The following is a 110,907-nucleotide window of genomic DNA, read 5'->3' as shown; positions in this document are numbered from 1 at the left end:
TAAGTCTATGCAGGACTGAGACCAGGCTGATCATGGTTTCTGAGTCACAAAGGAAAACACTCATCCCTTATTTACTCCATTTTGGAGACAAAGGAAAGAAAATAAATGGTTTAAGGCCATCCGAACCTTTGCAAACTCCCCATTCAAATTAAAGGGGTCCTGTGGAAGGCAAGTACTATTATAATTATAGACTAGGAAAGAGCAAGATCAGCAGCTGCTGCTTCTGCTTGTGTTTGTTCCCTGCCGTAACTGACAGCAGGGAGGACTTGGCAAAAACAGGCTTCCAGAAGTGGAAAGACATTTAACCCCTGTGCTTGTCAGTCCACTTCTTGAGGGGCTCAGTAGAAGCAATTCCCTGACAGGCTGTACACCTAAGGTGAAGAAGAGAGAAAAGCAGTCATTTCAGACCTGAAGGATACTTCACTGGGGACACTTGAAAAAGAGAAAGGGTCCAGGATTTTCCTTGGATTTTGAGCAACCAAGGCAGAAGAGCAGGTTAGTGTATACAGAATGTGCTTAATGCATTTTTATATTGGACTTGATTTGAACCTCTGTCTACCTCTCTAATGTACCAGGCAGAAGTAAATAAAACGGTACAAATGTAGTGGTTAATTCTGCACATCAGCATTATTTATATAGACTGTAATGTATATGGAACAGTGAATTAGGAAACTGCTTGCCATGATTTTCTGCAGTTGTTTCTCTCTTAACTCTAATGCACCCAGCCTTGCCCAGACAAAATTCCCATTTACTACTGCGTTCAATATTAATATAAAAACAATAACCTGTGCTTTTAAGTACTTGTGCCAAAGGGCTTCTGGTTACATTAGAAGAGTAAAATAATACCTAGTACACTGTAGTAGGTCATGGAGTCTAACTAAAGTCTGAGGGCAAACATACTGAAGGGAAGGATACTCGGGCACTCTAGATATTAACTAAATTCTATATTGATGTAAACTAGGACAAGTGGTGTAGTGTCAATGAAGTGGAGCTCAGTTACACTAGCAGAAAATTCAGCCTTATACCTGCTAATGAAATTAATAATAATACAAAACTTAGTAAGACATTTTGTAACACTAATCACTCTAGTCTCCTTATGCCTAGTTTCTACAAAGCATGCCGCAAACCATGAAATATGCATTTTATACTATACTTTCCCACTGCTCTATGTTGTATTTTATATAAAAAGCTATAACTGGAGACTGTAAGTATGTCTGCAGAGCTAAACACAAGAGTAATGCTAAATCTGTGCTCACTGTGTTGTGAAACATAATCACATATTGTGGGACCATTAGATCAGCTAGTCTGACCTTCTGTAAAGCGCAGGGCATTGACTCTCATCCAAAAACCCCTTTTAGGAGCCTAACAATATTAAAAAGACTGAAGCAATTCAATCCTTAGGAAACTAAATTGGTTTGAGCCACAAGAAAAAACAGGATCAACTAAAGTATAAAAGCCCAAGGCCCCGGCAACAGCAAGGAACTGATTAAGCGAGTTGTGCCCAGATGGTCCCAGCCCAAGAATGACACCTAATGCCATGTTGGAAAGCAAAAGAACCCAAGGTCACTGACAGTCTAAACAAAAGAAACATTTCCTTCCTACTCCTGTATCAGTACAATGCTGAGAATGTGGGCAGCGCACACCACAAAGTATTTAGAACGAGGATTCCCCTGTATCCTGCAAAATACCAGTTGTCCTCATCCAGGGCCCTACCTCCAACAGTGGTCAGTTTCTGAATCAAGCAGACTTCAAAGGAAAATAGGGAAAAAAAGGCATCTGCTTAATAGTCCACTGGCGTACCAATCTTTCCTGATTCCTTCAGGCCTCTTGAAGCATGCTATTTGATTATAGTTATAATTTTACTACAGAGCTGTAAATGTTGTAAGCATTAGGGCTGTGCAAGCCTTTGGACCCGGAGAAGCTTTGGACAATTCGGCATCTGAAGCAGCATGTCCGGATCAAAGTGCTGGCTTTGTTAGGCTTTCTGAAGTGGTTTGGAGCTTCGGAAAAGCTTTGGAGCCACATCAGACTGCCAGACCAAACAGCACCCACAAGCTAAGGAGGATAGTTGGAGAAGCGCTGAGGTCCCAGAGGGGAGGGGAGCCAGGTGTCCAAGGAGAGTGGTTGCTCCTTAAGGAGACAATCCTCCAAGCCCAAAGGAAGGTAATCCCAACGAGGATCAAAGGGAGCCTCCATGGCTCACCAAAAGCATCCGGGAATGTCTCATTGCTAAAAAGGAGGTTTACACCCAGTGGAAAGAAGGGTCATCACCAGGGAGGACTATTCTGTAGTTGCTCGGGGATGTAGGGAGGAAGTTAGGAAGGCCAAGGCAGAGATGGAACTGGGAGTAGCTTCCCAGATTAAGGACAATAAGAAGTCCTTTTTTAAATACATAGTGGGTAAAAAGAAGGTCCCAGGTAATGCAGGGCCCTTGCAGGACACGGTGGGAAATTTGGTCATCACACCAGATGGCAAGGCTAACATGTTTAACGATTTCTTTGCCTCCATCTTCCTAAGAAGGGACCAGAACAGCCACCTCCCTGCTGGGCCCCCCTCGGGCCCCGGGGGAGGCACACCTGGGCCACGGGTTAGCAAGGATTTAGTTAGGGAGCTTCTGGAGGGGTTGGATGTATTCAAGTCAGCCGGTCCGGATGATCTCCACCCTAGAGTTCTAAAGGAACTGGCCAAGGTCATTGCAAGTCCCCTGGCATGGCTTTACAAGCACTCGTGGTGCTCTGGTGAAGTACCGGAGGACTGGAAGAGGGCCAACGTGGTCCCCATCTTCAAAAAAGGCAGGAAGGAGGACCCGGGAAACTATAGGCCGGTTAGTCTTACCTTGATCCTAGGTAAGCTGTTTGAGAAAATTATGCTGGCACACATCCAGGAGGGGCCAGCAGGGGACTGCATGCTTAGGGGTAACCAACACGGACGGGTTCATCAGTGGCAGGTCCTGTCAGACCAACCTGGTGGCCTTTTACGATCAGATCACCAGATCATTAGATGCAGGGGTAGCAGTGGACATAGTCTTCCTGGACTTCCGGAAGGCTTTTGACACTGTCTCTCACCCTGTTCTCATTAAGACACCGGGGGGCTGTGGTGTAGACACCCACACAGTCAAATGGGTCACCAACTGGCTGGAGGGCCGCACCCAGAGGGTGGTAGTGGATGGGTCCTTCTCAACCTGGAAGGACATGGGTGTAGGGGAGTGACTCTTTAGCCACAGTATGTACCGCCTCCCCATCTCAGGACCACCCACTGGAGGCGGAAGGAGCGACTCACCACTGGGCGGGTGTTCGTACGCGCCTGTCTTTCCTGCCACGACTTTGACTCCAATAGGTTCAGTTGGTCCAGCGTGTACAGTCCAGAAATGAGACTCCTTCACTCCAGGGTCCCAGGTTGATGAGGGATCCTCCACCCCTACACCCTCGCCCGATCCACCGGGGGCGACCGTCCAACTGGATCGGTCATTCGTTTGTGATGTTCCAAAAAGGAAAACAAGGTGCAGCCAATGAAAAAAACCATGGCCAAGGGCACGTGGGATGTGCCGCCTGCTTCGATTCTCAACAGCCGACCCCGGTGCTCCCCCGTCTGCCGAAGGGTGGGGAAGTCCCCCTTTTACTCCAGGACGGGCTGCTCCGCCCGTATCACCTGAAGGGAAAAGAAGAAAAACAAACAAACGCGTATACCGGCGACTCCTGCGTCCCGGCATCTACTCCGTTGCTGTCCCTTACGTCTCCGGCCTGTACAGGGTCCTGGCCGTTCCCCGCGGCCTTTAGCCTTCTTTGTCCTTGTTGGGCCTGATGCCCTGGGTCTCGAGCCCCGCTGGGGTGCTCCTCTTACCCCAAAAGGTCCGGCCGCACCTCCAAGCGGCTCGGATCTGCCGGAGAGCGCTCCCGCCAGCGTCAACTCCTCCGCCTGCTCCTTCCAGATCCGCCACCTCCTGGGCCAGTTCCGGTGCCCCTTTTATCCTGCTCCGGGCCTCTCCAACGCTCCCTCCTGCTGTGTCCCTGCAAAGGGTAAGTTCCCACCGCGCTCTTTGAGCCCGGGCGCGTGGGGGATTCTCGGGGGCGTCTAGGTGGGGTTGCTCGGAGCCCGCCACCTTCTCTTCTCCCTTACAGTGGGCAGTGGGGTTCTGTAGGGCTTGGTCCTTGGGCCTGCACTGTTCAACATCTTCATCAGTGATTTGGATGAGGGGGTAAAAAGCACCCTCTTCAAATTTGCTGATGACACTAAGATGTGGGGAGACGTGGGCACTGGAAGGATGCAAGAGGCTACAATCAGACCTAGACAGGTTACAAGGGTGGGCGAACGAGAATAGGATGGGTTTCAACACAGACAAGTGCAAGGTGATGCACCTCGGGAGGAACAACCGGCACCATACCTACAGGTTGGGGAACTCCCCTCTTGTCAGCACGGAAGCGGAAAAGGATCTGGGGGTCATCATTGTCTCCAAGATGAACATGGGCCGGCAGTGTGGGGAGGCAGTTAGGAAGGCCAACCGTACCTTGTCAGGCATCCACAGATGCATCTCGAGCAGGTCCAAAGAGGTGATCCTCTCCCTCTATGCGGCACTGGTCAGGCCGCAGCTGGAGTATTGCGTCCAGTTCTGGGCGCCGCACTTCAAGAGGGATGTCGACAGCATGGAGAGGGTCCAGAGGAGGGCCACTCGCATGATCAGGGGGCAGCAGAGCAGGCCCTATGAGGAGAGGCTACGAGACTTAAAGCTGTTCAGCCTCCAAAAGAGAAGGCTGAGGGGGGATCTTGTGGCCTGTTATAAACTAGTCAGGGGGGATCAGCAGGCACTGGGGAAGTCTCTGTTCCCCCAAGCACTGCCAGGAGTGACCAGGAATAATGGTCACAAGCTGGCAGAGGGTAGGTTTAGGCTAGATATCAAGAGGTGCTACTTCACGGTCAGGGCAGCTAGGGTCTGGAACCAGCTTCCAAGAGAAGTGGTGCAGGCTCCTACCCTGGGGGTTTTTAGAGGTTAGATGAACATCTTGCTGGGGTCGTTTGACCCCAGTACTCTTTCCTGCCATGGCAGGGGGTGGGACTAGATAATCTGCTCAAGGTCCCTTCCGACCCTAGAAACTATGAAACCTTGGAGATCTGGCCATAGGGTATAATGGGGAATCAATTAAATAGCTATAACTTTGTTGTTTTTGTCTACTTGGGATGAAACTGGCAGGGGTGGTAGCCTCTGGTGAGGCCACAAAGCCTGCCAAGTTTCAAGAATATCAGTGCAGGGGTTTGGGGGGAACTGCACCTCATGCTGCTGACAGGCAAAACTCATGACATGAGTGACACTGTGTGTGACAGTGCAGCGGGCTGAAAACTGCAGGGGTGGTGGCCCCTGATGAGGCCACAAAGCCTGCCAGCTGTCAATGAGATAGGTGCAGGAGGAGTCTGGCTTCTAGGGCCATGCACTTCTGGCTGCTGACAGGCAAAAACTCGTGACATATGTGTCACTATGTGTTAAGATGCTGTAGGATTAAAGCTGTAGGGATGGTAGCCTCTGCTGTGGCCACAAAGCCTGCCAGCTGTGGAGGAGGTAGGTGCAGGGGTATAAGTTCTGTGGCCCTGCACATCTAGCTGCTGACAGGTAAAACTCATGACATATGTGCTTGTGCTACTGTCTGTCTTGGGGCAGTTGATTGTCTGTATTGATTATTTCCTCTCCTTAGTCTGTGGTTTTATAGGTGTTAATCATTGCTAACTAACTGGCTACATTAGCTAGCTTTTGCGTATTGAGCTGGTCCCTGAGTGAATCATGATTGATTGGTAACTGGTAACACAGTAGCTTAGCAGCCAAGCCTGCAGCAGTGTCTCTCCGCCCCCACCCACCTCTGCCCGCCCCAAGACAGACAGTTGCACAAGCACTCACTGTCACAAGTTTTGCCTATCAGCAGCTAGAGGTACAGGGCCCCAGAACTCAGAAGCCCTGCACCTATCTTCTCAACAGCTGGCAGGCTTTGTGGCCGCAGCAGGAGTACCATCCCTGCAGCTTTCACCCTGCGGCACCTTAACACATACAGTGACACACATCATGAGTTTTGCTTATCTACAGCTTGAGGTGCAGTTCCTCCAAACCCCTGCACTTGTCTCCTTGAAACTTGGCAGGCTTCATGGCCTGAGCAGGGGCCACCACACCTGCCGTTTTCAGCCCACTGCGCCTTAACACACACAGGGTCATCTATGTCACAAGTTTTGCCTGTCATCAGCTTGAGGTACAGCTTCCCCCAAACCCCTGCACCCATCTTCTTGAAACCTGGCAGGCCTTGTGGCCTCACCAAGGGCTACCACCCCTGCCAGGTTCATCCAAATCAGACAAAAAACAACAAAGTTATAGATATTCAATTGATTCCCCATTATACTCTATGGCCGGATCTCTGAGGCAGCTCTGAAGCTTTGGAGCTGCTTCGGCCAGATCAAAGTGGGTACCCAGTCCGGAGCTCTGGAGCGGATCACTGGTATCCAAAGCAGATGGATTCGAAACTGGTTCGAATAGCTGCCTACCCGCACAGGCCTAGTAAGCATGCAAGGCAAGGCAAACAAACCCAAGACCCATGAAGAAAAAGATGAACAAAAGGATTTTTAGGACATAGAATCCCCAAATAGTAGGGTTGGAAGGGTTGTCAGTAGGTAATCTATTCCAATTCTCTGCTGAATGCAGAATCATCCCTGGCTAAACCAATCCCTATCAAGTGTCTATCTAACACGCTTTTAGAAATGTCCAAGGATAGAGACTCCACAGCCTTTCTGGGTAGACTGTTCCAATGTTTAACCAATATTGGATGCAATGTAACAGGATGCATCCAACATAATAGGATGCAGTTCAACAAAGATAAATGTAAGGTACTTCACCTAGGAAGGAGAAATCCCCAGCATACCTACAGGTTGGGGGATGTCCTCCTCAGCAGCTCAGAGGCTGAGAGATATCTTGGAGTCATAGTTGACACCAAGATGAACTTGAGCCAGCCAGCCACATGATTAGTGGTCTCTGTGAAAGATCCTGCCAGGAGAGGTTGAGAGAGCTGGATCTCTTCAGCCTCTACAAAAGATGGTTGAGGGGTGACCATGTGGACGCCTATAAATTTATCAGGGGAGGACAGCAGGGAATTGGGGATGCGTTTACCAGAGTGCCTCAGGGAGTAACTAGGAATAATGGGTGCAACCGAGTGGAGAGTAGATTTAGGTTAGACATTAGGAAGAGTTGAGTTTTTTTTACAATAAGGGTGGCCAGAGTCTGGAATGGGCTTCCAAGAGAGGTGGTGTTGTCACCCAACTTGGAGGTGTTCAAGAGGAGGCTTGACAGTCATCTGACCTTGGTCCTCTTTCCTGCCGGGGCAGGGGGTTGGACACGATGATCCATTGGGTCCCTTCCGACTCTATAAGCTATGAATCAACTTCCTAGTAAGAAAGTTCTTCCTAATCTCCAACCTAAATTTCCTTTGCTGCAATTTAAGACCGTTGCTTCTATCTTGAGCTTATCCTGACATGTCTATCCCGAACTGGGGGTGGTTGTGGCAATACAAGGTAGAGTCACCCACCCAGTCCTGCTCTGTGTATGCCAATTCAGAAATGAGGCAGTGAAATATACTGAAGGTGTCTCTTTCTGCCATATCCAGAACACGGAAAACAGAGAGCTCAAGAGCAGTAGCAGGAGTGTTTTTAGAGCAGTTTGACTCATTTCTGGGATGATGGAGCTGGTGGGTGGGACACGCTTCTCATAAGCAATCCCAGGAGTGCTTCAGAAGTAGCACTGACATGCCCACAGATTCACAGATACTATACTAGAAGAAAATGCTACATTCATCCAGCCCACATACAAGCTGAAGAATTTCTCCCCCAAAATAGGTTACAGCACACATTTTAGGAAGATGTCTTACTGCGCTGACTGTGAATTCACCCTGTCCCAGTACAGAATTCACTGTAGCTGTTCTGATATTTAATTAGCCTCCTACCAAGGAAATGGTATCTTTCCTCAAGACTGAAACTGTCTAATTTCTAGTTCAACCATTGTATCTGTTATGCTTCTGTTAGCATGGTTGAAAAACCTCCATCTACCAGGTCTTTTTCTATATATAGCTACCTATAGATAGGATGTTTCTTTGAGGCTCTCATAAGAAAGATGTGTTGCCCCATTCATACCCTGTGTTCTGCCCTAGAGTTTCTCTCTCTGCAGCCAGCTTCTGAAGCCCCATTTCTGCAGGCTTGACTGTTATCCAGAACTGGAGCTAACAGTTTCCATTTTGATTTCTATTGTAATCCTGGGCTCTCTTGGCATGCAGATCTTGTCCCAGATCAGCCACAATTTAGCTCTCTAGCTGCACTTCAGAGTTCCTTGGAAATGAGGATGTGTAAAATAGGAGAGCTCTGATTTAGAAGCCAAGGCGCAAAAATTCTACCTCCCAGGTTTCTTGCAAGCTGCCAGGCCTGAGGCAGAAATTCTCTGCACAACTCAACAAGCTCAGGAGGGACAATCTGTTAGAAATTGAATCCTTCTGGGTGTCCTTTTCCCTGCTGGGTTTTTTTTTTTCCTACGACAAAAAGAAAAAACAGATAATTTTCATGGCTTATTGTTATACTCAGAATTAGAGGCCTAGATAAGGTGTATTCAAGCATTCTTTAATTCTATCTTAGTAATATTTTTCTAAAAGTAAAAAATCAGAAGTGAGAAGAGAAACTGTGGTATGGAGATATTTATACACCTCACACAGTGTGTGTGGATCAACTTAGGACTAATTTGAGTCCCAAATCAGTCTACAAACAGCGTTAATGTACCTTAACACCTGCACGTGTAGACACCGGCCTTTTTTCACTTATTGTGCAGTAACTTATTACACAGTAAATTTAAGCTGTTGTAAATGCATGTGTATACACACCCACAGTGTAGTAGAAATTATTTTCACCAGTCCAATTGTAAGTACATATAGCATGAGCAAGGTTCAGATATGGGGTATTATTAAAGCTGAACTGAAACATTTCAGATTCATCCACAGCTAACTCCCAAGTTTGTCAGATAATTTCTTATCAACAAAGCCATCTCCATTCCTAGTTTCCTAGAAGGCAAAAGTGGTATTTATGCTAAACCAGCACAAGTGTCTCACTCAGTAATCAACTTGAGATTTATTGACATATCCGCTTTCTCTCTAGAATGACAGAGAAATCTGCTTTGTGTCCATATTTGTATTTTCTTATTTCAAAATGCATAAAAGCACATGTATCACTGTGTGAGGTGTGTAAATATCTATACAAGTCATGCAACATCTTGACAAAGCTACAGGAAAACATTCTTACCTCTAAACTCTTCCCACCATCGAATACAGAGCTTTCTACCCAATCTGCTTGGACAAAGAACTGAAAAAAACAAAGAAAACCATAGACCTGGCATTGTGGGTTAACTTGAATACTGCACTGTTGCACTACACTCCAGAGGAAGGAGTGGGAGGCACCAGTAAAGATGTCTTAGCATCTGACATATAAAAAAAAAAAAGGCCTGTTAGAAGAATTTCCTAGCTGATCTCAGCTGTTGCACTGGCTGATAATGGCAAAGACAATCCTGTAATCACATTAGGCATATAGATTAATGTCACTTCTACAGCTGGTCAAAAATATGTGCGCAGGAGCTATTTTGTGACTTTTTTTCCATTTTTGGTGACATTTCTATTGGTATCTTGAATGACACTATGGAACATATTGGACAGTAGGAGAGTCTGTGGAGAACAGGAGTAATATGTTCCCTTCAGCTGGCACTGCCAAGCAGGCAAGCAGCCACATTCTGCACAAGCTGTGGCTTCTGGATGGTCTTCCAGGGTAACCCCACATAGACAGCATTGCACTAATCTAATCTGCAAGTCACAGAAGTAACTGGGACTGTATTTGGGTTAGGAGACACTCTCTATTGATTTCTTGTGTGGTTTTTTTTTTTGTTTGTTTGTTTACATTTCTAGGCACAGCCTGCCAAGGAGATGACAGTCACTTACTCCAGCAGTGTAGCAAATGCCACTTTCTTTGGATTTCACAGATTGCTCCTCAAGTGGAAAGGTAGCATCTACAAACTGCTGTACAGGGAATTTCTTGTCTTTATTACTCTTTATACAGGGATAAGTGTACTATACAGGTACATTTTTTTCCATGCAAAATACGTGTCATCTTAATCGGCTGCTGACTGATTTTATACTAAATACCATGACCTTTTGCTTGGACTTCTTAATGTTCTTTCATTACCACATTTGCTTTATTTATCTCTTATACAATTTTCAGGAATGTTTAATTACTGTCTAACCATCATGTTCAAATGATTCTAATTTCAGCCTCATGCTAGCAGCTGACTATCACATATTTCATGATCCCCAAATAAATGTCTTCATGGACTCCCATGTTACACAGTGTGCCACGCTAACTCTGCTCTGATTAAATGCTTCTTTTTGAATTGTGAATTCTAATTTTCTTGTCATGCTTGGAGAACTATGTCATCACTGGCAAATAGATGGCATTTTCACAAGGAACTCTGAGAGGTAACTGTTTTATACCGTTCTCTCTCAGGCAACTATAAGTCAAGTTGCCCTGAGTAAAGACTGCAATAAAGCCTCTAAGTTTTAAGGGTCCAAGCCTCAGCTCGATGGAAGCCAAAGGCAGCGACTACCTCACAAGAGGCATGCAACAGCAGTCTATGGCAGGATCAGTACTTAGGTCAAAGTGTTATTCACTCCTATGCCAGAGGCCAGCCTAAGATTTGTGTTATACTTTAGTCCCAATGAAATCCCCAACTGTGATGTAGGTGAGGCCTGTGCTAGTCCCCAGAAATAGGGCAAATTTCAACCTCCATGAAAACTAGATTTCTTAATCAAAAACAGACTTTTGTTAGTAAAGTGCACTCCTGCTTCGGCTCTCTAACTGGAACTCAATAGCTTTTCCGGTTTTGTAAATCAAATTCTTCAGACTCCATTTTTTTATAAAAGCAATCGCTAATTTTCCTAGAAAAAATACAGGAATCTGTTACAAGACTGAGTCATTAGCATGTAATGAAACATCTTCCTACATGAACAGCAAATCTTATTTTGTAAGGTAAATAAACATAAACCAAAAACCCAAGTATTTTCTAGGTCTCTCTTTTCTGTGAGATCAAATAACAAGTGTGAGGCATATAGCATAAATAAAAAAATAATTGTCTATATATTAACATTTTGTATTTCATTTCTTTCTGCTTAGGAACTAGCTATTGTACTCTATTTTTTTCCCAACATATAGTTAACAGTGTGCCTTACTGTCTATATACTTTTAAAATGTTTTTTAAACTTATGGCCACGATAAGATACTTTAGCAGTAAATATGAGAAAAAAACCACTGCAGTGGAAAAGCAACCTTTTCAAATGACAGAAAGTTATAGATTAGTGCTCCTTTGTAGTTCCAGCAGATCTGATTAGCTCACTTTATTAAATGGTCTTGTTGACAAATGAGAAAATGATCTTTTTGCTGAAGTATCTCACACCAAGATCATTGATCTGTGTTAGGGGCCACATTCATTCCAAGGTAAATAGCACAAGTGGATAATGACTTCCTTTAGAAATGAGAAGATCCTTGTCTCCAGCTCCCTTTATTACATGATACAAATGTTAACATTTTAAATATTCATAAGCTTAATTTCTTTAAAGATTCACCTGTGTGCATTAGCCAAGGCTGTTCCTCATTGCAGTGATGCGGTGTTTTATTCTTAATTGTATTCACTTTATACCTGAAAGAGTGCAGAAATGTTACCAAGGGTTATACACATTTTATTTTTGCTACAGATTTTTTCTTACAGGAAGGCAAAAACGGTTCTTTGAAAAATTATCAATTTACTGTGACCAATATGCTGAACAAATCCCAGTAACCTTTGTGCTTGGTAAGTATAGGTTACATGTGGAAAGAATGCACAAAGCTGCCTCTCCCAGGGTGACACAAATGGCTGTGCATGGAAGCATTTCAGAGCTGAAATGCATGTGGGAACACAGCGGCTCACAATAAAATCGTAATCACCCATTAATGTCGCCTTACAGTCAAATTGCTGTTGTCAAATGAACACCACAGATACTTGAGTCATGAACTTACTAATGAGAGATTAAAGTATTCATAATTGCACTGTGTTTAAAAAAAAAAAAAAATTAGGCCTGATCCTGCAAAATGCTGAGTTCCCTCAGCCCATGCAGACATAAATGAAACGGATGGGTGCTTAGCATTTTCCATGATCTGCTCAATTTCTAACAAGATTTGGCCCCTTGCACTAATATCTGCTTACTAAAAGGCTTTAACAGTAGCAGGCCGTGTATACTTTACACTACAGTAATGATTCTGGAAATACAGCGACTTCCTGGTGTGGATAACTTCTACAATATAAACAGAAGCTCAACTAAGCATTAGAATAGGTGTAAATTTTACAGGAAGATTATAATTTTTATGACATTGATATGCTTTGACCCACAGGGTTCTACGTTACACTGGTGGTGAACCGCTGGTGGAACCAGTTTGTGAATCTGCCATGGCCAGACAGAATTATGTTCTTGATCTCTAGCAATGTTCAGGGACAGGATGAATATGGGCGCTTACTTCGGAGGACTCTGATGCGCTATGTGAATTTAACTTCCCTGCTCATCTTCCGCTCAGTGAGCACAGCTGTGTACAAAAGATTTCCAACCATGGACCATGTGGTAGAAGCAGGTATTGTCAATTTATTATCCCCAGTAAGTTCTTCCCTTACAGACAGGGATCTAAAGAAATCTGCCTCATTTTTCCTTATTTAACCTCTTGTTCAAGTCATACTAGTCCCTGTCAAATCCACCAACCTCTGGCAAAGACAGGATTAAATGACACATTCTGTAGGAGTTGATTTTTATTGCTACTAAATTCTTCATCCAAGGTCAAGACAAAACAAGGGTGCCCCAAATCCCTCGCTCTACTAGGTGTAAAGCAAACTCTTAACTTGGCTGAGGCCTTCAGGACAGAAAATATTTGACATGTGGAGACCCAAGGGCCAATGGGTGCAAGCCTCCCTCCCCTGATCTGAGGGCACCCCCCCATGCCTTGCAATGCTTGCCCAGCTGGGGTGGGGCGGGGCAAGGGCCGAAGGTGCAGCTTGTCCGGGGGGGGTGCAGCTCCCACTACAGCTCTCCGCTTGTTCGGATGTAGCACAGTGGCTCTGTCCCACAGCCCCTGCTGCCAACCCAGTGCGCAGCACAGTGCAGCCCTAGTCTCGCCCACCATGTGCAGATCTGGGGGCACATGCCCCCCTCATGATCTCCCAGATGAGTGGTGGGAGCAGTGACAGGAGCCGCCAGATGAACAGCTCCCGGACCAGCGGTGTGCAGCAGCAACAGGACCTGCACCCCTCCACCGCGCTCCTGAGATGAGCTGCGCCTTTGTCCCATGCCCCCCACCCTGGCAGGGCGGCAGTTGCCCTAGCCCGTCCCAGGCCCAACCCCAATCCCTCGTTCACTGTGGACATATTGATCTTCCCTTGACACCCCTTTCCTCCCCCACTCCTTCCACTACAACAGAGTACCAGCTGGACACAACTGTATGAAGCATCTAAAGGAACCAATCACCCATTTATAACATTGTTGCTATGGGCAAATTGGTCTCAAATTACGATGTTTCGACTTAAGCCACAGCTTTCAGGAACCAATTGCATGATAACTCTGAGGACTGCCTGTAATAACAAGCTGTTCCCTTACATAATAACTTGTATTAGACTAATGTCTGACAAGGAACACGTGTATTCTTTTGAAAGGAAGCTGGTCACTGGCTAAGCCAAAAAGAATTTCCTCTGCAACTCCTCTGCTGTATAGTTATGTTCAGGGTGAGATGCTCTGCCTTCTTCTGAAGTATCCAGCATCTTTGTCAGAGACAATACCAACCTCAATAGATCATTGATCTATACCAGAAAGAATAGGCTGTTCCTGCTGTGGTATCTTGAATTTTGTTTTATTTTGAGAAGCAGTAGTAAGCTAAGGGGAAACATGTTATACACCCCCCCACCCCCCCGGGGTTTAAAATGGTGAAGGGAAAAAATTCCAGTACAATGCATCTTTCTTACTGAAAGAACCAGATCAGGTTAACGTATACTTTTTTTCCCTGAAAGTATGCTGAATTCTAAAATCTTTTTCCTATCGTTTTTTAACAAGTTGTTTACCGGGACTTGAGAGAGGTCAGCAAATCTTATGTCACTCCCTAGCAATCTGCTTCTAATACACACTGGAAAATTACAGCATTTCCAATCAGCTAATCCACCTCTGCCTCCCCATTGCTAAAGACAATCTGTTCTTAAGGAGACAGTGTGTCTGAGGATTCTTAAGCAATAGTTGTAGACTGGAAAATTATCTAATATTTTTATTATATGGAAAATATTCTACCATTGGATCCTTCAATACAGAATGACAATATCATCATTATTTTAAATCTTAATTCATCCTGTACCAGAAACATTTCAATAATAGTACAAGGACAGGTTCTGTTACTCATGGTGAGTAGTATAGTACTCCGAAATTGGTCCCATTCATCGTTTGCTATGGCATAATATAACAGTCTATGTTAAAGCACAATATTCAATATGGCTAGGAGTGGCAGAAACAGATACTTAAAGAGCATCAGTAATTACTGAAGCTTGTGCCAATTTATCACATCACTGTCAAACTGAAAATTGTCACTGCATAAATACTGCTAAACATTTGCCTTTGCAGCAAATGTAGAGATTTTAAGGCAGGGGCAGGCAATTATTTCAGGTGGAGAGCCACTTACCCGAGTTTTGGCAAGCCATCGAGACCTGCAAGGGTAGCCACGCCCCTTGACAAGTGCCCCGCCCCCTGGTCACAATCTTGGACCAGATGTCCCACCCCCCTAACCCCTGAACTTTGCTGCCAGAAGTTCTGCCCCTTGCTGCCCCTCTCCCCCACTGCAGAATTACTCTTTTCAGCAACTGTTTGCCATCTCAGAACCAGCAAAATACCAAATTACATTCTAAAAATCAAATACGTACTACAACATTCATTAATTTGATTTCAAAAAATATTTTGTCCTAATTTACATGTGTTTATGTAGTGTACACAAAGACTATTGTACAATAGTTTAAAATGAAGTCATACACTTGTATATTATTGGGGGAGGAGTGGGAGGGTATAGGTTTATGCTGCGTGGGTATGTGGGGAGGGTGTAGGTGTGTATGTGGGGGAGCATGGATAGGTGTGGGTGGGGTGTATGTGGGGTGAGGGAGCAGGTGGATGTGTGGAGTGTGGGTGGGTTGGAGCTTTGTGGGAGGCTGTGAATAGGTAGGGGAGGGTGGCTGGGGAGGGTTGTGGCATGTCTGGAGGGGGAGGGTTTGCCCATAGCCTCCTGTGGGCAGGGCCCCCCCCAGCACTCCTCCAAACCCAGGCTCCGCGCTCCTGCCCCTGGGACACCGATGGGGCCCTGTACTGCCCCTTGCCACCACTTGCCCCCCCGTCTGCCACCGCTGCCCTTCTGCCACTTCCCCGTCTCCACCCCCAGCTTGCCACTCCGGCACCATGTCCCAGATGCATGGTGGAGACATCAGGATGCAGCAGGAGCTGGACCAGCTTGGCAGGCACCACATGGAGCCAGCCGAGGCTCTCAGGGGCCAAGCCAGCTCCTGCTGCGTCCTGCAGCTGGGAACTATGTGGGGCCAGAGCAACTGGTAACAAGGTGGAGGGGAGTGGCAGCAATGGTGGATAAAGGATGGTGGCAGGTGGGTGGAGTGGCAGCAAGTGGGCACATGAAGCACAACAACAGCTGGGCAGGAGCACAGGGCCTGCATGGTGCACTGGGGCCAGCATGGCTGTATGCAGCAAGGCAGGCTCCACCAGCAGACAGAGGGGGATCCAGTCCAGCTCCAATTAATTGATTGGACAATAATCAAATCTTTTTGTCCCGATTTACATGCATCTGTTTTGTGTACACAAAGGTGATTATATAATAGCTTAAAATGAAGACTTATGCTTATATTGTGTGGGGAGGGAGACATAGGTATGTGGTTATGTGGGGAGGTGGATAGGTATGGGGGTGTGGGGTGAGGGACCATGTGAATGTGTGGAGTGTGGGTGGGTAGGGGGTTTGTGGGAGGCTGTAAGTGTGTAGGGGAGGGTGGCTTGGGAGGGTTGTGGCATGTCTGGAAGGGGAAGGTTTGCCCACAGCCCCCCATGGCAGGCAAAGTCCCCCCAGTGCTCCTCCAAGCCCAGGCTCCAAGTTCCTACCACAGGCCAGGCCCTGTGCTACCACTTTTTGCCACTTCCCCATGTCTGCCACCACTACCCTTCTACTGCTTCCTCACCCCCACACCCCACCCAGCTTACCATTCTGGCACCACATCCCAGCTGCACGGTGGAGACAGCAGGATGCAGCAGGAGCTGGACTGGCCCAGCAGGCACCACATGGAGCCAGCCAAGAATCTCAGAGCCTAGGTTGGCTTCAGCTGCATCCTGTGGCCTGACATTGCAGCTGGGAACCACATGGTGCCAGAGCAATCGGCAGGGAGGTGGAGGGGAGAGGCGGCAATACCAGGCAAATGGCTGCAGCAAGCAAGGAGGAGTGGCAGTGAGTGCACCGAGCTCAATGACAGCTGGGTGGGAGCATGGGGTTCACACAGTTTGCTGGAGCCAGCACCAGAGGGCCAAGAGCGGGGTGGCAGGAGCACAGGCCAGCTGGGCTCTATGGAGCCAGGCCAGGCTGTACCAGCGGGCAGAGGGGGATCTGGCCTGGCTCTAGAGCCCCTGCTGGCCCAGGCCCCATGCTCCTGGCACCCTGCTCTGGGCCCTGCCAACCCTGGTCCCAGCACACCAGTGTGGGCCCCATGCTCCTGCACGCCTGTCACTGCACTCAGCGCATCTGCTCGCTGCCCCTTTCACAGCTTCCCTGCCTGTGGCTGCTGCCGCTCCTCTTTACCCCACGCTGGCCACTCCAGCACCATGTGGTTCCTGGCTGCAAACTGGGATCACATCAACCGGCTCAGCCCGACCCCGAGTGATGGCACCCTATCCCCCTACTTATCTATATTCCTGCCTGCCTACACTGCAGGGAAACAACCCCAGGGTCCCAGGCCAGAACTCTCTCCTCAGCACTGGGCTTCTGGCTGGGGGTGGGGGAGGTGGGGCTAGCTGGGCCTTGCTTCTGCAGCCTCTTGATCCTTCCAATGGCTTCCCTTGGCCCCGTCTCCTGTCATCTTTTCATCTACCCCTGGCTGCCTGTCATATTAAATTTTCTAAATTTTTTAGGGCCCCATGAGCCAGATAAAATGGCCTGGTGGGCTGGATTCACCCCACAGGCTGTATTTTGCCCACAACTGTTTTAAGGCCAGAGGTAACCATTGTATGATCCTCTAGTCTGACTTCCTATTCAACAGAAGGCAGAGAAATTCACCAAGTAATTTCTATAACAAGCCCTGAGCTTCTGAGTACCTTTTACAAAAATCTCCAGTCTCAAGTCAAAGACTACAAATAATGGAGGTTACATCACATCCCTAGGTAAAATGACACAATAGTTTGGCACCCTCATAGTCAGCCTGAATACGTCTGGCTTCAGCTTCCATCCATTGGATCTCTTCTTACCCTGATGTGCTAAACAGCTGTTTCCACAAGTGTGTACTTGTCAAGTGCAAGTCACCTGTTAACCTTTTGGATAAACTAGCTAACTTGACTTTCTTCAGTCCTTTATCATAAGACATGTTTTCCAACACTCAGGTGACAGTTGCAGATCTTCTGAAAATCCTTTTTAATACTTGGAATTGGAGACAGCAGGGGCTAGATCTAATAGCATAATAATCTAGTAGTGGGCAACAAGGGCACCAGCCCCAGGTACCTGCTCTGTGGCACTGCAAAAATGGCAGCCACCACTGTTCCTTGCCCAACTACCTCTGCTGCTGTCCCAGCTGCTATTGACACCCAGGACATGGACCCTGGCTGCTATGTCTCGGGCTTGCTCCGAGCAGTGCAACACCAGACTTTACAATGCCTAGTCATCCTTGTAAAGATGTATTCCATTTTTTCCAATAGCTCAGTGGTTACAGCACTCATACTGGAAGTAAGAGATCATCATTTAATTCCATCCTGTTCTGCCTTTGGTAATTTTAACTTGTATCGTGCATATCCTGCATAAACACTCTAGCCACCAGGCCACGGGCACTTACATGGAAGAGGTGGTGCACATAGTTCCTCCTGTTAAAATGGTTCCATTTTGCATGTAATGATTAAACACTAAATTAAATTAAATTAGAAGAGGGAGGAGGAGAGTCAGAGTCAGTCTATAACCACTATCAACCAAACATCCGTTCTCATAAAAAATGATGGTAACTTTGTTTGACAAGTCCTATTTCCCATAAGACCATGCTGATTAAACACTAATTATACTACCATCTTTCATTCTTTACTGATTGCATCCATACCAGCCTCTTCATGATTTGGCCAGGGATCAGAATCAGGCCAATTGACCTATTTACCTCTTCGAAATATTGGTACAATATTAGCTTTTTTCTAGCCCCCTAGAACTTCTCCAACATTCCAAATATTGTTAAAATAAATAAATAGGTATTTCTAGTTCAGAGAGCTCTTCAGCCAATTCTTTTAATACTCTTTGATACATATTTTACACATTTTAAAGTGTTTAATGGTAAAAGTTGCTGCTTAACTTTACACTTAGTTATTGATGGAACAAAGTACTTCCCTATTACAGCAATAAAAATAACAGTTGAGTGAGTACTAGTCAATAGGTTCTTTTACCTTATCCTTCATGAATGATTGTAGCAATCTAAGGCAGACAAGGTTCTTTGGGTGAATCTGATATCTTTTATTAGACCAACTAAATAGTTGGAGAACAATATTTAAGCAAGCTTTTGGGTCCAAAAACCCTTCATCAGGCTAAGAAAGGGTCAGCAGTTGATGTGTGCTCCTCCTGGATGGAATGAAAAGTAAAAAAGCCAGAGGCTGGGCTGGTATGCATACCAAAACAGCTACAACCTACACCCCTGTAGCAATCCAAAGCTTCCAGAGATAAGAATAATAGCTCCTAATGTTAATGCCCCTTTGAGAGTCTCAAAGAGAATGTTTAATTGTTCATTAATATAAATATCTTGACTTTTAAAATAATGATGGTTAGAACCTGAATATTACAAAGAACACTTTTTCCTATATGAAAATGGATACAGTGGATGAATACAGACATTCAAAAAGTCCAAGGTGGAAATGCTGTAAGTATACTGCTTTACTCAGAGTGCTCTAGATTAGGTCAGGACTGAACAGAACACATGTGCACTGTTCAGTGTGGGGATCAAAGCCTGCCTGCAATGGCTGAGGCCAGCAGGCTGGCAGCACTCCTGCATGCTTCCCAGGAGGTTGCTGGAGGCTATCAAGTCCGGCTGAGCAGCTGGCCACTGGGCCTCTCTCCCCAGCCCTGCCCTGCCCCCACACCAGAGGCTCCATTCCCCCCAGCCCTGCCCTGCCCCCACACCACAGGCTGGGGGGAATGGAGCCTCTCTGCTGAGTAGGCCTGGATCAGTCCCTGTCAAGACCCATGCCCACAAACTTCTTGGAGATCTGTGCAGTAGAGAATTTTGGTTACCTCCCGCTCCCCCAGCTGCACCGGGAATAGACAGAGCCTTTTCTGTCTCCTCTCTGTGACAGTCTGGGGGTGAGGCTGGTGCTCTCCTGAAGCAGACAACCACTGGCGGAGGCTAGCAAGACACCCAGCAAGGGGCTCCTAGGATGTTGGTAAATGTGCCTTAACTCAGGATGGGGTGTAGTTAGATAAAGCGCTGTAACCTAAAGCACTTTAATCTGATACCACATCCATCCAGGGTTAACTTCAAGTGGGATCCACCATTTTTAAAGCATTTGATGTGCTATGAATATCTGTTTGGTTATGGCTTTAGAGCACTTTCTGCGCACTTAATGAGCAACACGTGTAACTTCTGTACTGGCCCTGTGCGACTACAAAGCATAATTGATTATTGATTGGAGCTCTATTGCTTTTTATAAAAAATTCAAACTGTGCTGTCCTAGATAATGACTTCAGAGAGCCTCTCCTGTGAATTGTATCTGGAACTCACTCCAAAAATAGGTTCTCTTGTATGCTAATGTCTCAAGTCCAACATTATTGAACTTGATGAGTTATAATTAGGATATTAATTGGGTGGGAAGCTGCTCATTTCTTGCCCCAATGCCAGGGGGCACTTTCTGCAGCTCCGTTCCTCCCCTACACTGCAGCCCAAACCTTGCAGATGGCATCCACAGATATTAACCTCACTGGCCACACACTAGGCCTCAGAATCCTCCAATCCAGACCCCTACAAAATCCCTCCACTCAGGCAGTCTACTCTGCCCTCATTCTGGGCTGTCTAGCTCCCTGAACTGTTCCTCCTTTCAGGTGTGGTCCCCTTGGGGCCTTTGGCCACACAGGCCCTGGCCTCACCTCCAAAGCCAGCTGGAAACCCCAGGTCCTCAGCTCTGGGCATCCCTCATGTGGGTCCTTGGCCCTTTTGACCCTTCTGGCCCTGGCCCCAGCATTGATCAGTCAAGGGTTTTCAAGTCAGATCTATGAGTCTCTAGCTTGGGTCCACCTTCTTGGCCCAACTATGTGTTAACCCACCCGCTTGTGGGAGCTGGAGTTAAGGTGTCCCGACCCACCTTTCACCAGGGTGGTAACTGGTCTGGTATTTCCTGGGGTCTCCCACACCACTGAGAGCCCCACCAGGTCACCCACTCCTGACAGGTTGCTGTTTTAGGTCATGCCCAGGACCAGGAGCCTCCAAACCATCTCCTACAGCTCCTGCCCTTACCTCCAGGATGTTGCATACAGGCTTGCAGCCAGGCAATAGTTCTGCCTGGCCTGCCAGCAGTGAACTGCTGTCTTTATATAGGCGGCCAGAAGTCTAAAATGGCCGCTGCAATCAAGCACCTGCTGGCTGCTTGGCTTAGCCCTTAAAATGGCAGGCACCAACAGTGCTCTGCCACACCATCTTACCCACTTACTTTACTTACAAAACCAATTGAATATGTTCTCATATATTTTCTATGTTGTGCTGTTTCATGCATCATTAGCAAAATTAGACTTGGCATCCTGATTGCAGAATCTGTATTACATGGGAGAGATCACAGAGAACACAGCTTGATTTTCAAACACGTAGAACTTAAAGTCTGAAACACAATCTCTTTAATTTCCACTGAGAAGGTTCTCAGGGTTTTCCACATTAAATAAATAAGCTCCATTTTATCAAAGTTATTTTCCCCAAAGCTTCTGTGCTTTAAGATGTGCCATATTGACACTGGGAGGAAAAAACAGAACCAAAAGTATCCACCCTGGAGCAGAGAGAAGAGAATTCACTGAGCAGGGAAGGGGAAAAAAGGCAAGCTCCAGCAGTCCTAAAGCAGGCTACAAGGTTGCAGCTGATGAGGACATCCTCATGAAGGCTGCAATGCAGAAGCCCTGATCCTGAGCTTCGGCAGCTTGGCCAGCAGGGAACAGATCAAAAAACATGGCTGAAGCTCTGATTTAAACAACAATGGTAAACCAAGAATTGCTCTTTAGTTTCTTCCTACTTTTTGTTTTTTGGGGTTTTTCTGACTGAACCCTGGTGAGGGCAACTTGCTGCAGAGAGCAGAACTGTGATAACACTTTGTTGCCTGAGTAGTGGCTATCAGGCCATGTAGCCCAGGGACATTAAGTCAAAGGTCAGAACGGAGTTTTTGTGAAGAGATTAACAAGAATCACGCTTGTTTTGTTTCAAGTAGAAAACGAGTCTATTGGGGTGAAATCCTATGAACAATCAATTATTCATGTTGACTACCCAGTGGAATGGGAGAGGGTATAGGGGAAGGTGGAGCCCTCATTGTACTAAGGTAAATCCTAGGATCATCCTCACAGCAAATCCTCCCTCCTAGACATCCCTTTTCTTATTATCAGGTCATGGTAGGTGAGATTATGGGCGTAAGGTTCCCTGTGAAGGAGGACATCCCAGGGATCTTCAGCTGAATGGCTGCATAATACAGACTACCTTCATACAAAAAACCTATAGAAGACAAATATGGACTATTACAACAGAATTATAATGCTAATTAATTATCAACATATTATGACTGAACTATAACTGCAATTAATAATTGACATGCATTTACAACTGGCTCTTATGTTTGAGAACAAATTACCATCTCCATATAGGGTTTGATTTAATGAGACTTGCTTTAATCCAAATTAATACATGCATATCCCAAAGCTCTCATGTAGCACCCCAAGCAGAAGTCCCAAACAAACAAGCCATACAAAACAAACTAGGAAACTCCATTGCTCCCCAAACACCTTGAAACTGCTCTCACTGATAATCTCATCAGTACCAAATTAGTTCCCATATGGGACTGCCTCCTTGAAATAGTTCGGAAACCTGGAATTAAACTCCTTCTACCTCAGCTCTAGGATGTTCCACCTTTACACAGCAAAACCCATTACAGAAATATATTGGGAAATTAGTAATGTGTTACCTTAAATGATGTCATTATCTTCATGGGTGAATTTAGGATTTTGAAAAGGGGGGGTGCAGACGGTGTAATACATAATCAAATATAACACAATACATTTTTCTCCAGAAACTAAGAAGAAACTAGAGGCTTTGCTAATATGCCAGGGGGCTAGGGCTATATTATTCAGTTTAAGATCAAAGCATTAATTTGTTATATCATGTACTGTGAATAAAAAAAAAAAATACAACAAACTAGGCAAAAATAAGTTAAAGCTGTTGTTTCATTAGTCTTGTAGTCATCAGAATCAAATGTTCATCTCTTTCAGATTCATAAAACAAAACCTTAGCCTTCTTGAGCAGCTTGACAGTGCATCCAGGATTGCACTGAAACCTATTTCTGCACCCAAGTTAATGTTCATGTGAGTTAACATTTCTACATCTGAGTTAATGTTTTTAGCTAGAGTTAAAAGCAGTCTGCAAGGCGGCGAAATAGGAGCTAGATTATCAGGAGCAACTAACAGACAACAGAACTGCAAAAGAAAGGACAGCTTGATTAGAACATCAATACCATTAAAAAGGGGATAGAGGCATTAACACCTGTGTAATGAAGAGTTTAGAAGGAATCAGATAGTTTACAGTCATCCATGAAGTCAACTGATTCTCTCACTGCTGCCTGAATAGAAATGCTGTTGCAGGCCCAGGCAGCTGGTTTTAAACTCTGGGTGAACCAGGAAATAAAAGCTGGGGGGACCAACTACACCACTGTATCCCCCTGGACCCACCCCGACTATCATGTACATAAACAAAATATGGTAACAGATCACTCAAGCCATTCCACATCTCTATTTTCCTTCCCATCCTTTGTTTATCTGTCTGTTGTTTTGGCCCTGATCCTGAAAACAGTTATCCACCTGCTTCCTGACTTGCACGAGGCTGCTTCAGGAGCAAGGTTAAGCAGGTAAATAAGCATAAGATTGCAGCCTATGCACCAACACACCATCTAGCATAATAGGGCCCTGTGACCCATAAGCACTGCTATAAAATACAATAAAACAACAACTAATAGTATGAGATCAACATCAGTTTTTCTAGATAGTCCAAAAGATTATTTTAGTTGCTGTATTTTGCATAGACTGGATGAAAATCAAGGAGCTCACAATTGATGTAAAAATCACGGTTCGTTTCTTTGGAGGCTCATAAACAATGATCCTTTAGGCACACATTGTTGGTAATACAAAAGGTATATATTTGCAAATAGGGTCAGAGAGAGAAGACAAAAGACCACACTCTCTGCCCGCGGGGAACACTTCTCAGCAGGCTTTTATCCCCTCTCTCCTGAGCACGTGTACAGAAGCAGGAACTCTTACAACTCATTTCCGGTTCATACAAACATATATGAAATGACGTCACGTCATACATCGCATGTGCATTATAATTAACTACTTAAGTATGCGGGGCGGATAGGCTTATATGTATTAGCTAATTGCGCTTGCTCAGAAAGTACTTTAGGTTACAAAAAGTTCAAACCCAAGGACAAGATGGCAATTACTCTTATCTAGCCTGAGAAATGTAGGGGGCATGAAAGGAAGTGTGATTTAGTGTAACAAAGAGATAGTAAATTTGCAGAACAAAGAGAGAGTGATACCTTAATACAAAGAGCCCTTAGTAGCTTTTTCTTGAATCTCCCCCCCTCCTTCTCCTACCAGGGAGAGCGAGAGCTGGCAGCTGTGCTGTTCTAACAACACTATTGATAATGCATTTTTAATAATATTTCTAACACAATAACACAGGTTAGAGAGACTCAGGCACAAAGGAAATGGACATAACCAAGGAGCCAATCATTTCCTTCATGTCTAGAGTTTTCTAAGAGACTTTGACTTACAGGCACTCTCTCACTAAGCTCACCTTCTGGCTCAGGCAGCAGAACAATGCAAGGATGCCGAGGTTTCATTGAATGCAATACTAAATACATTTTAAAAACAGTTCTGTTAGCATTAAGCTGTTCAGAAAACAGGACTTTTTTTCCCCCAGACAGAAATTTGGGATTAGATCTCATGTGACAGTGGTACAGTTTATTTCCTACAGAAATCAGAGCCAGGAACTAGGATGATTTTTCCCAGACCATTAACACAGCACAGAGAAGAGGATGGAAGAGACCTGGAGAGGCCACTTTTCCTAATGCAGAGAATGACCTGCAGCCTAGGAGGCCTTGCACAAAGGCCCCTTGGCCTTTGCGCCACCTCTTCAGCCAGCTGCTTCCACTTCAGCTATAAACATAGCAGCATTCCTGCAGAGCTGCTAGAAAAACTCCCCTGGCTCCAACTCCATCTTTCCCAAAATCCTCTTGTAATAGTCAAATGGAAGGTTTCACAGGACACAGGGAAAGCTGTATGAAAGATAATAGCACCCCTGGCTCAGAAGTAGGGCAGGCTGCCATGCAAAGGTTGCCTTCCTTCTGCAAGTCTAGGGAACATGGTGCAGTCTGTTGTCTCTGTAGCTGTGGGATTTCTGAGCATAATTCTTCACCTCTCTCTTAGGGCTCCTTAATAAGTCTGAAGGAAACAAGAAATAACACATTTATTACAGAAGCATTTTAGTTGCAGTAAATGCCTTCCTCACTAAACTTGGCTTACTAATTATACTTTTATCGATTGCTGCCTATTCACTGTATTGAAGCTCTAGTGCAACAGAAAGTCCTGCGTCCCCAGTAACTTTTTAATAAGCTGCAAGTCACCATAAAAAGCCATAATTGTTGAGTAGGGATAATCTTTTGACTGGCAATATTTCAGTCCTCATTGCCTAAAAATAGAGTACTAAATCTGAGAGTGGTCTATGAAACGGTAAGCTTTGTACATCTGCAATACTTCAGAAGCAACAGCAGTGTGTGAGAAAACAAGCTATTTTTAGACTATTATACATTGTATCAGAGAGGTCTATAACAGTCCATATAACCATAAAATTTTATGTACAAAAATTGGAGGATTGTGGGCTTAACTCTGAGACAGTCAGTCAGGTGGGTGAGAAACTGGATGCAGGATGGGACTCAGAGAGTCGTAGTGAACAGATCTGTGTCATCGTGGTGAGAAGAGGGCAGCGGTGTCCCACAGGGTTCAGTGTTTGGTCCAGTAGTTTTCAACATCTTTATTAACTATTTGGATGTGGGGGCGAAGAACTCACTGGCCAAGTTTGCAGACAACACCAAGTTATGGGGAAGCATGGTCATGCTTGAAGATAGGCTACAGATACAGGTGGACCTAGACAGGCAGGGAATTTGGGTGGATCAGAATTTGATGCAGTTCAATGTCGAGAAATGTAAAGTACTCCACTTTGGGATGACCAACCCCTAACACCTATAGGCTTGGAGGCACCAAACTGACTAGTACCACAAATGAAAGAGACCTGGGGGTAATAACAGACCACAGTATGAATATGAGCCAGCAGTGCAATGCTGTAGCCAGTAGGGCAAATAATACTCTGGCATGCATCAATCAATGCATCTCCAGCAAAACCAAGGATGTGATTCTTCTGCTGTACTCAGCACTGGTGAGACAACAGCTGGAGTACTCCATCCAGTTCTGGGCACCACACTTTAACAAGGACGTGGACAAGCTTGAGAGAGTCCAATGAAAAGCCACCCATACGATCAGTCTTACATGGCAAGCCATATGAGGCAAAGCTCAGGGATCTGGGACTATTCAGCCTGACAAAAAGAAGGCCAAGAGGGGGACTTGGTAGCAGCTTCCCACTACACTGGGGGAGTACATCAAGGGCTCGGTGAACAACCGTTGACCAGGGCACCCAAGGGGAAAATTAGGGGTGATGGCCACAGACTCCTGGAAGACCGTTTCAGACTCAACATTAGGAAAAACTTCTTCACAGACAAGGTGTCCACACAGTGGAATAAGCTCCCTCCAGAGGTGGTGCAATCACCTACACTTGAAATCTTCCAGAGGAGACTAGATAGTCACCTTGCTGGGGTCACCTGACCCCCAGTTATCTTTCCTTCTTGGTGCAGGAGGCTGGACCTGATGATCTTCCAAGGTCCCTTCTGGCCTTACAATCTATGAATATGTTGCAAGTCAACTTCTACACTCATTTGTGAGCATATTCTAAACATAAAAGATGTTGTATGAAAGCAGAGAAAAGTGGGTAAAAGAAACTAAGGAGAAATACTATGGGCACGTCTACATGTGTCACTATGGTGATACTGTTACTGCACCATGATTTAGTACACCTTTTGGAAGTAACAGCCCATACTGTAACAGCCCAACCTCAAGAAAGGGAGGAAAGTGAATCCGGCTAACTATAGGCCCATCAGCCTGACTTCTATACCAGGAAAGGTATTAGAAAAGTTTATTAAAGAGGCCATCCTTAAAGGATGCTGGTATCAGCCAGTCCAAAGGGATAGCCAGCAAGGGTTTGTTGCGGGTAGGTCTGGCTTGACCAATCTCATTTCCTTCTACGACCAGGTGACCTATCACCTGGAGAAGGGAGAAGAGATTGATGTCATACATCTTGACTTCAAAAAAGCCTTCGATCTGGTATCCCATGATCACCGCTTGGTGAAACTGGCTAATTGTGGCCTTGGGTCCACCACAATCCGCTGGCTGGGAAATTGGCTCCGTGGTCAGACCTAGAGGGTAGTAATTGATGCAAGTCATTCATCATGGTGTCCTGTGACCAGTGGGGTCCCTCAACGCTCTGTCCTTGGACCCATATTGTTCAACATCTTCATTAATGATGGGGACATTGGAGTCAGAAGTGGACTGGCCACAAAATTAAGTGATTTTCATGAAAAATGTGATTTGCAATGACATGCCACAATATGGCTGCTTGCTGGGGAGTTCCAGATGGCTGCTGCAGGCTGGAAAAAGCATTTCCTAGCCAACAGCAAAAGCCTAGCAGCCTAAGTGGGGTGGGGGAAGGGGTTGCAAAAGGGACAGGTGGAGAAGAGAGCTTGGGGATGGGGAGGGGAAGGGCTGTTTGCTCTTTCAGGTGAGAAAACTGGGGCAGGGGGAAAGAATACATGAGCAGAGGGAGGCAGCCCCCAGGCACCTCCCCCCAGTGCCCCAGTTTTCCCACCCAGAGGAGCAAACTGCCCCTCCCCTACCTGGCACCAGGGCCATCTGCCCTTCCAGTGAGGTGGGAGAAAGTACGTGGGATTTTCAGCAGCAATCAGAGGCCTTGGGAGCAAGGCCTCTATTGCTGCAATTAAATTTGTCTCTAAGCCTGCACCCTCAGCCAATGTGGGGGGGGGGGGAGGGGGGTACTCCATGATCTGGGAGCAAAAATGGTGGCCCCCACCATGATTGGGCCATAATGTTAGCAATCTGGGCCTGCAATTTAAACCAGGTCCTAACTTTAAGTATAGTTCACAATAGTTTTGTACCAAAATTACATCCCAATATGTCCAGAGCTGCATGGGAATTAATGTTCAATAAAAATGTATTTCAGAACAAGAACTTCACCTGTACGTTAATTGCACCCTGTCACACTAAGCAAATCAACTCTTTTCCTTTTGTAAGCAGGTTTCATGACAGCAAATGAAAAAAAATTATTTGACAAGCTGGCGTCTCCCCATCTTAAATACTGGGTTCCATTTGTCTGGTTCGGAAATCTGGCAGTTAAAGCACGAAAAGAGGGTAGAATCAGAGACAGTGTGGACCTCCAGACCCTGATGAATGTGAGTAGAAAAATTATATGCAAAATTATACTTAAATAACTACGTAGCGTCTGTCCAGGTCTATAATTGAATCCCCGCACTATCCCCACCGTGAGCGTCATCAGCCGTGGGACTGGCAGTGGATGGTACACTTCTGCAGCTAGGCATCTCTCAGTTGATGGGACTCCCAGGCACATGGCAGCACTGGGCCTCATGTTCAGTAGTGTGATAAGAAGCAGCAGCAAAATTATTACACATTTTTGTCGAATAACTTCATGACTTATCACTTCTTTTATCATGCCATTATGTGATTGAATTTGTGGCAGGATCACAACTTAAGGTATTATTAACTAGTTAAATCACACCCTAAATGTAATGTGTCGATGTGACCCAAGTATAAAACTAAGCACTGTAAGCCCCACGTATAACTTTCACATAAGTTGATGAGTTCCTGGATTTATTTATAAATAAATTTATATTCCACACACACAACCCAATGTTCTACTTCACAGACTTTCATTTATGTGAAATAAATGTAACAAAAGCATTTTATTAAGTGTCAAAATTATGACTTGTCATGAGTTTTGTTGTGTTTCCTATTTAGGAAATGAATAGATACCGGTCTTGGTGTAGCCTTCTGTTTGGTTATGACTGGGTTGGAATTCCACTGGTCTATACACAGGTACCGAGCTATTACCATTTCCAAGTTTTGCAGCAAGATTTGCAGAAAGGCAAGCTTGAGGTTCCTACATTCATATTAGGTACCCTGACAAAGGGTCCGAGTCTCAGAGATACTGAGCATTCAGTAACTCCCTTCTTGGGCTTGGGCTTTTGAATAATCATACATTTTAGGTGATATTTGACTTAAAGACGCTAAGAAGCTTTTCTGGTATGATAAGGTGGGTTATAAATTAAAATTTTTGAGTTCTTCCTGGACTCAGTCCCTGGCCACCAATAGAACATGCTGCCATTTTGTTGATAATATCTACCTACAGATTTTAGAACAATATTACGTTAGGCACCCAGGTCACTTTAGGGAGTGGTGCCTTGTATATACATATTTTTTGTGCTGTGATTTCAATGGAGATTTTGTTCATTTTAGGTTGTCACTCTTGCTGTCTATACCTTCTTCTTTGCGTGCCTGATAGGGCGTCAGTTTTTGGATCCTGACCAAGGATATAATGGGCATGAGTTAGATCTTTACATTCCAGTCTTTACATTGTTACAGTTCTTCTTCTATGCAGGATGGCTCAAGGTAAACTATATTTGTTAGCTACAATAACAATATTTGTTTTCAGTTGCCTTTCCACATGCATGATCAGAGGGCAGGAGAACAGGCCTTATGATGAGAGGCTGAGAGCCACGGGACTCTTCAGCCTGGAAAAGTGCAGGCTCAGAGGTGACTGAGTGGCACCTGTAAGTATATAAGGTGTGTGTACATCAGGATCTGGGGCAATGCCTGTTCACCAGAGCACCCCATGGGATGACAAGGTCCAACAGTCACAAACTCCTCCAAGACCATTTTAGGCTGGACATAAGGAAAAACTGCTTCACTGTCTGAGCCCTCAAGGCCTGGAATAGATTCCCTCTGGAGGTGGTGCAGGCATCTACTCCGTACTCTTTTAAGAAACATTTGGATGCCTATGTTGCTTGGATCCTTCCGCCTTAACTGACTTCCTGCCCCTGGGGCAGGAGCTGGACTCGATCTTCCAAGATCCCTTCCAGCCCTAACGTCTATGAAATCTATCACATCCATGAAAGATGTAGAAAGCAAAATCTTACCAAATGAGCCAAAGTCAAGGGACAAGATTAATTTTACCTGCTGTGAATTCTTTAAAATGTAATGGAGTTATACCAAGGATTAATTTATTTCAAGGGATCTGAGCTATAGGAAGAGCCAAAAATAATCAATCATTACATTTTAAATCTGCCCAAGACTACATTCTAAGAAAAGGTCATAGAATCATAGAAAAAGTAGGGCTGGAAGAACCACAGGAAGTTATCTAGTCTAACCTTCTGCTCAAAGTCAGGTCAGGAACCTGAAAGATATAAGAAGCAGAGGACTAACAGTTCCCAGTGGAATAGTATTTTTTCAGCATCAGGGCCCTGGATTTGGACTGTAAACTGCCAGAAAAGGATAGAAAATTAGACCATAACTCTCCTCCTTTTCCAGTTTCACTCCCAAATGGGGAGATAGGGTTGCAGAGTCAGAGTGGGTGGAGGGGGTCTAAAACACTTGTCAAAACAAGCCTTTAACATCCACTATCAATTATTAAAATCCAAATAAAATTACTCAGTTTTAAATGCTTATTAAAAAAAGGGACAGCTATTATTGACAACAGTCATGCCACAAATAGCACATTAAAGAGAGAAGAGTGAAAAGGAAATTGAAAGCTTTTCTTATGCCCATTGTTTTTTGTCTTAATTGGTCAGTTAACATATCCTCATTAAGCAATCTCCTCCACATTGATTCTTTCCTCTGTGAATAATATCACACCACATGAATTAAAAAGAAAAAGGACAGTAGTACTATGAACAGAATGATGGAAAACAGGCCAGTTTAAGGCTTACAATAGGCAGGTGGCTACATGTGGAGTTCCTGCTGATGCCTGTAAGAGCCATAGACATGGATAGCTGGCAGGAATCAAGCTTTTTAGTTTTCTTTGACTTTTAGTCATAGAGGTTGGCACTTCCTTGTGTGTAAAGGTCAGAAGGGCTGCAAAAATACAGAAATCCAGCTGTAATCACCATGTTGCACTTGGCTGTAAATTGAATCATTCTATAAATTAGAACAGATTCACTCCAGTTGCTTGTAAGTCCTAGCAAACCACATGCAACTAAGCCAAGCCAGGTACTAGGCTGTTCTATGCATCAGGCTGCAATGTAACAATATTGAATTTAAAGAAAAATATTGAAAATAATATTATGAACCCATTCAATGAAACCCTGAAAAAAAAAAAAACAAAACAAAAAAAAACCAAGAGTTAAGCCTGACACTCCTTCCTCAGGCCTTTGTGAAAAAATGGTCATACAGTAGGAGTAATGTTGTTGTTATCAGTGAATACCACAAGGTTAGTATTATTTTAAACGTAATGCCTGGGGTGGTGTTTAGTCATGCTGTTTGCCCAAAAATAATTTTAAAGCTTTTAAAACCATTGCAGCAAGTGGAGAGATACCATCACACAGCACTGCCACAGCATCTGAACCGGGACCTGCTTCAATCACAAATTTTAGTCCTGTTCGTTGCATAGTCCACAAGACCCTGGATACAGGATTGCAAACAGGGACTAATAGCCCATACATTCCACTTCCTGTACAGTTCAAATGTGCACATGGCTGAAGGGTTTTTGGCTGTTGCTCTGATTTGTCTCGTACTGAATAGAGAACAAGGTTTCCCATAACATGAGACACTGCTAATCCCACTTCTCAATTGTTCTGGATTAATTTATAATCCTTTTAGGTGCAATAGCCAGCAAGTCAAACAGTGCTTTGTTTTCCTGGCATTGCATTTCCTGCATTTGTCTTCAGAAAGTGTAGGCAGGTGTTCCATGACAGTGGGAGGTCAGCTAGTCAAAAGGCCATTGTTGAGGTTTTCCCTGCCGCTGCCCTATGCAGGCCTTCCAGCTTTTGTTAGATATTTCTAGTGCACTCATGTTACTAAGATGTGATCTAGACATGTCTGAAGCAGTGGCTTCACTTGGTAGTGGTAGTTTGTTCTCAGGTTTATTTCTACCCAAGCAGTTACATAATTATACTTGAAATATTAATGCCGTGTACTAGGGAAAGGAATGTCGGAGGCATCTAGCTTTCTCCTTTTCCCTCCTGCTCCCTATCTGGGTTTTTAAGTCTGTTATGGAGTAAGTATATCATCTCCCACTTGCTGATAAAGAGCTAGTGAATGAGATACAACTAGAGTTTTTCTGTGGATATTGAATGGTACAATGTAGGAAAAAAATTTTTAAATGTGACATTACTATTCTTAATTATTCCTATTTTGAGAGCATCTAAAAATTAGAGCCTCACTAGGGCAGGATCTATGCAAACACTTAGGCCGTTTGTAAATGACATTTTAAAGAGGGTTTAAAGCAGGTTAAATGCCTTTTGCACCGCTTTAATGGCATTGCTGCTTGCACGAGTTTGCATATTTGGTGGCATAATGTGCCTTAAATGACTTTGGGATGCTGCAAAGTAAATCGCCTCCAAGTAGTTTTAGTTTTCTACCCTACAGCCACAGAGGGAAGCATTGGGCTCTGTGTGGCTCAGAGTCTGCAGGCAGACGGTGCAAAAAACCCAGGAAGTCAGGCTCCACAGAAGGGTTGGGGGGAAAAATGAGGCAAGCCTGATCTCCCTCTGGAGCCTGCCTGACCTGCCTGGGGGCCTGGCACTTCCTCCTGTGGCTGCGGTGACCCCCGGGACTGCCCAAGCCAGGTGCCTGTGAGTAGGTGCCGTCTGGAGGGGAGGCCACCGCTGCCGTGGAGGGAAGTACCAGGCTGCCCTGTCGTGTCCGTCCCCGCCCCCCCGCAGCTCAGGGACTGCTCTGCTCACCAGACATGGGGTTTAATTTGCCCTAAATTGAAGCAGTGTTTTTACAAAATCACCACTTCAATTTAAGGCAAAGTAAACCCCCATGTCATCTACAAATGGCCTTTCCCAAAGATAGTCTCTGTTTAGCCAAGAATAGTCTCTCTTCCCTGAAAAGCATTAAATCTAAGGTCTCACCTCAGCAATTTCTAATGCCCCTGCAGTCTCCCACAGCCATTCAAGACCCCAGTGGCTTTGTGTGAGCCCAACAATTCATCCACAAGTTGTAAATCTCAGAATTTGGGCCTACATAGACAAAACAAAATATGGGATGCCATGTCTGTGGCAGCGACTGGAAGTGAGTCTAAGTCTCCTACGTTCCAGGCCAGTGCCATAACTATAGGATTTCTCTCCATTGTTACCACATACTGCTGATTTGTAGGGAGACTGAGGCATTTTTCTATTCAACCCAAGTGAACAAGATACAGGAGAGTGATAAAAAACAACTGGAGAGCATCCTACTTCACTTATGACACCTCACCCCCTAAAAGAATGACCCAGTTGCTTTCACATCCCCAGAAGTTCCCCATAGGAAGGAGTTCCCCCTTTTGAAATACCAGAGTCCCCATCTTGGAAAGTGTAGCAGGCCAAACACAATAAATATCCTTCATTTCCTTTCCTGTGAAATTATTTTCAAAGTTTATATAAAAAATTCCCCTGGCAAAGGCAGTTTGGGTTGCTATAATGCCTCCCCAAAAGGGATTGTCTGAATAGGTTTTTCAAGTTAAAAACAGATGTATGAACAGATGCCCCTTTCTTTAAAAGAAAGCCCTGTGGCTCTTTGTTGATCTCTCTTGTTGTGAAGGAAGGGAGCTCTGTACAGAGAGCACTTCTGTAACAGGTCGCCCTCCCCAGCGCCATATTTTGCCTGTTATCTGCAGCCTATAAGGGGCGTCCTTGAAGTCCCCTTAAGGTTTCTCATGTCCCGCTTTCTACTCTCCTGCGGAATCTTGATGGAAATATTATACAGATGTTCTTGTAAGCAGGAGACTGCCTACTGTATTTTGTATGTTGGGGTTCTCTGCCACCAGGGGCCTTAACCCCTGTCTTTCTCTAGCTAGGATTCCCCATCTAAACCCACCAGACAGGCTTTGACTCCAAGGCTCTAGCTTGGTCTTGGGGCTCATGACCCTCCTTTTTGCCCCCAGTCTGGATCTCAGCCTCTCAAACCCAGAGGCCCCGTCCACCAGCCTTGCAGCCAGGGAGCTGCAAGTTCAAAGTCAGGCAGCGGCCCTGAACCTTCACCATCCTAATCCAAAGCATACAGCCGTACCCCAGGTGCACTTTGGCCTTTTATGATTGTGTCCTCTGGTGCTGGGGCCTGTGCACCCCAAATACTGTGCCCTCTCTGGCACCGGGGTTCCCATGCTGTGGTGGGCCCCCTGCAATGAGGCCTCCTCCTTCCCCAATAGCCTCACCCAAACCACAACTTATTGTTTATAATTTTTGATTGATTAACATGTCCAGGAACTATAACTGCCTCCAAAAAATATAATTAAAGAAGGCAGCATGCCAGCTTACATTTTCTCAGGGGTTTGTGCTTCTGTTCCCCACCATCTGCTCCAGTCCTTCTCCTGGGGCTGCAGCCGCTTCTCCAAGAGTCCTCAGTAGTTCCCCTTCTGCAGCAGCTGGGCCACTCACCAAGCCTCTCTGTGGAGCTCTTATACACACTCCTTCCCTTTTAGCTGCTGGCCCCTACTGCCACCCAGCCCAGGGGTTTTATAGTTCTGGCCTGCCCACTTCTGGTCACCTGACTAGCTGGCCAGGCTAAGCTTTTAACCCCCACCTTGCCAGCACTTGGTGCCCAAGAAGTTCTGGTTTTAACGAGTCCAACCTGCTTTCTGGTAACAGGGCTAGGGTTCCCTGTTACAGTCTCCCAGCAAAGCATTTCAGAAACCTGGACCACAGTCCTAGCTGTTTTCTGACTACAAGGGCCTGGCCTAATAAAGAGGGGCTGGCAGGGAGCACTCCCTGCTTTTGTGGCCTACCCTACTTCTGGAATATCAGACCCTCACCAGAGAGAACTGCCTGGCTTCTCCACAAATTTCTCACACACCCTCAGTGAACTCATCCTCTGTCCCTTTTTCAGGAAAAAAAGCTAAACAAAACTAAAAAGGGCTTAGGGGCAGCACAGGAAGGATCCTTCACACGTGTTTGAGGGCCAATGTACCTACCTCATTTCAAAGATACTTCTCCATCCCCCTGCTCCACTTCATGTTCTTCAGTTACCTTTTCCATTGAGAAGATTCAAACTGCTTTGCCTGAAGAGTGTCCACTGGAATTGTAATGATTTCAGATTTAGTGGAAACCCCTGGTATGAGTTAAAAAAATATTGTATTCTGAGTTTTCTTTGCCGTAAGCTAGATACAAGCACAGAATTACATTTCAGTCTTTCAAGTAAACTACTTTTTTATAAATACAGTCAGAAGAGAGAGAAGTACTAAGTGGCATAGTCCATCAGCAGGCTGTGAACTCACCAGTAGTTATGTCCTCACAGGGCTCAGACAAAAGATTAAAAAATGCAGAGGTGCACTGATTCCTTTCCAAAAATTCTAGTTGTGTTGTTCTGAAATGTTAATGTCATGTTTAAAAACAATTGTTGGAGAGGACTAATAATAGCATGCAGAGTCTAACTGCTAGAGCATCAGTTCAGATTAGCCCAAGGCACTAGTAACGAATGGTGTAACAATTCTATACTTGCCTGGTAGCTACTCAGCATGGTTCTTAGTATGTTGGTGTTCATAACTATGATCTACAAAACCAGAAAAGAGATTAAAGGCTGAATGACCAGGGACACTGAACTATACTCTTATCTCTGGATTTGCAAAGTATGATAGTTCATATTGTGATAGAAGGGAGTATTGGAAAGAGATTAAAATGAGATCTTAACAATCAGCCTCTTCCAAGTGAGTTCAGGGAACAGCACTGGGCTTAGCACACAGGCATTTATTTATTCACCATATGATTGTAATTTTAGGTTGCTGAACAACTTATTAATCCATTTGGTGAAGATGACGATGATTTTGAAACTAACTGGTGCATCGATAGAAACCTGCAGGTCCATATTTTTTTTGTCTCCACTTGCATCTCTTCTGCTTAAAATATTGCAACTGTATTTGTTATTTCTCAGATAAGGGTGACTCCAAATAATGGCATAAATGGAGCATCGTATAAAACACTTCACTTGATGGAGAACATATCTTTAGAGCAAAAAGAAAAAACACTCTTCTTGGGCTAACACTCCCCATCTAGTGCAGATCTGGGTGGACAGGACCTGACTCCACCCCTCACTATGTGTTGAGCAGATCAGTTGGGTGAACATCAAAAAGGGAATAATTTGTGCCAGCTGTTGGGCTCTGAGGCACATTGTATGCTATCTGATCAGCTTCTGGGGCAGGGCAACTGCAAGGCACTTACAGCGAAATTGCAACTGAGCCCTTAAAACAGAAACTAATGGAAGGCCCTGGTACAAGGATGCACATATGCTCTGTAGAGAATAGATTTAAATATGCAACCAAGTCCCCCTACATGCGACTCCTACATTGGCAACATGAAAAGCACCATTAGCAGGCCATACACATTTAGTCTGTACACATAACACTTGAGAATAACACAATAATTTAGCTAAATAATCTTGTTAATGAAAGTGTTTACTGGGAAAGTTAATCATGCTGTCATTTGGGACTAAATGGGGGTGCAACAAGAAGGAAGTTGTTTTGCAGCATAGGGGTCTTCCCTCAGTTTAAGGTAATGAGATTTGCTCTATAGTAGGAGCGAGATAACTTATCATATCATAAATATCAATTCCAAAATAATATTTACCAGGTAGCAAGAAAAAGAGTATTTTGTACATAACATCTTATTGAAAACAATTATATATATTAATGATCCCAGGTCTCACTTCTGGCTGTGGATGAAATGCACATGAACTTACCAAAGATGGAAAAAGATATTTACTGGAATAATACATCTGCCCGGCCACCATACACCCTGGCAGCTGCTGATTACTGTATTCCATCTTTCCTTGGATCAACCATTGAAATGGGGTAGGCAATGCCACAAGCTTTTAATGTCATCAAGAAATGTATAATGATACATGAAATTTATATGTCATGTCTAAATGTGACCCCAGAGCTGAGATTTAACACAGAAAAGTAGATAAGATTAAAATATTTATTTTCATTCAAATTGATGTGTACAAATGCAGCACTGAGAAAATGTCAGTGGCCATTAGATAAGTATTGATTGAAGCAATCCTTTCAGGTGAGGGACACAAACATAGTCCTTTGGGGTTTTTTGTGGTATGCTACCTATATAGGACAACATGAAGAGGCCTGATATTTCTTAGTAATTTTTCAAGATACTACATCCTCTGTATACCATTTACTACATCCCATTTATTTGCTTGTTCAATTAATGGATGAAGAAGTTTAATAGTTTCTAGGGTCGGAAGGGACCTGAGTACATCATCTAGTCTGACCCCCTGCCATGGCAGGAAATAATACTGGGGTCAAACAACCCCAGCAAGATGTTCATCCAACCTCCTCTTAAAAACCCCCAGGGTAGGAGCCAGCACCACTTCTCTTGGAAGCTGGTTCCAGACCCTAGCCGCCCTGACTGTGAAGTAGCACCTCCTGATATCTAGCCTAAACCTACCCTCTGCCAGCTTGTGACCGTTATTCCTGGTCACTCCTGGCAGTGCACGGGGGAACAGTGACTCCCCCAATGCCTGCTGGTCCCCCCTGACTAGTTTATAACAGGCAACTAGATCCCCTCTCAGCCTTCTCTTACGGAGACTGAACAGGTTCAGGTCCTGTAACCTCTCCTCATAGGGCCTGCCCTGCTGCCCCCGATCATGCGAGTGGCCCTCCTCTGGACCCTCTCCATGCTGTCCACATCCCTCTTGAAGTGTGGCGCCCAGAACTGGATGCAGTAGTCCAGCTGCGGCCTGACCAGTGTCACATAGAGCAGGAGGATCACCTCTTTGGACCTGCTTGAGATGCATCTGTGGATGCATGACAAGGTGCGGCTGGCCTTCCTAACTGCCTCTCCACACTGCCAGCCCATGTTCATCTTGGAGACAGTGATGACCCCCAGATCCTTTTCCGCCTCCGTGCTGACAAGAGGGGAGTTCCCTAACCTGTAGGTGCGGTGCCGGTTGCTCCTCCCGAGGTGCATCACCTTGCACTTGTCTGTGTTGAAACCCATCCTATTCTCGTCCGCCCACCCTTGTAACCTGTCTAGGTCTGATTGTAGCCTGTTGCATCCTTCCAGTGTGCCCACGTCCCCCCACATCTTAGTGTCATCAGCAAATTTGAAGAGGGTGCTTTTTACCTCCTCATCCAAATCACTGATGAAGATGTTGAACAGCGTGGGCCCGAGGACCGAGCCCTGCGGAACCCCACTGCCCACGTCCTTCCAGGTTGAGAAGGACCCATCCACTACCACCCTCTGGGTACGACACACCAGCCAGTTGGCGACCAATTTGACTGTGTGGGTGTCGACACCACAGTCCCCAGTGACTAATACACTGCATAAGCAGACACTTCCTTCCCTCACAGAGCCCTAATCACTTGGGACTTTGTGCTTGGAGGAAGTGGACTCCTCCTCAAGGTCTCTTTCAGTGCTATCATCCCATGGCACTACCCCCGAGGAGCACGTGATAGCTCCAAAGGAAGAGGAGGAACCATTCTGAAATGCTCTGTTGCCCTTGTGACTCCCTCCTCACCACACTGCCAAGGATTTTCCATGCTTTGCTTTTAGTTGCTTCTGTCCACTGAGTTCATTATGTGGAGGTCCTTCCTAAAGAGCAGCACATCTGTTTTTCAAGTTCTTTGGCTAACAGTCTGTAGCAGAGCTCTGCTTGTATACTGACTGGCAGATAGGAAATGTATTGTTATATAAATCATATTTTTCACATCAGGGTTTACTCAAAACAAAGTCACTAGAATAAAGGAAATGGAGTAAACCTGGCTGTATCACTTTATCCTACAGGCAAGTTGATGCAGAATTCCTTCATGGGGAACAGTGGCCCTGGGAAGAGGAGAAATTTCAAAGACAGCCTTCAGTCCTGAGAAGAGTTAAGAGATTCCTGAGTGTCCATGAAAGCTCTTCCTCCCCAACCAGAAGGAGCTACTCAAGACAGACAAGCGAGGATTCAGTGTTTTTCCCTGCACATGAAACACGCCACATCAGACGTTTGCAAGAAATGCATTCAAGAGGGAGACATTCTGCCTTAAACACAAAGAAACATGAGCTGGCTGACAGGAATACCAGGCTGCATAGCAGCATAGATCTAGAGACAATCAGAGAAACCAGCAAAAATGACATTTTAGAGAGCCATCACCCTAGTGACAGTGACATTGTCTTTAAGACAGTCTATTCACTCCCTGAAATCAAGCTCATTAAAACAGAGAATAAAATACCTGACATATCACACAACCAGAATTTACAGGCAGACATCAAAAGCATGCCAACAGAGAAGGATCCCCAAGAAAACTTGCCTGAGACCCACTGTGATCCTGTGGATCCTCCACTATTTCCTTCAGAAATGGCTTCATTACCTACAAGTTCTGAGAAACTTTCATCCATTTTCATAACAGAGGAACCAAACCCCCTACCAAGTAGGACAGCCCCTGATACCACAGATCACAACAGAAACTCTCAAAGATGGAGTTTCCCAGACTTCCACAGTCAAAGTATATCAAGTACAGACTCTGCACCTCTTTTACTGGATTCTGGATTGCCTTCTGGAAGAAACATCATTAGCAGTGAAAATGCTGTCCCTGTCCCTGCTGCTACAAATGCAGTTGATATGTCCACACTATTGGATGCTAAAGAAACAGCTATTGTAGAATTTACTACTGAGAAAAAATGAAGGAAAATGCTGACAGGGATTCATCTGGGTTCTGAGTGCATTCTGTGTCTTACAGAGGAAAAGACTGGGGGAATGCAGAAATGTGAGGATTCACCAAACACAAATTTCTTTTAGTTTGGGAAATAAGCTGAGTTTTCAGTCTCAGTTAAAAGCTGTTTTTACCTAGGTCTTCTAAAACTACAGAAATATATACAGGAGGCTCAGGCATGACACCATACATCAAAGAGTTGGGCTGTGGGTCAGATACAGTAAGGACTTAGGCACCTTAAAGTTACATCCTGCAGTCTTCAGTGTCTGGCCCGCAGAATGGAATATGCCTCCTGTGGTAGGTACATACGCTTACCTGTACAATGCACAGAGAGAACTAGAAGCCCTAGAACAGGACCCAAAACAACCAGTAGGGGTGTATCTGAAACCCTGCCCCTGTCTGGACCTCAGGGATGGGGCTGGAGGAGGAACCTCCAGCCGTTTGGGATCCACAGCCTTAGGCATATATAACCTCCTTTTAAAGAATAGAGCTGAACTCAAGTCTTTATTTAAAATGTTTCAGTCGTGGGGCTGCCTTCCTACATTTAAAACTGCAGAACTCTGGTGGTTAGAGCACTCATCCAGGAAGCGGGAGGCCCAAAGTCAATTTTGTTCTTTCAAGGGGTTCAAACTGGCATCTCCCACTTTCCACAAGTGTCCTAACCATCAGGCTATGCACTGTTCTGGCAGGTGGGGAGGGAAGAATCTTTATCCCTCCTATTGAAGCTGTACCACTGCACAGCAAAGAATTCAAGATTCACTGAGGACACTGTGATCTAGTGGTTAGGACACTCCTGGGAAGTGCTGGGTCTCTGCTCCTAGGGCTAGTTCTGTATTTTATCCAATGACTATCTAATGTGAAAGGCCTAGGGCAGGGACAAGAACTCAGGACTCCTCCCTTCCCTGGTGTCATGACCTCGGTAGGCACCATGAGTGTCTCTCCGCTCCCTAGGATGCCCCCCACAACTCGTCTGCTGTGACTTGATGGAATTTTAACTGAAAAGGGGGAGTTCAGCGGTGTTCCCCCCGGGCCCGGAGACAGGGGGTACTCACTGCCTTGTCGCAGTTGGTCCTGGGGCTCCGCCTCCCCTACACCCCATCCACTCGCCAACCATCGGAGTTGTTGCACCGCTGTGCCAACCTGTTGTCCCAGCTTCTCTTCTTCAGCTGAGGGAGCCCAACCTCGTCAGCCTCTGTTCACAGTGCAGGCTCATGGTCGCAGCCTACTCTTCACTTTGGGTCCTCAATATTGCTTAACCCCAGTGCAGGGCTTGTATCTGTGGTGCCCTTCTCAGGCTTGGGGTTGAATAAACCCTGCCCATGTGCTGGGGTTGGCAGTTGACCCCAAGCCCACTCTTGTGGAGCCTGGGGTTGATGAGCTTCATCTGGCTCCAAAACGCTGCCCTCACCTATTCTCTGTGGGGCAGAATCATTTGCAATTACTGTTCAGCTGGGTCACACCCTGGCAAGTTCACCTTCTTGCCTCCTGCCTCTCTCCCACTTGCTGGCTTCTGCCAGTGTTTTTAAATCCTCCACGGCGGTGGCTGCAGCTGATGTCATCAGCTGGCCACTGCTGAACTTAATTGATTGCTGCTTGAAAAGCCACTGCAGTGCCAGTTCATGCAATCTGGCCTGCCTCTCAGGTAAGTTTTTGGAGCTGGGTTACCCAGGTCCATCTCCTGGAGCATCAGGATTTGTCCCCGGCACTTCTGGTCCTCAGGAGCGGCTCCCACCACCACACCTGGAGAGTGCCCTAACCACTAGTAACAGTTACACTCTTTTTGCTTTTTTATCTCTCCAAGTCTTCTAATGAATATTTAATTCTTTTCTGCACAGTGGCATGGCTTCAACAGGTGCCTTTCCACATCCAAGTCAGAATAGGTTAAACTAGTCCAGTCAAGTGGGAGGTGAGTTTAAGACCTTCAGGCTGGGAAAGCAAATGAACAGAAGTCTCCCACCAGCTGGGTGAGTGCTCTAATCACTGGGTATTACGCTAAGGCAAGTGGAACCATCACCGCCAACTCCTCCAACTGTGTTTTAGGAGAAAGCTGCCATCACTGCATTTTGTGAGAGCCCAGTCCTGTCAGCATGTTTCTGGCACTCTCAGAGGATGCCTGCCAGACTGAGCCCCTCAGGAACTTAGGCAAAGGCACTCAGAGTTCTTGCATCTGGATTAGACTCTGGAGGAAAATGGGTATTGAGCTGCTCAGACTGAAGCACTTTTGGGCATACACAGAAGCAGACCTCTAGGTGATAGGGAATGTTAAGGTCAGTGCAGGAGGCAACTTGAAAGCTAAGGATCTTTAGGTGTTAAGTAGCATTTGAGTTTTTTTGGGGGGGGTCACAGTCTTAGACTTGGGTGCCTTGGTTCTGCATGAGCCTTGCTTCAGGCACCTAAATGCTGTACTGGATTGAGTCCTCTATTTCTAAAGGGTATTATTTGGATTATGGTGCTAAAGTGTCCCCATCTTAACAAAGACTCTGGCAAGGCACTATTAGACTGACAGTCCCTTCCCATGGTTAGGCTTCACCTAACGATTCCCAGCTCTTGACAACATACTTTAACCTTTCTTTTTCTAGGGTTTCCGAGTCTCACTCAGGAAGGAGAAACTCACTGCATCTCTGGCTATGATGGGAGATGTCATCATGGGGAATGTTTCCCTCTCCCCTGGCAGTAGGAGACCTTTCTCTTGCTTCTCATTCTTGGAATCCAACCTTTTCCAAGGCCAGATATCTTTCAATCACGTTGCTTTTATGACAATAACTCAAGAATTCTTTTCTACCCAAATGCCATTAAGATTAAAAAATAGTCAATACTAAGGGCAGACGTATGATTATCATTCAGCACAATTCATTAACGACGTAGGTCCAAGTCTCTGCCCACCATAGATGTGGATGGCTCCAAAGGCAATAGGACCAGTACAGTTACTCTTTTTAGGTAACAAGCAGAGCACATGGATTGGAAGGTGAAAGTCCTTGAATACCAAAGGCACCTCTCTTTGCAGCCTGAGCTACAATAGCAAAGGAAGGCAAGGCACACCTCAGAGGTTTGGCCATGTCTACTGACCAAACAATCCCCACTCCCATGTTAAAAATGGGTTTTGCAGTTGCTGCAAGGGGGAGTGTAGTAACAGCCATAAGACAGTTTCATCATCCAACACAGTGGGCTATACAACTGTAATGTTTGCTTATGCCATACTGAGCTGACCAGTACTGAAACTTTCTAGGTGTTTCCATTCTAACTTAGAACTCACAGAACTCAGATCACAGAATGCTCATATTCTTTCTCTGTTAAACCTCATTCACAAAAGATAGAAATATGAGTCTGACTAAAATTTCTGTTAGAATAATATGTATGCATGTATGATGGAAACAAGTGAAATTAATCTGTATGAAATGCACATGGAATACTTAGCTAAGGGAAGAAAAATATCCAGACTGCTGCTAAGTGAATGACACAAGGTTTATATGCATGTCTTGGCTTAGGACCAAACAAATAAAGGTTATCTAGACAAAGTTGGCTTAGAATCACTGCATACTTAAATACAAGAAGAAAAAAATTGACATGGAGTAAATCAGGCACATTATCTTAACCTGTCCTGCAAAAATTTCAAGATGGCAACTGGGAGGACATGCTATAGTAGGAGAAATAATTTGCAACAACAAATGCATGAGGTGTAGACTTCTATTCAGAAGCACAGAGCCAAGAACATATACCAAGGAGCATCATAAGATACTTTACATCAGAAATCAAGAGCAATGTTGCAAAGGTGTCTGTGTGTAGACAATTTGGCCTCTATTGTTCCAATGAGTGTGAAAATGGAAGCTTACGTTTAAGAGACCATAAGTCAAACTTTGTCAAGGCCAGCAGTAAGCTTTATATTTGTTCCAAGTCATTCGGTTTACCCTGAAGTATAGGAGCAGCACCCCCATTGACCCACATTTATTCTGAAAGGATTGATTTCCATAAATCAGTTCTGGGCTTCACATACCACAGATCTATATTGTTGCATCAAAAGAAAATCAGCATATTGGAAGTCATACTTGAGAAGAAATGCGGATGAGATAGAAATATTCCCTGAAACCTGGAGATTACTTAAAAGCATATAGTTTTACAAAAACCTTAACCATTTGGATAGGGCCAGTTTTGCAAAGATGCCAAGAACTTCAAACCTTTAAGTGCCAGATGTTCTGTTTCCTGGAAATGAGTATCAAGGCTTGTGCATTGGCTTGCATGATAGATTTGATCTGTAACAATCTTCCAAACATTCACTATAATAATTCAGTTATGAATAGTCTTCCCATAGTTACTCAAGGAACATACTGAACCATGTGCACCCGTCACTGGGGGAATGCATTTTGGGAGAAGGAAGATGCCGTCATTCCTATTGGCCTTTATATTCCCTCAGAATGCAGATGAGGGGCAAAACAGATCTCTTTTGCATTCCCAAGATTAAAGTAGTATCAGAACTACTCTTTTGGGACCTATGCTATCTGTCAGGCATTCCAAACACACACACATTTTTAATTTTCACTGATGGCAAAGCCAAATGAGACTGGGCCCCCATTATGCTAGGCATTATAAAAAACATGGAAGATGAGCCAGTGCCTGTGCCCTGAAGCTCTAATAGCTCAAAACTGATGAGACAGACAAAGGGTAGAAGGAGGAGAACATGAACAATGCATCTATGACAAATGTTAGATTAGTTCAGTGAATTTTGTTCTGATTTGTTTTTTCAGTCTTTCCAGTGGAGTTATCTTAGGACAGAATTAGCCAGATAAAAAGACAAAAGGGGTGGAAATGTGAAAAATGGGGTGGAAAGTGGCATGAAGCAAACAGCTAACCACCACAGGGCAGAGACCACTGAAAGTGAAAGACTGTAGCTAGCAGTCTGATGACCTCATCAAGGCCTGGCAGTCTCTGACAGGACTAAGCTAGGTCCTCCCCAGTTTCATTCATAAAATGTGCCTGACTGGGGGTTGGGGGAAGGAGGAGGCGGGGACACTAGATGGCCCTCCTGTCCCCAGAGGGAAGAGTCCCTCCCACACAGATCTCAGAGCAGGGGGTACTGGGGGAAGCAGGGCTGGCCACAGCTTCCCTGCCAGTACCCTGCCTACTTGCTGACCTCCTACAGAACGTGATACTAGTGAGTGTAGCAATCACCGAGAAATTGCATTGACCAGAGATCAGTGACAGTCCAGGAACAGAGATCAACGAATAAGACTACTGCCTGTCCCTTGAACATTTAGATCCCACCTGAGTCATCCCTTCAAAGATATCAGATCTTCCCAACTAACAGTTACATTCTCTACTGGGTAACTGAAGTCATCAAGTTTTTTCCTGGCCATATCTTGCAATCAGATAAATGTACTGACGGATCTATGTAATCCCTGAAAATTTCCTAGAGGCGGGATTTCTCTCCCCTTTAGTGAGGAATATGTTACATACAACAGCTGTTTCTCTCTCCAACCTTGCCACAGAACCCTCATTGTGTGGAACTGCTATAGATTAAATTCAGGGGCTCCTGGGAGCGAGGAAGGGCACACAAGGGCCCCCCTGGTTTTGCTCTGATTCTTCAGTGTCTTTGAAGTTTTTCCATTCCATTTACCTTTATTTCCTCTCTCCCATACCTTGGAACCAAAGGAAGCTCCTTCATAAATGGTTCCACAATAGCACTCTATCTTGTACCACATCAGCCTTAGCAGAATTGTTTCATCTGTTCACTTCTCAGTGAAAGAAAATCTAAAATTAAATGAAAACAGAAACAACTCAAACCTGCTTGTGCTTGATTGGTTTCATTTATTTGTATATCCATACCTCAGATTAGTTCTAACAAGCAAAACAAATATTCAAATAGGTCTAAATTAGATAAAACCATGATTGCAAAAATCAACAATGCAACTGAGAACAGCTTAGCTATCTCTGACTACTTTTCATTTCTGGCAATGCTGCCATTCCTTATGATGCAACCCTAAGCAAGGGACCTGAGATAGTAGGAAATGTGGTGATGCTTCTGTCATTCCTACTTAACAAGCATTTCACTATAGTTTCGTAGTTGGTAGGGTAGGAAGGGACCTGAGCAGATCATCAAGTCTGACCCCCTGCTATGGCAGGAAAGAGTACTGGGGTCGAACGACCCCAGTAAGGTGATTGTCTAGCCTCGTCTTAAAGATCCCCAGGGTAGGAGCCAGCACCGCTTCACTTGGAAGTTGGTTCCAGATCCTAGCCACCCTGACAGTGAAGTAGCCCCTCCTGATGTCTAATCTGAATTTACCCTCTGCCAGCTTGTGACTGTAATTCCTAGTCACTCCTGGTAGTGCTCAGGGGAACGGGGACTCCCCCAATGCCTGCTGGTGCCCTCTGACTAGTTTGTAATGCTATTATTGCATCATCCCTGTTTCTCTGCCCAAATTCTTGTCATGCAAGCAGATGCCAGTCCCAGATGCTTCAATCAATCAAAGTGTGAAGATGTCAAAGACTAAAGGCAGCATCTTACTAAAGATTTGCCAATTAAAAAACCACAATAACTAAACGGGAAAAGAAGTAGAAAATATGAGAATAGACCTTAGGAAAAGGGTAGGTACAATAGCACGAAATTATGTTTAAGAGACAGGGGCCATGTCTACATGAGACACTACTGCGCATTTATTTAGTAAATGTATAGCATTACTGCACATTTACTTAGTAAATGTATAGCATTGTCCTTTATATAAGTACTGAATAAATGTGCAGTAACCCGAATTACTGTGTAGTAGTACTGGCAAGTGCCTTTTTTGTGATGCTACTGCATAGTGACCTAATACTACTGTGCAGTACCATCGTATCACGGTTTTTGCCACATGACGCTACTATGCAGTCAGTGTCTTGTGTGACGCATCCGAGGGGGGGTGTTGGGCAGGGATTCAGTCTCAGTGTACAAACAATTGATTTAAACTCCTGTCTAAATTAATGGGATTTGGCCCCTAAAGAGATTCTATGAAGCCAAAGGTGGAAAGGGAAGAACAAAATCCCAATAAAGAATATGAAAAATGAGAGTAACAACTGAGTCATAACAAGGACAAATGATATGGTCAAGAAACAGACGGCAGTAGGGGGGAAAAAACAAAGGGAAACTGACAGGAAAGAAAAGAGACACGTGGAAATGATCCAACTAGGATTGGTTTCACACAATTGTAACTGACACACAATAAGCTTTGCATTATTTAGCAACCTTCTCCTAAGTACACTTTCCCTCCCACCCCATTAGAAATACTACAGGCAAGCTGTTGCCATTTTAATCACTAGTGACACAGCCCTTCTTAGGGCTCCCAGTCACTCATTTAATAAATAAATAATTGTCTCTCTCAGTTACAACTCTATAGAGATGGGACCAAGATGAAAAAAAATGGAGCTAGAGTGTACCCTAAATCCCTAGCAAATTTGGGGGCAGGAGGAGAAAGAAGAGGGAGGTTCTATCCTTACAAACACGTTTCATATCCATTGTAATAACATTTTTTCTGTTTATGGCAGAATTGATGCCAGTAAGACCTTAGAAATGCTCCTTTCTATGAACACTTTTTGCAAACCCCACTCTGTCATGTCCACGATCAAAAACACAGTAGTATGCAGACATAAATACATCTCCTAAGATCCAAAGCTGTCCAGAATGAGTGGTGATGTCCAGAGACTGAAAGCCACTGATGCACAAGGATCTTCCATCTATGGACTCCTAGAATGGAAAATGCACTTATATTTAGAGCAATATTTTGTCATCTCAGAGTCAGGTAGGAAAAGTTTGTCAGAATTTATAGACATACCTTTATTATATATTGTTCCGCTGTTAACTTGTATTCTTTGTGTCCAATAGTGAAGCTTATACGTGGCAAGCTTGACAGTCTTCTGCAGTCTACAATGAACTGTAAAACAATAAATTGGTTGACTTGAGGTTCCTATGTTTGGTGTTTTACACTGCTTTTTTTAATTAAAAATGGCTATCCGTCTATCAACTTTCAAACCTACACATCAACCAGAGAACCAAATCTGGGAGTATGTTGCTGAATACAAAATAGCTGTAACATATCAAACATTCAGGGTTATATGATGGCCCTGCATAGGAGTGCAAGTGGTGGAAGCAACCTGGGATATCTCAGTTTCAGGCACTGGTTTAACACCCCAGGCTCCTAACACAAGTAGGAAAATCAAGGCCAGGTACTGATGTCCCTAAACAGCAAGAATGACAAATGTGAAGACAGATGCTAGACTAGTGAGCACAGCCACACTCTTGTGGGTGCTCACTGTCTCTTATAAAGGAAATATTAGTAGGCTGTGCTGTGTGCACTCCTCCTCCTCCCAGTCTGCCTCAGTTCTGGGAGCTGCTTCCAAGGTATAGCCTGTTCTCAAAAACCCCTAAAGAAGCACCTTCCCACCACAACCCATCCCTTTCTATAGATTATCATAGTTTCTGGTGAATAGAGCCCATTTAGAACGTCTGTAGGTCACAGATGCTATAGGCCATAGCAGCCTCAAATCCAAGGGAAGCTTTATAGTCAGCTTTATTGTTTTGACATATTGCTTTACAAGTCTCCTATAAGAAAGTAATGTAGAATTTTGTAAAACTAGTTTATGCCTTTGCTATTTTACACATTGTGTTTTATACAATATTGGGTGCATCTACACATGCACTTTACTGTGGAGCTGACTAATTAGTTCCACTGTAAAACATTACCATTTACACATGCGCCCGTATTAGGGTGCAGTAAATTAATTCTGTGTAGGATGATACTGTCCAGGACAGGTACTATCCTATAGCAGAGTAGTTAAGCACACCAAAATGTATGTGTAGATGGTGACTGGGACTGGTTGCCGGTTATCCCCCAACTGTAGCACCCTTGTGTCCCAGCCAACCCTTCCACAGCACACTGAGCCAGGGCACAACAGTCCCAGGCTGGCAGGCTGACCCTCCAGATCCCTTGCTAGCCCAGGTCTACTCTACCCTGGCTCAACGTGCTGCAGTCCCAGGTGTATGTGTAAATTCTGCACCCGGCAGAAATAAACTCTGGGACAAACTGCACTGGAGTTTATTTCTGCATGCTAATTGTACTTGTAGATGCACTCATTGGCTTGTATGCCCATTGAGTCCATTCTGAGAAACATGACTCAAATAGAGCAGTTAAGTATCCTGTGGTATATACAGCATCAGTGTAACAGCCATGAGGATTCATTGTGGGATATGAGGGTCATAACCAAATGTCATTTATACAAAACTGGCTGGGACAATTTAATTCCTGGTATATGGGAATACAAATCCTGTTGCAGCCACTGGCATTTGCAACCACTTATGCTAAGGTAATCTGCCTCTGTATTTTGATTTGTCTTTAATATCTACAAAAGTTGGATGCAACATTATATGTTCAGGCTACTTTGAAACAGAAATTGAAACTTGACTGAGTAATATCATTTTAACATTGCCTAAAATCATATTCCAAGTAGTGAAAATAAAAAACTGTGTGACTCTGTGGGGAAAAAGTCTCCCTCTCATGCCCTGTTTATTTTTTGCTTGAATATAAATTGAATACATGATTTTAACTATTCCTTTTTGCACGTATGAATGATAAATATCACCTTTATTTATGTGCTCACTTATTATCTTAAACATGCATGTGCATGCACTTTAGACTGGAAACAAAACAGGTTTCTCTTAGAATTAGTAAACTGAAAATCACTGATGTTAACTAGACATAATCAAAACTGGAATAACACAGTTGTGAATCAGGCACAAATAAGCACAAAGGGGGCAGAATTAAAACTGTGCTTTCTACGTTATCTTTGGCATTGACTTATTTTCAAGGTTCACCATGTAGACTTAATGTTGCTTTAGAAAAGGACTTTGCAACAGAATGAGCTGTAATCAAGATTGCTGAAAAGTGAATAGAAAAAAAATGAAAAGTGAAAAGAAACCATATGTGTGTTTGTTGTGTTGTAGGTATTGAAGTTGTGGCAATGCAGTAATTGAATCAGCAAGTCAGCCAAAGGTCAGCAGTAAAGCACTGGCAAAAATAAATGACACTGTCCCTAGAGAGGGATAGAGTTTAGCTGTCTCACTCTTGTTACCTCAGTACTTTAGACGTTGCAGAAGTTAAGTCATGTGAAAATGTTACCCACTATGCACTAGGGAAATGTGAGCCACAGCAAAGAAAGAAGCCCTAGTACTGAAAAGTACTCAAAATCGACGAAGAATGTCTTGCATTCAAAAGCTTGTCTAACTCTGCTATGTAGTTGGTCCAGTAAAATATATCACCCTAAGAAATCCTTGCCTCTTAAAAATGTATAGCACTGCCCTCATGATGTAATACATAAAACACACCTCATGATGGCAGTGTTTTCATACAGAAGGCAGGGTAACGACGCACCTTTATAGATTAACTAAATATCATATATATAAAGCACAAGTTTTTGAACCCAAATTCAGTCTTTTCATATGCCACACCTCATATCACAAGCTCAGCAGTAGGAGTTCATGAAGGGTGGAGACCCAAACTTGAAAAACACTAGTGGAAAAGTTTAACTTATATACGGCAGTCACAGGGGTGTAGGTTGCAGCTGTGTTGGTCTAAGGACATAAGCAGATGAGGTTCTTTGGGTGAATCTGATATCTTTTATTAGACCAACTTAAATAGTTGGAAAACAATTTTTAAGTTTTAACAATTTTAACCCAAAAGCTTGCTTAAAAATTGTTTTCCAACTATTTAAGTTGGTCTAATAAAAGATATCAGATTCACCCAAATAACCTTGTCTGCCATACAGCAGTCAGTGTTCCACAGAAAAGTCTCAAAATTCACATGATCCAACCCAATAAATGCACATAGAAATCAACATGGAGGACAGCCTACAAATGGAAAGCTGTGAAGTAATTAAATAAAGCTGTTTTGACATCAAAGGAAAAGTCCCTGAAGAAGCAAGAGCATCAGAGGATGACACTGGCACTGACCGGGAGGTAGCATAGTGAGGAAGGGAGTGGAAACAATGGAGATCTGAAATTGAGCTGCGTATGGAAAGAAGGAAGTGGCAAGGAAAGTGGAGAGCAAATAGAGCTTTAGAAGGATGAGAGTAAAAGCTGAGGATGGCAACAGAACACAGCACAAAGTCGAGACACAACGCAGGGAAGGAAAAAAAGAAGCAGGTGGGGAGAGAGATATAAGCAGGGAAGAAAAAAAGAATGAAAAAGGTCCCAGGGAGTAAATGTGTGCAGAAGATGGGAAGGATAGAAAAGAGAAGGCCTGGCTCAATCTGATTCTCTGCAGGAGTTCTGATGACGTTAGCATTTAGCCTAATAACTAGAGACCCACAGGTCTGGACGATACCATAGTCCTTCAGTGGTAGAACAAGGGGGTGCAAATAAATTACAGTTTTTAGCTTAATTTCTTGGTTATTACAGGAACTCTTCCTGGACTTGGAAGAGATACCAGTCATGCCCTAAGACCTGGGAAAGGTCATTTTTCCCTTGGTTTACAAAAAGATATTCGATCTGGTATATGATGTCATGATTCTCTGGGCATCCTTAGCAGGAAAAAACCTTAAAGAGCTACTTCCAGTAGTTATATATGTATCATTATTGAGGAGAGGAGATATCTTGGAAAAGGAGGAAGGGAAGGAGGATGAAAAAACAATACAATGCAAATACCTTCCCTCCCCCCACACCGGCTCCCCGATATCTGTATTGCAAAGGTCTTACTTCTTGCCTAATGTCCATCATTTTCTCCCTTTCCCTGCAATGCCATATCCTAAGTTTTGGGACAAAATTACTGCTGCCCTTCCTTTTGAATTGCTTTCTTAGTCTGTGGTTTTTACCTCTCCAGTTTGTGTTGGACTTGCCCCAATGTACTCCTGAAGGCGTCTTATTTGGGAAGAGGGGCCAGTAATAAGAGAAGTTCCTGAATCAACAATGGCTTCACAACCGTGAGCACAAAACACAATCCGTCCCTGGACTTTCACGCTGCATGAGAAAAATAAGAACATATGCAGGCACTTTATTCAGTATAAAGATACAGAGACTGGTGACAGAGTTAGCAGGGACTTTAATCAAGTCCAGCAGGTAAATAATGGAACCAACATAGGTTCATAGCAGGTAGATCCTGCCTGACTAACCTTATTTCTTTATGACCAGGTCACTAAATGCTTAAATGCAGGAGTCAAGGTAGATGTTATCTACTTGGACTTTATGAAGGCCTTTGACAGGGTATCCCATCCTATTCTCATAAACAAACTGAACAGCTGCGCCATAGGTGATTACACAGTCATGTGGGTGGCAAATTGGCTTAAGGGTCATACCCAAAGAGTGGGGGTGGACAGATCGGTATCAACCAGGAAAGATGTGGGCAGTGGGGTCCCCCAAGGCTTGGTCCTTGGGCTGGTGCTGTTCAGTATCTTCCTCAGTGACCTGGATGAGAGCACGGAAAGCACTCTGTCCAAATTCACAGATGACACAAAATTATGGGGTGAAATAAACACACTGATGGAAAGAAACCAAATCCAGGTGGACCTGGACAAGTTAGAGGAGTGGGCAGAGAACAATAGGATGCAGTTCAACAAGGACAAGTACAAAGTGCTGCACCTAGAGAGAGGGAATCACTAGCACACATATAGTCTGGGGAATCACCTTCTCAGCTGCACAGTAGCAGAAAGCGATCTCAGAGTCTTGTCAACTCCAAGATAAATATGAGTCATCAATGTAACAAAGTAATTAGCAGAGCTAACTGCCTTTTGCAATGCAATGTAGGTGCATCAGGCCCTATCCAAATGGTTAAGGTTTTTGTAAAACAATATCCTTTTAAGTAATCTCCATGTTTCAGGAAATATTTCTATCTCATCTGCATTCCTTCTCAAGTATGACTCCCGATATGCTGATTTTCTTTTGATGCAACAATACAGATCTGTGCTATATGAAGCCCACAATTGATTTATGGAAATGAATCCTTTCAAAATAAATGTGGGTGACTGGGTCAATGGAGAGACGTGTTGCTCCTATACTTCAGGGTAAGCTAAATAACTTTGAACAAATATAAGGCCTACCACTGGCCTTGACAATGTCTGATTTATGGTCCAGAGAGGTGATGCTTCCCCTCTATGTGGCATTGGTCAGGCTGCAGCTGAAATACTGTGTCCAATTCTGAGCGCTGAAATTCAAGAGAGATACGGACAACCTTGAGAGGGTCCAGAGGAGGGCTACTCATATGGCTAGAGGCCTGCAGAGAAGGCCCTATGAGGAAAGGCTGAGGGGCCTGGACCTTTTCACCCTCCGCAAGAGAAGGCTGAGGAAGGATCTTGTGGCAGTATACAAATTCACCGGGGGGAGGGGGCAGCAGGGAATAGGAGATGTTCTGTCTGCCAGGGCACCCCTTGGAATAACCAGGAACAATGGCCACAAGCTGATAGAGAGTAGACTTAGGTTGAACATCAGAAAGAACTTCTTCATGGTTTGGGTTGCCAGAATCTGGAATGGACTTCCAAGGTAGGTGGTGCTCTCCCCTACCTTGGAGGTCTTCAAGAAGAGACTGGACAAGCACCTGGCTGGGGTCACACAACCCCAGCACTTTTTCCTGCCACAGGCAGAGGGTTGGACTCAATGATCCATTGAGGTCCCTTCCAACCCTAGTGGAAATTAATGATAATCACTATCATTTTATTACCATCAGTGGACATGCTACAAACTATGGCACAGACAGACTAAACATCTTGAGCAAAGTCACACAGGACCACTGTGGAAACTGAACTCAGTTCTTCAGTGTCTTAGCTACAAGACCTGTATCCTGGGAATAATATTTAGTAACCTGACAGGTGTCATATTAATAAAGGACATTCCTTCAAGTGGCTTTTAGAAACATTACTGTAGCCCAGGAAACGCTAACTCTCTTCAGTGTCCTCCTTGAAGTAGGGCCTTTGCAAAGGAGTACCTACAGGTAGGTTACTGCAGCATAGATTTCCTGGGATTGAATTAACATATATTTTCTTCTCCACACATAGAAGCAGTTTGATGCTATTTATACATGTGCATACTTACTTGTTAACATGAATTTGCCAGTAGCTTTTCTCAGTGACTGGGACCCAATGAATTGAACCTTTGTAGAGGGAATGATCTATTCCCCCTAAGATCAATTCTCCACCATTTTCAATGTCGTCTCCTCTAAACATAAAACAAAACAGATAGATAAATACATAGGCAAATCAAAGTACATGAAATGTAAAGAGGAATCAACTTTCAATTCCAACCCTTTCACATCTTGGGTTTTTTTAAATGGATAAGTTACAGTGAAAGCTTAAGACTTCCAATTTTAAGTTATACTTAAATTAAATTATTTTTAAATTATATTATTTGCTGTCTCCAATCAGAAGCTCCCATCCTAAATCCCTTACCAAGCTCTCCCCCCACCCAAAAAAAAAACCCCAACCAACCAAAAACCCCAAAAAACAAAACTATATTTAGGTCATTGAGAGTTGTGGGGGTAAGATACAAGCAGTGGCTCTGGCCAGTTTCTGGTCTCACTCTCCATATGAATGCAGGGTGAAGCTGTTGATTGAAATGGAATCACTCTGGGTTTGAGCTCGGAAACTAAAATTAGAAGAGGATTCCTTTTCCTATGAAATACTGTGCTTAGTTAAAACACAGTAGTGATCTTTACCTCTACTTGCTAGGCAAACAGTCTTTCTTGCATTAGTAAGTGTATCATGAAATGATAATTCCCCTCTATGAGGCACTGGTGAGCCCACAGCTAGAGTACTGCATCCAGTTTTGGGCGCCGTACTTCAAGAGGGATGTGGATAACTTGGAAAGGGTTCAGAGGAGGGCAACTCATATGGTTGAGGGTCTGCAGGTAAGATCCTATGAAGACTAATTGAGGGACCTGAATCTCTTCAGCCTCCACAAGAGAAGGCTGAGAGGTGATCTCAAGGCTGTCTACAAACTCATCAGGTGGGTCAGCAGGGAATAGGGAATACTTTGTTTGGTTACCAGGGTGCCCCTTGGGGTTATTAGAAACAATGGCCATAAACTGAAGGAGAGTTTAAATTGGACATCAGGAAGAAGTTCTTTACAGTGAGGGTTGCCAAAATATGGAATGGGCTTCCAAGGAAGGTGGTGCTTTCCCCTACCTTGGAGGTGTTCAAAAGGAGATTAGACAAGCACCTGGCTGGGGTTACTTAACCTCAGGGCTCTTTCCTGCCCATAGCAAGGGGTTGGACTCAATGTTCTAACAGGTCCCTTCTGACCCTAGAAATCTATGAATCTATGAATTCTTTGCTCAAAATACAGAAAAAGTTGGATGCAACTGTTCTTATGGCAGCTTCTCAGCAACTGATAAATATGTTTTGTAAACAAAGTTCAACAATTTTCTGGTCTGATAAAACATGAGGTCTTTGCTTTCCCCTTTTTCACTCCTTCCTTTCACCCTACTTTTTTTTGTGAAAAGTGGAAAAGGGAAGAAGAGAAAAAAAAATAAGTGAAAAAACAGATTAAGTAATTAAACTGAAAAATATTCAAACAAATAAGGTGGGAGAGGTTGCTTTTCATCAAAAAGTTCAAAAAATATGACCATGTTTTCACTTTAAGAAAGGTTTCAAATGAAAATTCTTCAGATTAGTACATCAATAGAACAGGGAGCTTTCACTTTTTTGCATTGGTTGCGTATTATGCAGTGAAGATAATCTGAGTTACAAGAAGTATTATATTAAAAAACCAAATTTAATAGCATTTCTCAGGACATTTCTAGGGACATTATGCTATGCTCCACTAGTCTCTCTATCTAAATAACTTTCTGATAATGTTTTCTTTTTACAAGCTGAAGAAATGTACAAATGGACAGTTTTCTCCATTTACAGTAAATAGAAATCTGCTTCTTTTGACACCGTCAATTTACTCAGTGTTAAAAACTAACCTGTTCAAGTGGAAAGAAAACACCGGCTCCTCTACTAAGTGTTGGTTCATCATACTGTCAAACACCGGAAGAGCGTTGCCGACTGCCAAAGATGGATATCCTAAACCCATTACTCCATCAAAGTGTGCAAGGGCAAAGGTCATGCCTGGTTCAAAGACAGACTGTCCAAAATCCTGTGCCTCTATAGAAATATTGCTAATCTGGCCATTATTACAAAAAGAAAAGAAAAGAAAATTAGAGTAATAAATGATAGATAACAGGAAATAGCCATGCTAGTTGCATGTTAGGTGATTAAGTGCATTAGCTCTATTAAATGTAATGTTTGGAGTGTAAAGGTACTTGTGTTAGTAAAGCCCCTGTCATGTCTTACATATATTATGCAGTTCACTGGTTAATCACACAATAAGTTTATACCAGCCATATGTGCAAATTAGTTATCACGCCATAAAAGATGCCCATCCAGCTATAAGAGCCAACTACCTACAGAGTTAGTGCTTGAAAATATGTGTAACTTTATAGCTGGTTTCTACCAAGCTTTCATTTGAACATGTGGCAGGGCCCTTACAATAGTGCAGCATGCATCACACCAGTGAGGATATGGCTGGAAAAAAAAACTCTTTAAAGGCTGCCAGTTATTTACAAGCTAATGACAACAAAACATGAGTAAAGGGCAGAAGAGGCAGATATTATTCTCATCACTTCTCAGACCTTCAGCAGGAGGGGAAATGACATCATGTTGAAACAAATTGCAAGTCCAAGACTAACCCAGTACCTGTATCTATGTTTATTTTGCCTTGCAACAGAAATTAGTGCTCCTTTTGCTTTCAGGCAGATGTCGAACACTAAACAATGATATGCCCTGTTCTAACTTTACAGTTTGAACAGGGAACTCCAAATAATTGGCCCAATAGGATTTCTGATCCAGATCTGGATCTTTTGAGCTAAAAATTCTGGTGAAATAGCGCCATAATACCACAAGCATTTTACAAAATTACTCCATTCTTCTAGCATATGTACATTTACTTGAAGCTCAGACTATCACTCTGATCATTCCCAAACTGATTGCAGTCACTCAGGATTTATCATAGCTAGTGTATCCCACCCTGTGCCCCTTTGTGAGAGAGGCTATATTGTATGGGCTCCAGTTCTGCCCTCCAAGCTCCTCCACATACCCATCTCTACCTTGTCTTCTAAAAATGTCCTGCTTATTTCATGCTAGACCCTATACTGTTCCCAGATCCACTCTCTAGCCCCTTCTCCTGCGGTCCCAATATGAATCCTTACATTTCTGTGGGGAGGAGGGCTGAAAAAAAAGAGAAATAGACTGTGGTGGAGAAACAAGATGAAAAGACAATTCAGGGACAGTGAAGGGGTTAATATGCAACCTATGGACTTGACTAGGGTACTCACTTCCAAGAAGTCAGATGCAGTGGAGAAGGAGCAGCAGGTTTTTTTTGGGGGGGGGGTTGGTGTTTGTTTGTTTGTTTAGGGGGGAGGGGTTGTTTGTTTTTTACACAGACACTGAGAAATCATTCATAAAGCCAATGAAATTAAATGCTTAAAAAAAACCCAACAACCGAAAAACATAGAATTATGTTGCCTGGTGAGCAGCATCCAGACAAGCGTGCACATGCAGTGTGCAGAGCTGCTCTCATGCTGGGAGATCCCAGTGTCAAAAACTTCTCCAGAAAAAAGTGGGGCAGTGCACGTGGTGGCAGCATGCGTTGCCCAAACCCAGTGTGTGGCCAGCCAGCCAGGCTCCATGTTCCTGGATCACCACCGCTGCAACCCTGAGAGGCCCCCAATACCCCAGGTAAGGCTCCCAGCCTCCCCTACCTCACCTGGAGAATTTTTCCCCCGTACTAACTCCACATGCAGGGCTGTGCACTGGAGCAAAAAGCAGCAACGTGAATTTGTGCTGCTGTTTTTTTTCCCCACAGCAACTGCGTGCCCCTGCTTGTAGGGATGTAGCCATGGTGTCTCATGCCATGATCATAAGTTTAGCTGCATTAAAACTTCTGATAAGCAGGCAAGACAGAATCTTAAGTCTGTCTTAATTAAGCTTTGGCCCATTTACTTTATACTACATTAAACATGTCTTTTCTAGGCCTCTTTGCTATGAACTTAAAATACAGCCAGATAAAAAGACTGAAACAACAGCTATTCCTTATGTTGGATTCAGAGATGAAATCAAAGCCCCAGCAACACAGTCCTTTGTCACAAACACCACATCACAAAAATTTGAGTACACTGCTGGACCTTGCAGTAAGCCCTCAAGGTCAGATTCATGCTATTTTGGACTAAAGAATGAGAAATTTCTGCAGCTAAGGGCTTCTCACAGACAACACTGTGCTGACAGCTTTTTTCCTCTCCTGCTTCCACCCTGAAGGGCTCCAGCTCAACCCTCTCCACTGATAGCAGCTGCGTCAGCATAACAGGAGTAACATGTAAGGCAGGCCCCAAATTAGGTCAATATCAACATCTTGCCCATCTGGAAAGTAATAAACACCCAGTCTACAGAGTGGTTCTGATGACTTAGTAGTTTCACTCACTTGTACTGTGTCTTTGCCAGCAATGCCTAGAAGCTGCCCAGTACCATACTGTAGAGAAAAGGCTTGACCTCCATGCTGATAGGAGTGTGATAGAAAGGAGTTGAATTTTTCATGAACCCCTGAGAAAACAAAATGCATGTTTAAGCCCAAAGATGAGGAATGCACCAGCCTTCTCAGATACATTCAAGCAAACAAAATAATACAGTAAGGGATGGATGCCTGCCATAACATTGCAATGCTCACTTTGTTCCCCAAACACTTAAATGATTCATTTCCTTTCTGCATTAAAAATATATATTATCCTGCTATTTCCACAAATGTTTTCACTTTCTCAAGTTTCCTTTTGCCTTGCATTTTTTCCAGTGTCAGAATGCCAATTAGCAGCTGGGACTGGCAGCAGCAGAGGTTGCATATTATGGCAAACGTGAGGGATGGATAAAACAGAAATAAAATAGTAACCCAATGCTAGTCTATATGAAAGAGCCAATGTTCTAATCTAGATTTCAAACACCACCAAGTCAAAGGGTCTTCCAAGGCCTTCCAGACAGCTTTCAAAGGCAGCTTCCAGACTCCTACTCTCTGTTTCTTTGAGGAGGAAAGTACAAAGTCAGCCTGCTCTGACCATAAATCCTTGGGAACACTAGGTTTTTTCTCAAGCCCTATGAATTCTGAGACATCTTTCACCTCTCCTAGACAAAAGATCAGCGTAACAACAACTGCTGCGACAAAGGAGTCTTTCCATTTCCACTGCTATAGAAAAGAGGGAAGATGGCCAAAAAAGGATGCTGAGAGTTATGGATCTCATGCTGTTAGGTACTAGGGCCCTAAGTCTCAACAGTGTAGTGAATAAGGAGAGTACCTACATTCCTACATTACAGGATAAATGTGAGACCCTGGTTCCCTAAAGATATCAGGAAGAGAAAGAGTTGTAGTTGTTTTCACAGAGTACCCAGTACCACTGGGTTGGTAGGGGCAGCCAGCTAGTCAGATTAGATTGGTAGTCATAATCAAGGTTAGGAATAGCATCCAAATGATACCACTCACATATCAGATGTTCTCCCCAGTAGGCACATTTGTAACCTTTCTATCCTAGTACTCCACTCTGATTTTATCTGTGTGTTGCACTGGCTAAGTACAGACAGTCAAAAAACCTGAGGTTGAATCCATTCAATTTTGCAAGTTAGTCTAAGCTGCATAGATTGAACCAATAAACAAGTGAACAGACATTGACTTTTGATTCCAGAAATGCAGCCACATGTCTCCAGTAGCCCAGGCCAGAAGTCGGGGGGGGGGGTGCTAGAGCATGACTCCCAGCTTAGCTGGACCAGATAGCTTGGGCCAAGTCTAGCCCATCCACCCTACGAAGGGGGATTTGTGAAAATATAAAACATCCTGGGATGCTGGGGGACTGTAAGTTAACTGGAACCTGGATGGGATCTGGGATAGACGTTCAATAAACCAATTTAACCTGAATCAGTTAAGGTGCAGACAGAAATTATATTTGTCACACGATCAGCTCCTTGAAATCACTCTAAAGTTGTGATTTTATGAGGGGTCAAATTAAACCACTCCTAAGCAAAGTGACTTAATTAATTTTTGTCTGATCCAGCTGCAAAAGCAGTCTGGCTCAGCTGCTCTCTCTGGATTGGTTGGGGAGAAGGCATGGGAAAGAGGTCCCTTCTGAGGTTCTCAGGCCTGCTGGAGTTGGGGTACGGGTGGATTGGAGCCTCTCACTTTGGTGGGGGCTCCAATCTACCCTACCCCCTACTCCATCAGGGCTGAGAAAACCCCAGAAGACTTCCCCCCCCCGCCTTCTCCCCCCACCATCCAAGGACAGAAACGAAACTCTGAGAATGGGGGCAGAGCCAGGGGAAGAGACACAGGAAAGCAGGGCAACATGCAGCCTCCCTCCCTGGATCAGTTCCCATCCTCCACCCTCCCAATCCAACAGCTAACATATGTTGGACTAAGAGGAACAATATAACTCATGGCAATTTCTATTAATTGCCATGAGTTAGACCCAGAAACTTCACTTCTGTATGTGCCCTTAAGTCTGATACTACATCCATCCAGGTTTTTCTTAAAATGGTTCTGGCCATTTTGAAAGTGGTTTATGTGCACTGAAGTTCTGTTGTGTTACAGATTTGAACTGGTTTCTGATCACTTATACCAGTTTATGTGTAATTTCTGTCCCAAGCCATTAAGTCTTAAATGTTCCCAAGAGTACTATGTCTAAATGTTGTTTCTGAGACTTTTCAAGCACAAAGGTGGTAGTGGGTGGGTGGTACTGGGTATACAGTGCATCTCAACAGATGACTCTTTTGAGATACATTCCTTTAACCATACTTCCATAGACTCCTTTTTCAGACACACCTAACCAGTAAAATGGAAACAGATTTATCTTGTTATGCTACATTCGGTCCTGTTCTGTAGAATTAGCAATGTCAAATTCTAGAGTTTGCAATACTGGAAATATTATGTATAGTAATGGAGAATATCAGTTCCTTCACCATTGTTCAATAATAAATAAAATTGGAACTGAATATCTCAGAATAATAGTTCTATAATAGGGCTTTGAAGTACAGCTATTGTGTGAAACTGATGTTTTTTCATTAAATGTGTTTGCTTTTTAGTTGAACATATTATTCAGCAAAAAATGTTTTCAGTTCAGGGGAACTACTTTAAACAGGAAGAATGGTCTCTGTCATTAAAAGAGTTAAAAGCTTAAAGGGATATAACATTTCTTACTGCAGGCTTCACTGATGCAGTAGGCTGAAGGGACCCAAAAATTGGACGATCCAGTGTCGAATACCACTGTAAATTTCTGAGGAGGGGTCCCAACTTTTATCACCCCATAGTACTGGGCCTGAAGGAAAAATATGCAAGCAGTTTAGACCTAGTTCAATACAGATTATTCCTAAAAAGGACTGAATTTACAACTTGACTTTAAATTAAATATGACCTCTGCCAGGCAACCCATTCCTTCGTTGTCCCATGAATATTCGATTAAGTCAAATCTTACTGTAGTGTCGTCTAGGATGTTGGATATCTTTAAAGACTTCCTAGCAAGATCTTAAACCTGTTATTACTTGAAGCCAGTAGGAGTTTTTCCAATGACTTCAAGTGAAGCAAGTACAGATGCAAAGTGACTGGAAGTTTCATCGTCATAAGAACAGTAACATTTAGCCATGTTGATTTCACAAATATCTGAACAGTAATTGACAGGCAGTGCAAATATGATAATATTAGGACATAGTACTATAGACTTTATTGGGATGCATTCCAGTCAGTAATAATTAGTAAGTTAACACAAGCTGATCAACTCCATTCTCTTTTTCTCAGCCTCTATCTGATGCACCACACAAAACTTATCAAGTCGATAAAGAAGCCTTGGATGGCTCTTGGGTATAAAATGCAGATAGAGATAATGTGAGAATACATGAACTCTGAAGTAAAGAGTTTATCAGCTTTCAAGCTCTAAGTGCTTGGTGCCCATATCTGCCCATGGAGTAGCACTTCAGCTTTTGAGACCTATTTTTAGAAAAAGGCATTTCTGGAATCCAGATTACAAGTAGAAAAAGCAGTAGTCAGAAGCAAAATATTTTGTAATGATGCAAATATTTTGATATTTATTTTTAGTATATTGACATTAATATATTCAGTACAGAATAGAACATGGTCTGTACTCCCAGTCAGAGAATGTAAAACCACAAAAGTGAGTTAAACATAACAGAACATCCAGATGAGCACGTGCCACAACCAAGTCACTGACTGATTTTCTATGTTGCCTTTCCTCCCATTTTTAATCACTTCACTGTATTAACTTTAAAGTGAGAATACAAGCTCTGAAAGGTAGGGCTTTGTCCTTTTTTATCAGTTTCTGTGCAACAACTTACCTGGTAATTAACAACAACAATACAGTTAGATGGGAAAGCCTGCAACAGCTTAACACTGAATTAACCAGTATGTTATATATGTAAAGTGTATTATTGTCTTTATCTTGCATAGTGTAAATCCTTTGGGTCTTGATCCAGGACTCCCGCTCAATTAAAAAAAGAAAAAGTAATAACACTGCATCATAACACTTACACAGCAATAGCACTGCATAATTTACCCAGAGAGGTGGTGGAAGCTCCATCCTTAGAGGTTTTTAAAACCCGGCTAGACAAAGCTTTGACTGGGATGATCTAATTGGGGGTGGTCCTGCTTTGAGCAGGGGGTTGGAATAGATGACCTCCTGAAACCCCTTCCAACCCTAACTTTCTATGATTCTATAAGTAAGCAAACTGCTCTACCTATATCATTCAGTGATGACATGATGTTTCCTTTTTTAGCTTAAAAAACCCCCAAACTTCAATTAACTTATCCACTTAGATAGAAATTTAGATTTTTGTTCTTTGAACTTTACTCTGAGAATCAGTGGGAGTGTTAGAAATATTATTAAAAATGCATTATCAATAGCTGTTAGCTCCCATCAATAGTGTTGTCCTCTGAATAAGCATGGCTGCCAGCCCTCCTTGTCTCCTTAATGAGAGAGGGAAGGGGGGGTTGGAAACTGAAGGAAAAACTCCAAGAGCTCTTTGTACTAAGGTATCATTCTCTCTTTGTTCTGCAAATTTACTATCTCTTTGTTACACTAAATCACACTTTCTTTCATAGCTCCCACAGTTCTTAGGCTAAGATAAGAGTAATTGCCATTTTAGCCTTCAGGTTGAACCTTGAGTAACCTTGGGTCCCTTCTAAGCACGCGCAATAACCTAATACATATTAAGCCTATCCGCCCCGCATACTTAAGTAGTTAATTATAATACACATGGGATGCATGATCTGACGTATTCTCATGCATGTTTGTATGAACCGGAAATGAGTTGTAAGAGTTCCTGTTTCTGTACACGTGCCAGAAGAGAGGGGATAAAAGCCTGCTAATGATTGTGCTGGGGGGCAGAGGGTTTTGATCTTTTGTCTTCTCCCTCTGACCCTATTTGCAAATATATACCTTTTGTCTCACCAACAATGTGTGCCTAAGGATTTGTTATTCAATGAGCCTCCAAAGAAAACGAACCGAGAGAGAGTTTTTTTTTACCTCATTCTGGCGCCCAACGTGGGGCTTTCTTTGGTTGACTCCGGAGTTCGTCGGCACATCGTCTCTGCCCCCCTGGGGGGGTTGCGCGCCGAGCCTTTCTTTTTGGCTCGCCCTGAGGGGGGGCTTGAGGTGTGAGCTGGGACATCCGGAACACTAAGGGCTCCTATGCAAATTTTGTTTTTTTTTTGGAGTCTCCAGGTACACATTTTTGGCTTTGGATCAAGATCTCTGGGGTATCTGAGTGAGTATACGAATTCCCTTTGCCCAATTTGGTTCTGGGTCCGGAGCAGGAGGTGTGCATGTTCTCATGGTAAATCATCTGCTGTAAGGGTCTTTTGGTATTTGGTGTGCCTTGGGTGCACTTTTGTGGGCAAAATGGGTATGGTTAGCTCCCATGTAGAAAACACGGATACCCCTCTAAGGTGCTTATTACATCATTTTAATAAATTTGTAAGGCCGGCCGATTACGGAATAAAAATGAAAAAAGGTGATTTAACTAAGTTTTGTCAACTCGAGTGGCCAACATTTGGGGTCCACTGGACCCCGAAAGGATCCTTTGTGCTAAAAGAAGTGATAGCTATCCATGAAATTGTTATGCAAAATGGGTATTGGAATCAGTTTCCTTATATTGATTGTTGGTTGTGGGTGGTTCAAAATCAGCCACCTTGGATTAAGAATTACTTAGTAAAGTCTCATGTGATGCTTGTTAAGAAAAAGACTCGGGGGGGGGGGTGCCTGTACTTCCTGAGTCTAATGAGGGGGGAATTCTGAATTGGCTGAGTACCGGACCCGTGCTCCGGTTGCCCTGTCGGGTAGCGAAGATGAGTCAGACGCCTCCTCGGCATCCAGTCCTTCTGCACCACCGCCCCCTCCCTTAGAGAGACCACCACCGACGTACCAAGGCATACCTAATGAGTTAGAGCGTGAGCCTCAGCCAAGTGCCTCATCTGAATCAGGAAATAAGGGTTATTATTTGCGCAAGCCTGTAGAGTCACAGCCGGTGTTGAACTGTCCGATGCGAGAGGTTATTGGGGAAGGAGGCACTGCAACTTTTGTCTACACCCCATTTAGCACTTCAGATTTATTTAACTGGAAGAATCAGAGCCCCTCTTTTCGTGAAGACCCTGAAAAGATGAGGGATTTGTTTCGATCTATTGGGCAGACTCATCGACCCACTTGGGCTGATGTCCAGATGATGCTCCAGACCCTCCTAACCCCGGAGGAGAGGAGATTAGTGTTAGGTACAGCAGAGCGTATTGCGACAGCCAGAGTTGAGTTAGAGGGTGCTGCTGGTCGTACTCTGCGTGATACCTTCCCTGTAGAAGAGCCGAGATGGGATAATCACACTGCCGAAGGCAGAGAGCTGAGTGCACGGTATCTGGGAATTATAGTGGAAGCAATGGGAAAGGCAGTGCCTCGGGTTACCAATCTGTCTAAGTTGTATGAAGTGAGACAGGGAAAAGAGGAGGATCCCTCAGCTTTCCTTGGGAGGCTGTATGAGGCGTTTCGCAGGTTTTCGGATCTGGATCCAGAAGCCCCAGATAACCAGCGCATGGTAAATCTTATGTTTATTGGTCAATCTGCTGCTGATATCCGTAAGAAGTTACAGAAAACTGAGGGAGGTGCTGGGAAACCGATTTCAGAGCTGGTGGAAATTGCATATAAGGTGTATGGGAATCGTGAGCAAGTGCAGGAGCGCAAGGAGGATAAAAAGGCTCAGCGACAGATGGCAGCACTAGCAGCTGCTATAACTGGAGGGAACTCTGAAAAGGCTGGGATGCAGAAGGGGAAAGGAGAAAGAGTGGGAGCAGACGTTTGTGCTTATTGCAAAGAGAAAGGACACTGGAAAAGGGAATGCCCGAAGTTGAAGGAGAAGAGAGAGAGGGAACCGAGAGGTCACCTCATGCGGGCAGAAGACAAGGGTGAGGATTCAGAATGAAGGGGACAGGGATCTAAGACCACTACCCTTCGGGTTGGAGCCCGAGAAGATCCCATGGTAACCATTAGGGTTGGTGGCAAAAACTTTGAAGCCTTGGTGGATACTGGGGCTACATTTTCAATGATTCCAGAAAAACCCCCCTGTGCAGGAACTAGTGAACAGCATGTACTTGTAGAAGGGATTGAGGGAACACAATCCCGACTCCCTGTTTGTAAACCACTCCTCACCAAAGTGGGGGATCATTTGCTTGAGCACTCCTTTGTGTATTCTCCAAGTTGCCCGGTTGCACTCCTTGGGCGGGACTTACTCACAAAATTGCAAGCTGAGATCTTTTTCAGAGACGATCAGATGGTGGTCCAGCTACCTGTCAAGCAGAGCTCGAACTATCAGATGGCTCTCCTGGAGGACCGACGCCCTGCAGTAAGTCCAGAAGATCACATGACTGGAGTAGACCCCTCAGTATGGGCTGATGGAACCCCTGCGCGAGCTAAGTTCGTCTCCCCGGTAAGGATCGTACTCAAGGATGGGGAGGGGACCGTTCGGGTAAAGCAGTACCCACTCAGCCGAGCGGCCAGAGCTGGACTCAAGCCGTTAATAGAGAAATACAAGAGGTACGGATGGCTAGTGGAAGGGTCTTCACCCTATAACACCCCCATCCTTGGAGTGCCGAAGGCAGATGGGGTCTCATACAGACTGGTCCAAGACTTACGGGCAGTAAATAAGAAGGTCCTTTCAGACCATCCTGTAGTCCCGAACCCTCACACGATTTTGACACAAGTACCGGGGGAAGCTGAAATATTTTCAGTGCTAGATTTGAAAGATGCTTTCTTCTCTATTCCCCTTCACCGAGACAGTCAAAAATTGTTTGCTTTTGAATGGGAGGATCCAGACACCTTCCATAAAGCCCAACTCATGTGGACAGTTCTCCCACAAGGATTCGTAGCAGCCCCTCATATTTTCGGACTTGCCCTTCAGAAGGACTTGGAGGAGTGGAAGGGATCACACCCCGCAGTGACTCTCCTCCAGTATGTGGATGACCTGCTAGTTGCAAGCCCAAACTTGCAGCTCTGTGAGGAAGCCACCAGGTCACTCCTAAACACTCTGGGGGAAAAAGGATATAAAGTTTCTAGAGAGAAAGCCCAGATATGTCAGCCTGAAGTCACATTTTTGGGATATAAGCTCTCAAAAGGAGTCAGAGCCCTAAGTGCAGATCGCATACAGGCAATCCAAGGTCTAACCCCACCTAAGTCACCCAAGGAGCTGCGGGCATTCCTAGGGCTAACTGGGTTCTGTCGACTATGGATACCAGATTATGGTGGGAAGGCTAGACCACTATATGACTCACTGACTAAGGAGAGTCTCACTAAATGGAAATGGAATAAAGAAATGCAGCATGCCTTTGATCTGCTTAAAGCAGCATTAACCCAGCCCCCAGCCCTGGCCATCCCAAACAGTAAAAAGCCATATCGACTGTATGTTCATGAGAATCGAGGGGTTGCATCAGGGGTGCTGACACAGCCATCGGGCCCGACCTGGAGACCCGTGGGATATTACTCAAAGGTTCTAGATCCAGTGGCACTCGGGTGGCCAGCCTGTCTTCGGGCTGTGGCAGCCACAGCAGTGGTTGTTGAAGAAGCCCAGAAGATAGTCATGGGTGCGGATATGGAAATACTCACTCCTCATGGAGTTCCCCAGATCCTAGGGACTGAAGGAGGGAAATTTCTTAACCCCTCCAGACAATCACGGTATGAGATATTTTTGGTCTCTAATCCAGGACTTACTTTCAAACATACTACAGCCTTAAACCCTGCAACCTTGCTGCCGGAGCCAGGGAAACCGACGCATGACTGCCTTGAGATCCTAAATCAAACCACACAGGTGCGACCTGATCTTGCTGAGGACCCAATTGAGGACCCAGATGTTGAATACTTCGTAGACGGCTCCAGCTCTGTCATCGATGGAAAAAGACGAACAGGATGTGCAGTGGTAACCCTGGATAAGGTAGTATGGAGGGAGTCATTGCCGAGCTCATGGTCGGCACAGGCCATTACAGCTGGGGACAGACCAGCGGGTTAATATATACACTGACTCTCGCTATGCTTTTTCTACAGTCCATGCACACGGACTATTGTGGAAAGAAAGGGGTTTCATTACGGCCTCTGGGAATAAAATTGCTAATGGCCCCCAGATTATCAAGCTACTAGAGGCACTCCACCAGCCTAAAGAGGTAGCAGTCATTCATGTGCGGGCCCATGGGAAGGCTGCTGAGGAAAAGCATAAGCTTGGAAATACAAAGGCTGATTCAGCAGCAAAGGAAGCTGCATTTATTGGGGAGAAGCGGAGGAGGTATCCAAGCAGGCCATGTCCCATGCCATATGGCCAGACATCCAAGATTTAGTCCCACAGTATTCCCCTGAAGAAGATAAATTTGCACAAAGAGCTTGTGCAGAAAAGAACTCCCAGGGGTGGTGGATAGTACCAGGAGGGAAAGTCATGATACCCAGGCCATTGCTTAGGGAGGTGCTGCAACAGCTCCATGCAAGAACCCATATGGGAGGTTTGGCCATGGGTGATCTAGTGATCCGCCAAGCAGTAGCTCCAGGGCTATATGTAGAAGCTCAGCGCATTGCTACCAAGTGCATCACATGTCAGAAAGTAAACCCCCGAAGGAAACCCCCTGTGCCAATGGGAGGTAGACCCTGGGCAGCGTACCCTGGACAGGCATGGCAGATTGATTTTGCCGAGCTCCCACGGTCCGGACATCACGGGTTTTTACTTGTCATGGTAGACCAGCTCTCTGGTTGGGTCGAGACCTGGCCCACCAGGACTGCCACTGCGGCTACAGTAGTGAAGTATTTGTTGCAGGAGATCATTCCACGGTATTCCCTGCCTGAGTCCATTGAGTCGGATCAAGGACAACACTTCGTGGGAAAGGTGGTTCAAGAAGTCGCGCAAACTCTCAAGGTTACTTGGAAATTACACACACCATGGAGACCACAGAGTTCAGGACAAGTGGAAAGCATGAATAGGACTTTAAAGACTTTGCTCACCAAAATCTGTATTGAAACACGTCTTAAGTGGCCTCAAGCATTGCCGCTCGCCCTTACTTGCATTCGGAACACTCCCCGACGGGGCCTTAAATTGACCCCATATGAAATTATGTTTGGCAAGCCCCCTCGAGTCTTACCTCCTGGGATGCGAGAGAATGTAACTTTTGAATTAGGTAATAGTGAGCTTCATATGTACGTTATTGCTTTGCAGTCTGTCTTGTTTTCTCTTCACAGGTATGCAGCCTCCTTTCAGCGCCTGCCTTTAGACGTACCGGTACATGACTTCTCCCCGGGAGACTGGGTCTTGGTGCAGCGGTGGAAAAAGGAACCTCTGACTGAGAGGTGGAGTGGCCCTTTCCAGGTACTTCTAACAACCCACACCGCTGTAAAGATCGCTGGCCATGACCGTTGGATACACCATACCCGTGTGAAACGACATCCACAAGCGTCAGAGGACAACAACTCCCAAGACGAACTCACTCTGGAAGCTGAGTCGTCTTCGGAACAAGAAGCCAGCAAGTGGAGCTGTGAACCTACTGGTGATCTCCAAGTGCGCCTGAGACGGCTTAATCAAAGTTCAGAAAATTAGTCCAGAAAGTAAAAGGGAAAATATGGTGGGAATCTTAATGTGCCTTGTTGTTATCTGCATAATGAAAGAAGCAGGATTGCATAGCCTTAGCCACTGGCCTATGCCCCCGCTTTCCCAAATTAGTCCCCCAGGGACAAATTTGTATGTTGATATGATGGAGAGGATTGCAAGTACTTTTAATCTTACCAACTGCTGGGCCTGTGAGGGGCTCCGAGAGGCCGGAGAACAGTGGCCTTGGAGGGCTTTTCCTTTGGCCCCAAAATGGTTAGTCAGTGACAAAGCAGATGTTAAGAGTACTGGTCAAGAATGGGATGAGAACCACAGCTGGGATCTTTCCCAAGTGGCATTGGGAGAGTACTGTATTAGCAGTAATGGTACAGGAAGGAGTTTAGGACATAGTCAGTGTACATGGACATTAAAATGGGCCCGAGTATGCAGCAAGTATGCTGATCAATGGAATTCTGCTGCCATTAGGCTCCCAATCTCCACACAGATGCAAAATCTCAAAAGGACAAGAATATTACCTTTCGATCCTGACCCTACCAGATGTCAGGCATATGAAAAGACCCGAGGCGAACGATTTACCTACATTTATAAGTGGCAATGGGCACACCTGAATGGCACAGTGGCAAGGTTTAATGCATATTGGAGTGCCTTAAATGACACAAATGAAATAACCAAGTGCGAGTATAGGGATAAAGATGGCGTATGGAAATGTCAGTTTAAACTGAGTAACTATCACACTGGCCCTTTAGGGCATAAGGGCACCAAATACTATCCCCTTCTTTTCCACAGCCGTGACCCCCTAGCCTTGGGAGGGGAACACAGGGCCCTAAAAGGACATTATTGGATTTGTGGAAAGCGTGCCTATACGGTCCTACCACGAGGGTGGACAGGAACCTGCTATATTGGAGTAATTGTACCATCTTTCTTTTTGTTACCATCTGAGGTTGGAAATAAGCTGGGAGTCTCTTTGTATGATGATTGGAACAGGGCCAAGAGAAGTATTGATGTAAGTTTGACACAGGGTGGCTCCCAAAAGTGGAAGGAGGATGAGTGGCCTCCTCAGAGGATTATTGAGTATTATGGACCAGCTACATGGGCTAATGATGGGAGTTGGGGCTACCGGACACCAATATATATGCTGAATAGAATCATTCGGTTGCAGGCAGTCTTGGAAGTAATTACTAACCAGACCGCCACTGCTCTCGAGTTGCTGGCTCGACAAAGTTCTCAGATGAGGGAAGCCATATACCAAAATCGAATGGCTTTAGACTATTTACTCGCAGAGGATGGCGGAGTCTGTGGAAAGTTCAACCTTTCTAACTGTTGCCTCCAAATAGATGATAACGGGAAGGTGGTCTTAGAGATTGCCAAAGAGATTAGAAAAATAGCCCATGTACCAATACAAACGTGGGAAACCACATGGAATAAGGACTGGTGGTTTCAATTATTTGGAGGACCCTGGTGGAAAAAAGTAGGGTTTGTACTTTTGTGTGCTCTAACTGGTTTGATTTTTATCCCTTGTCTCATTCCTTGTCTTACTAGATTGATAACCACCACAGTAGAAGGAATGCAGGTCGCAGCAGTCCCTCTAAAAGCACAGACTGTAGCAAAAGTCATGGTCCTCAGAAAAATTCCTCGTAATTATCTTGATATGCCCAAATGAAGTAAAGATCAGAAAGCATCTTGAGGGGGGAATATTGTTAGAAATATTATTAAAAATGCATTATCAATAGCTGTTAGCTCCCATCAATAGTGTTGTCCTCTGAATAAGCACGGCTGCCAGCCCTCCTTGTCTCCTTAATGAGAGAGGGAAGGGGGGGTTGGAAACTGAAGGAAAAACTCCAAGAGCTCTTTGTACTAAGATATCATTCTCTCTTTGTTCTGCAAATTTACTATCTCTTTGTTACACTAAATCACACTTTCTTTCATAGCTCCCACAGTTCTTAGGCTAAGATAAGAGTAATTGCCATTTTAGCCTTCAGGTTGAACCTTGAGTAACCTTGGGTCCCTTCTAAGCACGCGCAATAACCTAATACATATTAAGCCTATCCGCCCCGCATACTTAAGTAGTTAATTATAATACACATGGGATGCATGATCTGACGTAGTCTCATGCATGTTTGTATGAACCGGAAATGAGTTGTAAGAGTTCCTGTTTCTGTACACGTGCCAGAAGAGAGGGGATAAAAGCCTGCTAATGATTGTGCTGGGGGGCAGAGGGTTTTGATCTTTTGTCTTCTCCCTCTGACCCTATTTGCAAATATATACCTTTTGTCTCACCAACAATGTGTGCCTAAGGATTTGTTATTCAATGAGCCTCCAAAGAAAACGAACCGAGAGAGAGGTTTTTTTTACCTCAGGAGCATCTATGGGTGCCTATAAATGAGCACAGAAGCTGCTCTGACAGCATATCAGAGCAAACTTGATTAATGGAGTCTGCTGCCAGCATCTGCATCTCATGTATCAGGGTTCCTGTGCTTCAAAATGGTGGTAGGGGTGTTTTATCTAAAACGCGTCAAATGAGCTTTAGATAAAGCACCCCCACTGCCACTTTGAAGCACAGGGATGCTGATACATGAGTTGCACCAGGCACTTTAATTAGAGTGCCATTCATAGGCGGAGGGAGAAAAGAATTGGGGGTGGGGAGGGCCGAGCAAGTGTGCACATGTGCACACACACACCCCCAGGCAGGGAAGTCTGTGGGAGGAGGGGCAGGGGGGAAAGGAGAGGGAATGTGTCTAGGGCTGGGGCTGGGGCTGGGACCAGGAGGGAGCTGAGGTGAGCTGGGCCCTGAAATGGGATCCCTTCCCCCAAGCCCAGGGGCACTGCCCAGCGCCAACGCCTCCCACACCAATGAGTCTGCCACCCCCCAGCCCCAACTGCCTCCTTGCACCGGCCCCGGCCCCAGCCCTGCACTGCCCAAGGGGCCTGGAGCAGGGGGCTAGAGTGGGACCAGCCTCAGCTGTTTCACTGGGCCAGAGGGACCGGAGCCCCTGGGGCAGGACAGGATGTTGGACAGAGCTGCGAACTGTCCATGGGGCATGGGGAGGGGGTGGTAGCTATCGCCCAGGAGGCAAGGGGGGCATGTGCCCCTGATCTACGCAGGGCAGCACAGGCTGCTGGTGCGGGCTGGGGCCTGGGCAGCACCGGGCTCTTCCTGGCTGTGGGGGCTGTGCTACAGTGGGGGTGGGCAGCAGTGGCACTGGGAGGGAGGTTGGGTGGGTTATGGAGAATCTCGGGGTGGCTGCAGCTGTCCCCCCAACCGTAGAACCCTCCCAGTGCCACCGCTGCTCGCCCCACCAGGAAGAGCCCTGAGCAGCCCCGGCCCTAGCCCAGAGCGACAGCCCACACTGCCCTGCGCAGACTGGGGGCACCCCCCGCCCCACACCTCCCAGAGTGCATGCAGCAGCAGGAGCCGCGCTCCCCGGACAAGCAGCTCATGGCTCAGTCCTGCATTGTTTAGTGGGCAGTGCCTGCCTCTCTCCCTCCTCATTCCCACTGCAGCTGCTGGAAGCCCTCAGCTGGGCTGCCTTGCAGCCCTACTGCTGCCCCACATTTGGGGGGTGAAGCTCTGTTAGCCGCCTTTCTATCGCCTATGGTGCTGCTCTAATTAAGGTGCTTCCCCACCCACAGAGCACATGTATAGATGCCCTAAATGGGTGTTTTAATGTGCATTAGTCTATTTTAATCAGGGCTGGATTAATGCATAGGCAAACTGGGCACATGCCTAGGGCTCTAAGTGAAGAAGGTGCCCAGTTGTTTATTTTACATATTATAATTATTGAGTGAAAAAAAGTAGGGGCCCATAAATATTTACCTAGGGCCCACTAAAAGGTTAATCTGTCCCTGATTTTAAGGTTCATTAAAGCATCACAAAAACAAGTGTGCTTTTACCAATGCACATTAAAAGAAGCTAATGGACCTGTTTATAATACCCCACAATGGAGGTGCTAAATTTAATATGCATTAGCAAAAGCACACTAATAAACATGTAGATGCACCCAGCATTTCCAGTTCATTTGTGCTACCTCCACCATAACAGATAGAAGTGGAATTCCATTTCATTCTTATCTCATATTATTACTACTATCATTATTATTTTGATTTATGATATGATACGTAACAGTCACATACTCCAGACATACTGTTCAAAGCTAGAGAGACAAATAAACCCTAATTCATAAGCACTGAAGTTTTGACTAGATTAAATAGTCTATCTACTCAGAATCAGTGATAGAAGTCATTCTACTAGCAGCTGCTTTTCCCAATATTTCTAGTACTTGTATTTTTATAAAAATCATTCAAGACCTATATAGCAAGAACAGAAGTGTTGCAGGTTTGTTTTGTTTTATTTTGTTTTTGGGGCGTGGGGGGTGAGGAGGTAAGTTTTGGCAAAGTATGCAGGATCCCACTCATTGTATAAAATTCCTTTCACAACCTATTCATGTTGGATAAAGCTGCTTCGCTGTGTGGAGAGTCAAACTGCCACAGTCCTGGGGGAAGCTGGAACGGCTGATGTGCTTCTATCATTTTTGGAAATTTTATATAATTCAGCGATTCAAGATGAGGTGCAAGAAGGCACTAGTTTGCCCATTTCTCCTCAGAGCAGGGCAGGGCAGGGCCAGGCCAGTCTGGGCTGCTCCTGACAGTCTCTCAAACCTATGAATGGCTGCCTCAGAGCCACCTCTCAATAGCATTTCCCCTTGGGACAGGGCAGGCCTGCCTTAAAGCTGTCCAGTGCTTCCCTCCCTGCCCCAGTCAGTGCCATGAATAGGTTGGGAGTGTTACTGACTGTCAGAGCTGATTGAAAAAACACTAAAAATATCTACAAACTATATTTAAATGCTGTTTGTATTTAAGGGTTGGGGGGATTTTTTTATGTTGGCATTCAAAGATTGGAACAATAAAAACTATGACAACATTTTCTGTCAAAATCTGAATAACCAACCCCCCAAAAAATCTAAATTTTGAAAACTTGTGGCCGGTTCTAATTCTGAAGAGGATTGTTTTAACCTTTTGCATTCTTCTCCCACTCCAGTCTCTGGGTCTTTTTCTTTTCAGCCCGCCACATTGGGACTTCCCTGCAAATCCAGCTGCCATGCCTTCTCTTTCTTCTAACTAAACACAATGTCCTCTGAGAGGCCTGTGCAACCTCATTTTCTTCACAGAGAAATGTTAACACTGCCAATCAAAGACAAAGCCAAACAATGCTGTAGATCACAAAACGTATGGTGTGCATGAAGGTAAGAAGCTCAGTCATTGTGTGATGTAATGTTCCACCCAAGGCCCAGTCTTTTATCTTTCAAGTTTCTTTGGACAATAAAATTATCAAGGCTGGAATCAGACATTTGCCTATTTAATACTTAAGGTACTTCAAGTACAGTAATAGAAAATAGAACTCTACTAGTGTTTCTGTGTCTTAATTAATTAAACACTGATTTGTGTCCTAACGTGTTCGGACAGAGGAGTTTTTTTATTTTGTAACATGCTAAAAAGTTTTATTTCAGCTAAATACAAAATAGACTACTATTATAGGTCCCAATCCTTCATTCAAATCAACGGTCATGTGGAGATTCAATAAAATCAGTATAGTACTACATGAGCTGATCTATAGGGACATTTCCAATAGACTTCATTTCTATCCTAATTCTGCTTGTGTTTCACAACCAATCTTTTGCAAACCAGCAATTTAATTTATAAGGGTGTAACATTTGATGTAAATTGATCTGCAATTAGCCTCAGCCTCATGTAGGACACCAGATTTCAAGTATGCTGAACAAAACCTACCCTCAAAACAATAAATAATCTCTTTGATTCTACTGCACAAGACGGTACTCACATTCATGTAATCATACAGCTTTTCTGAAGTGGCTGGTAAAAAGATATCTGAAGGGAAGCAATGCAGATATCTCCGTGCAAAAATGTCAGGTTGGTGATTACTCCAAAATACCTCCAGTTCTCCCTTTTCATGAAGTTGCTTCTTGATGGATTTAAATCGAACTAAAGGGACCCTGAGCAAACAAAATAAACATGCAGAACATTAACTGGCCTTCCCTCCCCCAGCACAATTCATCTTTTTAAAAAACCTAAATGAAACAGAACTGGCCTTCATGATAACACACAGAGATCATTAAGTCAGCTGAGCATGAAATAAACTGTGATACCTGAAATGCTTTCTTACCTTTCTAGGGCTATGGTAAATGGAATATAAACCAAAGCCAATAATATCACTTTCATGGTTTCAGTTGGTTTGGAAGCCAGTGGCATTTATCTGCTCAGTACTGTCTTTTTATAATTCATTGGGCCACAAAGGGTGTTTACTCAGGTCAATCAATTACACAAGGTTAGTGGTTTGGCAGAATCCCTATTAATGTGTTCTAAGCTTGGTAATTATTGACATCCATCAAAGATATTAAACCACATCTGCCAAGGGAACAGCCTCTGCTAACAGGTGTGTATTAATGGACATTATGTGTGTTAAGGTAAAGAAGAAGAAAGGAAAATACCAGCTTTGAGGATTTTTCTGGATTGGTCAGTAAAAAAGAAAGTTGAAATGCATAGATGACACATATACATAAAGCACTTATGACAAATACATCTGCCATAATATACAATAGCATGGTTTTTGATATGGAGATGTCCCAGAAGGATGTAACACATAGGTTTTTGAGTGTGTTGTGACAAGTCATCTGCTAACAACTAAAGATTAACGCCCTATCTAAAACTAAGCCAGCAGATATGCTATTTATGTGAGAGCTGATGTGGAAATCATTAGTCCAAAAAAACATAGCTTAAAACATAGTGCATTAATAGCCAATGGTCTTCTTTTGTCAAGACTTCTTTAATGAAGGTTTTTCTGCGTCTTCCAACAAGATATTTGTAATCTTCCACTTTTCCTCAGTCTCTTGACTCAACATAAACTAAATAATAAGTTGATCTCAGCAAGAAGGTGATTTTAAAATAAAGGAATAATCGACTTTTGAACAGAGACCAAAGATGGAAATTTTATAACAAAGAATGAATGTATAAGAAGAGAGGTTATCATATGATTCAATTTTAATAGGCCAGTAAACAAAACTAAAAAGTTACAGTACATAGGAAAATGGCTGAAACACCAATTACACACTATTAAAAGTCTATGGCATGAGCCTAACTTGTATTTAAAATAAACTGCTGTGACTTTTGCCAACCTCATATATCTTATCTTTATGGAAAACCAAAAGAAGTGGAACAGTCACAAGTGTTTGGAACTTACTCCCCACAGTTGATATAATGGTCACCATGGCCGTGTCCAGACGTGACATGGATGTTTGGTCCCCCAGGGACAAGTAGCGGCAGCACACCTTGCGCCACCACTTGTCCCCAGGGAATGCCTGTGCCACACTTGCTTTGACAAGTGGCAAGTTACCCTTGTGGGGTAAGAGAGGCTGGCAATGCAGCCTTATTTGGGGTCCTGGGGGCCTCCAAGGGCTGTGGCAGCAGTGATTCTGCTGCACAGAGCCTGGCTGGCAACTGCAGCACAGCTCTGGGTGGCCCAGCTCTGCTTTTGAGCAGTGCATGCTACCATGCATGTGCTGCTCGGGTTTTTTTCCTGCTGGTTTTTTTTGACCCCTGGATAACCAGGGGTCAAAAAGAAAAAACACGGGGAAAAAAACCAGCATGGACATGGGCAGCACTCCCTTGCAGCGCAGAGAACATCTGAATATGCAGTATGTGGCACCACACACGTGGTCACAGCACCACATACTGCACGGCTGTGCTTGTCTGGACGCGGCCCATGAATTTATCTGCACTCAGCTTTTATACTGGTTTAACTACATGGATTTAGAAGCAGATATAGTTCAGTTGTGTAACTCGTAGTGTGAATGCTGTTAGACTAATATACATTTAAATTAACCTACTAAATAAACCGTATTACTGTAACACTGCCACTGCTCTTTGTTAATGCAACTACACAACAGGTTTCAACTAATTTAGCTGTATTAGTTACCAGATCATAAAGACAGCACTCTCCAGTGTGTTCAAAGAATAATTCCCTTGGTATTATTCATACAAACTAGGCCTGTTGAAATGCCTATTTATTGAACTACAGTCTTTCATGACTTAAAAGGTATGCTGGGCTGAGCTTTCACCAATCTGTGCAACTGTCTCTCTGGATAGGACTTCTCAAGTACTTTAAGTTAGAAATGAAAACTAACTTTCTCTCTTTCTTCCTCCCTTCCCTCCCCCAAGCACTAGCCTGTGGGGGAAATATCTGGTTAGTAACTGCGTACATATAGAACTTCTTCCAGAAAACCTTAATTATAGACATGAATTTTGTATTTAGTTTTGAACTCAGTGGGATCAGTAGTATTTTTACCTCATGTAGCAGTGAGTTCTAGTCTCCATCCAGCCCCTTTGAAATTCCACCTCCAACATGCACAAGCCCTAAATCCCAGTTGGACACTCATGGGAGGCCAGAGGGAAATACAGTCTTTCAGGCAGCTAAGTCTAACCAGGAGTCGCACATACCAGGAACGTGACACTTTCCCTCACTGATCTTTTTCATGGTTTCCTAGAGAACAGCGTCTCCCACACGCTATCTTGTTCTTCACAGATGGCTGAAGTCACACAGCCAAACGCTGCCTTCTGAAGCGAGCAGTAACAAAACTATCCTCACTGCTTTTAAAATAAAGCAAAGCAAAGAACACAGATAAAGCCCCATTTTCCTGTTTACTAGTACACATCATTTTAAAGGACTCTAGCTTTCCATCAGATTCATTGGAAACATATACAAGCAAGCATTCATTCCTAACGCTAGTGGAACATAAGAAACATGGTAACAAAGAATGTTAACTGTTCTGCTTTAACATGTAATTTTTGTCAGCTAAGGCCACTTGATTATACATGAACAGATAAAAACCTCAACAAAACTGCAACTATCGCTGTCCTCACCCTGAAATGAAGTCTAAGTTTGTTGACCCCAGTATATGGAAAATCCAAAAAAGTATCAGGGCCAATAAGACTGAAATCTAAAATATAAAAATGCAACTTTTAGCGTATTATGTTAGGTAATTTTGTTGGTCAGTACTTCACACCTTCAGCTCCTCCGCTCATCACTGCTACTTGTATAAATCAAGCCTTTGCATTATATTGCTGAAGCTCCCTTGTTGGTTTTTTGTCAAATCCCCTGATCTCACTGGCTCATTCCAAACAGACTTTAGTTTTGCCAGCAAAACACAAAATGCAGCAACAAAAGGTCATTGTGACTTTTTTTGATAAGCTAGAATAATGATTAAACTATAACCCCAAAAGGTAGTTAAAACCTAAAAGAAAAAATATGATCTACAAATACGTAATCTCTTATAGCCATGCAAAGCTGCTCATACAAAAATGTAAGTAAATCTTATCTTTCCCCTACAATACATTAATAACTGGACTGCCATACTTCACACAAACTCTATTCATAACCAAACATGTCTTAATATTAACATACTTATACACTTTTACCTAAGTTTATGGACCACACAGATTACTGTGATACCTGAAAATGTTTATTTTGGTAAATACCTACATCATGGATGTATTCTCTATAATCAAACTATCATTAGCTCATAACAATGCATATAGTTCTTTGATAGATATGAGTGAAGTAAAACAATTTTTGAAAAACTCAAAAGTGTTCTCATGAAAATTGGAATTTCATAAAACTGAAAAATATATCCTAACATTAGTCTCTAATGCATACAAAACATTTAAAATAAATTTCTGTAAAATCTAAATCTCTAAATTTTCTATGGTAATCACTGCGAGAGAACACATGAAATCAAATGGACAAGGCACACTATTTACACAGTTTCTCTGGAGTACTACATGGTACTACATTACCAAAAGTGGAATTGCTACATCAGTAGAAGCTCGAGGGTCCTGGGGTCATGTCATATGCACAATACCTTTATATGTTTTCTCATTGTAAAGCTAATTAGGGATAGTGCTTTCAACACTGATTTTTCCATGAAATCCACAGACACCTGAAATAATATCCTTACCTTCAAGGCCTGATAATTATGCCCAACCCAGTTTATAAGCCCTAAACCTCAGATCAGCCTATATCGGGGCGGGCAATTATTTCAGGCAGAGGGCCGCTTACTGATTTTTGGCAAGCCATTGAGGGCCACATGATAGGCAGCTAGGGACAGCTAAATATTAATTTTCTAAAATTTTTAGGGGCCCCACAAGTTGGATAGAATGACCTGGCAGGCTGCATCCAGCCCACAGACCAGATTTTGCCCACCCATGACCTATATCCATTCTGCTCTTGCAGTAATGCCAGGTGCCATTTGTTTGCATGGCACATAAATGTCTCAACACCCCCTTTCATAATGTTATTTGTATATACCCCTCAAGAACTAGACTACCAGGTCAATGCATTCTCATTCAGATTCCTTCCTACAAACCCACTTATTCTAGGACATGAGAACAAGTAACTGCATTGGCTGTCAGATGATTTGGGACCGTCTATACAAAGGCTGCCCAACTTCTAAGCAGCTGCGGCCAAACATCCCCTGAGCTGTACCAGCAGGGGCTGCACACCCACAAGCTGCTCCAGGGCAAGCCATTGGCCACCCCCGGCCACATGCTATGTGGATGTCACCCACACCCAGCCACCACACTGTGCACCACACCCTCCTCCCACTGCTGCACCCCCTGCCCATGTGGGCCCACCCCCTGCCCTTACTGCTGCACTGTACATACTGCCCCTGCTCCCCACTGCACCATGCATACACCCCTGTTACACCATGCATATGGCCCCAGGCTCACCCTCAGTTCCTTGGACCATGCTGCACCACACAACCCTGGCCCCTGGAACAGGCTCATACAGTGAAAGTCAGAGAAGGGGATCCTGGAGGGCAATGGCATAAACAGTGTCCAGGCAGAAGCCAAGAGGTCACAACTTAATGCCTTATGGTTTGCATGTAGCCAGTGGGCCACCAGTTGGACAACCCTGGTCTATACACTTAGAGTGATAGAGAAATAGGACTGGAAGTGACCTCCAGAAGTCATGCAGTCCAACTCCATGCCTGAGGCAGGACTATCCCTATCCAAACGATCCTGTACAATTCACAATTTAAACTCTGCATAATACTGTCAACCCTGACACAACACAGACCTAATACCCTAATTTGCCACAGGTAAAGCGGGGGAACCGCAGCAGCCAACGTCCTGCTTCTACGAAATGTTGTTAATATATGCTCAAGAGCTGCCAGGTAGAAGAAGCTCTCTGCAGAGGAAGGCAAAAATCCCACAGTCTGTACCAATCTGAGCATGGGGTAAAATTCCTTCCTGATGCCAAATACAGCAATACCAAGACTCCCAAGTCCTCTACCATAGTGCTGCCATCCAGTCAGATTGTCACCAATTTTATATGTGTGTTTTTTATTATTCCTCCCAAGGTGTAGCACCTTGCATTTGTCCAAGTGGAACTTCATCCTGTTAGCTCTAGCCCAACTTTCCAATCTATTGAGATCCTTATGAATTTTACTTGCATCCTCCAATGTGTTCACAATCCTTCCCAGTTTTAGGTTGTCTTGCAAACTTGTTAATAAACATGTTGAACAGCACAGGGCCTAGGACAGATCCCTGTGGGTCTCCACTTGAAAACTGCCATTCTGACATGGACCCATTACTAATTACCCTTTACTTGTGGCTATTGAGCCAGTTATCTATCTGCCTTGTAATAGCTTTATGTAGCCCACATTTCTCCACTTTGTTTTTGAGTGACCATATCATTTACAACTTTGCATTACTGGGGAAATGACTGGCGAGGCTGCAGTACTGTAGAAAAGGATCTAGGGGTTACAATGGACCATAAGTCAAATATGAGCCAAGTGTGCTGGTTAAAAAAACAATAATTGCACACTGGGCTGTATTAACAGGAGCATCAGGTGAAAATTAAGGGAAGTGATTCTTCCTTTCTATTTTGCACTAGAGAAGCCTCACCTGGAGTACTGTATCCAGTTTTGGGCACTGCACTGCAAGAAAGATGTGGGCAACTGTAGATAGGGTACAGCAGAGCAACAAAAAAAAGGGGATGTTGAAAGACTATTTTCTGTGGTTGCAGACACAGAACAAGCAGTAATAGTCTTAAATTGCAGCAGGGGAAATTTCAGACGTATAGTATAGGAAGAACCTTTTCACTATGAGGGTGGTTAAATATTGGGACTGATTACCTAGAGAGGTTGTGGAATCTCCATTCTTGGAAGTTTTTAAGAGCAGGTTAGACAAACATATGTCTGGAATGAACGGGATCATTCTGCCTTGAGCAGAGGGCTGGACTAGATGACCTTCAGAGGTCCTTTCCAGCCCTACTTTTCTTATGATTACCAAATTGTGACTAATGGGAGCCTGACTGCACAGCCCAGTATGTTGAATCTGGTGTTCTACTGTCTGCTCCAGAAGCTGAGCACAGGTTGTGACCAGTAACCAATGACCATGAGATCAACTTAACTGGCTAATTCTCTCTTTTGCCTTATATTATTAGCTTTGTCTTTTCCTCCCCCTGCCCCACACAGTAAGTTGCTCCAGACAGCAACCATGTCGCTCCTGTAGGTTGACTATCCCGATCCTTACTGAAAACAATAGCAATATGTTCCAGACATTCCACATTTATAGAGTTACCTTTCAATGAGGGAAAACATTGCCACCGATTGAAGTATATAAAGTCATGTGTCAGAGGAAAGGGGAGTCAGTAGCAGGGACACTGGAAGTGCAGCAGCACAGTCAGAAGTGGCACAGAAGCGCCCCTCAGCAGGTTGAGCTGGTGAATACATGATACCGAAATTCAGAAAGTATGTGGACAATGCAGTTGAGTGAAAAAGCTCCTTGAGGCTAAAAGTGCCAGCAGCTATAGTAAATGCTGTTAAATTAAGACAGTAAATACTAGAGCGCCTAACGATAGCGCTTTGCCAAGTATGTGTGTTAAAAGTTTGAGATAAGTAGCGGGTGGTAGGTTACACTCTTAAAATATGTGTTTGGCACCTTACAAAGTAACTCCATAAAAGTGGCACTCATCTGGAAAGTCAGTGGAGTCTTGACAGATATTTTAAACAACAATCGACTTATATCTGATGTTTCCGCTTGTTCGGCTCCAAGTTTAAACTGTTTGGCTTACTATTAAGTTAAATTGCCATTCTTTAGCAACGTTTACTTTCCTGACCCAATCCTCCTGGTGGGTAGTGACCACACAGGCAGCCCAGCTGGAAAAGGGGGACACTCGGGGGGCGGTTTTGCATCCCATTTAATGGAAGTTTAGAACTTTTCCAGTCTCGGCTGCGAGGGAAAGAGTCCTTTGTGGCCAAGCGTGTGTGTGTGCATGCACGTGCGTGTCTCTCACTCTCTCTGGGGAAGCATATATGAGTGTGTGCATGCGCGTGTCTGGGGAAACGTGCGCGTGAATCTCTTCCAGGGCAAGCGTGTGTGCGAGTGTGCTTACGTGCATGCATCTCTTGGTAAATGCATGCATGTGTGTTCATGTGCCTTTTCTGGGCAAGCACATCTTGCTGCATATTTGTGTGCTTGTATGTGTGCATGTGTCTGTCTTTCTGGGCAAGCATGTATGTATGTGTGTGTTTTTGGGCAAGCATGTGTGTGCACGCATGCATGCATGCATCCGCAAGCGAGTATGTCTTTCTGGACAAGTGTGAGTGCGTGCATGTTTCTGGACAAGCATGTGTGCGTGTGCCTTTGCATGTGTGCGTGTGCTCTGCTGGACAGGCATGCGAGTGCGTGCCTGCACACACGACCTGCTCTCGGTGTCGGGCCGCTCGTCCTTGCCATCCCCACACACTCAGGCCCTTATCAGAAACATTTCAGGGCTCTCGAGACGGGTGGCGGGTGCCATGTAAACAGAGCGCTATAAGGGGCGGCAGGAAATGCCGGCGGGCAGCGCGCGAGCGGCAGGACCCAGCCGCAGTCGCGCTCGTCCCGCGGCCCCGGCCCCGGCCCCGGCATGGGCAACAGCCTGCGAGCCCTGGCGGCGCTGCTGCCGTGCGAGCCGTGCCAGCGCTGCGTGCTGCCGGCGCTGGACGAGATGCCGGCGGACAAGGTGGTGGAGCTGAGCGGGCGGCAGCTGCGGCGCCTGCCCCTGCGCGTCTGCGCCTTCGGGGCGCTGGTGAAGCTGTACCTGAGCGACAACCGCCTGAGCCAGCTGCCGCCCGAGCTGGAGCGGCTGCAGCACCTGCAGCTGCTGGCGCTGGACTTCAACGAGTTCCGCGCGCTGCCGGGCGCCGTGTGCGCGCTGCGCCGCCTCTGCACGCTCTACCTGGGCAACAACCGGCTCCGCGACCTGCCGCGCGACCTGCGCCGCCTGCAGAACCTGCGCACGCTGTGGCTCGACGCCAACCGGCTGAGCCGCCTGCCCGCCGCGGTCTGCGACCTGCGCCTGCTGCGCGCCCTGCACGCCGGCTCCAACGCGCTGCGCGCCCTGCCCGCCCGCCTAAGCGCGCTGCGCCGCCTGCGCTCCATCTGGCTCGCGGACAACCAGCTGCCCGCCTTCCCGCCCGTGCTGCTGCGCATGCCGCTGCTCGAGGTCATCGACGTGGATCGCAACGCCATCCGCGCCTTCCCCAGCCTGGAGCACCTGCCCGCCCTCAAGCTCGTCATCTACGACCACAACCCCTGCCGCAACGCCCCCCGCGTGCGGTCTGGCGTGCGCCGCGTCGGCCGCTGGGCGGACGACAGCCCCGAGCCCGTGCGCCGCGCCCTGCCGGGCCCGGAGCCCGCCGCCCCGCAGCCGAGGTCGTGCGTGGAGGGAGGGGGAGGCGCGGCCACCACCGACGCTGAGGCGGCGGCTTGAGGCGGGTGCTGGCAGCCCCTTCCGCGGGCTCCGCGCCCCCAAGCTCTTGGGATTGCCTAAGTGCCTTCTGCCCAATGGGCGCGGAGCCCGCCTCAGGCACCAAGGGAACTCGAGGCGCCATTGATTAATCACCTTCCACAGGCTTCTGCTCAATGGGTGTGGAGCCCACCAAAGCAACTCGAGGCGCCATTGGTTAACCGCCTTCCGGGGGCTCTGCCCAGAGGGCACCCAAGCCTGTAGGAGCTCCACATGCGATTGGCTAGCCCCGTTCCACTGGGCCCCCAGCCTACCTGAGGCATGTGGGCTGCACCCCGAGCGGCCGGGGGCCCGGCCCTTGCTTTCCATGCGGCACAAAGCAGTGATCCGCAGCTGGGTGCCTGCAGGCTCTTGCAAGGGCACTGCGGGAGGGGCGAGGACGGGGGTAGGTGTAGTAATAACAGTCCCAGACCATGCGACAGCCAGCAGAAATGCTACACAGGCACGTCGGAGGCAGACCTCAGGAAAACAGGTGCTGGCATCCAGAGCGGAAAAGGAGCTGGCTGCTGACTGCCTCCAGTGGTGCTGCAACTTCAACCAAGCGGCAAAGCCTCTTGCCCTCAAAGCCAGGAGGAGGAGCGGAGGAAGGAAGAGGAGAAGAATCCCAGCCTGCAGCCTATTTGCCCCTGTGGAAAGACCTGCAACTTCTGCCACTGGGTCTGTGGCTCAAGGAATGGACTGGTCAGTCACCTCAAGACCCACCCAGTGAGCGGTGTAGAGATTGTCCTCAAATCGAGGGATCGCTGACAGTGCCTTCTGTTAGGTAGGGTGCAGCAACTCTATGCCCTCAGGTATGGGGGGTGGGGGAAGCCTGACCAGGGGACCTTGAACCATCTGTGCCACGGGTAATACCCTCCTGACTGGGAATGGGATGCAGCAACAGCTTCAAATGCTGGTAGAGGCAGCTTTTTGGATGTACAGCACCTTCTGTGATGAGGCCTTGACTTTCTAAGGGGATTTCACTAGGCTGGAAGAGCTGCACTGAACACATGTGATGCACAAGCAGTCTGAACAGCACAGTATGTAAAGCCCAACAGGGACTTTCCATAAAAGGCTGGATTCAGTGCCTGGCAGTGACTGTTTAATGTCACTTACATTCTTAAGGGAATTATCTGGGAAATACAGACTGTTAGTACTTGCTGTCTCATTAAAGTCTGGATTGGGAGCTGGCTAGTTCTCATGCAATAGGGCCACTATTTATTCAATGAGGGGGGAGCAGGGCTAGTCTTCAAGTGCTTCCAGCAGAGGGACATGGATTGCATCTGTTTGTGAAACAAATTGTTTTTTTAACCCTCCCCTCCCCCCCAAAAATGTCTTTGGCAAACCTGTGAACTGGCTGCAACTGTTTCATTAGTTTAAAGAAATAAATGGAAGGAGTGTTGCCTTTTCTGTATGAAGGGGTCTGTGTGCTTGTGATCTCTGCTCCTTTCCTTGAGTGTTCAGGCATTGCGATTCTTTTGGTCTGTTTTGTCTGAGGGTTTACCTATGCAAGGAAGAAACAGTATTTGCAATTAACTTGGGAGAAGGGTGTTAAAATGCCTTGTATCTGCATGTGTCAGGTATCCCCGTTGTAGCTGTATTGGTCTAGAGGCAAAAGGAAACAGAACTCATGGTAGAGGTTCTCTCTTTTATTAGACCAACTAGATGTTTGCAAAAAAGAGTCTTTAATTGCAAGATGCTTGCAATTAAAGATTTTTTGTTTTGCAAATATCTAGTTGGTCTAACAAAAGAGAGAACCTCTACCATGAGTTCTGTTTCCTTTTCTACCTGTATGACACTGGTTTCTAGTCTCCTTGAAAGTGCATTAAATCACTTCCAGATTGAGCTAGTCCAGGGGGAAAAAACAAAAACCCAACAAAAAACCCATGGTCACAGCCTTGGTTTCAATTAACTTTCCTGACGGTCTTCCAACTGTTTATCCTGGAACATCCGGACTGTTTACCTGGGTCCTCTACTGCGCTGGGGTCATGCTGACCAGATGGCACTTCTGTACATGACCAGAAGCACCCTGTTTGCAATTACGTGCTGCTGGAGTAACCGTCTCAGTCTCATAGCAGCTGTGACCTACGCATCTATGTGCATGGACAAGTGCAAAAAGCAGGAATCAAAGCAAATGATGGAGAAAGGTCACTCCCAGAACAAGCTCCAATACTACAACAAAGGGAAGAAGCTACTGCAGGCATTATTTATTCATTTATTTTTAAAGGGACAGTAGTTCAACTTCTGAAAAAACCCTCCCGCACCTGCCCCTGTTTCCATGAACCAGAGCAGATTTTTTGCCAAGGGCAGCTGCCAATGAATCCTAGTACTTTATGGATAACATTGGAGGTACTGAAGGTACTGAATTTGGATCCCATCCTGAGCAGGCCTATAATGAGATTTCCCTTGGAAAGCCAGGATCTCTTCCTGTATGCCAAAGCCTGAGGCAGGCCCTACTCAGTAATGCTAGCAAATTTACTACAATGATAGCGGGCCTAGGTTCCCGTTTGAGTAAAATGGCAAAGATCCATCTTTAACTTCTAGATGTATCAATATTTCAAGATATGATCCTATTTAAATAGGATTCTAGTGCTGCAACAGGAATGAAAGAAGCCAGAGGATTATTTGAGCTGCCTTTGGTCACAAGTCGCAGATTTTCATCAGAAAGCATGAGTAGCTGGAATAATAAATCAAGCCAGCACAACAAATAAAGCTGGTCCAATAGTACAGGACTAGGAGTTCTCAAACGTCAAACTATTTTAATCTTTAGCTGAGATGAATCATGCAGTATCAGATTTAAACCTTGTTACTCCTCTAGGGCTTGTCTCCATGTAGTTGTGCAGGAAAACACTGCCTTTGTGGGAAGAAATATTTATTTAGCAAGCTGCTTTGTGATCTGCTCTCAGTGCAGCTAGGATAATGGGCAAATACAAGTCAAGAGTGCAAGATGAATCAAATATCACACAATCATTATTGTATGTGTATGCATTTATATTTGAAAAACAACTGTAGTCACAGGTAGTAAGTCACTTAGTTCAGTCTAAACAATTAACATTTTCCAAAAGATCTTTTAGTTCTTCCCAGATCTCCAGTCTGGTATCAGACACGTAACTTCAGCTAAACCTTGCCTCATCCTAATATAGGATGATAAAACATCCTAACCCATGCTCAAGTTTCAGGGTAAAATTATTTTGAATTTGTTCTAAGGTCTGCTTCTTGATCACTAACCAGGGGTGTAGGTTATAGCCGTGTTCGTCTTAAGGACATAGGGAGACTATTCTTTGGGTGAATTTTCTATTAAATCAATTTAAATAGTGGGGAAAAAATGTTTAAGTTAAACGGCAACTCCGCTATTCACCCCCCTTCTCCCTGCAACCCAGCCTGTCTCACACACACTGACTCCTCAATTTACATCTTCACTGACTGCTTATCTTGTATTTATACCAGCCCAGCCTCTGGCTTCTTTACTTTTCATTCCATCCAGGAAGAGCACACACCAACTGCAGAAACTTCCTCAGCCTGCCGAAGGGTTTTTAAACCTAAAAGCTTGCTTATTTTTTTCCCCCCAACTATTTAAGTTGGTCTAATAAAAGATATCCGATTCACCCAAAGAACCTTGTCCGCCTTGAAACCTAACCAGAAATTCTACCCTGAACAACTATCACAAGCTTAGGTTTCTCGGAGTAGTATCAGGGCAAGATTTCTCTTGATACAGAAAACTCTAAAAATAAGAAAAAAAATACAAAATTAGCCACTCTTACAGCAACTCTTCAGTTCTTGAAAAGCCTGGTAGTCAGCAGCAACTAGAAGGAGAGTCTGCACCCTATGCTAAAAGACAGATCCAAGTGGATGGACACAACCTGAGATCAGGCTCAAGTATAACTTGTATTTTTTATTTGTGACAGCAATGCCTGCTCTCAGACAGCAGACTCAGAGCAAAACATTTTCGACCCAGGTGCCATGAAGTCCACAAAATATTAGTACTGTTAGGTGTGCAAACATCCACTCCATAATTCACAAGATAAACCAAGAGAACACATCCACAAGAGTATGGCCATGCAGTATGTGACACAACAGACACATCAGATAAAATGCAGAAATTATCCAAGTTAAATATACCAATACTAATGCCAGTCAAGGCAACTTTTATTCTCCTTTGCCATTTTAATTTAACTTAAACCAAATTGATCCATACAAGTAGTTTCCTTTGCTCAATTAAACTGTCATCTCACAAACAAGATAAAAGACCAGGGGGGCTGGAACTTTAAATGCATGTAATTTTTTTTGCCTTAAAGTTAAGTCTTTGTATGCAGCAAGAAATACTGCTTATTGTATCTAGAATAAACCTTCACTGAATTACTTGTGTAACTGGTAACAGACGGTGAAAAAAATGTAGCTAGACTGTGCTTTATGAGACAGGCTTAATGTGTCACCCAATCACAAGGAATGGTTAAGTGGGACTAAAGTGGTGTGCTACGAATTTAATGTTAAAGCAAGTAAGTCTGATGCATTGACTAGTTGAATCAGATTGGCTTCAACAACACCAAAATGTAAAATTGCAGAGTATATTTATCAACCATTCCAGAAATTGGGGCTAGAGGCAAATTGCTCTGAAATATATATGCCTTTAAATCCTTAGCATATTTCAAAAGCAGCCTGGTCTCTCTATACAGATTTCTGAAACAGCCAAAAATGCTGTTACCATACCATTGGGCCTAGGCAAGATGAGGCTACTTTGGGGATTTGCTATAGTATTACTTGACTAATTTTAAAATCTTTGAAAGAAAAACATGGCTGATTTGCCTGACCCTCTTACTGCTATTCCACCCTGCTCATCTCCGTGGGTCCCAGGTATAAGTCTGAAAACAAAAGTGACTACAAGGCTCTGGGGTTGACAGCAAATGCGGCAAGAGTTTAGGGTCATCTCCTCTATTCTTCAAGGCAAAATTAGAAGTCCAGACAGAAACAGATTTATCCTGGAAATGAACAGTGGCTAAACAAAAAGGTGTCACCTGCAGAGTTTTGACTTTAGCAACAATGGGATAGCATTCCCAAGTTGTAAAGCAGAGAAAAGATCCACTTAAAAATGGAGAGATTTATGGGCAGCAGTAACACAATCTTCAGATAGAAGCAAACAGGGCAAAGTGGATAAAAGCCTAGAAATAAGGGGAAACATGAGAAATCATAAAACGCCACTTGTAGGGCAATCTGCTAATTACTTAGATGCCTGTATGCTAAAAGGATGAGAAATAAATAGAACCTAGATAACAGAGTTGGTGGGATAGTTGGTGTATTGCTATGGATGCTTATAGCTCATATAGGACAGAGGGAAAAAAGAGGGAGATGCTGCTACCTTATAAAGACATATACACTTGTTTTGAAAATGAAGCTTGAGGTAAACTTACTGAAAGCTTTTCCTTGAAGAGAGGAAGGGGAAAACATCGAAGGAAGTACTGTGGTGGGTGTCTTCTTAGATCATTAAAATAAAGAGAAGGCAATAGAGGAGGCTTTTAAACAAAAACAAACAACCCAACAACCAACAGAAACAGGGATACAGCAAAACTAAAACATCTGTATCACAGGGCCTGGTAACTACAGGGGACTTCAAGTCCGCAGTTCTCCAGATGCAGCCTCATCTGTGCTAAAATAGAGGGGAATAAATTATTTCCCATGATCTGTTCGCAACACTCCTACCAGTATGCCATTAGCCTTCTTGGCAACAAGGGCACACTACTGGCTCATCAAATTTCTTATGGAAGTTCTTCCAGTTTCTAAAGAACTGATATAACAGTTATGTAAAAAGGTTGTGAAAAATACAAATGCAGGTTAGGACACATAGGTCTCCAGTTTAGTTTAGCTGGAGATGACCCTGCCTTGAGGAAGAAGTTTGATTATATAACAAGACTGGAAAGGAACTCACAAGCTTATCTATAAAAGGACAGCCAAATAAGTGATCATTCCACAGTGCATGGCTGTACAGATCAATTAAAAAAAATGCAAGGGCATATTTCTTTGCTAGTACTGATGCCTTTGTTTCTGCATTTCTAACACCTCAAAATTAGGAAGGAAATTTTAGGTACAGAAATAACAAGTTATTCAGACAAAGAAATCAATAGCTCCTCAAAATTCTCCTCTTTTAACCAACAGCTTGCTTTGTCATTCACTTCACTTGTTACAAATGAATGATTCTGAAGATAATACAAGTTGCATTTATTTTTACTTCTTCCCCTAAACTCCTGGGAAAACAGCTCCTACAAATAGTTCTATTATTTCTTGCAATAAATATAAATTTTAAATGACATCTATCCAAGACCCTCTTTTAAAGAAGAGAACATTTTACTGTAACTATAATTGTGTTCCTCTCCTTGCCATACAGTCACTTTTAGTGCTAACAATATACAACTTTAACAGCAACAGGATTTCCTCAACACCCAATTTAAAAAAAAAAATACACTCAGCCTTTTTTTTTCTAAACTGCCAGAAAAATGCAATGAACATCCATCATCAGTTACAGAGCCTGCATGGCATGTACTGAATTAATGTTTACTACAATATTATTTTCAAACTACAGAAATACATGACTTCATTTGGAAGAGGACATTTGTGTTTATTTTCTCTCTCCAAATATTAACATCTCTTTTTCAATTAACATTAAGAAACAGGATGGCAGTTCCTTCTCTACCTGGAAATCACACTTGCTGATTCTGTACAAAGGAAAAGAAACAAGTGATATGAATTGACGCTTTTATTTCAGTGTAGTAGATGGAAAACTTGGAAAGGAACAGCAAGGATATGGATACTGCATGCAACCCATGTTTTAAAGTGAACTTTTTTCAAACAAAACAGAAAATAATTTAAAAACAGAAAAATGTAATTGCATGTCACTGATGGAGACGTGTCTTAAACATCTGTTCCATAACCTCGTAAAGCATTATGCTGCTAAAAAAAAAGTACTCTGCAAGATCTGGTCCACACATCTTCATGGGCGGGAAAAAAAAAAAAAAAAAAAAACCTTAACAAGGGTGATGGTCCGGTACACGTTTCCTGGAAAAAAACAAAATGAAAACAAAACTAATTTAAAATATTTCTCCCACCTTGAAGTCTAACTATTTAGTAAAACACTCACAATGTATATTCAGTGCTAACCATCTTCACAAGCATGGAAGCTGGGAGTAGCCCACAATAAGTCAAGCACAGTATCCCATCTCTGAGTGGCCAGAACTACCAGGTTGTTTTTTTTAAGTCTTGGTTAAATCAGCATTGGCAAACAGAATGGGTAACATCTGTCCCCCCAGTAAAGCCTCTTCCTAAAACCTAACAGTCAGAGATAAAGTTAAATCATGACATATCAAGTTTGGTAGATACCAATATAATTGAATAGTTGTACAGACAACATGTTTTAACATTCTGTGGCAATGAGTTTTGCTGTCTCATTCTACATTATGAGAAAAAATATTTCCTTTCATTACTTTCAATTTAGTTGTCACCTTTCAATTTCATTGACTATTTCTTCATTCCCCTTTAAGAAAAATAGGGAGAGAAAATCCATATCCAACTTCTCTTGACTACTTATTACATTACTGGGGCCCGATTTAAATCATAATTTTGCATTTTTTTGTGAAAAACCACAAAAATGGCCCTAAACTTGCTCCTTCAGCTAACCAGAGGGTGTTGGGGGGAGCAGCACCACCACCACCTGGACAAAAAATGGCAGCCCCAGCCATAATATTAGCAAGCTGGGCCTGTGATTTAAACTAGGCCCTACTCATTACTGTATTTACTCACACACCCCCACCCCACACACCTTTCCCCCCGCAAAAAATCAGTCATCAAAAATTGGCATGCATATCTATCTTCTGTTCTGGCAAAGAAAATTAGCTGATCCATTGAAGCATGAAGAAACTAGATATGCACAGGTGTCCGTGGGGCGTTAGTGGGAGGTTGGATTGAGTTAAAAAATTGCCACCCAATGAGTGAATCTCATCTACCATTATTTTTCCCCTTTACCAATATTTGGTTACTTCCTTTGAAGTTTCTCAGAATCCTTTGGACTTGGTTAATTTAGATTATTATTTACTAGTTAGCCACATTCCTGATCCCTCCCTTTTCCACAACATTAGCACAAACCCATTCCAGAAGATTACTGCATCATATCATTAACACCATTTTCAGAGAAAATTCTTTCAGAGACAAGATGAAAGATATAGCAGTAAAGCTTAAAACACATAAGGTCCTTTTGTTCACACAAAATCTTTTAAGTAAAACCATACTACCTTTGCACAGACCTTCAACAGAAATGTATTGCACCTGTACACAATAATGAGGAATTCTTCCTTAGTTATTTTTATTTTATTTCCTATACATTTCTCCAATCCCAGATTTAGCAGGCAAAAGAACTCTGTTGCCAACAATATGAAATGAAGCATGCAGGTCTGATCCCTGAATGGACTCGAATTAGATGATCTCTTAAGGTCCCTTCCAGTCTTACTTTCTTCTTATCTAAGGCTTCTAAAAATGGTGTAATAAAAATTGTAGAGTGCCTCTGACAGCAAAGGTGTCAACCAGCCGTAAAAGAGTGTCTAATATGTCCACACCATTTCATTTAACCAACAGTGGCCTTATTTACCTTACAATAAGTGTAGTTGAGGATGTGTTATTTACATGAATTCCACTGTTGGTAAACATGGACCCCAAGAATGAAATTCAGGTAAGCAATCACTTACAGAAACATCCAGGTATCAAATTAGTCTAAAGCCCAATAGCTAAGCTGGAAAAAAGTAACAGTAAGTGGGGAGAAAAAAAAACAACAAAAACAAAACAAAAAACCTAGCAGAAATCCTTAAAATGATCAGCTGCATTTCAAAAGCATTTTAGACAGCCACTACAATTGTAGCTTTGTTCCTCTCTCATTTATTTATAACATAAGCCTCACTCAAAGCTCATGACTCCCTGCCTCCCCTCTTATACCCCTTTTGACACCTAATCCCAATCAAATTTAATTTGGCCTTTTTTGATTTTGCATACATAATTCACTTCTCCATTTACTTCTACACGCTGTGATTAACAGCTACATCATACCTCATAGATACTTGTGATTTAACATCTCAATGCCTTTTGAGAGTCAACTATTTCTCTTAATGCCCCTGGCAGCCATGCAATTAAAGGCATGATAGGATCTAATCCTTTATCCCAATAATTGTGCTTCCTGCCTTCCCACACATGCATGACAGGTTCTGTGATTTAGGATCAAGCATCAGATTCCACTCATGATCCCAGGCTTCCTCTGCACCAGCAGGCTGGGTACCTGACCATCAGCTACAAGGTGGCTGGCTCTGCAGACCCATATGTCTGTTCAAGCCCCCCTGCTCTGTAGTTCATGGAGCTGGCCAAGCATCTGACCATTGGCAAATTGGGACTGCCCCAGGGCTTGACTCATCTTTTTATCAGCAGGGAGGGACTACCCTGGAACTGGAATACGAGGGTGGTGCCTGTCAGCTAACAGGAGATTGATTTACCCCACAGGCAATCCCTGTCTGCCAACCACCAGTTGACTGTGAGAGTCCCAGGGTTCAACCTCAGGGGCCATTTTGATCAGCTCTCAACTGGCAGACTACCCTGGGGCAGTCCTTGCATGGCATGCTAAATATTCAAGTTATGGCACCACACAAATCAACCACAAAGATATTATACATTTTTCAAGTAATATTTTTGTTGCTGGTTAGTGATTTTATGGTGCTATACATTCTTTGAACATGTGACCACTTCCCATTTCTGGGATGATTAACAGGTCAGAAAAATAACTTGTGCCAGAGGCCTAATGTAAGATATCATGGAAAAAACTGAAAGGTTATCTATAAGTCTTTCACTGAAGGTGAAATATTCTAAGTGTTCGCACCCCACTCCCATGATAAAGGGATTCTTTGGACTGGATATTAAAGGGTATTAAATAACTCAAACAGCAAAATGAGCTTCAGAGATTAAGATACCTTGGTGCTGCTTTAATAATATCATCTACACGAAGAATCATTTCTGCTGCTTCAGCTGCACTCAGCAATACTTGCCGCTTGACTTGAAAGCTTTCAGTTATTCCCAGGGCTGCCATATCTCCAATGACTCCGTCTTTCATATCTTAAAGAAAAAGACAATTTATTCCAGAAAGAATTTAAAGACAACTTAAAGAAGCAGAAAGATAAATGACTAAGGAGAGAAAATTTGTTAACAGCTTCTCCATACCTGGAAATGACAACTTAAATCCAACATATTTCAACTCAGATTTATAGTGGAAATTTTATGTTATTGGGGGGAAGACAAGTCTTGGTATGACCCACCACTTTCTTCTAGCTGTGGAAAGTATCAAAAATAAAAAAGTGTGTCATGTCCCCAAAATTACCTGTCTACAAAAAGCTATTTTGGTAATTTAATGTGATCAGTGTAAATTGCATATAGCCACATGTGTAATGCAACCATACCAAAACAAGCCAAAAAGTTTTGACTTTGCATTTTGAAATCCAATACAGAAACACAAGTGAACAGGGGTATATTTTTAAAAGTATTAACTTCAGAATTTGCGGATATTGCTTACGCTACAGAGAAAGTCCATTCTCTGTAGGGGTGTAGGTTGCAGCCCTGTTGGCCTAAGGACATAGGCAAACAAGGTTCTTCAGGTTAACCATCCAGGAAGAGCACATACCAACTGCAGAGGCTTCCTCAGCCTGACGAAGGGTTTTAAACCCAAAAGCTTGCTCAGAAATTTTTTTTCCAACTATTTAAGTTGGTCTAATCAAAGATATCAGATTCACCCAAAGAACCTTGTCTGCCTAGTCTTCTGTGCAGGAACTTAAAAGTGATATACTCTTCATTCTAACCACACCTTCTATTCCAAGCAGTCAATTGTCAAATTGGAGCATCTGCCTGTTACAGTTACCGATCATTTCATTTAGTATTCCTCACCTTCCATGTTTCATCACTTTCTAATTCTGCTCACATTTAACTGAATCACAGCAGTAACAGTCACTGATTTGACCAATATACCTTATTAGGAATGCAAGAGTTTAGTTAACAGCCACAAAGCCATCTCTATTCCAAAAGGTAAAGATGAACAACAACCTTATCTCAGAGGTCAATAAACTGGAGAGTCAACTAGTAAGCTACATGTTAAGATAACATAAAAGACTAATAAGAACTAAATCAGTTTTAAACTTAATATCTAACGTTGCTACAAGATGCAAATAAAGTTGATGCCAATGTTAGATTTATACTTTCATTATAATAATTTTCTTTTGGACCCAATGATTTTTTACTTTGTCTCCATATGATGTATCAAATTCCTCACCAAGTCCATAAGTCGTTTTCCCTTCACTGTGAGCAGCTCTGAGCTGAGCAACCAGATCTGCACTGTCGTAGCCAGCATTATCAGCTATGATGACTGGGATCTAAAGGAATAAGCACAGACAGTTGAGAGGACATTCCAAATTCCCAAGCAATTCCCTTTAAGGTTCCTAAGTTACTTTAGTCACAAGAACAAACAGGACAAGCAAATCATGCAGTTACAGAAAACATGCAAAGCTTTTCCCATTAGGATTGTCAACACATTTTCATTCAAGTCACAGGCATCTGAAGTTACATTATAAAACCTTACTGTACTATGAACAATTTTAATTGTAGAAACTTGTTGAGATGTCTGGTACACAAATCTCTATCCTGAAAATTAGTGCAAATTTTCAAGCCGAAAAGAGGGGTATTTACAAAAGCCAGAAGTTACTTGAAAATATATTTTTGATCTGAAATTTTAGTTACAAAACAGATACTAAGCAGCTCTAAAACAAACTTGGGTATATTCTTTTAATCCTCTATGTATGCATCTCAGTAATTAGGAGCTGGAAAAAACCATCACATCTTGATTCTGTCTCAGGCTTTTGACCTTATCAGATATCACAAACCAAAAGCAGAAGGAAGATCTGGAAACTCCAAGATCAAAATAAAATGCGAATTAAAAACAACTGACAAAATTAACACGCTGACCTACTCAAATACAAAACAGGTACATGAAGTAATGATTATCATATCAATACATTAACAAGAGGAAAGATTAGTCCAACAACTTTTGTCTAATTACAGAGCCAGGATAAGTGATTTAATAAATTTAATTTCTGTACCTCTAGTCAATCAAAATCTGAAAAAGTAACAACTAAAATATTTGGATACTTGTCTTTCACCTTACTCAGACAAGTCTTAAAAATTTTAGTTCTACTGGCTACTCCAATAATTTGAATGAACTCTAACTTACCATTCTCAAAGCCTTAGCAAAAGAGTCCATTGCAACAGATTCTTTGCCTGGTGTCCTGTTGGCAAGCTCTGTGACTGCATGAGCCATCAGCATCTCTGAACAACCTGTATATTAAAAGACACACATGCATCTTATATGTGAGTCAACTCACAACCACTAATTGTGTTAAAGGCATTGAGAAAAAAAGAAATCTAGGTATTTACCTCCACCATACACAGTTCTAGTGTCTTTCACAGTTTGGGCAAGGACACAGAGAGCATCATGCAAAGATCTTTCTGCTTCATCTAGAATTTGCTTAGTTGCTCCACGGAGAACTATGGTGCAAGCTTCACCTAATATGATGAAAAATAGCAAACAGTTAAGAACATCTAACAAAACCAGTAATTTAAATGTTAATAAAAAGCAAAACCTAAAAGTAAGCTACCTGAGCATTTAGACTGGTTTTACTATCATTAAGACATCAGCATAAAAAAAATACAACAGATGGCATGTCACAAAAGGAATGAATTTTTATGGTACCACTTTTTTCATTTTCTCTCATTCCCACATTACTTCAGATTAAACCGTTTCTTCACAAGTAAAAGCTGTAACAAAACAATTATTTGCCAAATCACGTATTGTTTATAGATATTGGTATCTATTTACCAATGAAAGTTTTTACATAATAGATCAGTATTTGTATCACAACAGTTTCATCTTGCAAAATTAGTTATGTTGTTGTGAAAAACAGAATTAAAAAAATGCAATTTTGGGCAAGATTAACAGGTGCATTAGCTAAGACATGGGGTGATTGTGACACTAATAGATGCTGGTGAGGTCTCATCTATGTGAAGTTCTGGGCTCTGCATTTTAAGACTGATTGAGAAAAGTTAGGAGGATCCAACATCAGGTAACAAAAGTGTTAAATGGGTTACGAAGGCAAGAAGTAAAAATAAGAAATACAAGGAAGAGCTTGGAGAAAAGGGGAGGGCATGATAGCAGTCTTCAAGTATTTGGAAGGCTACCATAAAGAGGAGGAAGAACTGCTCTTCCTAGCTGCAGAGGGCAGTACACTAAATAATGGATTTAAATTGCAATATGCATTAAATAGTGAAAATAACATTAAATGACTGAGGCAGTGAACAGACTGTCCAAGGAAGTTTTAAAATCTATTTCATTGGAGGGTTTCAAGAAGAGGTTGGCTAGGCATTCAATAAGGATTACTTAGGAGTAGAAGTCCTGTTTTCATTCAAGAGGTTGGATCCCTCAAGGTCCTTTCCAACTCTATTATTTTAAGTTTGAAGTTTTAATCTTACCAAGACGCAAGCAACTGCAGATTAACAATGTCAGCCATATATACACATCTTTCAAGAATAGGGTCTTTCTGTTTGCCAAGCTTTCAAATACAAAGCAACACTTTTTTGGCTCATCTGACATCTATTCTCATGCAATCATTTACTGGACAGTTTCTATACAAGTGGTTTCAGTAAGTAAATGCAGTTACAATGGCAAGCCAACGGTAAGACACTTACCCATAGCTACTCCAGAGAAGTGAATAAGCTTATCTTCTCCAATCATGACTTCTTCAATAAGCTTGCAACTTCCTAGTTTTACCAGCTCTGGGTGCTCAAAGGTTGATGCAATTTCACCACCTAAGAACATAAATTCATATTAAACTGCTTGTTCAATTTCCATCTAAAATTAGCTCTTGGAAGACCTGAAGCTTCCTTTTGTTAAACACACTGGGCCAGTTTCCCAAGATGATAGGCAAGTATGCATTTCTCAGCTGTTCTCTAATTCATATTTTGATATTTAAAAAAAGAAGATGAAGAGCTAGACTGAGCTGATGACTGGAAAGAAAGCCTTCATATGGTAAGTCTTCACCAGAAAACCAGGGTAATTAACACAAGATTAAGTCCTAGTGAAAAAACGGTGTTAACTAACCCAAGTGAAGAGCACAACCAAGTTGGGAACACAGCATTTTCATCTTATAAAAAGTAAACCAAAAACGTTAAAGTGGAAAGAGCATTCGGCCAAATCCAAACAGTCACAAAGCTTCCTCGCATGCGTGGGCGAGCTCTACCCGACTCAAGAAGTCTATGGACCGATGAGAGGTAAAGTGCTGCTGGACCTAGTACTAGCTAAAGGGGATGATCTAGTCACTGACCTCAGAACCCAAGGAAAGCTGGGAGTCAGTGACCATGAGCTGATCACTGTTACTATCCATTGCAAAGCTGGCAAGTCAGTCAGCAATGCAGAAGTCCTTGACTTTAGGAAAACTGACTTTGATGAGCTCAGGAGGCTTGTTGTCAAGGCCCTAAGAGGCCATGACTCAACAGGGAGAGAAATCCAAGATGAGTGGTTACTTCTTAAGGGAGTGATCCTGAAAGCACAAGAGATGTCCATCCCATCTCAGAGGAAAGGTAGCAAAAGGGCACAGCAACCCCACTGGCTCAGCAGTGGACTCATGGACCTCCTACATCTAAAAACAGATGCTTATAAAGGATGGAAGACAGAAATCACCACTAAGGAGGAATATTCTGCACTGGTCCGTACCTGTAGGGAGCAAACCAGGAAAACCAAGGCTGCAACTGAACTCCAACTGGCTACACGTATCAAGGACAATAAAAAGTCCTTTTTCAGATATGTGGGGAGTTGGAAGAAAAGCAAGGGTAACACTGGACCCCTGCTAAACCAAATGGGACAACTGACAACCAACACCCAACAAAAAGCTAACCTGCTTAATGGGTACTTTATGTCATTTTTTTGCCAACCTAAAGGGACTACCTTGCCTCACATGATGCAGGATGGCCACGGTGGGGGTCAATTTATACCCAACATTCGTGTAGATCTTGTAAAGAAACACCCCGAGAGGCTGGACACCTTCAAGTCACCTGGTCCTGACAGCTTGCACCCCAGAGACCTTAAGGAGCTGTCAGGCATCATAGCCCAGCCACAGGCAAAGATATTCAAGAACTCATGGTGCTCAGATGAATTACCAGAGGACTGGAAGAAGGCCCATCTTCAAGGGAGGAAAGTAGATCCGGGGAATTACACGCCAATTGGCTTGACCTGAATCCCTACAAAGATTTTGGAAAAAATTATCAGAGACCATTCTACACAAGCTGGCTGATGGTAACATCCTGAGGGACAGCCAGCACAGGTGTGTCGCAGGTATGTCTTGCCTGACCAAATCTCATTTTCCTCTATGACCAAGTGACATATCACCTGAAGAAAGGAGAAGAGATTGAAATCATATATCTGGACTTTAAAAAAGCCTTTGATCTGGTGTCCCATAATATCCTCATGGAAAAACTGGCTAACTGCAGCCTTGGCTACATCACAGTCTGATGGTTGGGGAACTGGCTTCGAGGTCAGACCCAGAGAGCAGTAGTCAGCAGAAGTGAACCACCACGGTGCTCCGTGACTAGTAGTGTCCCCCAAGGCTCTATCCTCGGACCTGTACTCTTTAACATTTTTATTAACAATGTAGACACTGGTGTCAGAGGCAGACTAGCCAAGTTCGCCGCTGACACCAAACTTTAGGGCAGAGCACCCGCACCTGGGGATAGGCTGATGATCCAGGCTGATCAGCCTTGATAGGCTTAGGTGAGCAGATGAAAACCTGATGACATTCAATACAGAAAAATGCAAGGTACTCCACCTCAGGGGAAAAAAAACCCTGCATCACACTTACAGGCTCAGCAGTGGTACACTTGCTAGCACCACAACTGAAAAGGACTTGGGGGTCATGACTGACGAGATGAATGTGTGCCACCAATACAATGTCACAGCTGATAAAGCAAACAAAACTCTAGCTTACATCCATAGATTCTTCTCAAGCAAATCCCAGGACGTCATTATCCCGCTGTACTTGGCCTTGGTGAGGCCACAGCTGGAGTAGTGCACTCAATTCTGGGTTCCACAATTCAAGAAGGATGTGGAGAAACTTGAGAGTCCAGAGGACAGCCACAGACATGATCAGAGGGCAGGAGAACAGGCTTTATGATAAGGGGCTGAGAGCCATGGGACTCTTCAGCCTGGAAAAGAGCAGGCTTAGGGGTGACCTGGTGGCAGCCTATAAGTATATAAGGGGTGTACATCAGGATCTGGGGTAACACCTGTTCACCAAAGCACCCCATGGGATGACAGGGTCCAAAGGTCACAAACTTCTCCAAGACTGTTTCAGGCTGGACATAAGGAAAAGGTTTGCTGTCCGAGCCTCCAACGCCTGGAATAGAGTCCCTCCCGAGGTGGTGCAGGCACCAACTCTGGACTCTTTTAAGAAACGTTTGGACTTTTATCTTGCTGGGATCCTTTGACCCTAGCTGACTTCCTGCCCCTGGGGCTGGACTCAATGATCTTCCAAGGTCCCTTCCAGCCCCAATATCTATGAAATCTATGAAAAATGGTACAACTGAAACAAAAATGTCTGAATTTACAGATAGGCCAAAACAATAGCTTGGAAATTTGAACTTCCCCATTAATTTCAATACATGTTAACTCAGATGCCAAAGGTGGGTGCCAAGGTGCATAGTTGACAACCTAGAGGTTGTAAATTCAAGGCCATAGCAGCACTCACAGCATGGCCTGCCAGATTCCAATGAATCTGCAAATTCTGCTAAATACCTTGTCACACAGACACGAAGAAGGAACTCTGATGTCAGCGATGCAGTTAATGCTGACAAGCAAAGAGTTTGGAAAATGACACTCTACATTCACATGTTAGGAAACACCAGACTCTTGATATCCATATATGACACAAATTTAACACAGAAAAAGAGCTCCGTCTTGGATTCAAGTGCCAGAGTGGGGACTGAAGCTGGAGTTGCTGCAGCTTAGCTGGGATCAAGGTGGCTCATGCAGGGAAGACTGCTACAGTGTGGGAAATTGGGAAGACAAGGGGATGAAAGGTTGTGCTGGGGAGACAGTACAGTAGCAGCAAAAGCTGCTGTAGCCCCAATCTAGCCATGTCTTTTTCCCTAGCCAGGGCCAGAGGTAGAATCAGAGGCATACCAAATAAGGGGATTGGGGACACAGACAAATTTAAAGACTACTATTCAACAGTTAGATTTCATACACAGAGTATTATAACAAGCTTATAATTTTCCATGAATTAATATAATTACCAGGGGGGCAGGGAAGAGGGGTGTCAAATTCAAAACTGTCTTGGATTCGGGTAAATTTGGTATCAAAGAGAAAGCTTATGGGCAAAAATATTTGCTTCATCTCCACAAAGCACTCAAAGATGTACAAGTGTAAATTGGTATAATGCAAATTTGAAATTGTTTGGAGTTCTTTAAAATCAAAAGCATCAGCTGCTATGTGTTAAATACACACAGCTCTCAACTATATTCAAATTCATTCTCTTATTTCACCACCATTTTTGGACTATGATGCCTGTAGGATTACTTTTACAGAATACTAAGATAGTTTTACACAGCTATGATCATAGGAATAACAATGATCCAAAATACCCCTTCCATTCCTAAATCCAGTCCCCTGACCAGTCCAACCGGTTAAGCTCCATCTTAAGACTAGTCAGTGTTACTGCTACTGGACTGCTTGCCTCTACTACTGCTCTACTACTGCTACTGGAATATTGTTCAAAAACTTCATTCCTAGCTTTTAGCCCAAAAGTTTATTCATGGCAGGTTTATACACATTTGTGCTTCCACTTAAAACATTGTTTTCTTTCCTAGCACTTTCCTCTGAAGTGTATTTCTAGACAGCAGTCATATGCTCACTTAGTCTTCATTTTGCTACGGGTATGGACAAAACAGCAAGTTATAGCCAGTTAGCCTTCTTTCATTCAGCTGGCTTAAACAGGGACAAGCTAACCAGCCAGTCTGGCTTTCATCTACTGGAGGGTAACAACAGGTAGATGAACAGCTACAACAGAACAGCTGCTCTGCAGTAAAAGTCCTCACTTCTTAATTCACTGTACTTTGCCTATATGCCAAGTCAAACAAACCAAGTATTAACATTTAATGAAACTATAAGTGACTAACAATACCGAGGTCCCAATACTGCAAAGTTGCTTCTTTATACCTGTAACAAGAGCCAGACGTTCTACACCTGCAAAATCTGCATGTTCAATAGCCATAACACCAGCAGCTCCAAAGAGCTGCTCAGGGTAGTTATAAATCAGCTGCCTACAATTAAAGCAGAAACACAGATTTAATGTTACAGGAAGTAGGCACCCTTCAAAATTTCATAGCAGCAAGAAACCCACTCAACATGTAAGAATAGATTTGCTATGGAATCATTACTTATACTTTAAATTGGAGAAATATCCAGTGCAATTTTGGCTCAGCCAGAAACTGCTACCAGTTCAGTAGGAGCTGTGACATGATCAAGTCTTACCCAGTGAGAGGGTGAATTATGCTGACTATGGGACTCTGCTCTGTTTGTATACATGAAAGACATTTAGCTATGCTAAACGTATACTGTGGCAGTTAAGAATGTGGAAAAAAAATTCCCCCTCCTTTCACTTCCCCAAAAAAAGTTCTCCGTCTTGTTTGCTGCTGCAGGGCAGAGGGGGGCAGGATTGAACATGAGACAATATAGTCTGGTAGAAAAGCTGGGTCAGAAACCTCAAAACAGTATTTTGCCAATTTATGAAGATCAGTCAAGCACCTTATTCCTCACATAAGGACATACATACCTGTTAATAAAGCAGTTTATCCCATGCTTAAGAATACGCTCAACTTTCTCTTTCATTTTTTCTTTTTCCGCCTGTTCAATTTCTGCTACCTTTGCAGTTGAATCCACTCTTACACGAGAGCCAAAAATCTAAATTAAAGATACCCCGCAGAGATATTAGGATCCTAAATTAACTGCCATGAATAGAGAAGATTTCTACTGCAGTATCACTTACCTTAATTTTATCTGTATCCATACCAGTATTTGCAATAAGTATCTTTGCATTTTCAATTCTTTTTGGTTGGTTGACACCAATTTTTTTGTCTAGCAGAAAGCCTGCAGTGAAAGAGGGAGTAAAATATCAAGATTTTACATTAGAAGAGAAAAACAATGCAAGAAAATCTGTGAAAAGCTTATCTAACAGTAACATAGATGTTTCTTGAAACAAATGCATATGAATGCATCTCTCTCTCACACATGATTAGCAGAGCCTGATTTAAGTCACAGACCCAGTTCGGTAATATCATGGGCTGATAGTACTGGGGGCTGTGGTTTTCAAACCCAAATCGCAGCTCCCCCCTCACAGCCCCCGACTGGCTGATAGCCTCTTCCTCTCTCCCCACCCAGCAACAGCCTGGCTTGCATGCACAAGTTGTGCTGCAGGCCAAACATGCTCCTGGGTCAGATCAACTTATTCCCCCTGCACTGAAGTCAGCTTATTCAGGGAAACCCTCGCCCTCTAGCACCAGGAAGGAGGACGAGATGCCGGTGCAGTGGGCCAGCAGAGCCCCACTCCCCACCACTAAGCAGGGACAGGTACTGAGGGGAGGGAGGGATCTCCCTCCATCCCTCACAGCTGGAGCTTCCCCCTCACCTCTACACCCAGCAGGGGACATGGAACCCCCTTTCCCCTTGCTGCCTCCTGGATATTGCAGAGAACATTGTGGGGGGGGGAAGACAGGCAGGGTGAGGTGAGCAGGAATATAAAAGGGAAGGCCCGGCCCAGTGGTACCTTTGCTTTCCTTTCTCGGCTGAGCTGCACCATACAAAACCACTTCAATCCAGGCCAGGACTGGGGCTAAGCTGGGAAGGCAGCCAACCAGCACCTTCCACCAGCTACCACTGCTGCCTTAGGAGTCCTGGCCTCCTAATGTTGCATCACCCCCCACTCCCTCCAATCCACAGGCTGTGGAAGGACTAGGCAGGCAGCAGCTCCACTCTGGTGCCAAATGAAGTGCAGACCAGGTCAGTGCACAAAGATGGAGCTGGGGAGGCTGCTTCTGCCACCTCTACCTCATGGAGGCCAGCAGAGCTCAGAGGAATCCTGACAGTGGCAGGAGGTGGGGTAGGACTATTCTCCTCTGCCCTACTGCCACCACTGCTGCTCCCCCAGCTGGCCAGCCACACTGCTCCCATGCAACACTTCATGGGTAGGAATCGACGGGGTGATGGACATTGTGCGTCAAGAAGAGGGAGTTGGGAGCTGTGGGGTAGAGGTAAGGCACATGGCACTATTGGGGGCCATGGCTGCCACTCTGGCTGTAATAGGGGCATGAAGGCAATGGCTGTAAGGGAGGGGTTGTCAGAGTAGTCCCACCCACAGCAGAAGGCTAAGGTGTGGGGGCAGAGCTGCTGTCACATCCACTTGTCCCTGCAGCTTCTCTGTTACCCCAGTGATTTTCTGCAGGAAGAGGGGGTGGGGAGGCTGGGGTTGCTACTCCCTTCTGCCCAGGGCAGGGCAGCCATCTTGTTCCAACAAAATGCCACATGGCCACTTGCTAGAGAACTCCCTAACAAGTGACCATATTGTAGTATTTTGTTGTAAATTGCATTTTTGGGGGAAATTACTTTTGTTATTTTCATGAAAAATTGAAAATCACAATTTAAATCAGGCCCTAGTTATTAATCACAACTTAAATTTGCCATTACTATATAAAGACATACCTTCATCTAAGTAAGAGTCTGCCAGACTTCCACCTAATTTCTTGATGACATGGATAGCTTCCAGATTACCAGATCCTTTCAGTCTAAGAACAGCTTCCACTGCTAGTTTGGTAAAATGGTTTTTATGATGAGTAAGCAGTTTTGAAGAAAGTGTGGTCCCTGCGATATTCATTAAATCTTCACGAAACTTTACTTCATCATCACTAAAAGAAAACATCTTTTTATCTACATATTCAAGTGAGCATAATTAAGTGGCGAAAACTGGAGAAGGAAATGGTTGACAATCGCAATATATTCTCTCTCCTTTTCAAATTCAACATACAGCCGTAAAAAATGTTCATTTTGGACACTGACACATTCTAGTGCCATATGCCTCTCTATAGAAAAGGTACTCGCTCCATAAAGGTCTGACTTTATGTAACTAACCTTTTGAAAGATAGTATTTTCCTGTTTATCAGAACCCAACAAATAACTTCAACCCCTACACAGCCTGTTCTATTTCCCAACACACATCCTAGGTGAAAGCAGCAAATGCAAAGTAATCCTATACTTCTCAAAGTATTTAACAGGAGATAAACAACCTGAATCAATAATGTATTTTCAAAAAAACCTCAAAATGCTTTCTTCTTTTTTAAAAAACAAGTCCAAAACTAAGATGTTCTTCAAGTTTAACTGTGTCTGTTTTCTGTTTCTCCATTAGGCACCAGAAGTGCCTTTTCTCATTTTCATTAAAACTACACAACTGAGACTACATCTGGTATTCTTAACATTATTTTTTAAATACAAAATTGGGTTGTTTTTCCAAGGAAGAAGTAACTTTGAAATAAGGTTTAGAGAGACTGTGCTTTTACTCATCGATATTGAAACTACAAGTCTTCAGCTAAAGCCAACGTTAAGTAGTGATTTTAATTTTTCCTAATATGGAGCAAATTATGTTTCAGATCCACAGCTATATGCATTTCTTAAAATTCTAAATACATTTTCAAAGCCCCATCTTTTACTGAACAAACCAGTAAGAAACATCTGTATATTAATTCCAGCAATTCTCAATAGGGCTGCTAGTTGAAAGATTTGAAAGGAAAATCCATATTGTTAAAACATTCTAACCTATTATAGTTTAAGTTCTCTCCTAGAACAGAAAAGTTCTTCTGCAGTCAAACAAGTGAAAACCAACTGGACTAAGAACTGGAACTTTCCAAGGGGCACCTTGAGCATATCAACGGATGCCTAGAGCCCAAAAAAGTCACTGTTCTATTATGTGGACTATGTCAGCAAAGAAGCAGAACATTTTTCAACCGTTGCTTAATTTTCACCTCTACTTGTCAGTCTTGGACAATTTCTATAAAAGCTACTTAAACAGCAAGATAAATTACTTCAGAATTTTAACACACTTACCCATGATCAACTGCAGCTTTCAGAAGGGCTTCTCTTGCTGCCTTTGTGGCTTCTCTCCAACCTGCAATAATGGTTTGAGGATGAATCTTCTTTGCAATCAGTGACTCAGCCTCCTATTAAAATAAAACACAAGAAGAACAATGTGTTTGGGAAGAGAATTCAAACAGGCCATTAATCTGCTAGGTAATGTTTACGGGAAATTATACATATACACACGCACACACACTGTACATTTCTACAGAACTCTGTAATTCCATGCTGTGAGTAGTAAGTCATAGCTGGCTAAAGTGCTGATATCCACCCTTGAAAAAATCCCTCAGAAATGCTGACTGATGAAAACCAGAGTATCATGTAAACAGCAAGCAAGCTTTTATAAAAGCATTATCTTTCACTGCAGTTGTGCATTTGCTCCCTGTTCAGTCACAAATGAAACTCAAGGTGTTAGTGTTCAAAGCCAGGTTTGGTTTGGAACTGAGCTGTCACCCTAGTCCTTGTAGCTGCAGTACAAGCAAACTAACAATGTCAGCCTCTGAAGGTGGATCAGAAATAGTTTAACAGCCTTCGTAACAGTACAAAACATTTAATCAAATCTATTTACTTTTTTTGTTGTTGCAAAAAACAGGTTTTATATTATAAATGCTTATTAAAAAGATTATAATTTTCAAAATACAGGATAAAAGTATAATAGAAAGTCTCTTGAAGTTTTTACAACCCAGCACTGCAGCATGCTGCTAAATGTAAGAACCAAAAAGGTAAAACTATTGATTGGCAAATAATCTGGATACATAAAACAGGAGAAACTGAGGTAAGTATAAACATTAAATTGTAAAAACTGAAGCAGTTATAAGACATGAAACAATTAAAAAAATTAAACATGTTAATAAAAACAGCTTTCAAGGTTTTCTTCTCACAATTTGAGCATAGGGGTGGAAAAGATGCAGACTTACCAGAGTTTAGGCTGAATCCACTGTAATTGTTTCATCAACCCATGGTACTTACCCTCTCCCCAGTTTCATTAAGGGATAAATTACTGTTTCTCAGCTCCATTTACAGAAAGAGAAATTACAATAAATCAGCTGAGAAACAGTATATCTCCCATCCCAAAGAGACACCATTGTTTCATCCATACAAGCCCACAGGTAGGCAGGACATTAAAGCTCACACCATGAATTGCATGTTGTGTTAGCATTCACTATACCACAGTACTTGAACACCAGAGCTAAAAGCAGCACTAAAAACATGAACTGTCAGTATAATATTACCCTTAGCAATTCTGCTGCCAAGACAGTTACAGACGTAGTTCCATCACCAACTTCATCATCTTGAACCTTTGAAATATCTTAAAAGAAAAGAAGAAAAGAAATCATCACTACTAATTCCCTGGTTCTAGTATCCTGCTACTCATTAGACTTTAACTACACATGCTTATATAGAATACCTGTTACCTGGCGCAGCACTTAATATTGCGCCACCAACATGCTTTTAGTGAAAGCAAAGCAAAGAACAAACAAAAAGCAATATCCTTTAAAAAAATTCTAATAAAAAAGTATGAAGATATTTAAAATACTTCTCTGATGAACATTTAGCTAAAAACTCACCAACCAAGACTTTGGCTGCTGGATTGTCAACTCCAATAGCTTTTAAGATGGTTGCACCATCATTGGTGACCGTTACTGTGCCATCTCTTCCAGTACTTAGGAGAATCTTGTCCTATAGGATGCAAGGTTTAGGATGCTACTTGAAAAATGTACTTTGTGGCATCAAGAGCTGCAAGGAATAGTAATAGTTATGGTCTCTAAGAACCTGCAAATAGCTTACCATGCCCTTTGGCCCCAGGGTGCTCTTAACTAGATCTCCAACAGCAATGGCACCGACAAAGGAAGACTGAAATGAAAGTGAACAAGCTATCAGAGAAAGAATCATCATTTCTGTTCTGAGCAATCAGCTTAATTTCAGACTCACTGAATAAGATATTATAGATAACTGTCATAATCTAGTCCCTTTATTGACACATCCCCTCATGTAGGGTCTAGCTCAGGCTCCCCTGCATTTAATTCACCAATCCATTGCTAGGAATTGGGATCACTGAAACCAAAAGAATACTTCACTGTCTTCCCATTCTCAATGTCTGTCTGACACGCACAGCCCTTGGCAACTGGGGACAACAATTAGTAGAGTTTCTGCTCAACCCCCTAAACAGAGAATGCTTTGCAAAAGTGGAATCTTGCTAGTCAAAGAAAACGTAGTTCTTACAATTTAGCAAGCATCTAATGAAGATTCACAAATTGTAATTTTTTTAAAGTTCCAAACTGAGCTAAATTGTGGCCGTTTTTCCATGGGAACAAAGGCACAATGATCCCAAAGTCCAAGCCCCCCGACAAGCATCAAGTTCTTTCAGTAAAACAGTTGCAAGATTTTAATTAATACAAGAAAAGCATTTCTCTCATTTTCTTCTCAGATATACCTGGATCATTTTTACTTGATTTTTTTGGAAGGTTAATGTTAGGCAGTACGTAGCAAGAATTGTTTCAGCCTTAACTAATAAATTTTGGTTATGAGCAATACAAGTGTTTTACAGCAGGAACTGCCAGGGAACTTTTTTTGTTATGTAGAAAGTGTAAGGAAAGCATATGAGATGTTATCAGTTTCACGGATGATTTAACTCACCAAACGAGCTGTTTCTGCTTTTTCTTCATCTGCACCTGCCTTGAAAATATTCACCGGAGCAAGGGAAAGGGATGCCTGAAACAACAACGGTCACAAATCCGGCATTCAGCTTTAATGTAATGCTTGCCTTTTTTTTTTTTTTTTTAAACACACCTCACAAACATGGCTACCACCAGAAAACAGGAATCTCCATCCGGGAAAACTTGAGAGCAGATTGGACACTTGGCTGGGAAGGGATGAGCCTGCCTCCAGCAGGGGGCTCAACTAGGTCTCACCTGGTGAGGTCCCTTCCAGCCCTACTTCCTTATGGACAATAAGGAAAGCTTCCCCCTTACTGCTGAATCACAGGACTGCAGCTACCCTTTCTGTCCAGTTGGATACATTTTAATAATATAATTTTTTAAATAACTGTAATAAACTTATTACTGTGGAATCACAGGACTGCAGGGATATTTTCTGGCCAGGGTTGGATTACATTTTAATAGCTTAATTGGTTTTTTAATAATTGGAATAAGCTGTAATTGGAGAGACAATAACCTCCACTCAAGGGGGCAGACTGGAGTCGGAAGTGGCCGTGCAGGTGCTCAGCACCCTGCCGCATTTGCCCAGAGAACAGAAGTAAAACCCGCTCGGACTTGGGGCACACGCTGGACCAGCTCCTTAATCTCTGCGGCTCCTCTCTGGGGGCCTGAGGCGGCGGCGCCGGCCCGGCCGCTCACTCCCCACAGGCGCGGCTGCCCCGGGGCGCGACAGCACCCAGCGCTCGCTCCATCGTGGGCACGTGACGGGGGGAGGGGGGACCCCGCCACCCTCGAACCTTCCAGACCGCCCCGCCCGGCTAACGGATCGGGGGAGGCGGGGCCGCCGCAGGAGTGCAGCCGGAGCTGAGTGCGGGGAAGGACTCACGCGGCGCAGACATAAGAAGCCAAGCCGGCTCGGCCCGGCCCGGCCCCAGCCCCAGTTCTTCCGCGCCCGATACTCACCATGATGGCGGCAGCACTACGAGCGAAGCCTTCCAACCAAGCCGACCCCACGAGCTGCCTCGCGCGCGCCACCAGAAGTTGCGTCGATCGCAAGCCGCCGGAAGAGGCTGGGCTGCCCTGCCCTGCTCAGCGCTCAGGCGCGGTGGGGAGCGATGCATGCTGGGAGTCGCGGACTCCGAATGCGTTCTGCCTGGGTTGCGGACCGGAGATGGCAGCTGAGACGCTGCCAACCGTGTTGCTTCGCCGAGGCCAATTCACGGCGTGACTGGAAATGACTGAACGTGTGGCGGCGCCACAGCTGTAGCTGCGATTAACAGACTCCTCGCTGTAACGTCTCCAAACCGGCTTCCCCCTTCCTGCCAGAGCTGCAGCAGTAGGAGAGGCAGAGAGAAGGGGAGGCTGCTCCACAGTAGTAGGGCTACCATATTTCTAGTTTTGAAAAAAAAAGAGGACACCTGAGGGAAGAAAGCGGATATATGATTGTAAGAGGGGGATGATACGCCTGTGCCCTGCCACTTACTTTCAAGCCACAGACCCATGGGCGACTGAAGCTTCTTTAGTCCGAGGGCATGTGCCCCCCCTGACGCCAGCTAGCAAGGAGGGGGGGCCCTAGTGGCCAATTGCACCCACCGATCTCAAAAAAGCGGCCACTTCTGGAAGGGCCCAAAACTGCATATGGCACCCCATATGCAGCCTCACCAGTCTCAAATAGCACAGAAGGATCACCCCTAATCACTTGCAAGTGACATTCCTGTTAATACAATTCAAGATATTGTTGGGTTTTTTTGCAAAAGCACACTATTGGCTGTCATCCAGTTTATGGTCCCCTGGAACCTCCATGGCGTCTGCAGTATTGCAACCAAGCCTGTTACCCCCAGTCTATATTTGTGCATATGGTTTTTCTGTCCCAAGTGCAGGAATTGGCACTTGCCTTGTTAAGTATCATCTGGCTGACAGTGGACTATTTATCCAGTCTATCCAGGTCATTCTGGATCCTAGTCCTGTTCTCCGGAGTATCCACAATTTTACCCACCTTGGTGTCATCTGCAAATTTGCTAAGCATGCACTTGATCCCATCATCCAAATCATTAATACGATGTTGAACAATACTGGACCCAAGATAACCCCCTGAGGACTTCCACTTAACACTTCTCAACTAGACCTTGAGCACTATTTGCCAAGTATGACAATCCAACCAGCTATTTATGCACCTTACAGTACTTGAGTCTAGTCTGTATTTCCTTAATTTCTTAGTAAGAATGTCATGAGCCTTGCTAAAGTCAAAGTATATCGTATTCACTGCTCTCCCCTATGCACACAGTGTGTCACCCTATCACAGAAGGAAATAAGATTGGTCAGGAAAGACTTGCTCTTAGTGTATCCCACTAACTTCCTGATTACTCAG

At 43.9% G+C, this 110,907-nt stretch overlaps 4 protein-coding genes across 6 annotated transcripts; 2 read left to right on the top strand and 2 right to left on the bottom strand.

Annotated features, from left to right (window-relative positions):
* Positions 1-331: 331 nt before the first annotated feature.
* BEST3 (bestrophin 3) lies at positions 332-47,130 on the top strand. 3 transcript variants are annotated; one of them, XR_016441794.1, is made up of 11 exons: positions 332-495; positions 9,951-10,120; positions 11,790-11,884; positions 12,463-12,696; positions 28,009-28,166; positions 28,750-28,827; positions 29,248-29,400; positions 35,704-35,784; positions 36,621-36,772; positions 38,721-39,685; positions 42,211-47,130. XR_016441794.1 is itself a non-coding variant. In XM_090042515.1 (10 exons), the coding sequence occupies exons 2-10, from the start codon at positions 9,969-9,971 to the stop codon at positions 39,601-39,603; spliced, it is 1,986 nt and encodes a 661-aa protein (XP_089898641.1). In that variant the 5' UTR covers positions 332-495; positions 9,951-9,968; the 3' UTR covers positions 39,604-47,130. The 3 variants fall into 3 exon arrangements, 1 of the variants encoding a protein (XP_089898641.1); XR_016441793.1 differs by having other exon boundaries at positions 38,721-39,928; XM_090042515.1 differs by having other exon boundaries at positions 38,721-47,130.
* Positions 47,131-47,148: 18 nt separating this feature from the next.
* On the bottom strand, positions 47,149-75,022 carry LOC149865833 (cathepsin E-A-like). Its single transcript, XM_090042516.1, has 9 exons — positions 74,937-75,022; positions 74,595-74,766; positions 60,837-60,954; positions 58,089-58,207; positions 55,537-55,736; positions 53,667-53,789; positions 51,458-51,602; positions 47,428-47,526; positions 47,149-47,339 (listed from the first exon to the last, which is right to left on the bottom strand). Exons 1-9 carry the CDS (start codon positions 75,020-75,022, stop codon positions 47,160-47,162), a joined length of 1,242 nt encoding a protein of 413 aa, XP_089898642.1. The 3' UTR covers positions 47,149-47,159.
* Positions 75,023-82,699: 7,677 nt separating this feature from the next.
* LRRC10 (leucine rich repeat containing 10) lies at positions 82,700-85,146 on the top strand. The gene has a single exon (XM_090041010.1). It carries the CDS (start codon positions 82,743-82,745, stop codon positions 83,586-83,588), a length of 846 nt encoding a protein of 281 aa, XP_089897136.1. The 5' UTR covers positions 82,700-82,742; the 3' UTR covers positions 83,589-85,146.
* Positions 85,147-90,335: 5,189 nt separating this feature from the next.
* CCT2 (chaperonin containing TCP1 subunit 2) lies at positions 90,336-109,641 on the bottom strand. Its single transcript, XM_090042513.1, has 16 exons — positions 109,503-109,641; positions 108,520-108,594; positions 107,671-107,736; positions 107,451-107,562; positions 107,115-107,191; positions 105,853-105,965; positions 104,458-104,660; positions 102,749-102,849; positions 102,536-102,663; positions 101,920-102,023; positions 97,401-97,520; positions 96,093-96,221; positions 95,890-95,993; positions 94,936-95,035; positions 93,590-93,731; positions 90,336-90,647 (listed from the first exon to the last, which is right to left on the bottom strand). Exons 1-16 carry the CDS (start codon positions 109,503-109,505, stop codon positions 90,617-90,619), a joined length of 1,608 nt encoding a protein of 535 aa, XP_089898639.1. The 5' UTR covers positions 109,506-109,641; the 3' UTR covers positions 90,336-90,616.
* Between the last annotated feature and the right edge of the window lie 1,266 nt (positions 109,642-110,907).

Source organism: Crocodylus siamensis, chromosome 4 (assembly GCF_052110815.1).
Source record: "Crocodylus siamensis isolate JL-2025a chromosome 4, ASM5211081v1, whole genome shotgun sequence".
Lineage (NCBI taxonomy): Eukaryota > Metazoa > Chordata > Crocodylia > Crocodylidae > Crocodylus > Crocodylus siamensis.
The sequence above is the reverse complement of the archived record's forward strand: the minus strand, read 5'-3'. Positions and strand labels throughout refer to the sequence as shown.

What these genes read in the sequence shown, in the direction of transcription:
- BEST3 (XM_090042515.1), top strand. Translation starts at nt 9,969, where the DNA reads ATGACAGTCACTTACTCCAGCAGTGTAGCAAATGCCACTTTCTTTGGA. An exon ending in CCCAGTAACCTTTGTGCTTG is followed by an intron (nt 11,885 to 12,462) that starts GTAAGTATAGGT and finishes TTTGACCCACAG; the next exon opens with GGTTCTACGTTACACTGGTG. An exon ending in ACCTCCAGACCCTGATGAAT is followed by an intron (nt 28,167 to 28,749) that starts GTGAGTAGAAAA and finishes TTTCCTATTTAG; the next exon opens with GAAATGAATAGATACCGGTC.
- LOC149865833 (XM_090042516.1), bottom strand. Translation starts at nt 75,022, where the DNA reads ATGCCACTGGCTTCCAAACCAACTGAAACCATGAAAGTGATATTATTG. An exon ending in TTTTCTTTCCACTTGAACAG is followed by an intron (nt 53,790 to 55,536) that starts GTTAGTTTTTAA and finishes TTTTATGTTTAG; the next exon opens with AGGAGACGACATTGAAAATG. An exon ending in TGGCAAATTCATGTTAACAA is followed by an intron (nt 51,603 to 53,666) that starts GTAAGTATGCAC and finishes TTTCTCATGCAG; the next exon opens with CGTGAAAGTCCAGGGACGGA.
- LRRC10 (XM_090041010.1), top strand. Translation starts at nt 82,743, where the DNA reads ATGGGCAACAGCCTGCGAGCCCTGGCGGCGCTGCTGCCGTGCGAGCCG.
- CCT2 (XM_090042513.1), bottom strand. An exon ending in CCCTGGGGCCAAAGGGCATG is followed by an intron (nt 107,563 to 107,670) that starts GTAAGCTATTTG and finishes TGCATCCTATAG; the next exon opens with GACAAGATTCTCCTAAGTAC. An exon ending in ATTATTAAAGCAGCACCAAG is followed by an intron (nt 90,648 to 93,589) that starts GTATCTTAATCT and finishes GTTTTTTTCCAG; the next exon opens with GAAACGTGTACCGGACCATC.